Here is a 144179-nt window from a genome sequence, read left to right as displayed (position 1 = left end):
AAGATTATACCGACGACCGAAAGCTGCGCAATTGAGAGATAGCTGGAAACTTTTCCCCATGAGGGGTATGCTGTAATGGCAGAAAGGAAATGAGGGAAAAATACAGACAAAGGAAATTCTGGTTCAAGGAAAGATCGTTCTGTTGATCACGCTGAAAATCAAAAGATGAAAGTCATGGAAACGCATCCCTACGCTCACTGCAGTAGTTCAGATCCCACTCCGATCCCGGGTTCGGAGCCATGCACGCCAGATCCTAAAAAAAAAGTACAAGAGCCAACACTTTCTGAGGTACAGAATAACATCGTGCAAATACTGGCGGAGAAAATGAATCAAATTACTGTAACCCTACACCAAGAGATCAAACAAAACAGAATGCATAAACTCTAAAGGAGGCTACCGATTTTCTCTTCAAAGAGCTGCATGATGTTAAGAAAGCTGTTGTAACTCTTAAGGAAGTAAACAAAGAACACCAAAAGAGAATATCAGAGCTGGAAGAAAGAGTAAATGAGGCTGAAAGATACCAAAGAAGACTGAATCAAATGCTTAAAGGTCTGACAGAGCAAGAAAGAGAGAATGTGAAACAACAAGTGATTGACATATGCCGCGCTGTGGTACCGGAGGCTGCAGATAACTTTCCTCATCACATTGACATTGTACATCGAGTCGGGAGGAAAAGCACAGAGAAAGTTCGACCAGTCAGATTTACAGCAAGATCAACCAAGGAGCTTCTTATGGAAAATTTTAAGGGTTCAGAATATCTTCAGTCCAAAAAGTTAAGGTTTGCAGAGGACCTAACAACAAAAGACAAAGACACTCGCAACAGACTTTGGCCTCAAAATGATGCTGTGCGCAAACAAGGGAAAAAAAGCTATAGCTAAAGTGCTAAAGCTATAATCGATGGCAAAGAAATCCGTGGATAGCCTAATTGATGCTGAGGTCTCAAGTTTCTCGAAGGAAATATGCTTTATATCCTTTCTAGAAAATTTGAAATTAAAATGCAACATTACACATTTATTTCTGAGTTGATGTAACTTGGGCCTTATGTTGAATTGTGTATATATGCTGGATATTATTTTATGATATAGGGCTAGTATTTTGTGTGTTATTTAATATTTGTTTCTTTTACTTTCAGTTGAAGAATGTTATATTTTTGGTGTTACATGACACTCGATTATATAGGTTATTAACGTAAAGGTTGTTCTTGGGTGAATGGAAAGCACTTTGTCTTAGTAGCTTATTAAGATAGTATGTCCTTATTAGTGCTGTAGTACTCGAGTCCGGTCTCGGATTCGAGTCCGGACTCGAGACGTTTTTCTGTTGTCTCGGACTTGTCTCGGACTTGTTGGTATTTGCACTCGGACTTGTCTCGGACTTGGTCATTGGTCTCGCCAAAAGTTCTAGTTGGTCTCGACCGAGTCCAGCAGGTCAGTCTCACTTCTTTCCAATTCCGAGCCGATCCGTTGTTACCAGCGGCAACGCACAGGCAATAACGTCAGTCGCGCGTTCTTGCTATCTTTTCTCCGACGGTGAAGTGACACACACCCGCGCGGGTGCCTCCTCTCTCTCACTCGTCTCATTCGCTCCGGTTCCCACAGGTTTCGCGCTCACACCAAAAGCGCGCGCACCACTGATCTATATTAGTGGAGCGAACAAAATAAGTGACTTACTGCGCTTAAAAGGTCAAAAATGCCCGTCTTGGCGATTATTCAGATAAACACAGTCAGTTTTGGATCGTTAAATAGCTAAGAAAGAGAACGCATGATGTGTGGGTCTGTTCATAAACTCTTAAAGGGACAGCAGTCCAATATTCCTGCTGCTGTCTGTCATGTTATTTAAAGAACAAAAGACAAAGAAAATCAGTTACTGCTCTTGACTGAATACGTTTTATAACTTTAATGGTAAGAATAAATCTGTATTTAATATTTACAATAAAGAATACAGAAATTAAGGTAACCAATGTAAAATAACACTGGATGTGTTATTTTACATCTGATTACTTTAATTTCTGTAGTATTTCTTACCTGAGTAAAAACCTACTTAACCTGAAAAACTTAGTTTCATAGCTCTCTATTCTATTGCATTTATTTGTGCTGTTGTTTGCAATTTTTTTTATTTGTTTTTATTTTATTACTGAGTTTTACACTTTTTTTATGAAAATAAAACTTTGCATTGAAGAAAAGTAGATTTTTGTTTGTATATGCTGTCAATTATAGTTCTAAAAATAGCTATAGGCAGATAACACAATAAAAAAAATTGGAAATCTCTAGTTCCAACGAAAGCCACAGCAGAACTGAGACTGATATCGATGTTTTGTGAACGAATCTGTGGCTGTGAAAAAAAACATGAGTCAATGATTCAATTAGGCTACCCTTTCAAAAATATCACCACTTGCTTCGCTACTGAATGAATGAATGACTCGATGACTCACTCATTAAGACAATGACTTACACCACTGAAAATGTGAAGTTGCACTTCAGCTTTATGTGACTAGTGAAATTGCTATACCTAAAGTAAATAAAATTGCCTTATTTGATCCTACAGTGTTGCTACTCTGCACATGCTTTTTGATCATTACAAATAATAATGCAAAATGATTATCTTAGAATAGAAGATATGCTGTCTCTTGCATCACATAAATTATCAATAGTTATGTACGTGGCCTTGAAGAGGATTCTTTTTTTTCCTGTTTCTGTCTTGACAGTCTCATTTGGACTTGGACTTGACTTGGATTCGAACTTTTTGGACTTGGACTTGACTTGGACTTGAACCTCTTTGGACTCGGTCTTGACTTGGACTCGAACCTTTTGGACTTGGACTTGACTTGGACGCGACAAAGGTGGGCTTGACTACAGCCCTAGTCCTTATGTTTATATTCATTCAATGTTAAGGGCATTCGTGATTTGTTAAAGAGAAAGGCATTTTTTTCTTAAAAGATTTAAGGCTGACTTTTATTTTTTACAGGAAACTCATGATTTAATGTTTGACTTTGTTTTTTGGAAAAAATCAATGGGGTAGTGATATCTGGTTGGCATATGGGAGTAATAAATCAGCAGGGGTTGCAATTTTGAAAGGCAATTATTAAGGGAAAATTCTAAAGAGTAAAGCTCACTCTTGAGGAAGGTGGTTGATTTTTGGTTGTAGAAAATGAAAATAATGTCTTAATTTTGGGGAACATCTATGGTGACAATCATACCTTACAAAATCAGTTGTTATTGCAAAACTTTAGAGAAGAAATTATGGATTTCTTAAAAATATACTCTAGTGCACAGTTGATTCTAGGTGGTGATTGGAACACCATTACTGACCCTTTTTGGATTGTTTTCCTCCTCGCATTAGTAAACCATCCCAATACACTGATATATTTAATTTAAATTCCCAATTAAATTGATGTGATGAATGAAGGCACAGAAATCCTGATAAGATAGACTTCAATTGGAGTAATAAAGATAGATCTTTACAATCTAGGATTGACTTTTGGTTAACTTCTGAGGAACTTGGAAATCAAATTCAGGAGATTGACACTGTGCCTTCAGTCTTTAGTGACCATAAAATGATTCATATAATTATCAACCTTGTAGATACAAGAACTCGAGGATTTAATTTCAGCTACTGGAAATTAAATAGGCTAATTCACTGCTTGAAGATAGCCTTCACTGCTTAGAAATAGCCAAAGCCAAAAGAAAACAGAGAAAATGTTTTTATTCAAAATATAACAGAAATCTATGATAAATAAATAGAAAGTGAACAAGATAAAAGTATTTTAATAAAATTGCAATTGGAAGTAGAACAAATCTATGAATATAAAGCTAAGGGTGCATTCATAAGGTCAAGGAGAAAGTGGTTAGAAAAAGTTGAATCGAATTCTAAATATTTTTTTCAATCTTGAAAGGAAAACGTCTCAGGTTACATATGTAACCATGGTTCCCTGAGAACCAAGGAACGAGACTGGGGAACATCACACGTGACCCAGTGTCTGAAAGCCAACTATCCAACAACTCCAATCCCTATTGGCCGGAGACAGCCTATGACGTAATATGGCGCGACCCGGAAGTATATCTGTCATCTTGAGGGACTGTTCTGCAGGCAGGCAGCCCGAAGCATGGCAAGGAAACGCAGAGTCTCGTTCCCTGGTTCTCAAGGAACCATGGTTACATACGTAATCTGGGACACTCCCTTTCGAAAGGGAACTTGCTCTGCGTTTGAAACGCTATGGGGAACGATATACCCACGCCGCCATGCATAAGGAGAGTGCATGCCAAAAAATACAGCTGACAAATGTCGAGCAGTTTTGAAGGAAACGCTTAGAAACTCACCCTCGTGTCACACCAGGCTGTCCGTGACAGCATTCCCTATGGCCAACAGCCCAAGCTAAGCCTTAAAAAGGCCTTCCGTAGAAAGCCTACCAAGGCCGCTCAAGGCATCTGGGACCAACTTTTCCGAGGAAAAGTGGTCCCTTAAAGGGAATGTGGCCAGGGAACCAAAAGGAGCCCCGGGCAGTCACTAGAGGGGAACGAAGTCACCCCCAATGCCACCAGGGAGGCCAACCTGGTCTGATGTAGGACAAACTTAGTCTTGGCCAACCCTGTCTGAATACAGAATCTCCATAACACATTCTTCAGAGAAGAGAGCAGGTAAGAGCGACTGCAAGAAGGGCAGTAAGCAACTCAAACCCATGTGTAGAGACGGCATCCTGGAGAGCAGAACTCAGCTGAGTGCTATGAACCCTCGTTTTGAGGGGAATATAATCCGCTTATCCTAGGATCTACTCAGTGCCTGATTATTTGCACTGAGGAGGCTGTGCACTAGAAACTCTGATACAGGGGAGCACAAATCAGCCTGGGGGCTGATCCTCAATGGGAGGCCTCATGGAAGCCTTCACCAATGATCAGCTTAGGGGGCTAAGCACCATTACACAGACAACCCTAGCAGGGAAGTACAAAGCTCGACCTAACAGGTTGACCATATTGTGGGCACATAACCATGGAGGCCAGTAAGACTCACATAAGAGAGTACTTTGACACAACAGTAGGACATTCAGTGGTGGCCTACGAAGGCCACCTTGAACACCTATCTTGCTGGAAGCAAGAAACATGACTTCAGTATACAGAAAAATGAGACTATGAAGTGCCCACATAACAGTCCACCTAACACAATCCAAAAAGCAGTGTACTCGGTAAAAGAGCCTAGAACCCATGATCAGCTTAGGGAGCTAAGCACTATTACGCAGACAACCCTAGCAGGGAAGTATAAAGCTCAACCTAACAGGTAGACCATACTGTGGGCACATAATCATGGAGGCCAGAAAGGGGCCTACATCATGATAATAGCTTTATATGGAGCATGACTCACATACGAAAAGCATTTCATCATATTAGAAGGACATTCAATGGTGGCCTGTGAGGGCCACCTTGAACACCTGTCTTGCTAGGAGCAGGACATATGACTCAGTGACTGTAGTTAAACTGTAAAGTGCCCACATGACAATCCACCTAACACAATCCAACGAGCAGTGTACTCAGTAAAAGAACCTTTTTACTCTTTAAAGTAAGAGGAGTACAATGTATGCCAACACGCACTAAGGAAGGCCTTTGACAGGCCTATGACCTCAGCAGACACGTGGCATCAGCTCATGGCAGTGTTTAAAGCACCAGGACGGATAGATAACCAAACCATAAGGAGGTTAAAATATCACCTGGGGTCCTGGCCAACCAGAAGTGTATTCAGTAGGATACTGATAGCTCTCAGTAAGAGGATTACACTACAACATATGCTAGTATGTTCAAAAAAGGTGGCCCAGAGGGCCTAAAAACCTTCAAGACATACAAAGTTAGTCTAGTGGTCATTAGGGTTCTAGGAACAAAAAATAAAACCAACCTAGATACTAGGTAGCTATTTAGCTCAACTAGATTAGAAACCCAGACTCAAGGAGGCTGATGTAGCTAAAACCAAACCTCAGTAAGGTTTTACCACAAAAACTCACCCCTGAGAGGTCAGCCACTCAGAAGAGTACTCGGAAAAAGCACCTTATTACTCTCAAAGCAAGAGGAGTACATAACTGAACTCCAACATGCTACCTTAATAAACACGTGGCATCAGCAAGTGGCGACCATAACCATAACAACCATTAGGCCATGCATTCAATGATTTAGTTTCTAAAAGGAAATGCATATTACGCCACATACTCCACGAGAGGCCTGCTTAAGGCCTACTCAACAGAGGTGGGGCGTGGCCGATGATGGTATTGGATTCCCAGGCATCCTGCCAACAAGTCAGCTAAAAAGGAGGCCTTGTGGGGCCTACAATCTCAGCAACAAGTGGCGTTCAGCCTGTTTGCAGAATAAATCACAAACTGTGCCAACGTGAACTAGAAAGGAGGCCTGTTAGGGCCTACCATTCCAATGACACGTGGCTTCAGCTCGTGAAATAATGTAAACTATGATCAACTAACAGCACTTGTTATCAATACAATTGCTAACTAGAAGGAGGCTAAATAACCATAAGAGCATACAATCAAAGTTATATGCAATATAGCTGTTAACACGATCACAAAAGGGAGCTAATAGAAACCAGCTTTTCCTCAAAAAGTGGTTCTATACTACCCTGAGTATGCAATCCAACAGGTGATGCACTCACTGACACAAATAAACCTCAACTGGGAAATACAATAGTCACCAATCTCTCCAATAGAGGCTAACATCAAAGAGTCTGCTATTATGAGAACAGGTGCTAACCTGTGGCAGCATAAGTAAGCTCACATAGAAATGTAGGGCAAAAGTCTAGAACTCAAAGCAAACGTAATGCTTTGACATACATGTTTCCAATGAGGAAAAACATTTTCTCCACACAAATTCTCAAATCTGTACTAAGCCCTAGAGGACGAAGGCTTAAAGCTAGTACCGACAACTCAAACTTGATTAAGAAAATCAAGTGGCTCAGAGGAAAAAACATTTTCCATAGCATGAAAAGTTCTAGAAAGTGGGGCCTAGCATACACCTGCATAACTTATCTACGCAAAGCTAAGGGCTTACGACCTGAGAAAAACAGCATCAGGGAGTCTAAAAACAGTCTACAACCTAGCTGTTAACCTCACCAACTGCACCTATATAAACAAGTGGACAATGGGCATACGGCCTAACAACTCCCTCAGGAGGAGGCCAGAACTAGGAACTATACCACCTGACAAGGGATAGTATACATATGGTTAACATATAACACACCTAACCTAGCTCTAGCCTGGCTGGTAAGCTACGGGCCTTCTTACAGGGCCACAAGCCTAGTGAAGCCTGAGCTTCACTTCCAAATCTCATAGATAAGAGAAAGAAAGCGAAGCTCACAAGCAAACAATGTCAGGCGGCTGATTAAGGCCGACCTAAACATACACAAAATATAGACCCTCCTCCGGCTCAAAGATCAAAGACTCCTAATACTCCTTTTTTTTCACATGAAAGGATGGAATCTAGGGTTCTTTTAAGCCTAAAAGATCCTCTCATTATCAAACCGAAAAAGCGGGCCGACAGAAATAATCACTATGGGCCCAGCCATCAGTCTGACCATAAGAAGCATCTGAGCATGTTATGTTTACAAAATATACATACATGCATATATATATATATATATATATATATATATATATATATATATAAATAATTTTATATACAGACACACACACACACACATATACAGTGCGTACGGAAAGTATTCAGACCCCCTTAAATTTTTCACTCTTTGTTATATTGCAGCCATTTGCTAAAATCATTTAAGTTCATTTTTTTCCTCATTAATGTACACACAGCACCCCATATTGACAGAAAATCACAGAATTGTTGACATTTTTGTAGATTTATTGAAAAAGAAAAACTGAAATATCACATGGTCCTAAGTATTTGCTGTGACACTCATATATTTAACTCAGGTGCTGTCCATTTCTTCTGATCATCCTTGAGATGGTTGTACACCTTCATTTGAGTCCAGCTGTGTTTGATTATACTGATTGGACTTGATTAGGAAAGCCATACACCTGTCTATATAAGACCTTACAGCTCATAGTGCATGTCAGAGAAAATGAGTATCATGAGGTCAAAGGAACTGCCTTAAGAGCTCAGAGACAGAATTGTGGCAAGGCACAGATCTGGCCAATGTTACAAAAACATTTCTGCTGCACTTAAGGTTCCTAAGAGCACAGTGGCCTCCATAATCCTTAATTGGAAGACGTTTGGGACGAACAGAACCCTTCCTAGAGCTGGCCGTCCGGCCAAACTGAGCTATCGGGGGAGACGAGCCTTGATGAGAGAGGTAAAGAAGAACCCAAAGATCACTGTGGCTGAGCTCCAGAGATTCAGTCGGGAAATGGGAGAAAGTTGTAGAAAGTCAACCATCACTGCAGCCCTCCACCAGTCGGGGCTTTATGGCAGAGTGGCCCGACGGAAGCCTCTACTCAGTGCAAGACGCATGAAAGCCCGCATGGAGTTTGCTAAAAAAACACCTGAAGGACTCCAAGATGGTGAGAAATAAGATTCTCTGGTCTGATGAGACCAAGATAGAACTTTATGGCCTTAATTCTAAGCAGTATGTGTGGAGAAAACCAGGCACTGCTCATCACCTGTCCAATACAGTCCCAACAGTGAAGCATGGTGGTGGCAGCATCATGCTGTGGGGGTGTTTTTCAGCTGCAGGGACAGGACAACTGGTTGCAATTGAGGGAAAGATGAATGCGGCCAGAGTGCTCAGGACCTCAGACTGGGCTGAAGGTTTACCTTCCAACAAGACAATGACCCTAAGCACACAGCTAAAATAACGAAGGAGTGGCTTTACAACAACTCAGTGACTGTTCTTGAATGGCCCAGCCAGAGCCCTGACTCAAACCTAATTGTCCACCAACGTTTACCATCCAAACTGACAGAACTGGAGAGGATCTGCAAGGAGGAATGGCAGATGATCCCCAAATCCAGGTGTGAAAAACTTGCAACTTGCATCTTTCCCAAAAAGACTCATGGCTGTATTAGATCAAAATGGTGCTTCTACTAAATACTGAGCAAAGGGTCTGAATACTTAGGACCATGTGATATTTTAGTTTTTCTTTTTTAATAAATCTGCAAAAATGTCAACAATTCTGTGTTTTTCTGTCAATATGGGCTGCTGTGTGTACATTAATGAGGAAAAAAAATGAACTTAAATGATTTTAGCAAATGGCTGCAATATAACAAAGAGTGAAAAATTTAAGGGGGTCTGAATACTTTCCGTACCCACTGTATATCCTTGGGTTTCAAAGACGTCACTTCCGCTATGGCCGCCGCCATATTTGTGTCCGAGATGGCAACTAACACAGCAGCGCTTCATTGTATTGATGGTCATCTTTAGCTTCAGCGCGAGTGCTCAAACAACAACACAAAACATTATCTACTATTGTGGCTGTCATATTAATAACATTTTAATTGTCTACACTATTGAATTAAAATATTGTGAATTCTAGTTGCTGTGTTTCGGCGTGTTGTTACAGGAGGAACGCATCCACAACACAAGCTATTCTGACTATGTTACTAGTTCAAGTTCATGCGCGCATGATTTTGTGCAAATATAAGTTGTAATTTTATGTTTATCTTGTATAAATATATATGAATTACCATATATAGGATGTGTTCCGTTGAGTTAATTTAACCTAAGCGCTTCAGTTTACGGCTGTTCAATCAGTGCCGTTAGCTCAATCAGTAATGTTAATATCAAAATGATATGATTTGAGGAAAAAATCTGTTATTGTTCGTGATCATTATTATTAACCAAACCATGTGGTTATGAAAATAATACGAGAACAATATAAGTGCTAGTTATTAAAAATAATGCATTCATTTTTTGAAAACATGAAAGTTTTAATATTACAGTAGTAACTGTTTTGAGCTGCGCACGCTGAAGCTGAAGAGAATCAAAACCCATAAACTGAAGGTTAATTAACTCAACTGAACACATCCTATATAAGATAATTAAGATATTTATACAAAATAAAAATATTACAACTATTGCACAAAATCACGCACAGATGAACTTGAAGTAACGTAGTCAATAACTCCGAAACACAGCAAATAAGCCCAAAGAATTCACAACGTTATATTACAAGTGTATACGATTAAAATATAATGTATAAGAAGACAGTCATATTAATGTTTTGCCTTACTTTTTGAGCCCTATGATCATCAGCTCTGCGGGTTATTTACCTCAACGAAACACATCCTTTATGAGATTAATCAGATATTTATACTTAATAAATTTAAAAATTACGCTAATGCACAAGTGAAGTTTGAACAAGTTGTGTAATTAATGTTTAACTCCAGTAGACGCGCTCTTCCCACAACAACACGTTGGAACAACAACATAGAGAATTCACAACGTTTTATCACAATAGTGTTCTCGTTATAATGTTATGTAAATGACAGTCCCAGCAGTTATTAATGTTGTGTATTGCTGTTTGGCTGCCAGTGCTGTGGTCCCTTTTGATTGAAGCCAACAATTCCGCCGATCTAACTCCTTCGGGATCGAATAAAATTGTAGTTTGGGGTTTCTCTGACGACTGTTAAAACGGCTAATAACACAACATATACCAGATATATTGTGATGCAGAAACTTGAGAAAATGAGATCCAGGCAGTAGATAAAGTTGATGAAAAATTATTTATTCATTACAAATAAATTTAGCCTCACACGCAAACTTTAATCGATAATGAAAATACTTAATAAAACCAAAAGGTAAAATAACCATCATAAAGTATTAGTCAATAGTTAATAATAAAATTTAGAGTATTGTAAAATCCAGAGTATTGTATCTAATAGATGAAGATCAAAAAGAGCAATAATTAAGACATTTGCAGATAAGAGACAAGAAGTAGAAGTCAAGGAGAGCAAAGGAGGGAAAAAGCTGAATTATCAACAGCTCAGTCCATATTATACCATAAGCATACAGGGAAATTCCCAACCCACACAAACTGATGTTTTTGTTCTAAATTGATGTTTTTGTTCTAAAAGAAAAGGTTAATTTCACCCACTACGTCATCTACCGGTCCAGTGTCAAAAATAGTTGTTTTTATCCCCTATAGGGAATTTTGCAAATCTTACCCTTTTAAATGTCATCAGGAAAAATAACAGACATATTTTGATCAGAATTCAAATGGTTAATTCTGCAGGCGTCCAATGTCTAACCACAAACGTGTCAGCGTGACCTGTCACACTAGAACACTTGAAGAACAATTGAACATAGAAATCATACTCTTAAATATAAAATAACCATAAGGGTACAATCACCAGTGAATACTTGAAAATATGATAAGAATTAATCTATAAAGTATGAGTACATAAATATATGAAAGCAAATGTGAAACTGATAAATCATAAGCCATAAACGATTAACATAAACATTTATAAAAGTGCATGAATATGAATATTGACCATTTCGGATCCATCAGTCCCCTACTTGAGTCTTGAGAGACTCATTACAAAATTGTCAAAAGATATGAAATGGATACCGAATAAATTGAATATAAAAGCATCACATCTAAATGAAGCTGCGGGTACCTCTCTAACCCCAGCTAACTGCATAGAATATTGACTGGAAGCCTTCACCAGGCTGGTCCGAGAAGGGCTACTAGAAAAACCCGACCCCGAACGTCCCCTGGACTTTTGCTGGGTTGAGGACTTGCCGCAACTATTAGGCGGATAAAATTTAGTAAAGAATTAGTAAAGAATCTAATTAATTTGCCATAATAAATTGTGAATCCAATATCAACTAGACCCAAATAAAAACTAAGAAAAATTACATAACATCAGATGTATCACACAAATAGACAAATTAAACAACTATATATCATTTGATAACCCTAAACAACACAATCCTTCAAAGTCTCAATCTCTCCATTCTGTGCTGCAGCAGTAGGATGATGTAATCAGTTTCAGTTTCTCTGTGGATTTTCCCTTGCGTCGCTAAGCACTGAGGTGCGTGCTCGTCGATCCTTCGGTCCTTCCTTGGTTCTGGGACACTCAGTTGGAGCAAACATTGGGCTTTTAAGCCACCAGTTGAGTTTACTCATTCTCTTCGTTGACCCTCCTAATGGACACTTCCTTTCCAGTGGTCATAATCAGGCGTCACACAGGAAAAAGAACTGGTTCGATGAATATACCACACATAAAATCTCCTGATTACACCTACTCGAAATGAACCTAGACATGGAGAAGATATAACGGACACAAGGAAAAAAAAACAGGGCTGTTTAGACCATGATATTCCTTTATCTGGCAATATCATACATGATTTAATTTAATTGTTATATTATTTCCTTTGTTGATTAAATGAGTAAATCATTTCTTATTTTTACACAGTAATATAAATTCCTCTACCTGGATAACACTCATCCCACCTTCAACATGTTAACAATCACAAAACAATACATTATACATTTAGAACAGAATCAATTCATTCAGTGGAATCCATCATGACATGCTGGAAAGAAAAGGAAAGTTAGATGTGGGGTAAACAGGACAAGATTGCTTGTTCTGCTTTCCCAAAGTTATTAACCTGCGCAGGTGTGGCATTGTTTCATTCTGCCACAGTAACCCAGGTCAGGATTATTAGCCAAATTCATCCATGACCATTATTTCATTAGGCATAATTCATATAATGTGCCCATTTTAGAAAATTTGAATACAGCTGTTTATGGCATTTTTCTTCACCATAGTGCACCATCCATCACACACACACACACACACACACACACACACACACACACACACACATACTTTTATGTCTCTGGCCAGAGTATAATTTTTTTTGAATGGGGAATAGATATTGTTGAGGGTGGAATACCACCGAGTTGAATCGAATAAAACTCTTTCGATGATGTTGGAAATGATGAAACATAGGCACTGTGGCATTCCCCGTGAAACAGTGTCTAGGTTTTTTTTTGTAAATTGAAATGATTTAGTCAGACGACGTTTGTCGCAATAGAATTTATTTTAACACCGCAAAAACAAACACCAGTTTTAAAGAAATATTATTTTGAGCCTAGGCATGCCATGATTAAGAAAATTAATTTCTTAAATATATTTTAGTATTCATCTATGAAAAAAAAGTATCCTTTCTACAGTTGCTCATGAGCTGTTCTAATAAAAAAAAAACTGGAGATCTCATAATTTTGGATCCATGGTTAACCATAATCATAATCTCTGATGACAGCATTTGTGATATATATATATATTGATTTTACAGGTTTTTAATTAATTTGTTTTTTCCTTATAATAAAGAATACATATCTATTAGCCAAGATGGAGTGACTAATATCAAATCTCTACCATCCATATTCTATTTAAGAGACTTCTGTAACACACATGTCTGTCCTGAGAGTTGAGTCTAAACTCTTTTCGTTGCACAACATTCTCTAACTAAGTCCAAACCCAGTTTTAACTGAACGTGAGTCAAGCAATCACTTAAATTCCATTTCATAAAGGGTTGGACTGGTGCTTATTGACAGAAAAGTGTAGTAGATTAACAAAATAAAGAACTGCTATGAGACTATTATCAAGTTGTAAGTTGTGATGACAAATCTAATTTTGAAGCATTCTCTGCAGTGATCACAGTAAAGGCAGTACCTGCATCCACACACGAGGAAGAGAGGGAAGTCCCCCACTCGTAGGGTCAGTTAGTCAATTGAGCCTGCTTGGCAGTTTTAGTGTCTTTCTTCATCCAGTACGTTGGGTCTCTCAGTCTGTCATGAGGACCAGTTGGAACATGAGGTTGACTCTGAATGCAGCCGTCTTTCTCTCTCTGCATCATGGCAGGATGTGTTATTTCTGCATTAACTCAGTCTTTTCGTTGTCATCCCCGAGAAGTTTCAGCTTCCTCTTTCAGGGGTTAGCTGGAAATCAGGGGTGAGCTGAAAGCCCATCACCCATCAAACAGGTGCCTGCGTTTCTCTGCAGCCTGGGTCTTTGAGTCTCTTTTCCCCCACTGGCATGCACAGTCCATTCGCTCTTGTTTGTGTTGGGACATCTTCTTCTGGAAGTTGAACACTCAGAGAATGGCATAAATCAAATTGACCCCATACAAATTGTCATCACAACCGAAAATGAGCAATCTGCTCCGCTTTTACTTAATTTTAAGAGTCCCATCCAACTGACAACAGCAGTTCTAGATTTTATTTTAATAAAGCAAGTTCTTCTTTGCAGAAAATAGAGCAAGCAATTTCTTCTTTGCAAAAATGCAGAAAAGAGCAAACTAAACTATATTTCTAATTATTTGAACACATTATAAATAATCCTCACAAATACATCAAAACCAAACAAAACAAAATAAAAATTTTCTTTCTTTACCTAAATCAATTTAATTTTAACTTAGTCACTCAATCTTGTTCTCATTCAACAAAATGCAAAAGTTATTTCCATTAACACTTACTAAAAATCTCTACAATAGATAAAATTTCAAACTGTCCACCAGGGATTATGAATACATATTTCAGACATCTTCAGATCACTGATAACAGAATATATTAAACCTATATTTTTGCTTCATTCAGTTAATATTGTTAATATTGTACTGTTTATTAATTTCTCTTTTAAGTAGCTCCACATTTCATGTATATAGTATTTTTATTTAACTTTTAACCTATCTTAGACAATGCATAAAATAATAATAAAACACAAACTATTAAGCAGAATTGTCTAAGTACAATTGTACATATCATATCACTAAAATTTGGACCGCAATACGTTAAAGACATCAGCACACACACTCGATCTAACACAGCTGGGACAGAACAGAGCAGAACAGGAATTTGGTTCAAAACTAACTTCACCTCATCAAAGTGACTTCGAGGAAATAGTGAGTGCCAGATAGATAGCCATAAGTTGAATTTGTAAGCCTTTTTACAATCCAACCTCCTTTATAAGATGGACATCCACATACAAGAATAATTACTGATGTGCTGCTCTGCTTTGACACCCACTCCGACAAGATCGAGTTATGTAGGACATTTTAAAAGTTATTTAGCATTTTAGGTTTTTTAGTGCCTTGCAAGGACTTCAATACACAAAAGAATAAGTCATGACTGAATATAACTTCATCTATCAGATAAAACACTCAAAATACTTGTGGTTGAACACAACGTTAATTATTTTTCTTATTTTACAAATTGGCACAATTAAAATTTCTGCTTTCTGAATTTAGACAAATTTCAAATTTCTCTTGGATTTAAATTTAAAAATTGCTATATTATTTGCCAATGGATCTCAATTCAATAATTCAGCAAGGCCAGTCTACTGTCACCGAAATTGCAAAGCCCTATTGAGCCCTACTAATTGCAGAGCCCTACTTAAAGCATCCACCCTAAAACGCGAGTTGACTAAACAGACTTTCAATAAATCTACCCAAAACACAGTCCCACCCGAGGATTAACCTACACGGTGAAACACAGTAGAAAATTGATATCAAACGGCAGTCACCCTCGCCACGGAGCGCTCCCTCATTATACTCTCTGCTAGAGACTTACACATAATACTCAGAATAAAATTGGTAATTCAATATGAACACCAGTTATTCAATATTCGAAACTCGGCAGAGGCCGGACTCGTGGTTCTTTCTTTGTCTGCAGCCAAATGAAAGTCCACATCCACAGGCGGACAGCTTCCAGGCTCTCAGCAATTCGGAAAACAGTAGACCAGAAATAAACAGAGGATATTACTCACCTCAATAAAGCAAAGGAATTTTGCTCACCTCTATTTAAACCTTGCAGTGCATCTTCGAAAGAACCCGAACCGGGCCGAACAGATCCGGGTCACGGCACCAAACTGATGCAGAAACTTGAGAAAATGAGATCCAGGCAGTAGATAAAGTTGATGAAAAATTATTTATTCATTACAAATAAATTTAGCCTCACACGCAAACTTTAATCGATAATGAAAATACTTAATAAAACCAAAAGGTAAAATAACCATCATAAAGTATTAGTCAATAGTTAATAATAAAATTTAGAGTATTGTAAAATCCAGAGTATTGTATCTAATAGATGATCAAAAAGAGCAATAATTAAGACATTTGCAGATAAGAGACAAGAAGTAGAAGTCAAGGAGAGCAAAGGAGGGAAAAAGCTGAATTATCAACAACTCAGTCCATATTATACCATAAGCATACAGGGAAATTCCCAACCCACACAAACTGATGTTTTTGTTCTAAATTGATGTTTTTGTTCTAAAAGAAAAGGTTAATTTCACCCACTACGTCATCTACCGGTCCAGTGTCAAAAATAGTTGTTTTTATCCCCTATAGGGAATTTTGCAAATCTTACCCTTTTAAATGTCATCAGGAAAAATAACAGACATATTTTGATCAGAATTCAAATGGTTAATTCTGCAGGCGTCCAATGTCTAACCACAAACGTGTCAGCGTGACCTGTCACGCTAGAACACTTGAAGAACAATTGAACATAGAAATCATACTCTTAAATATAAAATAACCATAAGGGTACAATCACCAGTGAATACTTGAAAATATGATAAGAATTAATCTATAAAGTATGAGTACATAAATATATGAAAGCAAAAGTGAAACTGATAAATCATAAGCCATAAACGATTAACATAAATATTTATAAAAGTGCATGAATATGAATATTGACCATTTCGGATCCATCATATTGTAAACTTCTTGTAAACCTTCTGAGAGCGTTTTGTTGGCCTTCTTCTGCACTTGTAGCTGCTGTCACCATAGACTTAAACAGGGCGCGCAGCTGTGACCGGACACAAATATGGCGGCGATAACATACAGTGACGTCACATGAAACCCATGGATAGGAAGCACATTAATGTAAATACTAAATCAAAACTAGTTAGCACATATAATTTATAATTGAAAGGGTTTAATGACAATATCTGGTTATGGTTACACTTTAAATAGTTACAAAATAGAAAATAGATGTATGAGATGATAAAATCATATACCATTAATCGTACACAGCATGTATGAAAAAGTTACCTGAGAGATAGAGAGAGTGAAAGAGAGAGAGAGAGAGAGAGAGAGAGAGAGAGAGAGAGGGCCAGAGAGTGCCCAAGAAAAGTCAAGAATCAAGAGAGAGCAACAGTTACAATCCTTTTATCCCCTCCTTGACCATGTGACTGAAACCTAAAGTGAGACATTCAAACTGACCAATCAGAAGATTAAAACTGAGAGATAGAGAGAGTGAAACACCACTGTACTAAAGGTGTGACAAGTTGTAGACCCCCGATGTACATACAGTACATCTTGGCCTATAGGGCTTGATCACTATCAACACCTTTGAGCCTTCCAAATGGCCCTTGTAGAAAGAGAGAGGGGGTTGAAACAGTAAAGCAAATGTCTTTGTTCATTTTAAAATATCTTTTAGATATTTTCAATCTTACATCTCTATTATTGTTTTTGCAAAAGTGGGTAATTTCATCTTAATTGTAATTTTAATATTAACAAGCTTCCCATAAAACTTTAAAATGTTCATAAACAGACACTGTTATCGTGGATGCTTGTATACAAACAATTTCTCACCTCACAAATGCTTAATTTGGAATAATAATTACATTATACACAAAAATAAATCTTAGTTTTAGTTAATTGGCTTAAAGTGCATATTGCAGGTTAAACATTTTTTTTCGAGATGAATATATAACCTTGTACAAAAATAGCATTTAAAAAGGTACTGCATGGTTTAAAAATGTTTTGCAGGACATAAAGGCATGAATTTAGTAGATAAAGTGACGGTCTCTGTAAAAAACATTTTTTTTCAGCGTTGCGTCATTTTACGTCACTAAAGGGAGTCGTTCGCCGAGCTCTGTGTTGACTCAGTGCAGAGTAGGTTGGTATTCAGTAACAGCGGCCGTGAATCAGTGTGTTTTTGGTAGTTAAGTTGGCTTGAAAAAGCCAACTTACTGATCTGGTATATAAACTTATTATTAAGTTGGCTTGAAAAAGCCAACTTATGCTATTTAAACTTATTAAGTTGGCTTGAAAAAGCCAACTTACTGTAATGCTATTTAAACTTATTAATGGTGCTTGCCAAAGGCGAAGCATCATTATTGTTCTCCTAAATATTATTAATGGTGCTTGCCAAAGGCAAAGCATCCATTCTTATTCTCCTGCATACTTATTATTAATGTTAACTCATGCTAGGAACTGGACTTCCAACATGCTACACATACTAGCAGTGAATAGCTACATGCTAATACTGATTAGCTAAGTGCTAAAGTGGGCAGAGAACATGCTAAGAACTCTATAGAAACCCCATAGTAAATATCTGTGACAACTACCAACCACCTGGTAACACCATAGCAACCACCCGGGTTACCTTAGCAACCGCCTAGCAACCACCCAGAACACCCTAGCAACCGCCTAGCAACACCGTAGTGACCACCCCAGGTACCTTAGCAACTGCCTAGCAACATCCTAGCAACCACCCGGGTTACCATAGCAACCACCTAGCAACCACCCAGAACACCCTAGCAACTGCTCCAAGTACCTTAGCAACTGCCTAACAACACCCTAGCAACCACCCAGGTTACCATAGCAACCGGCTAGCAACACCGTAGTGACCACCCCAGGTACCTTAGCAACTGCCTAGCAACACTATCGCAACCACCTGGGTTACCATAGCAACCACCTAGCAACCCCCCAGAACACCCTAGCAACCACCTAGCAACAACTTAGCAACCACCCAAAGTACTTTGGCAACTGCCTAGCAACACCCTAGCAACCACCCAGAACACCTTAGTAACTGCCTAAAAACCCCTCAGAACACCTTAGCAAACGCCTAGCAACACCCTAGCAACCGAGTGCCGAGTTTTGCCACTGCAAGCACCATTCACATTTTCTTCAGGAAATGTACATTCTAGTTAATGGTGCTTGCCAAAGCTCCATTCTTATTCTCCTGCATACTTATTAATGGTGCTTGCCAAAGGCAAAGCTCCATTCTTATTCTCCTGCATACTAATTAATGGTGCTTGCCAAAGGCAAAGCTCCATTCTTATTCTCCTGCATACTTATTATTATTAATGGTGCTTGCCAAAGGCAAAGCTCCATTCTCATTCTCCCGCATACTTATTATTAATAGTGCTTGAAAAAGGCAAAGCTCCATTCTTATTCTGCTGCATACTTATTAAGTTGGCTTGAAAAAGCCAACTTACTGTAATCCTTCTTAAACTTATTAAGTTGGCTTGAAAAAGCCAACTTACTGTAATCCTATTTAAACTTATTATTATTAAGTTGTCTTGAAAAAAGCCAACTTACTGTAATGCTATTTAAACTTATTAAGTTGGCTTGAAAAAGCCAACTTATTGATCTACGTCTTAAGCTTATTATTATTAATGGTGCTTGCCAAAGGCAAAGCTCCATTCTTATTCTCCTGCATACTTATTATTATTATTATATTAATGGTGCTTGCCAAAGGCAAAGCTCCATTCTTATTCTCCCGCATACTTATTATTAATGGTGCTTGCCAAAGGCAAAGCTCCATTCTTATTCTCCTGCATACTTATTATTATTATAATTAATGGTGCTTGCCAAAGGCAAAGCTCCATTCTTATTCTCCCGCATACTTATTAATGGTGCTTGCCAAAGGCAAAGCTCCATTCTTATTCTCCTGCATACTTATTAATGGTGCTTGCCAAAGGCAAAGCTCCATTCTTATTCTCCTGCATACTTATTATTAATGGTGCTTGCCAAAGGCAAAGCTCCATTCTTATTCTGCTGCATATTATTAATGGTGCTTGCCAAAGGCAAAGCTCCATTCTTATTCTTCTGCATACTTATTATTATTAATGGTGCTTGCCAAAGGCAAAGCTCCATTCTTATTCTTCTGCATACTTATTATTATTAATGGTGCTTGCCAAAGGCAAAGCTCCATTCTTATTCTGCTGCATACTTATTATTATTAATGGTGCTTGCCAAAGGCAAAGCTCCATTCTTATTCTCCCGCATACTTATTATTATTATTCCGTCCCATAGACTTAACATGGGGGCCAAATCTGTGAGATCATATCTTTGGTTTAGAAGGTCATAGAGACTTGGGGCTGGGCTCTTTTGACTCGGCCTATCAAGCCGCCAATAAGTAGTGACTTCATGACCATGCCCTAGCAACCAATTACAGCACCCTAGCAACCGAGTGGCGAATTTTGCCACTGCAAGCACCATTCACATTTTCTTCAGGAAATGTACATTCCAGTTAATGGTGCTTGCCTCTGGCAAAGCTCCATTATTATTCTTCCGCATACTTATTAATGGTGCTTGCCAAAGGCAAAGCTCCATTCTTAATCTTCTGCATACTTATTAATGGTGCTTGCCAAAGGCAAAGCTCCATTCTTAATCTTCTGCATACTTATTATTATTATTAATGGTGCTTGCCAAAGGCAAAGCTCCATTCTTATTCTTCTGCATACTTATTATTATTAATGGTGCTTGCCAAAGGCAAAGCTCCATTCTTATTCTTCTGCATACTTATTATTATTAATGGTGCTTGCCAAAGGCAAAGCTCCATTCTTATTCTCCCGCATACTTATTATTATTATTCCGTCCCATAGACTTAACATGGGGGCCAAATCTGTGAGATCATATCTTTGGTTTAGAAGGTCATAGAGACTTGGGGCTGGGCTCTTTTGACTCGGCCTATCAAGCCGCCAATAAGTAGTGACTTCATGACCATGCCCTAGCAACCAATTACAGCACCCTAGCAACCGAGTGGCGAATTTTGCCACTGCAAGCACCATTCACATTTTCTTCAGGAAATGTACATTCCAGTTAATGGTGCTTGCCTCTGGCAAAGCTCCATTATTATTCTTCCGCATACTTATTAATGGTGCTTGCCAAAGGCAAAGCTCCATTCTTAATCTTCTGCATACTTATTAATGGTGCTTGCCAAAGGCAAAGCTCCATTCTTAATCTTCTGCATACTTATTATTATTATTAATGGTGCTTGCCAAAGGCAAAGCTCCATTCTTATTCTTCTGCATACTTCGTCTTCTTCTTCTTCTTCTTCTACTTTTTTTTCTGCGCGCTACTCCTCCCGCAGTTTTTGTCCTAGACCCATGAATGAGGTGTCAAATCGACCGGCTCATTGAGGAGAGGTGTGCTATGACTTTTATAAGTGATCGGGTGTACGATGTTCGTCCGGCGGGCGAAAAAGTAGCGAAAAAAATCCCATAGACTTTGCATTGGGACAAACTTTGACGAGTAATAGCTCCTAACGAGAATTTCATAGAAACATGTGGGTTACCACGTTTGAAGAGCCTGATAGGCTCTCTCAGACCATACCTCAAAATGGGGTGTAAGTTGTACCCCTGGGGCACAAGAGCTGCCCAAAGTTGCCCCATAGACATACTATGGTGAAGCTGTGCCCATGAACCAGGAAGTACTGTGTTTTTCCTACTATGGGAAATTACATAGGGATTTTGTATTGAACATAACTCTGGATCACAATGTCATAGAGACAAGGGGGTGGGCTCATTTTACTCAGGCAACCAATCAGTCTCTCAGGATCATTGTGAAGCTATCAAGCCACGCCCTAGCAACCATATAGAGCACCATAGCAACAAGTTCCATAGACTTCCATTGAAAAAGATCAAAGGAATATCTTTGGATAGGAGTGTCATAGAAACATGAGGGTGGGCTCATTTGACTCGGGGCAGCAAACGGCCAATCACGAATCACCTTAAACACTTCATTGCCACGCCCTAGCAACCATTTAGAGCACCCTAGCAACCCAAAGCAAAGAGGGATATCTTCAAATCTGAATATCATAGAGGCATTGGGGTTGGTTTATATCATTCATACTGGCAAGCAGCCTTTGGTTTATCATAACTGGCAGCTGCCAAGCCACTCCCTAGCAACCAAACAGAGTACCCTAGCAACCGTTTAGCAAGATCTATATCTCTGCATCAGAACATCGTAAAGACATGGGGGTTGGTTTATATTGTCAAGCAGCCTTTGGAGTATCATCATTGGCAGCTGCCAAGCCACTCCCTAGCAACCAAACAGAGTACCCTAGCAACCGTTTAGCAAGATCTATATCTCTGCATCAGAGCATCATAGAGACATGGGGGTTGGCTCTTTTGACTCATGCTAGCAAACTGGACTACCAACATGCTACACATGCTAGCGGTGAATAGCTACATGCTAATAGTGATTAGCTAAGTGCTAAAGTGGGCTAAGAACTCTATAGGAACTTCATAGTAACTATCTGTGACAACTACCAACCACCTAGTAACACCCTAGCAACCACCCATGTTACCATAGCAACCGCCTATCAACCACCCAGAACACCCTAGCAACCGTCTAGCAACACCATAGTGACCACCCCAGGTACCTTAGCAACTGCCTAGCAACACCCTAGCAACCACCCGGGTTACCATAGCAACCGCCTAGCAACCATCCAGAACACCCTAGCAACCGCCTAGCAACACCGTAGTGACCACCCCAGGTACCTTAGCAACTGCTTAGCAACTGCCTAGCAACACCCTAGCAACCACGCAGGTTACCATAGCAACCGCCTAGCAACCACCCAGAACACCCTAGCAACCGCCTAGCAACACCATAGTGACCACCCCAGGTACCTTAGCAACTGCCTAGCAACACCCTAGCAACCACCCGGGTTACCATAGCAACCGCCTAGCAACCATCCAGAACACCCTAGCAACCACCTAGCAACACCGTAGTGACAACCCCAGGTACCTTAGCAACTGCTTAACAACACCCTAACAACCACCTGGGTTACCATAGCAACCGCCTAGCAACCACCCAGAACACCCTAGCAACCGCCTATCAACACCATAGTGACCACCCCAGGTACCTTAGCAACTGCCTAGCAACACCCTAGCAACCACCCAGGTTACCATAGCAACCGCATCGCAACCACCCAGAACACCCTAGCAACCGCCTAGCAACACCTTAGCAACCACTCCAAGTACCTTAGCACCTGCCCAGCAACACCCTAGCAACCACTCAGGTTACCATAGCAACCACCTAGCAACCACCCAGAACACCCTAGCAACCGCCTTGCAACACCTTAGCAACCGCTCCAAGTACCTTAGCAACTGCCCAGCAACACCCTAGCAACCACTCAGGTTACCATAGCAACCGCCTAGTAACCATCCAGAACACCCTAGCAACCACCTAGCAACACCTTAGCAACCACTCCAAGTACCTTAGCAACTGCCTAGCAACACCCTAGCAACCACCCAGGTTACCATATCAACCACCTAGCAACCACCCAGAACACCCTAGCAACACCTTAGCAACTGCCCAAGTACCTTAGCAACCGCCTAGCAACCACACAGAACACCCTAGCAACCACCTAGCAACACATTAGCAACCACCCCAAGTACCTTAGCAACCGCCTAGCAACCGAGTGCCGAGTTTTGCCACTGCAAGCACCATTCACATTTTCTTCAGGAAATGTACATTCTAGTTAATGGTGCTTGCCAAAGGCAAAGCTCCATTCTTAATCTTCTGCATACTTATTATTATTATTCTTCTTCTTCTGGACACTTTCATCTGCGCGTAACTCGTCCCGCAGTTTTTGTCATAGACCCACGAATGAGGTGTCAAATCGACCAGCCTATTGAGGAGTGGTGTGCTATGACTTTTATAAGCGATCGGGTGTACGATGTTCGTCCGGCGGGCGAAAAATCGGGCGAAAAATCCCATAGACCTAACATTGCGACGAACTTTGACGAGTCATAGCTCCTAACGAGAATTTCGTAGAAACATGTGAGTTACCACGTTTGAAGAGGCTGACAGGCTCTCTCAGACCATACCTCAAAATGGGGTGTAAGTTGTACCCCTGGGGCGCAAGAGCTGCCCAAATTTGCCCCATAGACATACTATGGTGAAGCCGTGCCCATGAACCAGGAAGTACTGTGTTTTTCCTACTATGGGAAATTACATAGGGATTTTGTATTGAACATAACTCTGGATCACAATGACATAGAGACAAGGGGGTGGGCTCATTTCACTCAGGTGACCAATCAGTCTCCCAGGATCATTGTGAAGCTATCAAGCCACGCCCTAGCAACCATATAGAGCACCTTAGCAACAAGTTCCATAGACTTCCATTGAAAAAGATCAAAGGAATATCTTTGGATAGAAGTGTCATAGAAACATGAGGGTGGGCTCATTTGACTTGGGGCAGCAAACGGCCAATCACGAATCACCTTTAAGACCTCCTAGCCACGCCCTAGCAACCATTAAGAGCACCCTAGCAACACAAAGCAAAGAGGGATATCTTCAAATCTGAATATCATGCAAGCATGGGGGTTGGTTTAAATCATTCATACTGGCAAGCAGCCTTTGGTGTATCATCATTGGCAGCTGCCAAGCCACTCCCTAGCAACCAAACAGAGTACCCTAGCAACCGTTTTTCAAGATGTATATCTCTGCATCAGAACATCGTAGAGACATGGGGATTGGCTTATATTGTCAAGCAGCCTTTGGAGTATCATCATTGGTAGCTGCCAAGCCACTCCCTAGCAACCAAACAGAGTACCCTAGCAACCATTTAGCAAGTTCTATATCTCTGCATCAGACCCTAGCAACCGGGTGCGGAATTTTGCCACTGCAAGCACCATTCACATTTTCTTCAGGAAATGTACATTCTAGTTAATGGTGCTTGCCAAAGGCAAAGCTCCATTCTTATTCTTCTGCATACTTATTAATGGTGCTTGCCAAAGGCAAAGCTCCATTCTTATTCTCCTGCATACTTATTATTCTTCTTCTTCTTCTTCTTCTTCCACTTTTTTTTCTGCGCGCTACTCCTCCCGCAGCTTTTGTCCTAGACCCATGAATGAGGTGTCAAATCGACTGGCTCATTGAGGAGAGGTGTGCTATGACTTTTATAAGCGATCGGACCAACGATGTTCGCACAGCGGACGAAAAAGCGGCCAAAAAAGTCCCATTGACTTTCAATGGCGGAATGTTCAGAAATTCAAATCTCAACTGTCACTTTCTCACACACACTCACACACGCAGGCCCTTAGAAGCCTTTCTCTCTCAGACACAGACACTCATTTTCTTCCACTTTTATTTCTGCGCGCTACTCCTCCCGCAGCGTTTGTCCTAGACCCATGAATGAGGTGTCAAATCGACCGGCTCATTGAGGAGAGGTGTGCTATGACTTTTATAAGCGATCGGACCAACGATGTTCACACAGCGGACGAAAAAGCGGCCAAAAAAGTCCCATTGACTTTCAATGGCGGAATCTTCAGAAATTTGAATTTCAACTGTCACTTTCTCACACACACTCACACACGCAGGCTCTTAGAACCCTTTCTCTCACTCACTCACTATTGATCACAGTGTCATAGAGACAAGGAGGCGGGCTCATTTTACTCAGGCAACCAATCAGTGTCTCAGGATCAATGTGAAGCTATCAAGCCACGCCCTAGCAACCATATAGAGCACCATAGCAACAAGCTCCTTAGACTTCCATTGAAAAATATCAAAGGAATATCTTTGGATAGAAGTGTCATAGAAACATGAGGGTGGGCTCATTTGACTCGGTGCAGCAACCAGCCAATCACGAATCACCTTCAAACCTTCATAAACACGCCCTAGCAACCATTTAGAGCACCTTAGCAACCCAAAGCATAAAGGGATATCTTCAAATCTGAATATCGTAGAGGCATGGGGGTTGGTTTATATCATTCAAACTGGCAAGCAGCCTTTGGTTTATCATTACTGGCAACTGCCAAGACACTCCCTAGCAACCAAACAGAGTACCCTAGCAACCATTTAGCGATGCCTATATCTCTGCATCAGAACATCGTAGAGACATGGGGGTTGGCTTTTTTGACTCATGCTAGCAAACTGTACTTGCAACATGCTACACATGCTAGCAGTTAATAGCTACATGCTAATAGTGATTAGCTAAGTGCTAAAGTGGGCTGAGAACATGCTAAGAACTCTATAGAAACTCCATAGTAACTATCTGTGGCAACTACCAACCACCTGGTAACACCATAGCAACCACCCAGGTTACCATAGCAACCGCCCAGAACACCCTAGCAACCGCCTAGCAACACATTAGCAACCACCCCAAGTACCTTAGCAACCGCCTAGCAACCGGTGCCGAATTTTGCCACTGCAAGCACCATTCACATTTTCTTAAGGAAATGTACATTCTAGTATTGTAATTACTATTCACCTGAACAAAACTTTGGCGCGTAACTCGTCCGGCACCGTTTGTCGTAGACCCTCGAATGAGGTGTCAAATCGACCGGCTTATTGAGGAGAGGTGTGCTATGACTTTTCTAAGCGATCGGGTGTACGATGTTCGCACAGCGTACGAAAAAACGGCTCAAAAAAGTCCCATAGACTTAACATGGGGGCCAAATCTGTGAGATCATATCTTTGGATCAGAAGGTCGTAGAGACTTGGGGTTGGGCTCGTTTGACTCGCCCATCCAATGAGTAGTGACACAGCAGCTTCATAGCCATGCCCTAGCAACCAATTACAGCACCCTAGCAACCGGGTGCCGAATTTTGCCACTGCAAGCACCATTCACATTTTCTTCAGGAAATGTACATTCTAGTATTGTAATTACTATTCACCTGAACAAAACTTTGGCGCGTAACTCGTCCTGCACCGTTTGTTGTAGACCCACTAATGAGGTGTCAAATCGACCGGCTTATTGAGGAGAGGTGTGCTATGACTTTTCTAAGTGATCGGGTGTACGATGTTCGCACAGCGTACGAAAAAAAGGCTGAAAAAACTCCCATAGACTTAACATGGGGGCCAAATCTGTGAGTTCATATTTTTGGTTTAGAAGGTCATAGAGACTTGGGGCTGGGCTCTTTTGACTCGGCCTATCAAGCCGCCAATAAGTAGTGACTTCATAGCCTCACCCTAGCAACCAATTACAGCACCCTAGCAACCGGGTGCCGAATTTTGCCACTGCAAGCACCATTCACATTTTCTTCAGGAAATGTACATTCTAGTATTGTAATTACTATTCACCTGAACAAAACTTTGGCGCGTAACTCGTCCCACACCGTTTGTCGTAGACCCACGAATGAGGTGTCAAATCGACCGGCTTATTAAGGAGAGGTGTGCTAGGACTTTTCTAAGCGATCGGGTGTACGATGTTTGCACAGCGTACGAATAAACGGCTGAAAAAACTCCCATAGACTTAACATGGGGGCCAAATCTGTGAGATCATATCTTTGGTTTAGAAGGTCATAGAGACTTGGGGCTGGGCTCTTTTGACTCGGCCTATCAAGCCGCCAATAAGTAGTGACTTCATGCCCACGCCCTAGCAACCAATTACAGCACCCTAGCAACCGAGTGGCGAATTTTGCCACTGCAAGCACCATTCACATTTTCTTTAGGAAATGTACATTCTAGTATTGTAATTACTATTCACCTGAACAAAACTTTGGCGCGTAACTCGTCCCGCACTGTTTGTCGTAGACCCACAAATGAGGTGTCAAATCGACCGGCTTATTGAGGAGAGGTGTGCTATGACTTTTCTAAGCGATGGGGTGTACGATGTTTGCACAGCGTACGAAAAAAACGGCTGAAAAAACTCCCATAGACTTAACATTGGTTCAAAATCTGTGAGATCATATCTTTGGATCAGAAGGTCATAGAGACTTGGGGCTGGGCTCTTTTGATTCGGCCAGCCAATAAGTAGTGACACAGCAACTTCATAGCCACGCCCTAGCAACCAATTACAGCACCCTAGCAACCGGGGCCGAATTTTGCCACTGCAAGCACCATTCACATTTTCTTCAGGAAATGTACATTCTAGTTAATGGTGCTTGCCAAAGGCAAAGCTCCATTCTTATTCTTCCGCATACTTATTATTAATGGTGCTTGCCAAAGGCAAAGCTCCATTCTTATTCTTCCGCATACTTATTATTATTATTATTATTATTCCACACAAAAGTTTGGCGCGCTACTCCTCCCGCAGTTTTTGTCCTAGACCCATGAATGAGGTGTCAAATCGACCGGCTCATTGAGGAGAGGTGTGCTATGACTTTTATAAGCGATCGGACCAACGTTGTTCGCACAGCGGACGAAAAAGCGGCCAAAAAAGTCCCATTGACTTACATTGAAAAATTCAAATTCACGAACATTCCGTCTCTCTCAACTGTCACTTTCTCACACACACTCACACACGCAGGCCCTTAGAAGCCTTTCTCTCTCAGACACAGACACTCATTTTCTTCCACTTTTATTTCTGCGCGCTACTCCTCCCGCAGCGTTTGTCCTAGACCCATGAATGAGGTGTCAAATCGACCGGCTCATTGAGGAGATGTGTGTTATGACTTTTATAAGCGATCGGACCAACGATGTTCGCACAGGGGGCGAAAAAGCGGCCAAAAAAGTCCCATTGACTTTCAATGGCGGAATCTTCAGAAATTTGAATTTCAACTGTCACTTTCTCACACACACCCACACACGCAGGCCCTTAGAACCCTTTCTCTCACTCACTCACTATTGATCACAGTGTCATAGAGACAAGGGGGCGGGCTCATTTCACTCAGGCAACCAATCAGTGTCTCAGGATCATTGTGAAGCTATCAAGCCACGCCCTAGCAACCATATAGAGCACCATAGCAACAAGTTCCATAGACTTCCATTGAAAAAGATCAAAGGAATATCTTTGGATAGGAGTGTCATAGAAACATGAGGGTGGGCTCATTTGACTCGGGGCAGCAAACGGCCAATCACGAATCACCTTCAACACTTCATAGCCACGCCTTAGCAACCATTTAGAGCACTCTAGCAACCCAAAGCATAGAGGGATATCTTCAAATCTGAATATCATAGAGGCATGGGGGTTTGTTTATAGCATTCATACTGGCAAGCAGCCTTTGGTTTATCATTACTGGCAGCTGCCAAGCCACTCCCTAGCAACCAAACAGAGTACCCTAGCAACCGTTTTGCAAGATCTATATCTCTGCATCAGAACATCGTAAAGACATAGGGGGTTGGTTTATATTGTCAAGCAGCCTTTGGAGTATCATCATTGGTAGCTGCCAAGCCACTCCCTAGCAACCAAACAGAGTACCCTAGCAACCGTTTTGCAAAATCTATATCTCTGCATCAGAACATCGTACAGACATGGGGGTTGGTTTATATTGTCAAGCAGCCTTTGGAGTATCATCATTGGTAGCTGCAAAGCCACTCCCTAGCAACCAAACAGAGTACCCTAGCAACCGTTTTGCAAAATCTATATCTCTGCATCAGAACATCGTACAGACATGGGGGTTGGTTTATATTGTCAAGCAGCCTTTGGAGTATCATCATTGGTAGCTGCAAAGCCACTCCCTAGCAACCAAACAGAGTACCCTAGCAACCGTTTTGCAAAATCTATATCTCTGCATCAGAACATCGTACAGACATGGGGGTTGGTTTATATTGTCAAGCAGCCTTTGGAGTATCATCATTGGTAGCTGCAAAGCCACTCCCTAGCAACCAAACAGAGTACCCTAGCAACCGTTTTGCAAAATCTATATCTCTGCATCAGAACATCGTACAGACATGGGGGTTGGTTTATATTGTCAAGCAGCCTTTGGAGTATCATCATTGGTAGCTGCAAAGCCACTCCCTAGCAACCAAACAGAGTACCCTAGCAACCGTTTTGCAAAATCTATATCTCTGCATCAGAACATCGTACAGACATGGGGGTTGGTTTATATTGTCAAGCAGCCTTTGGAGTATCATCATTGGTAGCTGCAAAGCCACTCCCTAGCAACCAAACAGAGTACCCTAGCAACCGTTTTGCAAAATCTATATCTCTGCATCAGAACATCGTACAGACATGGGGGTTGGTTTATATTGTCAAGCAGCCTTTGGAGTATCATCATTGGTAGCTGCAAAGCCACTCCCTAGCAACCAAACAGAGTACCCTAGCAACCGTTTTGCAAAATCTATATCTCTGCATCAGAACATCGTACAGACATGGGGGTTGGTTTATATTGTCAAGCAGCCTTTGGAGTATCATCATTGGTAGCTGCAAAGCCACTCCCTAGCAACCAAACAGAGTACCCTAGCAACCGTTTTGCAAAATCTATATCTCTGCATCAGAACATCGTACAGACATGGGGGTTGGTTTATATTGTCAAGCAGCCTTTGGAGTATCATCATTGGTAGCTGCAAAGCCACTCCCTAGCAACCAAACAGAGTACCCTAGCAACCGTTTTGCAAAATCTATATCTCTGCATCAGAACATCGTACAGACATGGGGGTTGGTTTATATTGTCAAGCAGCCTTTGGAGTATCATCATTGGTAGCTGCCAAGCCACTCCCTAGCAACCAAACAGAGTACCCTAGCAACCGTTTTGCAAAATCTATATCTCTGCATCAGAACATCGTACAGACATGGGGGTTGGTTTATATTGTCAAGCAGCCTTTGGAGTATCATCATTGGTAGCTGCCAAGCCACTCCCTAGCAACCAAACAGAGTACCCTAGCAACCGTTTTGCAAAATCTATATCTCTGCATCAGAACATCGTACAGACATGGGGGTTGGTTTATATTGTCAAGCAGCCTTTGGAGTATCATCATTGGTAGCTGCCAAGCCACTCCCTAGCAACCAAACAGAGTACCCTAGCAACCGTTTTGCAAAATCTATATCTCTGCATCAGAACATCGTACAGACATGGGGGTTGGTTTATATTGTCAAGCAGCCTTTGGAGTATCATCATTGGTAGCTGCCAAGCCACTCCCTAGCAACCAAACAGAGTACCCTAGCAACCGTTTTGCAAAATCTATATCTCTGCATCAGAACATCGTACAGACATGGGGGTTGGTTTATATTGTCAAGCAGCCTTTGGAGTATCATCATTGGTAGCTGCCAAGCCACTCCCTAGCAACCAAACAGAGTACCCTAGCAACCGTTTTGCAAAATCTATATCTCTGCATCAGAACATCGTACAGACATGGGGGTTGGTTTATATTGTCAAGCAGCCTTTGGAGTATCATCATTGGTAGCTGCCAAGCCACTCCCTAGCAACCAAACAGAGTACCCTAGCAACCGTTTTGCAAAATCTATATCTCTGCATCAGAACATCGTACAGACATGGGGGTTGGTTTATATTGTCAAGCAGCCTTTGGAGTATCATCATTGGTAGCTGCCAAGCCACTCCCTAGCAACCAAACAGAGTACCCTAGCAACCGTATTGCAAAATCTATATCTCTGCATCAGAACATCGTACAGACATGGGGGTTGGTTTATATTGTCAAGCAGCCTTTGGAGTATCATCATTGGTAGCTGCCAAGCCACTCCCTAGCAACCAAACAGAGTACCCTAGCAACCGTTTTGCAAAATCTATATCTCTGCATCAGAACATCGTACAGACATGGGGGTTGGTTTATATTGTCAAGCAGCCTTTGGAGTATCATCATTGGTAGCTGCCAAGCCACTCCCTAACAACCAAACAGAGTACCCTAGCAACCGTTTTGCAAGATCTATATCTCTTCATCAGAACATCGTACAGATGTGGGGGTTGGTTTATATTGTCAAGCAGCCTTTGGAGTATCATCATTGGTAGCTGCCAAGCCACTCCCTAGCAACCAAACAGAGTACCTAGCAACCGTTTTGCAAAATCTATATCTCTGCATCAGAACATCGTAGAGACATGGCGGTTGGTTCTTTTGACTCATGCTAGCAATCTGGACTTCCAACATGCTAGCAGTGAATAGCTACATGCTAATGGTGATTAGCTAAGTGCTAAACTGGGCTAAGAACATGCTAATAACTCTATAAAATCTCCATAATATCCATCTGTGACAACTATCTATCTATCTATCTATCTATCTATCTATCTATCTATCTATCTATCTATCGATCAGTCTGTTTACTTATCTAGCTATCTATCTAGCTTTTAAAACTACAATTCTAAAACTTAAACTATTTCAAACTGAAAAGCTTCAAACTTTTAAAACTCCTTCAAACTTTCTGGACCGGCTTTTTCAAGCCAACTTAAAGTTTGTCTTCAAACTTTTTTATCTAGTTATTATTATTCTTCTTAGACTAAATTTTCAATTGTATCTCCTCCTAGACTGTTCAAGCTACAACCACCAAACTCGGACTAGACCTTCAGACTGTTCTGACTCGAGTTGCTATTGCAGCAAATTAGCTCAAAATAAATATGAATAATTAATCATAACTAGTTATAATTAATTATTAATATTTTAATCAGTTAATAAAATTAACTTAATGTAATAAAATTAATATTACAATCAATTAACCTGTTGTTCAATGAACACACAGTGTTAATTGTTTATTAATTCTAAGAAATGTTCATTTCCAGGTTATGGGAAATAACAATCTTATTCTTCTAAAAGCCTGTAGTCAGCATGTATGAGCGCAAAACACGGACAACCTTACGTGTGACATGAACAAGACTTTATTAACTAGACTAAACACTTAAACTATTCTAACATTCACACACATACATGCATACAGTTTACCAGAGAGAGAGAGAGAGAGAGAGAGAGAGAGAGAGAGCTAAAGCAGAGTACAGGAAGCAAGAGGTTACAGCATTGTTGGACATTTCAGCAGATCAACAGCCTTGAGCAAACCATCAGTGTAGTTTTAACAGGCCCATCTTTAAAAGGGGTAAGGATACTCAATGTATCCGATAATGAGACTAAGTTTGATACTTGCATGTCTCTCCAAGTTGAATTAAAACTGTCCTGATGCAATTTGTGGAGGTTTCCGTTGAATCTTTGCTGATATTGTCTTGATGAAAGAGAACCAGTTGGATTCAGAGGATCTTTGGTGAATGGAAGGTCTAGGCCGAGGCCTGGCACAAGCTTGGGGTTCCTTAGAAGCTTCTAGCTTCTTACAGCATCATCTTGACGTCAGCACTTGTCAGTAAAAGAAAAGAAGAGGAGGACGAGCAGGAAGAGAGGGGGTTCCTTGTGATCAGTGAATATAAGGGGTGAAGATGTCACACCCTCTTGAGGTGTCTGAGCCAATAAGGAGTTCCCCTTTCAGAGGGAAGTTTTACGAGTCTTTGTTCTGTAGCAAGATATTAGCATAAGACACTGGATTGGATGAATGAGAGAATAACCTTCTAGCTTCCTATAATTCTAACATGTCACAGAGTTAGTAACATGTAACATAAATTACCAAATAGGAAATTAAAGTTGGAGTCCGTAGATACCAAACATGCTGCCAATGTGATCTCAGTTAACTATACATTTGCAACTATGGAACATTAATACCAAAATAGTTCAAAAGAGAGAATTAATACATAGAATAAAGCCTATAAGAGGAAAGTCATGAGATGGGAAAATTGGATACATGTTTATACATTTCCCAAGTGGTTACATAGAGAATACATAGGATTAAGAGAGTTTATTTGTCCTTCTCAGGAAGAATGAGTCACTAGTCTCTCCAGAATTCTTCTGGATCATAAAAGTACCATATAACTGTAACAGGACACCTAGGTTGGCCTGTGTGCTAGCAACATTGGGATGCTGGTTACAGTTTTAGGGGGATGAGTTCAGAGAACTTTGATAGTGAGAGTGAGTTTATGGGTAATTCATTAAATACAATGAATAATTGTGTGGCTGATTGGTCCAGACGTTACACTATATCTTTTCAGACTGATCCGACTTACTGTTTTCCTAAAAATGCTGATTAAACCTGGAAAAAACTCCCATTGACTTTCATTGAACTGCCTTGGCTGATCTGAACATTCCGTCCAACTGTCAAAATTCAAATTCAAACACACAGACTCAATTAAACTGCCATTCCTATTTCTAAGCCATTTAAACTCATTCAAACTCATTCAATCTATCTATCTATCTATCTATCTATCTATCTATCTATCTATCTATCTATCTATCTATCTATCTATCTATCTATCTATCTATCTATCTATCTATCAAACTAAATCTATCTATCTATCTATCTATCTATCAAACTAAATCTATCTCTCTATCTATCAAACTAAATCTATCTATCTATCAAACTAAATCTATCTATCTATCAAACTATATCTATCTATCTATCTATCTATCTATCTATCTATCTATCTAGCTATCAAACTAAATCGATCCATCTATCTATCTGTCTGTCTATCTGTCTATCAAACTAAATCTATCTATCTATCTATCTATCTATCTATCTATCTATCTATCTATCTAACTCTATCAAACTAAATCTATCTATCTATCAAACTAAATCTCTCTCTATCTATCAAACTAAATCTATCTATCTATCTATCTATCTATCTATTTATCTATCAAACTAAATCTATCTATCTATCTATCTATCTATCTATCTATCTATCTATCTATCTATCTAACTAAATCGATCCATCTATCTATCTGTCTGTCTATCTACCTACCTACCTACCTATCTATCTATATATCTATCTATCTATCTATCTATCTATCTATCTATTTATCTATCAAACGAAATCTATCTATCTATCTATCTATCTATCTATCTATCTATCTATCTATCTATCTATCTATCTATCTATCTATCTATCTATCAAACTAAATCGATCCATCTATCTATCTGTCTGTCTATCTACCTATCTATCTATCTATCTATCTATTTATCTATCAAACTAAATCTATCTATCTATCTATCTATCTATCTATCTATCTATCTATCATAGCAACCACCAGATCACCCAAGCAACCACATTGAACACCATGGCAACAGCACAGCAACCACACAGAGCACCCTAGCAACCGCATAGCAACCACCCAGAACAGCATAGCAACCTCTTAGAATATCCTAGCAACCTCATAGCAATACCCTAGCAACCACCCAAAATACCTTAGCAACCGTATAACAACACCTTAGCAACCACCCGAGTACCCTAGCAACCGTATAGCAACACCTTAGCAACCACCCTGAGTACCTTAGCAACCGTATAGCAAGACCTTAGCAACCACCCGGAGCACCTTAGCAACCGCATAGCAACACCTTAGCAACCACCCCAAATACCCTAGCAACCGCATAGCAACACCTTAGCAACCACCCCTAGTACCATAGCAACCGCATAGCAACATCCTAGCAACCACCCCGAATACCCTAGCAACCGCATAGCAACACCTTAGCAACCACCCAGAGTACCCTAGCAACTGCATAGCAACACCATAGCAACCAAACAGAGTGCCCTAGCAACCGTTTTACAAGATCTATATCTCTGCATCAGAACATCGTAGAGACATGGGGGTTGGTTTATATTGTCAAGCAGCCTTTGGAGTATCATCACTGGTTGCTGCCAAGCCACTCCCTAGCAACCAAACAGAGTACCCTAGCAACCGTTTTGCAAAATCTATATCTCTGCATCAGAACATCGTAGAGACATGGCGGTTGGCTCTTTTGACTCATGCTAGCAATCTGGACTTCCAACATGCTATACATGCTAACAGTGAATAGCTACATGCTAATAGTAAGTGCTAAAGTGAGCTAAGAACATGCTAATAACTCTATGAAAACTCCATTGTAACCATCTGTGACAACTACCAACCACCTAGAAACATCATAGCAACCACCCAGGTTACCATAGCAACCACCTAACAACCACCCAGAACACCCTAGCAACACCTTAGCAACCACCCAGGTTACCATAGCAACTGCCTGCAAACACCCCGAGTACCGTAGCAACCGAATAGCGACACCCTAGCAACCACCCCGAGTACCCTAGCAACCACATAACGACACCTTAGCAACCACCCCGAGTACCCTAGCAACCGCATAGCAACACCTTGGCAACCACCCAGAGTACCCTAGCAACCACATAGCAACAGCTTAGCAACCACCCGAGTACCCTAGCAACCGCATAGCGACACCCTAGCAGCCACCCCGAGTACCCTAGCAACCACATAACACCTTAGCAACCACCCAGAGTACCCTAGCAACCACATAGCAACACCTTAGCAACCACCCAGATTACCCTAGCAACCGCATAGCAACAGCTTAGCAACCACTCTGAGTACCCTAGCAACCACATAGCAACACCCTAGCAACCACCCCGAGTTCCCTAGCAACACCTTAGCAACCACCCGAGTACCCTAGCAACCGCATAGCAACACCTTAGCAACCACCCAGATTACCCTAGCAACCGCATAGCAACAGCTTAGCAACCACTCTGAGTACCCTAGCAACCACATAGCAACACCCTAGCAACCACCCAGAATACCTTAGCAACCGCATAGCGACACCCTAGCAACCGCATAGCAACACCCTAGCAACCACTCAGATTACCCTAGCAACCGCATAGCAACACCTTAGCAACCACCCAGGATACCTTAGCAACCGCATAGCAACACCCTAGCAACCACCCCGAGTTCCCTAGCAACACCTTAGCAACCACCCGAGTACCCTAGCAACCGCATAGCGACACCTTAGTAACCACCCCGGGTACCCTAGCAACCACATAGCAACACCTTAGCAACCACCCTGAGTACCCTAGCAACCACATAGCAACCACTCCCAGTACCCTAGTAACCGCATAGCAACACCCTAGCAACCACCCAGAATACCTTAGCAACCGCATAGCAACACCCTAGCAACCACCCCGACTACCCTAGCAACCACATAGCAACATCTTAGCAACCACCCCAAGTACCCTAGCAACCACATAACACCCTAGCAACCGCCTTGAGTACCCTGACTCTATCTATCTATCTATCTATCTATCTATCTATCTATCTATCTATCTATCAAAACTACTAAACTAAAACTTAAACTTTTAAACTGAAAACTCTCAAACTTCACACTTTTAAAACTACTCCAAACTTTCTGGACCGGCTTTTTCAAGCCAACTTAAAGTTTGTCCTCAAACTTTTTTATCTAGTCTAGTTATTATTATTCTTCTGACCAAAAATTTGAACACTATCTCCTCCTAGAGCTTTAAAGTTACAACCACCAAACTCAGCCCAGACCTTCAGACTGTTCTGACTCGGGTTGCTATATCTTTCCAGACTGATCCGACTTACGGTTTTCCTAAAAATGCTGATCAAACGTGGACAAACTCCCATTGACTTACATTGAAAATCTGAACATTCCATGAAAATCTGAACATTCCATCAACCTCCAGCTGTCAAATTCAAATCTAAACAAACTGAAGCCCATTAAACTCAATGAAGCTTCCATTCTATGTACTATTACTGAGCCATTCAAACTCATTCAAACTCATAAACTAACTAACTTTCTAAGTTTCTAACTATCTAACTAACTTACTAACCATCTATCTGTCTAACTTACTAACCATCTAACTATCTAACTTTCTATCCATCTATGCATCTTACTATCTTACTAACTTATATATTGTAACTAACTATATAACTATCTAACTTACTATCTATCTAACTTATTATCTAACTATCTACCTAACTTATTATCTAACTTACTATCGATCTAACTTACTAACTAACTATATCACACTGACTCACACTTACTTATTCACACATTATTTAGCTTTCAAACTACTAAACTAAAACTTAAACTATTTCAAACTAAAAAGCTTCAAACTTCAAGCTTTTAAAACTACTCCAAACCTTCTGGCTAGGCTTTTTCAAGCCAACTTAAAGTTTGTCTATGAACTTTACTCATCTAGTTTATTTTGCGATTTTTACAACAAAGATTTTTTCAAAGCAGCTAAATTTATATAGATCTCTTTTAGTTAAGTTTCTCACTTAACACGTAATATCACAATAATATATTTCATATTTTTTAAGCTTTATCTGGTGTTGTTGGTGCTCACGCGACCCTGTGAAAGGCCGCCTAAAAATATAATTCACAAAATACTAAATATCTGGTGTAATTTTCTGAACATGTGTTCACCACTGGGGCCGAAATGAGCATTGCAAAGTTATATTTTTATTTATAATCGTTTATATTTGAATTGTGTTTCAGGGCAGAGAATCATGACAGATGTTGTGACAACCTGGACAGAAGTCAGTTCCATTTCCACCTGCCAGACTCTCTATTAACACTGACCCAACTAAATCCAAACTGTTTGTCGTTACTTAATTATCCTCTGTATTTTGAGTAGTTTCTTTTATATTCATGATTTTCTGACAAACACACACTGTCTGTGAGTTATTCGCAATTATAAATGTAAATTACATTGAAATAAACATTTAATTTAATGCATGCATAGTGCTAAAAAAACATCTAAAAAAGACGTCAAGTAAATTCACAAGTAAAGTCACTGTATGAAGTGCACTGTAATTCAATCTATTTTAACGGTTTATGTTTGCATGTTCTTTTGTTCCCACTCACCAGTTTATTCTTTGTGATTGTATTTCTTACCCAGCACCTTGTCTCTCATCTCTATGGATCACACAAATTTCTGTTGATCTTTTAACATCCTCTTCCTTTCTCTCTTCTTTTTCCTCTATCTCTCTGTGTCTGCCTGGCTGGGTGCAGAACAGGATCCGTCTTGGATCCACCTGTGCCCAGAGAAGACAGACACATCAATAAATCTGTCTGCAAGACTGAACCATAACAAATGAGCAATTATAAATTAGAAGACAGCTTTTCTGGATAAAATACACTTAATCAAGGTAAGATTTTAAAAGCATCAACCTCTAAATCAATCCAACCTGGAAATGATTTGACCTTAACTCACACCAACTGAAAACAGAATTGTTGAGAGAGAAAGAACACACACAACATGCAGTCCTAACACTAGCAGAAACTTGTTTATATTACATTGTTTTAGGAGGACAATGCTGTTTTAATACTCCTTAAGTAAAGAGTGCTGTGTAGCCCACCTTTCCCTGATCCTCAGATTCTTCTGAATGGACTCCCCTCTGACAGAATTCAAACTTCTCAGTCTCCACTACAGAAAAACACAAAATTAGAGTTTCCATTTAAGCATTTTTAGAATTTTAACAACATATGTGAAAGCACTGGATTTATAAAAAAAAAAAAAAAAAATATGGAAGGATTAACAGTGACTCATAAAATAATTCCTAATAAGCTCATGAAGATTACACAAGAAAATGCCATTTAAAACTTTTAGACTGATTACTGCATGACACTCTACAGAAAGCAATCGTAACATGTAATGTTATCTGCCCACATAACAGTTTCCACAGAATGTGCCATAAAACTTTCAGTAATGTCTGGCAAAGAAATGTAAGGTAACCCAGGGGAATTACTGGAAACAGGAGTGTTCAACTCTTCATTGATCTGAACCGACTCAGATGAGTAACCAATCTGCAAGACAGAGACAAAGTAGAATGATGAGAGATGGTGCCATTTTGCAAGTAGAATGCTGTTAAATGTGTGATCTTTTCGGTAACACTTTAGAATAACTCATGCTATGAAGCACTAGTTAAGCATTAGCAAATAGTTAATTAATCATTTATAAAACATTAAGTAAGCAGTTTATAAATGCAGCTATAAATGCTTAGTTCTTGATTTATAAGAATATCTATAATGTGTTTAATAATAGTATTTTCATACTTTATTAATGATGAATTTATCATTTCTAAATTATGAATTTACTTATTTACAAACCAGTTATTTAGCAGGTATCAGTGGTTCATAAGATCATTTATAAAGTGTAAGTAAATTATTAATAAACTATTTATATGTACATTTATACATCTTATTTTTTAGACATATAGTAATAGTTACTCAGTGTGTTAATAAATGCTTTACTAACACGTATTCTTACTGTAATTCATGATTAATTCGGGTAGTTATAAAACATTTAGTAGTGTTCAGTTAACTATTTTTGTGAGCTCATCTAAAGTGAGGACTATTCATGCCTCGTAAAGCTTTTATAAAGGAGATTTAAAGGATACAGAACATAGAAATGTTTATTTCAAGGGGGAAAAAATGAAACTTTACGACAGGTAACTTGATATAAAATTAAAAGTAAACCTCTGCAATTTTACAAAAAATAAAAATCCATGTACTCCTCCAGAGAACATAACTGTGCAGTAAAATGAAACTAAGCCTATACAATCTGATATAAAAATACATTTCAGTAAAGTGTAAACATTGCTGAATAAAAATTTACCAGTGCCAACACTGGATTACAGAAGTGCCAAAATACAACAACATATTGTTTATAAAACAATAACAATATAATAAAATATTTCACCGTGTCAAAACTACCTCAGTACTAACTGTAAAACATTAGAGAACAGCAGTGCAGAAGATACCTGAGCCTTTAAATCTCCTTTATAAAGCTTTACGAGGCATAAATAGTCCTCACTTTAGATGAGCTCACAAAAATAGTTAACTGACAACTTCTAAATGTTTTATAACTACCTGAATTAATCATGAATTACACTAGAAATGTGTTAATAAAGGATTGAATGGTAACACTTTATAATAACGTTCAGTTATAAGTCATTTATGAATTATTAGTTAATGATTAACAAATCATTTACAAAACATGAATATACATTTATAAATGATTGATAAGTGATCTACTAATATTTTATGAATGTTTTATAAATTCAGTTATAAGTCATTTATAAATTATTTGTTAATTATGAACAAATCATTTACAAAACATGGCTATATGTTCATAAATGATTAATAAGTGATATGTTAACATTTTATGAATGTTTTATTAGTTCAGTTGCAAGACACTTATAAGTTATTAGTTAATGATGAACGAGTCTTTTACAAAACATTACAATATACGTTCATAAATGATTAATACGTGTTATGCTAACAATTTACAAATGTGTTGTAAGTTATCTTAATCAAATAAATCAAACAGATCATTAGTAGATGGTTTATAAGCTATTAATTAAGACATTATCACTTATAATAACTGAAGTATTTATGACAAAATTGTTTTAGTATCATTATCTCAATTAACAATTGTTAATCATGAACAAATGTTGAACAAACCATTAGTAAATGATCAGTATATGATTTATTGATGAAGTTGTAAGCTGGTCTGTGTTCAAAAGCACAAACATGTAGGTATGCTAAAGCACTATTTTAAGAAGAGTAATTTATTTGTTTTGAAGTGGATAAACATTTATAAATGCCTTACAGTCAGGTGATTCCAGTGGATTATATTAAATCCTTTCACTCGTCAGCACAGACTTGTGTTCTGTGTGGAGTGTGTGGGGTCTAGTGATGAAGTCAACCTCTGAACCGGTTTTACCTTCCACTGAAGCTCACATCAGGTGCACAGAGTTAAACACTCCATGTGTGTCAAAGACAGCTGTCTATACCCTCACCAGTCAGCACTTACACTACAGTACACACTACAAAGTGTTCAACACCTGTTATAGATGATGTGTAAACGCATGAATAAATCATTTACAAAGCTTTCTGCATCCCCTATTCTAAAGTGTAAACTATTCTTCACTTGTAAATGTGTTATATATCATTTATAGACCTTTCTTACCTGTTACAAATTATTTGTATATGTATACAAGTCATTTATAACACTTTCTGCATACCCTATTCTAAAGTGTAAACTATTAATCACTTATAAATGTGTTACACATCATTTGCAGATGTTCCTGTTACATTATCATCTCACTCCATCACTTTACCCAAGCCTAAAATTTATATTATAAAAAAAAAAAAAAAAAAAAATCAACACTCTGCCACCGTTTAACCAGCACTTAATCATTTAATTTTTATTTTGTTTTATCATGGAACAGCTCCTCACCATAACATGAAAACGCACCATAAACTGATAATAAACGTAGTCCATTATTTCGTGCATTTTTTTCAAGTCTTCATAAGTCGTACGATGCCATCGTGTGAGGAAAAGATTCTTATAACGTAATATAACCATTATACATTAATAATCGTATCAATCCGCCATTTCATAACTTTCAAATTAAAATTGGCGCGTCTAACAATACGACACAGGTTTGCGGCAGTGACGTCAAACCTCGCTCCTTATTGGCTGTCACATGTGATTTGCGACTACCATAGAGTGTTTGCGACATGCCGAATTTGAGTCGCTGTGTTAGATTCAGCGTGATGCTTTGGAGGATGGAAATGCAGATCAGAGGAATGCTTGCAGCGATTAAACACTTTAATTTCATTCTGTTACTCACACACAATTATGATGTGCTGTCATTTCGCTGGTAATGTAGCACACGTGTCATTTTGTCTGTTCTGTATACTGCTTTTTGTAATGTTTTAAATAAATTATTGTGACTAACGTACATTTATCTGCCTGTTACACTACGTATATTGTCAAAATGGTTATGCTTAAGGTTATAGGGTGGAGTAGGGAGCTTAAAATTATACTTTTTATACAACAGTATATCAACTAAGATAACAGTCATTGTAATTATATCTATATTGCGTTTTTATTTTTGTGAAGTGGCTAAAAAGTGGTCATGTTTAGGTATAAGGGCTGAGTTAGGGGCTCAAAGTAAAATATAGTATATAGTAATAGTAAAATATATTTGCATAAAATATCATAATTTTTATATAAAAATATATAATTTAAATATCGGGATTCGTATAGATTTTTATATCCTGTAACTGAAATATATACTTTGCATATGGCAAATAAATGGTAAATTTACAAATTGCAGTTTGTACATAATTTATAAAGAAGGTCTGCAAATGATATGTAACACATTTATAAGTGATGAATAGTTTACACTTTAGAATAGGGTATGCAGAAAAAGTTATAAATGACTTGTATACATATACAAATAATTTGTAACAGGTAAGAAAGGTCTACAAATGATATGTAAGACATTTATAAGTGATGAATAGTTTACACTTTAGAATAGGGGATGCAGAAAATGTTATAAATGACTTGTATACATATACAAATAATTTGTAACAGGTAAGAAAGGTCTACAAATGATGTGTAACACATTTATAAGTGATGAATAGTTTACACTTTAGAATAGGGTATGCAGAAAGCTTTGTAAATGATTTATTCATGCGTTTACACATCATCTATAACAGGTGTTGAACACTTTGTAGTGTGTACTGCAGTGTAAGTGCTGACTGGTGAGGGTATAGACAGCTGTCTTCTCTGATGCACATGGAGTGTTTAACTCTGTGCACCTGATGTGAGCTTCAGTGGAAGGTAAAACCGGTTCAGAGGTTGACTTCATCACTAGACCCCACACACTCCACACAGAATACAAGTCTGTGCTGACGAGTGAAAGGATTTAATATAATCCACTGGAATCACCTGACTGTAAGGCATTTATAAATGTTTATCCACTTCAAAACAAATAAATTACTCTTTAGTCTTCTTAAAAATAGTGCTTTAGCATACCTCATGTTTGTGCTTTTGAACACAGACCAGCTTACAACTTCATCAATAAATCATATACTGATCATTTACTAATGATAATTTACTAATAATCATTAACTAATCACTGATCATTATCTAATAATTTATAAATGACCTATAACGGAATTAATAAAACATTCATAAAATATTAACATATCACTTATCAATCATTTATAAACATATAATCATGTTTTGTAAATGATTAGTTCATCATTAACTAATAATTTACAAGTGACTTATAACTGAACGTTATTATAAAGTGTTACCGATTTAATAACACACTGAGTAACTATTATTATGTCTAAATAATAAGATGTATAAATGTATGTTTAAATAGTTTATTAATCATTTACTTATATTTCTTAAATGATCTTATGAATCACTGACAACTCCTAAATAACTGGTTTGTAAATAATGCAATAATTTAGAAATTATAAATTGATCATTAATAAAATATGAAAATACAATTATTAAATACAATTATTAAACACTTTATATATATGCTTATAAATCAAGAACAAAGCATTTATAGGGGTATTTATAAACTGCTTATTAATATCTATTAATGCTTTATAAATGATGAATTGACTGTTTACTAATGCTTAACTAATGCTTCATAGTGTGCAGTTATTATAAAGTGTTACCACTAATACATTAAATTGTATTTGTTAACATTAGTTAATGCACCATGAACTAACATAAATAATGAACAACTGTATTTTTCTTAACTAACATTAACAAAGATTAATAAATACTGTAACAATTGTATTGCTCATTCTTAATTCATGTTAGGTAATGCATTAACTAATGTTAACAAATGAGACCTTATTGTAAAGTGTTACCACAAAACCTGATGATCTATGTTATCTCAACATGATCTGAGAAAGGAAACAAGGAAATCAGGCCACATTGTTACACATTTGCTTATAAGCACTTTTATATTTTAGATGTTTCATTTTTTGTATATTTACACTGCATGCTTGAATAAGTTTGAATGTGTTTTGGTACAATTATTAGCATTAGGTGAGTCGGTGGACAACAACAACTCATGTATGAAGCCACATTCGTGTTATAATATATTTTCATTTCTCTGCCGCAGAGAGTTACAGCATTGCACTCAAGGCAGTGTGTCTTAAAGCACTGCACTCAAGAGAGATCAGCTGGATAACAAAGAACTTATCTCTTTCTAAGCGATCGTTTCTCTTCAGAAAATTTTGACAAACTGCTCAGTTCATATGGATTAGTTGTACATGGGATTATTTTTATCTCTTTATAAACTTTTTTGAAGCGTTAAAGTGATAGCTGTGTAGACTATTAATGGAGGAACAGAAATCTCTCAGTTTTTATTAAAATATCTTAATTTGTGTTTTGAAGATGAACAAAAGTCTTATGGTTTTGGAACGACAAATGAATTTTTGGGTGAGCTAACACTTTAAACCCCTTTTCCTATATTGTGGTGAAGTCATAAATGGATTAAACAAACTGATCGACACCCATTTTTGCCCATTACCGATTTCACCTGGCATGTAAATACCGTATCATGCATTCTCTTATTGAAGTGTGCATGTCTGGCTATGTGACAGGAAAGTGTCCTTACTGAGGATTTAGTAAGTGCATCCAGCCATAGAGAGTGTTTCGTGGTAGGGAAATTATAAAAATCATAATAATGTGTTCTCATCTCAGCAAAAGTAGAAGCGGTCAGTAAAAACGCATGAAGTGACCAGGTGTAAACAGGTCCTATGAGAGAGAATGAGTCTGTACATGTTTCCTGTTCACATTTTGAAATACTCTGGAGTTATTAATGCTTTAACATCACAACTCGCATAACAAATGTAATGTTTAGATTCAGATACACAAATGATTACGATTTGACATCACTACTTTTTAGTCTTTTAAACACAGTTTACCTGCTTTGCCGGTTTTTACTGGTTTGCATGTAAACCAGGACAACAAGTTAATTCAATAAGCTTATTTTAAGATGAGTTATCAGCATATTAGTGTGCATGTAAACATGCTTAATTCACCTAGTACAAACACCTGCCAATCTTGAAATCTTCAATTTCAAGTGGGCAATCAACAATTATCAATCATTTATCTTTTGTTAATCACTGTCATTTACTATGATGAATACATTATGATGCAGTAGTTCTGCATGAATTCTAGAGCTGAATTAAAAAAAATGTAACCTTCTGACATGAGTTTTCTGGTTGTTGTATGGTCTGGTCTTCAGAAAACGTGGCCATGTCAGTGGACGGAGAGGGTATCTGGGTGGTGGTCTTGTAGGGAGGCTGGAGAGGAATGGTGGGCCAGAGAAATTCTCTCTGGAGGGTGGTCTGTGTGCTCACTGCGTCCTCTAAGGTTTCCAGTTGAGGAAGGACAGCAGCCAACACTACACATTAAAAAAGGTTGCACAGTGTTAGCTCAACATCTGTTTATGGAAAAAAGGCTGAAATAAAATCAAGAGAAATGAGGGTGTTAATGGTAGCAGATTTTTTTGCATTAAAAATTGGCGTTGACGTGTGAATAAAACCGTGTTGGTCGCCAGTTAGCCAGTAACAATTTTTTGAATTCTAACAATGCAATGTTTTGACAACATGAATGTGAACAAATGTGAACTACACTCTGTACAGTTGATGGGTCAGTGCCTCATCATCACGAAAGTTTCAGCCATTCCAATGTAAATATTCAATCGAAGTTGAACTCTCTTTCCTTCCTGCGCTTCAATGGACAAATTCACTCAAAATCATGTCAAAAAACGCCTGTTTTGGCGAGTATCCTGGTAAACATAGTCGGTTATGTCTTAAATGAACACAAAAACACAAAACACATGGTCCGTGTGTGCATTCAGTCTTAAAGTGACAGCATCCTAATCCTGCTACTGTCTGTGATTTTAATGTTTACCAAACAACAAAGGACAATCTAAAATTTTGGTGCCATAACTGCCTGCTTTTGTGTCATGGCTGGTAAAAAAATATTTTGGCCGGTAAATTTTCTTAAGTCACTGGCCACTGGCAAGTGTGGCAAAAAAAAAAAGGCCCTGTATGTGTGTGTGTATATATATTAAATACACTGCTAAAAAAAAAAAAATAAAGGAACATTTTAAAAACACATCAGATCTCAATCTCAGTGGGGAAAAATATCATGCTGGATATCTATACTAATATGGACTGGGTAACGCGTTTTGAGTTTTTCATTGTTTTGAGTTGTATGAACACTTCTTTTAATTTAGACGAACTTAAGTTAAAGGGTTAGTTCACCCAAAAATGAAAATTATGTCATTAATGACTCACCCTCATGTCATTCCAAACCCGTAAGACCTCCGTTCATCTTCGGAACACAGTTTAAGATATTTTAGATTTAGTCAGAGAGCTTTCAATCCCTCCATTGAAAATGTATGTGCAGTATACTGTCCATGTCCAGAAAGGTAATAAAAACATCATCAAAGTAGTCCATGTGACATCAGTGGGTTAGTTAGAAGTTTTTGAAGCATCTTATATAGATTTTGGTCCAAAAATAATAAAAAATGCGACTTTATTCAGCATTGTATTCTCTTCCGGAATCATTTCCATTGAATTGATTCCATTGAATTGATTCCATTGAATTGATTCCACTGAATTGATTCCATTGAATCCTTTCATCTGTCGGCGTTGGTAATGCACTTTTACGTCGTTGTTTTTGGCGATTAGGACATCCGCAACATGCACACTTACGCACCATTTTAAAAAATAGCTTGAATACAGCGTGCATCTCCCTCAGACTGTAAACGAAACTCTGGCGCACCAGATAACACGTCAGCAGCGTCTTACGTCAGCAGTGTGCTGAGGTTCACTAAACCCGAGTCGTGAACCCGGATGAACAACAGACCCGGAAGAGAATACAATGCTGAATAAAGTCGTAGTTTTTGTTATTTTTGGACCAAAATGTATTTTAGATGCTTCAAAAACTTCTAACTAACCCACTGATGTCACATGGACTACTTTGATGATGTTTGATGATGGACAGAAAGCTCTCGGACTAAATCTAAAATATCTTAAACTGTGTTCTGAAGATGAAAGGAGGTCTTACGGGTTTGGAACGACATGAGGGTGAGTCATTAATGACATCATTTTCATTTTTGGGTGAACCCTTTAAGTGAAACTGGGCTGGGATTTATATTTCCCATCATGCTTTGCCCATGGCACTTGAAAGGGAGAGTAAATGCTAAAATTAAGTGTTATATAATGTTTTTTGCACAAGATTAATGGTAAGGGAGACTTCGCAGTAATTAGTGTTTTGTTATGCTAATTTAGAAGAGTTTCTGTTAATGTGGGTTTTTGTAGATTTACCATCATGGTGACAAGCGGTGCTTGGTAAGTTCATGTTACTTAGAAATGCGTTTTATTGTGTCCAAAAAGCATCTTCACCTTACTTAAAACATTTGTGCTTTTTTCAGTTGTTCATAAACATATTAATGGAAAAAAGTGTCTTTACACTGTATTCAGCACAAACTAGGCTACCATAATATGTGAGGAACATGTATGTACATGTTTGTGTTTTTGAAGGAATAACGTTTATGCGTGGTTATTGAAAAAACAAAAAACTTAAGTCACTGAAATAAGGCCAAAAAAATAATATTATATATGTGCTCATAAGACTTGTAGACTGTAGAGAGATTGTAGACTAGAGCTTTCGCTTCAAAATTATGTAAAAATTATCCTTCGTACTCCTTCATATTGTCACAGACACGTCAGGTTCCAACATCAACCAATCCCAGCGCACACCATCCCCAGAGCACTGATCACCGCCACCTGCACCTCATCACCACACTCATCAGCAGCACCATAAAGAGCACACACACACACAGCACTCCATGTCCGGTCTCGTTCGTATATACTTCTGTTAATGCTTACCTCAAGGACTCCTCGTTCCATACCTACCTGTCTCCAGCGTGTCTCCTTCCCTCTGTGTGCCTCGTCTTCTGTGTGGGTGTGCTCCAGTCAGCTCCAGTCACCTCCAGCGATCTCCAAGCTCCAGCGTGTACATATCTGAAAGGAAAAGGACAGTAACTATCTCCATCATTATCATCTAATCATCCATTGACTCTACTCTGCTTACCTGTTTCATGCTCCATGCTCTACTGGTGTCAATAGACACAAGTTACCTGTTTACATCTGTGTCTGCCTCCTGTGTACTGTAACAGAAGACCGGACCAACACCGCAGACCCAGTATGAGCCAGCCGGATCCATTTCAGGCCCTGGTGGATGCGCTTCGGCGAACCCTCACCGCCAATCCACCGCCACCATCTCCAGTCACTTCTCCCTCACCTGCACCAGCGAACACCACAGCCAGCACACAGGATCTTCTTCACCGCCGCCGTACGCCAGTCCCATGGCCAAATCGGAACAGGATCAGGATCGGCGGAGGATTGCAGCGGATTTCTGCTGCAATGCGAACTGGTCCTGGAGATGTAGCCGCACCTGTACCCGAGCGAAACATCCAAAAATCGCCTTTATCATCTCTCAGTTAAGCGGCAAAGCATTGAAGAGGGTCGATTCAATCTGGTCACAACGTGGTGCAGTGACACAATCCTATCCAGCATTCATTTTCCACTTCCGGGAGGTGTTCGGAAAACCGATTACGGAGTCGTCTGCTGGTGAGAAACTTTACAATTTAAAACAAGGATCAATGTCTATTTACGACTATGCTTTGCAATTCAGAACGCTTGCTGCAGTTAGCGGATGGAACGAACAAGCTCTGATTACCACATATCGTCAAGGATTGGAACCTCGGGTACGGCTGCATCTTGCTGCATGCAAGGACTCCATCGGCCTCGAGAAGTTCATCCAGCTCTCCATCTGCTGTGCCACTCGCATGCAGGCGTGCCTCCAAGAGCACCAGGACCCGTCACTTCCCAACATGCTCCTCTGCCGATCCGAACCCGTCAGCTCCCCAGAACCAGCCAACGAACCAATGGATGTTGAGAACTCACGTTTATCACCTGCTGAGCGGCGCCGACTGTGGCGCTCCTGGGCATGCGATTGCGGCGTGCCCCACACGACCTCCTCGACCCATGGTGAGTGCCATCATTCCTTCTACTCAAAAGATGAAACCACTCACCACTGTCACAGTTTCTTCTTTGTGGCTAAAAAGGACAGAGGCTTGCGGCCATGCATTGACTATCGCTCTCTCAATAAAATCACCGTCAAATTCAGATATCCCCTTCCTCTCGTCCCAGTGGCCCTGGAACATCTCCGTGGTGCCACTGTGTTCACGAAGCTGGACCTCCGCAGCGCGTACAACCTCATCCGGATACGTGAGGGGGACGAGTGGAAGACCGCCTTCATCACTCCTACTGGTCACTATGGGTACCTTGTTATGCCGTATGGCCTGGTCAATGCCCCCTCCGTATTCCAGGACTTCATACACGAGGTGCTCCGGGAGTTTCTCAACCGCTTCGTCCTAGTCTACATCGACGATATACTCATCTACTCCCGGAGCCAGGCCGAACATCGCCGACACGCTGCGGAGGTCCTCACCCGTCTACGCCAGTACCATCTATTCCTCAAAGCAGAAAAGTGTTCATTCCATCAACCCACCGTCTCATTCCTCGGATACATCATCGACCACAGTGGCATCCGGATGGACGAGAGGAAGGTGGAATCCATCACCAACTGGCCAGAACCCACTACCATTAAAGAGTTGCAACGCTTCCTTGGATTCTCAAACTTCTACCGTCGATTTATCAAAGACTACAGCTCCATCACCCATCCACTCTCCAGCCTTCTCCGAAACAAGCCCAAGTCTCTGTCCTGGAACCCAGCAGACACCAACGCCTTTAACCGCCTCAAGGAAGCCTTCACCACCGCTCCCTTACTCGCTCACCCCGATCCAGAACAGCCCTTCATCGTGGAGGTGGACGCCTCTACCACCGGAGCGGTGTTGTCGCAGCAGCAGGGGACGCCAAGTAGACTCCACCAATGCGCCTTCTTCTCCCGCAAGCTCAGCCCGGCGGAAGTCAACTACTCCATCGGTGACAGGGAACTCCTAGCTGTAAAGCTTGCCTTGGAAGAGTGGCAGCATTGGCTGGAGGGAGCCAAACATGCGTTCCTGGTGCTAACAGACCACAAAAACCTAGAGTATCTTCGTTCTGCCAAAAGGTTAAACCCAAGACAAGCCCGTTGGGCCATGTTCTCCCGATTCAACTACACCATCTCCTACCGTCCAGGCTCGAAGAACACCAAAGCAGACACTCTCTCCCGTCTCCATGCTCCAGAAGAAAAGACAGAGGAACCCGAGCCTATCATCCCGAGCTCACTCATTGTAAGTCCCATCACTTGGTCAGAGGAGACCATTCCCTCCTCCAATGCCTCCACAAACCCTCCGCCGGGCTGTCCACCTGGCTTGCTCTACATCACCCGCACTCCAACCATCCACTCAGCTCACACGTCACTAGGCACTGGTCACCCGGGGGTCAATGAAACCCTCTTGTTGCTGAAAGAACGCTTCTGGTGGCCAGGGATGGCATCTGATGTCAGAAGGTACGTGCAGGGCTGTCGGGAGTGCACCATCTCCAAAAGTCCTCGTCATCTGCCAGCTGGGAAACTCCTTCCTCTGCCCGTTCCCAACCGACCATGGTCACACCTAGGAGTGGACTTCATAACTGATCTCCCTGTTTCTGATGGAAATACCTGCATCCTAGTCATCATAGACCGTTTCTCCAAATCTCGTCGTCTCATTCCACTACGAGGATTGCCCACTGCCATGGAAACCGCAGAAATGCTCTTCAACCACGTGTTCAGGTATTTCGGGATACCAGAGGACATTGTATCAGACAGAGGACCCCAGTTCATCTCCAGAATATGGAAGGCATTCCACTCCCTCCTAGGTGTGCCCGTCAGCCTAACTTCGGGATACCATCTGCAGTCGAACGGGCAGACGGAAAGGAAGGTCCAGGAGATCGGCCGCTTCCTCCGTACCTTCTGTCATGACCACCAGGACTCTTGGAACCAGTTCCTGGGTTGGGCCGAGTACGCCCAGAACTCTCTCCGGCAGTCGACTACAGGACTCACACCATTCCAGTGCGTACTCGGCTACCAACCCCCACTGTTCCCCTGGACCGAGAGAGCAAGAGGGTCTGGGACTCAGCGCACCATCAGCTGCAACGAGCCCTGTGCAGACGCAGAATGACAGCTGACCTTCGCCGTTCCAACACCCCTGTCTTCCAGCCCGGTCAGAAGGTTTGGCTGTCCACCCGGGACATCAGACTGCGTCTGCCCTGCAGAAAGCTGAGTCCCAGGTTCATTGGCCCATTTCCCATCATCAAGCAGGTCAACCCAGTCACTTACCAACTCCAGCTGCCACAAGGGTACCGCATTCACTCCACTTTCCACGTCTCACTCCTCAAACCTTACCACCATTCTGCTCTCTCCACAGGACCTGACGTGGCTCCCGCCGAACACCCCCTTCCACTCATCCTGGAGGACGGCGCGGCATACGAGGTTCATGAGATTTTGGACTCCCGGCGTCATGGTGGTCAACTGGAATACTTAGTCGACTGGGAAGGATACGGCCCCGAGGAACGCTCCTGGGTCCCAAGAAACAACATCCTTGATCCCAACTTACTTCAAACTTTCCACGACAGCCACCCTGATAGACTGGCACCGCGGGGAAGAGGACGACCACCACAGCGTCAGTGTCCTCGGCCCTCAGGAGCGGGCCGTGGAGGGGGGGTACTGTCACAGACACGTCAGGTTCCAACATCAACCAATCCCAGCGCACACCATCCCCAGAGTACTGATCACCACCACCTGCACCTCATCACCACACTCATCAGCAGCACCATAAAGAGCACACACAGCACTCCATGTCCGGTCTCGTTCGCATATACTTCTGTTAATGCTTACCTCAAGGACTCCTCGTTCCATACCTACCTGTCTCCAGCGTGTCCCCTTCCCTCTGCGTGCCTCCAGCGTGTACATATCTGAAAGGAAAAGGACAGTAACTATCTCCATCATTATCATCTAATCATCCATTGACTCTACTCTGCTTACCTGTTTCATGCTCCATGCTCTACTGGTGTCAATAAACACAAGTTACCTGTTTACATCTGTGTCTGCCTCCTGTGTACCGTAACACATATAAAACAATAGAGAGATTTAAATTTTCTAAAACATCTTTGGTCAAGAAACACAGTATGCGTGGAGGTGTGAATCATCATGAATAATGGGTGATTCTCACCTGTGAAGACAAATCTGTTTTTTAATCTGTTTTTTAGCAAACTCCATGCGGGCTTTCATGTGTCTTGCACTGAGGAGAGGCTTCCGTCGGGCCACTCTGCCATAAAGCCCCGACTGGTGGAGGGCTGCAGTGACAGTTGACTTTCTACAACTTTCTCCCATCTCCCGACTGCATCTCTGGAGCTCAGCCACAGTGATCTTTGGGTGCTTCTTTACCTCTCTCACCAAGGCTCTTCTGCCCCGATAGCTCAGTTTGGCCGGACGGCCAGCTCTAGGAAGGGTTCTGGTCATCCCAAATGTCTTCCATTTAAGGATTATGGAGGCCAGTGTGCTCTTAGGAACCTTAAGTGCAGCAGAAATTTTTTTGTAACCTTGGCCAGATCTGTGCCTTGCCACAATTCTGTCTCTGAGCTCTTCAGGCAGTTCCTTTGACCTCATGATTCTCATTTGCTCTGACATGCACTGTGACCTGTAAGGTCTTATATAGACAGGTGTGTGGCTTTCCTAATCATGTCCAATCAGTATAATCAAACACAGCTGGACTCAAATGAAGGTGTAGAACCATCTCAAGGATGATCAAAAGAAATGGACAGCACCTGAGTTAAATATATGAGTGTCACAGCAAAGGGGCTGAATACTTAGGACCATGAGATATTTCAGTTTTTCTTTTTTAATAAATCTGCAAAAATGTCAACAATTCTGTGTTTTTCTGTCAATATGGGGTGCTGTGTGTACATTAATGAGGGAAAAAAAAATGAACTTAAATGATTTTAGCAAACAAAGAGTGAAAAATTCAAGGGGGTCTGAATACTTTCCGTACCCACTGTATGTATATATATATATATATATATACAGTGGCATGAAAAAGTATGTGAACCCCTTGCAGAATCTGTGAAAATGAGAATTATTTTAATAAAATAAGAGGGATAATAAAAAATGCATGTTATTTTTTGTTTAGTACTGTCCTGAGTAAGATATTTTACATAAAAGATGTTTGCATTTAGTTCACAAGACAAAACAATAGCTGAATTTATTAAAATAACCCCATTCATAGGTATGTGAACCATTGATTCTCAATACTGTGTGTGGTTACCTGATGATCCACGACTGTTTTTATGTTTTGTGATGGTTGTTCATGAGTCTCTTGTTTGTTCTGAGCAGTTAAACTGAGCTCTGTTCTTCCGATAATTCCTCCAGGTCCTGCAGATTCATCAGTTTTCAAGTATTTTTTGCACATTTGAACCCTTTCTCCAGCAGTGGCTGTACGATTTTGAGATCCATCTTTTCACACTGATGACAATTGAGGGACTCAAACTCAACTATTAAAAAAGGTTCAAACATTCACTGATGCTCCAGAAGGAAACACGATGCATTAAGAGCCGAAGGGTGAAAACTTTTGAATTCAAATATCAAGGTAAATTGTACTTAATTTTTCTGCCGGGAAACATGCAAGTATCTTCTGTTGGTTCCGAAGGGCAGTACTAAATGAAAAACAATGATATTTAAACAAAATAAGAAACATTGTGACATCTTCATCCTGTTCAAACGTTTTCACACCCTGACTCTTATTGCATCGTGTTTCCTTTTGGAGCATCAGTGAATGTTTGAATGTTTGAACCTTTTTTAATAGTTGTGTTTGAGTCCCTCAGTTGTCCTCAGTATGAAAACACAGATCTCAAAATCCTATAGTCACTGCTGGAAAGGGTTCAAATATGCAAAAATGCTTGAAAACTGATGAATCTGCAGGAGCTGGAGGATTTTTCTGAAGAACAGAGCTCAGTTTAACTGTTCAGGACAAACAAGAGACTCATGAAGAACCATCACAAAACATAAAAACAGTCGTGGATCATCAGGTAACCACACACTGTATTGAGATTCAGTGGTTCACATACTTATGAATGGGGTTATTTTAATAAATTCAGCTATTGTTTTGTCTTGTGAACTAAATGCAAACATCTTTTATGTAAAATATCTTACTCAGGACAGTACTAAACAAAAAATAACATGCATTTTTTTATTATCCCTCTTATTTTTCACAGATTCTGCAAGGGGTTCACATACTTTTTCATGCCACTGTATATATATATAGAGAGAAATGTTTTTCTCTAATACACACTGCTCACAATTAATCATACCCTTTTATTCAATACTTTTTGCAACCTCCTTTTGGCAAGATAACAGCTCTGAGTCTTCTTCTATAATGACTGATGAGTTTGGAGAGCACCTGGCAAGAGATCAGAGACCATTCCTTCATACAGAATCTGACCAGATCCTTCAGATTCCCAGCTCCATGTTGGTGGTGCTTCTCTTCAGTTCACTCCACTCATTTTCTTTAGGGTTCAGGTCAGGGGACTGGGATGGCCAGGGCAGAAGCTTGGTTTTGTGTTCAGTGACCCATTTTTGTGTTGGTTTTGATGTTTGTTTTGGATCATTGTCCTGATGGAAGATCCAACCACAGCCCATTATATGACTTCTAACAGGGACTGTCAGGTTTAGATTTTTTATCTGTTGGTATTTGATAGAATTCAAGATGCCATGCATCTTAACAAGATGTCCAGGACCTCCAGCAGAAAAATAAGCCCACAACATTAAAGATACAGCAGTATATTTCATTGTACACATGGGGTACTTTTTAAACTTGTGTGCACAAAACCCATCTTAAGTATTTGCTGCTATAAAAGCTAATTTTTTTGTTTCATCTGACCATAGAACCCATCCTGTTTGAAGTTCAAGTAGTGTCAGTTACTTTTCAAATGTTCTATGGTCAGATGAAGCAAAATGTTTTGCTTTTTTTTAGCAGCAAACACTTAAGATGGGTTTGGTGCACACAGGGGTAAAAAGTACCCCATGTGTACAATGAAACATACTGCTGTATCTTTAATGTTGTGGGCTTATTTTTCTGCTGGAGGTCCTGGACATCTTGTTCAGATATATGGCATCATGGATTCTATCAAATACCAACAGATAAAAAATCAAAACCTGACAGTCCCTGTTAGAAGTCAAATAATGGGCAAACATCAAAACCAACACAAAAATGGGTCACTGAGCACAAAAACAAGCTTCTGCCATGGCCATCCCAGTCCCCTGAACTGAACCCTAAAGAAAATGAGTGGAGTGAACTGAAGAGAAGAAGCACCAACATGGAGCTGGGAATCTGAAGGATCTGGTCAGATTCTGCATGAAGGAATGGTCTCTGATCTCTTGCCAGGTGCTCTCCAAACTCATCAGGCATTATAGAAGAAGACTCAGAGCTGTTATCTTGGCAAAAGGAGGTTGCGAAAAGTATTGAATAAAACAGTATGATTAATTGTGAGCAATGTGTATTAGAGAAAAACATTTCTCTTATAATGAGATTTTCCCCCCATTTAAAATTATTATTCTCCAATGAAAGGTTGGATTTTTGTAATTTTGATTTTTTTAAATAAAAGATCAAAAGTGTCAACGATGCAGTTTTATTTTCACAGCCTTCTTTGGTCATATTTACCAAGGGTATGAATAATTTTGAGTACAACTGTATATATACACTTTCTCCCACACCCCACATCAGACTGGGAAGGGGAGGGGTCACTGGGACTGGTCTGCTTATGCCCAATGAATGGAAGTTCAATCCTTTACCATCTTTCTGCGGCAACAGCTCATTTGAATTGCATGCAATTGTGAATTGCATCACCCACCCTGCTAAAATCCATGTTGTAGCTGTTTATCATCCCCCAGGTCAGCTAGGTAACTTCTTGGAGGAGTTAGATGTGTTACTCTCATCCTTCCATGAGGATGGTACTCCTCTGGTAGTACTTGGAGATTTCAACGTCCATCTAGACAAACCTCAGGCTGCTGACTTCCACATTCTGCCTGCCTCATTTGACCTCAAGGGAGTGTCTACTACAGCTACCCACAAATCAGATAACCAATTGGACCTCATCAACACGCTGCTGCTCCACTGATAATACACTGGTTACCCCACTACACACCTCAGACCACTTCCTCATCACTTTTAATTTCAACCTGACTCCAAACACGCACTCCCCCATAGGTCACTTTTTGGCATAACCTCTCACTCTCCCGCCTATCCTCTTTGGTCTCATCCACACTTCCTCCCCCTAATCAGTTCTCATGGCTGGATACTAACAATGCTTCACAGAGAACATCGGTTTAGACTTAGGGCTGCAGAGAGGAGGTGGCGCAAATATAAAGACCCTACTGATCTTAGCTTGTATCAGTCACTCCAGTCACAACTTTACCACATTCTTCACAAATGAAACAACAACCATCAGCAGCCAATTGTCCACACCACAATCACATCTCAACGGAAAACACACGACGTCAATCAAATCAATCAGTCAATCAAAACACTGGATATGAAAGGTGCCAGTTTGCATCTCCCCCCTTCTCGGAACAGATTAAAAGGCTTTTCTCTGAGACAGAGAATTTTCCCAGTTTCTGGGTTGCTGCAGTTTCACATTCTGGTTCCAGGCTCCAGTCCCAAGATGTGCTAAGCTAAGTCCAACTCCACAGAGTTGTGCTCTCTCAAGACTCTGAAGCTCTAAAGAGAGAAACAAGGAAGTTCTGCAAGAAGTGAATTTGGGGAGTTTGAAAACTGTAACTGAGACAACGACAACAAGTTTAGCCCCCCATCTTCAAAATATCTTCTGCACCAACTTCAAAATCCTCTCATCAGAGATCCTCCAGATCTGCATGTTCCAGACTGCCCGAATCTGCACTGACTTCCGTCTGCATGTCACAGAGAATAAGGATTGTTTGCACAGACATCAAAACCTTCAAGGCTTCTTCTTCTGCATGTTCCAGGAAAAGGACCTTCTCTGTGCTCCAGGAGTTCAACGTTTACAAGTACTTTGTGTTCAAGGCTGTGAAACAGATTTCAACTCCTTTCTTCCCACTGTAATACTGCCCAGTTCAACAAGTGGAAGACGTCACCCTCGGATTCATCATGACCAGGCAGGCATAAATATCACTTACCAAACCTCTTTTCAGAGACCTTGGCATTAGTGTATATTGTCAATATATGATTATCTAATTTACATTAGATTTTGCATAGCTGATATCAGTTAATAACAAATAATCTTTGTTTATTTGTTGAATTCAGAATAAGGTCTACCTTATTTCTTCTAGAGAAACTACAGTTTATCTTTCCATAAGATTAACTTGTAACTGCCATAGTAATATCCTACTCATTCACTTGCATTTATCAATCTTTTTGCACTTTATCCATTCAGTAGTTGTTAGTTACTCTTGTCTATCCTTTTTTAATAAAATCCACTTATTACACTTGTGTCTTCCTTGTGTTGATAATACAGTCAGTGGCTCTACAAGTTATATCTCACAAATCCTTCAGATTGGTTAGATGACGAGCTTCCTCCAATTTATACAATTTATATAATTGTAATTCAACAATCTTCCATGATTGTTCTTTACTGTCAAGGTGAGACTCTTTGGCTGGTGCCCCAAAATATTGGAAGGAATCATCTGACTAAATATTTATATTAACCCTAAGGGGTCTGAGGATTTTTGGGGCCCTGGAGAAGTTTTGACATGCCCTGACATTTGTGCTTTTTTCAGTTGTTCATAAACATATTAATGGAAAAAGTGTCATTACACTGTATTCAGCACAAACTAGGCTACAATAATATGTGAGGAACATGTATGTACATATTTGTATTTTTGAAGGAATAACGTTTATGCGTGGTTATTGAAAAAACAAAAAACTTAAGTCACTGAAATAAAGCCAAAAAATATATATTAAATCTGTGTTCACAAGAGTTCTGGGTATTGGAGGTTGTAGACTAGAGTTTTTGCTTCAAAACGAGGTAAAAAATTATGCTGCCTGCTTGTTCATATAAAACAATAGAGAGATTTAAATTTTCTAAAACATCTTTGGTCAAGAAACAGTATGCGTGGAGGTGTGAATCATCATGAATAATGGGTGATTCTCACCTGAGAAGACAAAAGAATTGCATAAAGAGCTCTAATGACCTGCATAAATAATGAGGCCTTTCAGTCAGGTAGGCTGTGAAAAAACCCCTCTGTGATCATGTCTCAAGCTCATCATGGCGTAAATCAAACATGCAGAAAAAACAGCAATACTGTGAAATATAATTACAATTGAAAATAATGGTATTCTATTATATACTTTAAAATATAATGTATTTCTGTGATGCAAAGTGTCTGAACAATTACCTCTATGGCATTTCATATAGGCTTTTAGCTTAAAAGCATGCACATTTGGAGAAATATTGATGGATTCTCATATGTTTATGTCAATTTTCTATACAGAGGAGTAATATTTATTCAATATTTATTGTCATCACTGTGAGCGCTGTATACTGTGTTTTCAATTCATACTTGCAGCCGGAGGGCGCTCTGTGCATTTTTAGTCCACAAATTCAATAAGTCTCATTTTTGTGTGATTAGTATTCACTAAGTTACACTTCATTTTCTGAGAACTATCAGACTGGACTTCGTTCAGAGGGAGACGAGAGATTACGCATCATGTTAGTTTTCTTCATTTTGCAAAAAGCACAACATTTTGTTTGTACTCTGAGTGAACACAAATAAAAGAAGATATTCCACAGATTAAAATGGTGTATAACTCTTAATTGTATGTGCAACATTGACAGAGTATTTTGAGTCTCTTTCACACTGGTAAGAAAAAAACCGTGGTGGTATCGCCAGCATGACCGCCGACCCGAGGGAGTTAATACAAAATATTAATATTAATATTTAAGACCATAAATAACTAAATTTGTGGTGCCCTCGTGTGAGGCTAGTCCAAAATCACTACATTTGTTGGTGCTGTCGTGTGAGGCTAATCCAAAATCCAACTTAATCATAATCTCTCCATTCAACTTGGTTCATCAACCATAACTCCTTCCAGGACAGCCAGTAACCTTGGAGTGGTGATGGATGATCATTTAAGCTTCACAGATCATATTGCTCCAATGGCCCAGTCCTGCAGATTTGCCTTGTACAACATTAGGAAGATTAGAGCCTTCCTATCGGAGCATTCCACACAAATTCTTTTCCAAGCTCTTGTTCTATCCAGACTGGACTATTGTAATGCTCTTTTGGCAGACCTTCCAGCATGCACTGTCAAGCCTCTACAACTGATCTAGAATGCTGCAACAAGAGAGGTATTTAACAAGCCGAAAAGAGCGCACGTCACACCTCTCTTCATCAGTTCGCAAATGCTACTAATAGCCGCTCACAAAAAATTCAAGGCTCTAATGTTTGCCTAGAATAACCACTGGCTGCACCACTATACCTAAACTCACTACTTCAGACTTATGCGCCCTCCCGAAGCTTGCATTCTGCAAGTGAACGGTGCCTTGTGGTGCCATCCCAAAGGGACACAAAATCACTCTCACGGACCTTCTCCTTCCCTGCTGGTGGAATGACTTGCCTTGCTCTATCAGAGCAGAGCAGCACATATTTTCGTCAAGACTTGACCCACTAATATTAGCACTTACTTTTTTCTATTTCTATTTTCTTTCTCCATCTATTTAACCCTTTGACGTATGTCAGTCTTGGCTGGCCCCAGGAGCGTACGATCACACCGGTGTGATTAGAATGTTCAGCGCCTCACATGATCAACTGCCAAATTCAAATGTGCTTGCACGCTTTGGCTGGAGCTAAACCAGAGATGGACGCGTGCAGCGCTTTCATATATCACATACATGCAGTGTTTAATGTTTATTTTAGGTTTCAGACATTTAAATACACATGAATGTCATGAGCCATGTTTGATTATTTCTTTGTTTTCTGTTTTTTTTCCCTTCTCTGTTCATCTTTGATTCGTTCCAGCTGTTCCTCGTTGCTGCCCGCGTTTGCGCTTTCGTGTAAGCACCTGTTCTGTGTCTGTGTTGATTGCTCTGGTTACTTCTCCCTGCTCTCTGTTCTGTATTTTGTTTGGGACTCTAATTAAACATTGCTAACCTGCTCCTTTGCCTCTGGGTCTTCTGCAGCCGTTGCTTCCTGTCAAGCCTTCATTGATACGGGATCGGAGGGTAACTTCATGGATGAAGATTGGGCCCGGGAGAGAAACATTCCTGTTCGCAAGTTAGAGGATCCTACCCCTGTGTTCGCTCTAGATGGCAGTGAGCTTCCAGAAATTCGTTATGTCACCATACCGATGAGTCTCACCATCTCTGGCAATCATCAAGAGACTACTTCCTTTTCTATTTTTCATTCAACTGTTGCCCCTATTGCTTTGGGTCACCCCTGGCTCGTTCAACATAATCCTCAGATTAACTGGGCCGAGGGGACTATTCAGTCTTGGAATTTGTCATGTCACATTCAATGTCTTGTGTCTGCTGTCCCTGCTGTTTCTTCTGTTTCTGTTTTACAGGAGGAACCTGGTGATTTGTCTGGAGTGCCGGAGGAGTATCATGATTTGCAGGCAGTATTCAGTCATTCCCGGGCTGCATCCCTTCCTCCTCACCGCCCGTATGACTGCAGTATTGAGTTGCTTCCCGGTACTACCCCCCCTCGTGGTCGCTTGTACTCGTTGTCAGCCCCGGAGCGCAAAGCTCTTGAGAAGTATCTATCCGAAAGTCTCGCCACTGGGACTATTGTCCCATCCACCTCTCCCGCCAGTGCGGGATTTTTCTTGGTGAAAAAGAAGGACGGGTCCTTGCGTCCTTGTATAGAATATCATGACATAATGGTCAAGAACCGTTATCCCTTTCCTCTTATGTCATCAGCCTTTAAGATCCTGAAGGGGGCTCAGGTTTTCACAAAGCTAGATCTCCACAACGCTTACCATTTGAAAGAAGGACGACGAGTTGAAAACGGCTTTCAACACACGGTATGGGCACTTTGAATATCGGGTTCTTCCGTTCGGCCTTGTCAACGCACCAGCTGTTTTTCAGGCACTGGTGAATGACGTCTTATGGGACATTCTTAATATTTTGGTTTTTGTCTACCTTGATGACATTCTTATTTTTTCTCCAGGCACACATACAGCATGTTCGCCGTGTCTTACAGCACCTTTTGGAAAACAAGCTCTTCGTTAAACCCGAGAAATACATCTTCCACGGCCAGTCGGTATCATTTCTTGGCTCGGTGGTTTCTGCTGATGGCATCAGTATGGACCCAGCCAAGGTGCGTACGGTAATTGAATGGCCCGTTCCTGATTCCCGAACAGCACTCCAGCGTTTCTTGGGGTTTGCAAATTTTTATCACTGTTTTATTTCCAATTTCAGTTGCATTTCTGCGCCTCTAACCACTCTCACCTCTTCGAAGAAGCGATTCGCCTGGACCAAAGCCGCTCAGCTTGCATTTGATAAGCTTAAGGAGCTGTTCACCACAGCACCTATTCTCGTAACGCCCGACTCAGCAATTACCATGGGTCGAGTACGCCCATAATTCTCTCCCCTCTTCAGCCACCGGGTTGTCACCATTTCAGTCATCTCTAGGCTATCAGCCTCCTCTGTTTCCCTCCCAGGAGACTGAAGCCTCTGTTCCTTCCGTCCAAGCGTTTATTCATCGTTGCCAACGCACCTGGAGGACAGTGAGGTCCGCTTTGTGTCGCAACAGAGAGCGCACTCGTCGCCTTGCCAATCGCCGTCGCATCAAAGCTCCAAGATACATTTGTGGTCAAAAAGTGTGGTTATCCACTCGGGATTTGCCCCTGCAAAGTGAATCTCGCAAATTGGCACCACGCTTCATCGGTCCCTTTTCTATTGTCAAAGTCATTAGTCTTGCGGCCGTCAAACTCAAAATGCCTCCCAAAACTCAAAATGCGCGTCCACCTGGTCTTCCATGTATCTTGCTTAAAGCCCGTTGTTCGCACTCCCGCCTGACCTACCCATTGTCCGGTCCTGGTTGAGGATTCCCCTGTCTACAGAGCTAAGAAACTGCTGGACATGCACTGCCGGGGGCACGGCTACCAGTATCTGGTTGATTGGGAGGGTTACGAACCCGAGGAGAGGAGCTGAATTCCAGCCCGGGACATCCTGGACCGCTCGCTTATTGATGACTTCCTTCGCTCTCACCAGTCCTCTTCCTCGGGAGCGCCAGGGGGCGCTCCTTAGGGGAGGGGTACTGTCATGAGCCAGGTTTGATTATTTCTTTGTTTTCTGTTTTTTTCCTTCTCTGTTCATATTTGATTCGTTCCAGCTGTTCCTCATTGCTGCCCGCATTCGCACTTTCGCATCCGCACCTGTTCTGTGTCTGTGTTGATTACTCTGGTTACTTCTCCCTGCTCTCTGTTCATGTCTGTGTCGGGTAATTGTCTCAACTGTTAGTGTGGCGTGCTACCACAGAACCTCTCTGCTACCATTATAACGTTACTTGTGTGTGTGTTATCAGTCTGAGTCCCAGCCCCAGTGCCAGTTCCAGTACCTGAACTCGTGGTCCATCTGTCTGAGACATCTGTCGTCAGGCCTGGTCTCTTCCATCCATCAGCCAAGGTGTTCTCCATCTTCTATCTGAGACACTCCAGATCGACTACTGAGCCTTCTCAGTACTGGCTTCCTTCAGGGAATGAACTGTTGCTACCACTTCTGTTCTCCAGCTGCAGCATATTGTGTTTCGATGCCTGGCAGTCTGTTTGTGTTCTCTGTTTTGTTTGGGACTTTAATTAAACATTGCTAACCTGCTCCTTTGCCTCTGGGTCTTCTGCAGTCACATAACAATGAGTAGTAACAAAACAGTATATATTTAGAGTTTGTATAATACATGATGTCTGTAGAAGCAGAAATAACAACCCTTTCCAATATAATTAGACAACACGTTTTATTCATATCAGATACACATTGTGAAAGTAACTTTAAAGTTTACTCTATTCTTCCCCAGTTCACCGTATTTCGGGAGAAGTGGAAGAATTCACATGTTGTAAATCCAACAGATCCGATTCTCTGTGCGGCACAAACTAACATGGCGGTGCCCATCGCACATTTGGCTCAACTAATGCGATTGTTATAAATGTGTTTAAACAGCAAAATACATCCACTTGCTCATATTTGACAATCGGAATATCAGATATTTCATGCTATAACATGCTATAGCAAAAATTAAATAAAAGCAGATCATCAGTCATACAGCGCTGTGGCGTGTTATGTGACAAGCAATGACGCATCACCATGGAAACAATAATGTGATACGTTCTAAATAACGGTCACCTTAAAAAACTCACGCTGGGGGGGTCAGACGGAATATTTTAAATTTATGTGCGAAAGGGTTAATAAAAAGCAGTTTATTTAGTTAATCGCTATTTCAGTCATCATGTATTAACACTCTGAGGTCTGAGGGTATCGCCGGCGATACCACCGTGGTTTTTTTCTTATCAGTGTGAAAGAGACTCAAAATACTCCGTCAATGTTGCACATACAATTAAGAGTTATACACCATTTTAATCTGTGGAATATCTTCTTTCATTTGTGTACACTCAGAGTAAAAACAAAATGTTGTGCTTTTTGTAAAATAAAGAAAACTAACATGATGCGTGATCTCTCGTCTCCCTCTGAACGAAGTCCAATCTGATAGTTCTTAGAAAAAGAACTGTAACTTAGTGAATACTAATGACAAAAAAAATTACACTTATGTCTAAAAAAACGTTAAGATGTCAGGTTTTAAAACATATAAGTCAAATCGAAAACAAACCTTCTGTGTTTATGTAATCTGTATGAAAAGAGAGCCATGTCAGAAGTCTGTGATTCAGCTCATTATCCGCTAATGCGGCCACGCCCACGGAGCGAGCGCTATTCAAACACAAATTCAGTCAATACATGCATTCGTCATCTCAATCGTGTATTTATTGTCTTCAAAAGTGTTTTGAATAGCCATATTTAGCGATCTCTTGCCTCTGTTAGTTCCTTGATTGTCACATGATATGCCTCTTCTTTTACTGAGGCATTTGTGGACAAAAGGGGCAGAGCGCCCTCCGGCTGAAGTATGAATTAAAAACACAGCATCCAGCGCTCATAATGATGACAATAAATATAGAATAATAAATATTACTCCTCTGTATAGAAAATTTATATAAACATATGAGAATCCATCAATATTTCTCCAAATGTGTATGCTTTTAAGCATATTAAGAAATTATGGTCAATATAAGATTTTAAGAGTCAAAATGTGAAGCTTGAGTCTTAGATCTTTTTAATGATGTATAGTTTGTCAACTGCACATCAACATTTAGGCTCTATAATATAACAAATATAGTAGCCTATATGAAATGCCCTAGAGGTAGGAATGTCCAGACGCGTTGCATCACAGAAATACATTATATTTTAAAGTATATTAAAATAGAAAACCATTATTTGGTTAGAGACTTGAGACTTCTTTTAAAAACATTATAATGGCAATGTGTTCAATCTTTTGACTGGTAGTGTAATTTAACATAGGCCTATACAAAATTTTCTTCATATCATGTGCAATAATACGTGCATGCATGAGATCACAAAAATCATGTTTGTTTTTTTTTTTAATCCTGTTATCAGCATGATCACAGAGGGTTTTTTCACAGCCTACCTGACTGAAAGGCCTCATTAATATGCAAGTCATTTCAGGTCATTATTATTCAATTCTTTTGTCTTCTCAGGTGAGAATCACCCATTATACATGAGGATTCACGCCTCCATGCATACTGTGTTTCTTGACCAAAAGTGTCTTAGAAAATTTAAATCTCTCTATTGTTTTATATGAAGGAGAAGGAATGATCATTTTTACTTCATTCTGAAGCAAAAACTCTAGTCTACAACCTCCAATACCCAGAATCCTTGTGAACACAGTTTTAATATATATTTTTTGGCCTTATTTCAGTGACTTAAGTTTTTTGTTTTTTCAATAACCACGCATAAACGTTATTCCTTCAAAAACACAAACATGTACATACATGTTCCTCACATATTATTGTAGCCTAGTTTGTGCTGAATACAGTGTAATTACACTTTTGTCATTAATATGTTTATGAACAACTGAAAAAAGCACAAATGTCAGGGCATGTCAAAACTTCTCCAGGGCCCCAAAAATCCTCAGACCCCTGAGGGTTAATCAACATAACCCTGAACACATAACCCCCCCATTTTGGGTATAAGCACACGAAACTGTCCCTCAGAGAACACACGAGTACCAAATTGAGTTCTCTTTCACATCCTCTTGCACTTGAATGTTTTAAAATTGGTTAAATGTTTAAATTGGCAAGTCTTAAAAACGTCTGCAAACAATACATTTTCATGATGCCAAGTACTGACCTGGTCAGACAAGTGAAAATAAAGCCCTGACTTTAGCTTGTTCCAGTGTGTTAGGGTAAGAGTTCAACTCTGGCCCTGCAGGATTTGAGCTGAAGAACAATCCCCTATATTGTAATTTGCATACTGACTTCCACTGAGAGAAAAACATGACAGCATCATGTATAATGTGTAATGAATGAAAACTTGGTTACTGGAATGCAATGATTAATGCTGACAGGCACCTTCTTGTCTGGCCATGAACATGCTGCCAGAATCCCTCAGTGGGACAATCTCTGTGGTTGACTTGAATTTATCCCCATTCCAGGAACAGAGGGAATGTTCATTGGACTGGAGTGCAGATCTGGAGACAGAAAGAGAAACAGGAATGAAAAAACAAAACAAAAAACAATCAGGCTTAGCTCTTGGTTTACTGATGGTATAGATTTTCCATTTCAAAAGATTTTTTAGTTTAGTTTAGTTTGATTCTATAATTATGTATTAGTTTCACATATGTCTAGTTTACTTTCCTTTGCTTTACCCCTCTTTATATAGCTTTGTGTTTCAGTTGTTCTTGGTCAGTTCTCATTATGCAATGTAATTAAATTTAATAATTAAATTTCAAACGCTTATAACTTTGGGTGTGGTTGACTTATTTTCACGTCCTTAGACTCCTGAATCCTTGCCAAGGCCAATGATACCAAACATGCTAGGTTTGTGCAACGTTGTGATTTAGCGCTATCTTCAAAACCGTTTGTCTAACCGAGACAAAACCACCATAGGAAATATGGAACCATAGCTCGTTAACTAAATGTGATAACCCAAATGTCAAAATTTTGATAGGAAGTGACAAAAAAATCCAATCAAAGACACTCATGGGTCATTTTTTACGCTGTCTATAACTTCAAATTGAAATGAGATATTTTCACCAAATTTGACACACATATGTATAGACACACTCTGAGAACACTGCAAAAAAGTGGTGGAGATCGGGCAAAGGTATTGTTATAACTGTCAAAAAAAACTTTAATAACCATATTTTTCCTTAGTAAATTGCCTTTATTGGCTGAAAATAGTTTTTCTATTTATGATCATATAAATGTTCATGTCATTTGTTAGATCTGCTCATTCTGAACAACTTTGCCTCAAGAACCACTGCTGTCAATCAAATCGTTCATTAAATATTCAAGAATATTTAAAAAACCTACTTTTGCAAACTAGTCCTAGGTTTTTTGCTCAATCTGAATAAAACCAATGCAATACAATTCTCTGGTCTCTCTAGATTAATAATTATCAAAAAAGTTGAACTTTTGCATTAGAATGGATATACAAGGGTCCTTTCAAAAAGTGGCCTTGACCAAGTGTCCCAGAAAGCCTATATCTCTTTTAGGAATGTTCAGATCTTTCTGAAAATAAGCAAGCACGTGTGACATATGTCTCTAAACAACCAATTTTATGGAGATCGGGACAATAGGTGCCTCTATAATAGTTAAAAAGTTGTTGAATGACAATGTTCTTATAATAGCAATTCCCTGAAACTGTCATTTGGTGCCACCAGATGGCAGCAAAAGGCCACAGAATGAATAGTCTTGTTTTAGTTGTTATATATCATTTCTACGACTTTCTAAAAGATTGGAAATATATAGAAAGATTGCTTACGTTGGTCAGAAGAGAGAAATATGCCAAATTTGTTGTCACTCTCTCAGCCGTTGTATCAGGGTCCGTGTATCTTTTGGTCATTCGTTTTTTGATTTAATAATGAAATCGGAAAATGAAAAACGGCACCTTTTTCGTTTTTCATTTTTTTCCAAACAAAACGAAAAACAAGAATTCAGCTTGATTTTTCGTTTTCCGTTAAGGGGTAGAAAATGAATAACTCGAATATTTGATCTCAACATGTGGGCGGGAAAGAAACACCCCTTTCCGCTGATTGGTCAACCAAACATTAAACTGTGCCGTCATCAGTTCTTCCGCAGTTCAGAGCAGCAGAATAATAGTCCTTCGCTGCGATGGACTTAACGCGTTTATTGCAACTATATAATCACTTTTAAATTTACATTTAATCTTAATCTCTATCTCTTGATCTCTATCTCTCAAACAGCCAAACTAACGAATGACTTGAGACACAAATCGAGGCAGAGCCTGTAGAGGCTTTCTTCTGTGTGTCCATAAAAATGCGTGTTTAGCTCAGAGTAGTTTGTAATGCTGTAGTAGTTTGTAATGCTGTCTCCCACTAATCTGTATCACCAAAAATGTCGGAGTAGGCCTATTTTAAGTTGTTTCAGCTGTCATGAGGAAAAATCCATCAGAACTCATCAGCAAGTTCGTCGGCCAGACGGTCAAAGAAAACGTAGCCTATTTTTTATATATATATTTACATTTAAATATTAGACTATAGCTTAATATTAGATTTTAAATTTCAAAAGAAAATTGACATAAACATATGAGAATCCATCAATATTTCTCCAAATGTGCATGCTTTTGAGCTAAAAGCCAATATGAAATGCCACAGAGTTAACATAATTGTTCAGACACTTTGCATCACAGAAATACATTATATTTTAAAGTATATAATAGAATACCATTATTTTAAATTGTAATAATATTTCACAGTATTGCTGTTTTTTCTGTATGTTTGATATACACCATGATGAGCTTGAGACATGATTACAGAGGGTTTTTTCACAGCCTACCTGACTGAAAGAGCTCATTGATATGCAGGTCATTATGCGATTTTTTGTCTTCTCAAGTGTGAATCACCCATTAATCATGATGATTCACGCCTCCACGCATACTGTGTTTCTTGACAAAAAGTGTCTTACAAAAACTAAATCAATATATTGTTTTATATGAACGAGTAGGCAGGATCATTTTTACATCATTTTGAAGCAAAGACTCTAGTCTACAACCTTCAATACCCAGAAGTCTTGTGAACACAGATTTCATATATTTTTTTGGCCTTATTTCAGTGACTTAAGTTTTTTTGTTTTTTCAATAACCACACAAACGTTATTCCTTCAAAAATACAAACATGTTCATACATGTTCCTCACATATTATGGTAGCCTAGTTTGTGCTGAATACAGTGTAATGACACTTGTGTCATTAATATGTTTATGAACAACTGAAAAATGCACAAATGTCAAGGCATGTCAAAACTTCTCCAGGCCCCGATAGAATTTGGGGGAAAGAGGAAAGAAGGTCCAGTTTTCTTGACAGACAGAATGAAAGAGTCAATCGATTGGTCAAAAGGAGAGAAGAAGCTGGTGTACCTGCTGAAAATCTCTTTGCAAGAACTGGTGCGATGACAAACATACGTGGATATGACTGTCTCCGTAAATATGTGGAAGAAAACAAAGCAGAACAACCTGAACTGCTACGATCAACTAAATTAAGAAAACAGGTTGCCACACTCTGGCAACTCTTGGACCTTAGTGAACAAGAGCTGGAACAAGTTGCAAGGTTCATGGGTCATGACATCAGAGTACACAGTGACTTTTACAGACAGACTGACAAAACATTTCAAATTGCCAAGATAACTAAGCTACTGTTCGCAATGGAGCAAGGCACTGAGAGCTTACAAGGGAAGAACCTTAACATGCTTCATCCATCAGTATGTTATGTATGCACTCTGTTTTTTTGCCAAAGCAATTGTATTGTGTATATTTTAAGTATTGGCTTTAGACACTGGACTCATTTTAGGAGAACACCATCGACTTTTTGGGCAGTACAATTACATTTATAGCTCTTTTAATCAAAAGAATGTACTTATGACTTTTAGACAATCAAGCACTAATATTTGATTTTTTTTTTTTTTTCTCTGATAACAGGAGAATTTCAGAAATGGCAGATGACATTGAAACACACCTAATTGATAGACTTAAAAATGGAATTTCGTATGCACTGCAAATTGATGAGTCTGTAGATGGCAAGTCAAGCCCAACTGCTGGTTTTTATTCGCTATGTTTGGGAAAACAAAATCATTGAAGACATTTTGGGGTGCTTCATCTTGCCAGAAAGAACAACAGGAGCTGAGATTTTTGATGTCATCAATGGATTCATGACATCAAAAGGACTTCGTTGGGAGAACTGCATCGGCATATGCACCGACGGAGCAAAAGCAATGACGGGCTCGAGGAAGGGATTCATTGCAAGAGTTAAGCAGGTGTCAGCCAATATTGTGGCAACACATTGTGTTTTACAACGCAGTTCAAATTTCCACTCTGGAAAGTGTCCTGACTGTAATCCAGAGATATCTTAACCATGCACCACAGCTCAAATTTCCCCATGGTTTGTCCCCTTATCAAACTTTACCTAATTTTAACCTAATCACAAATGCTTTCTTCCTAATTCTCCCAGCTCTTTCAACCAGACAGCAATATTTAAAGCTGCAGTCCGCAACTTTTTTTGTGTTAAAAATTTACAAAAATTATATAATGAGAATATACAACATGAATCCATTTTCCAAACCGTGTTTTTGTCTTATCCTGAATCATTATGGTACACTTATACTAAGTGTTTATATTCTGACTATTTCAGACCAGACTGGTAGGACTCGCCGCAGAGTATCACAGTAACTGCGTGACTGGCCATAGACATACACAGAGAAAAGTAGCTCCGGCTACAATGTTCCTGCGCAAGATGTGTGCAGTTCTGTTTATTAACCGCTAGAGGGCCAAAAATCGCAGACAGCAGCTTTAAAATGCATTAAAAGTCAGAAACAACAAGATGATACATAAAATATATAAAATACATTAAAAATGAAATAAAAACAGGAAAAGGAATTAAAAGAATGAAAAGATAATACATATAAAATAAAATGCAAACAGTTCAGACATAGCACAGTGCTCAATCAGCAAATGCATAGATAAAAAGATATGTTTTGATTTGAATGTGGCTACTGTTGGAGCACATCTGTTCTCTTTAGGAAGCTGGTTCCAGCTGCGGCTGGTGTAACAGCTAAAAGCAGACTGTCCTTGCTCTGAGTGAACCCTTGGTATTTCTAAGTGACTTGATCCTGATGATCTGAGTGATCTGTTAGATTTATATTCTATGAGCAAATCTGCAATGTATTGAGGTCCTAGGCCATTGAGTGATTTATAAACAAGTAACAGTACTTTAAAATTAAAGTTTAAATGCATTTAAAATTCTAAATGCAACTGGAAGCCAGTGCAAGGACCTGAGGACTGGTGTGATGTGTTCATGTTTTCTGGTTCTGCTCAGAATCCTGGCAGCAGTGTTTTGTACGAGCTGCAGCTGTCTTATGGTCATTTTAGGAAGACCAGTGAGGAGTCCATTACAATAATCCACCCTGCTGGTGATGAACGCATGAACAAGTTTCTCTAAGTCTTGACTGGAGACAAAGCATCTAATTCTTGCAATATTTTAGAGATGATAATATGCTGATTTAGTTATTGTCTTTACATGGCTACTGAAACTCAGGTCTGACTCCAAAATCACACAAAGATTCCTGACTTGATTTTTAATTGTTTGCCCCTAGAGTGAAGGTATGCGTTCACTTTGAGAACTTCATCTTTGTTTCCAAACGCAATGACTTCAGTTTTGTCTTTGTTTAACTGAAGGAATTTTAGGCACATCCAATTTTTAATTTCATCAATGCATTGGCACAGGGAGTCAATGGGGCTGTAGTTGTTAGGTGATAGAGCTAGGTAAATCTGGGTGTCATCTGCATAGCTGTGATATGCAATTTGGTTCTTTCTCATTATTTGGCTCAGTTGCAGCATATATATGTTGAACAGGAGGGGTGCAAGTATTGAACCTTGAGGGACTCCGCATGTCATGGATGTCCACTCTGACTTATGGTCACCGATACTCACATAATAACTTCTCTCTTCTAAGTATGATCGACAGTGTCAAATGCACCACTGAGGTTGAGTAGAACCAGCACTGATAATTTACCTGTATCTGTGTTTAGGCAAATATCATTTATTATCTTTATGAGTGCTGTCTCTGTGCTGTGATGCGGTCGGAAACCAGATTGAAAGTTGTCAAATTATCCATTTAAGCTTAAGAATTTGTTCAACTGATTGAAAACAACTTTTTCAATGATCTTGCCTATGAAAGGAAGATTTGAGATTGGTCTGTAGTTGCTCAATATGGTGTTATTCAGATTGCTCTTTTTCAGGAGGGGCTTAACAACTGCAGTTTTCAGGGATTTTGGAAAAGTCCCAGAGAGAAGTGAGGCGTTTACCACTTCTACGAGATCTGCTTCTAAACAGTTAAACACGCTTTTGAAAAAAGATGTGGGAAGTGTGTCAAGGGTGCAGGTTGATGTTTTAAGGTGCTGTACTGTTTCTTCCAAAATTTTACCATCAATTGCTTTGAAAACAGACAAAATAGCTACTTTCTGAGGTTGTGATCTGATCTGTTTTACCCCTGTTTTACCCTTTTTCAAGTTTTGTCTTTCGCCACATGCGCTCAGCTTTTCTGCATTGTCTTTTCATATTTTGCACTGCTTTTGAGTTTCTCCAAGGCGCTTTTATCTGCCACTCTTCTTCCTGACTTTCACAGGAGCAATGTTATGTTAACCCACATTTATTAACACTTCAAATCTGTTCTCCAGATGTATTGGCGGTGGTAGGGAGCTAGTGTTTGGGGTAGAGGATGCTACTGCAATATGTGATACTCGTGACAATCTGATGTCTCGAGTGCCTTTGGGTCTTGCTCCCTGTTTGTGCCATCGATTAGTATGTTGATCAGTTTCAGCACTCAGTATGGTCTGTTTAGGAGTATTAGATTAATGGAACTCACCGACTGTGTGCTGAGGATGTTCATGATGAAGCTCTGTTGTGTGTCCTGGTTTGGTAGTCCCGCAAGTAACTTTGTTTCAAGAACTGCAATCCTTTGTAGAAGTCTGTGGCAGTTTGTGCAGCAGGTAGATTCTTCAACCAGAGGAGGCATATTGTTTCTAATCCTTTTGAATCCTTTCCCTTCTCCGGAATGTAAGCTGATGGCTGCCATCAGTGGGAGGCTGGTTGGATAAAAATTCCCCTTTTTTGTAGCAATTCTTCCAGTTAAAAAAGTTTGTTGGTGCCAAGATTTGTCGTTTGAGCACTGTGCTGATTTGCTATAGTTCAAATTAGGAGATAAAGTATAAAAACAATAGAGCAAATCGCGGAGGCTGTAAGCAAGAGCATCCGAACAGTAGCGGAGCAGGAAGTTAAGGCCTTTGCAATGCAGAACAACCCTCTAGACGAGGGGAGTACTGGGCTCAACCTAACAGGTAGACCATACTGTAGGCACAAAATCATGGAGGCTCCCACAGAGCCTGCAATATGAACTAATTCTACACAATGTAGAATACATCACCACAGCCTTGCAAAGACCAGGCATGTGAAAACTACATGCTTAATCTGCTAAAAGACACCCAGATGTGGGGGATTCGCTTACAGGGTGGCCTATGAAGGCCACACACCTAAAAATCAACTCAATTGCTGATAATGCAAGAGCCCACAAAACATGGGAACTCGTTCTGATTGAAAGAGTTTAACTAGCAAATAAGACTGTAGAGTGCCCACATAACAGTCTACCTCAACACATTCCAACAAGCAGTGTACTCAGCAAAAACACTTTTTACTCTTTAAGCAAGAGGAGTACAAACTTACACCATCATGCTCTAAAGGAGGCAGAAACAGTGCCTGCGACTCCAGAAAGACACTTGATGTCAGCTAGTGGCAGTGTCTAAGCTCTAAGGGAGCCATATATGAGAACCAAACTATCCAGTGAAGTTAAAGGATTAGTTCACTTTCAAATAAAATTTTCCTGATAATTTATTAATTATTAATTTAAAACTTTCATTATATCAGTAATATGTCAAGCTTGGAACTATTACCCTGATGTGGTCGACTTTTTTTTTTTTTTTTTATTTAAAGTTGTTAGTGTTATTTTCACCAAATTAAATGCTTGCTAGTGTAATTAGCTTATTATTCCAAACACACTTTGTCAAACACTACTAATAATACTACTATTTTACTATATTTTAAAAAAAGCATCCACTCTCAAAGGCACATTTTTAACCATGATACACATAATATATAATATAATATAATATAATATAATATAATATAATATAATATAATATAATATAATATAATATAATATAATATAATATAATATAATATGAATGTGTGTGTACATATTTTTTTAGACCCCTAACTATTAAGTGATTATCATAAACATTAATCAGGTCATGACATGGATTTTTTTTTATCTTTATTTAAAGCTATGAAACAGCAGAATGTTTAAATGTTTCTTACAGGATGAAATGAATTTTTGACAATCATGCAGCCCTACATTTAAGTACTTTCTGTGACTGTGGGCAAGCAAAAGCAGTTTGGTCTCTGTTTTAAGTTAACACAATCTACATCATCTTTGTTATTTGTAGAGACAGCCAGGATAATCCTGAAGAGACCATGGAGTGAAGAAGAGAGAAGGGCAATTAACAAACATCTAGGAAAGTTCATGGCAGAGCGCAGGGTTCCTGGAAAACTGGACTACATGAAATGCCTAGAAGAGGAAAAGTCCCTGAAGGAAAGATCTTGGAAAGACGTTAAGAACTTTGTTTACAATACAATTGTTACTCTAAAAAGGAAGTCTGCTTCACGAAAAATTATGTTTTAAAAGCTTAACATCTTGCCATCCAGTTGTTCTGTTTACCTTTATGTTAAGACAGTATTTTTGGGATTACCATCTGTTTACAAATTAAATAAATGTAGAGCTGGTCACTGGAGATGGCATCTCTTACAGTTTTGTTTGTAGCTTTTGGTTAGGTATGTATATTGCTAAAATTCGATTCATCTAATTAAATCAATAAATTGAACAGATGAACAAATGTTTGGGTAGACTGTTTATGAACCTCCATCTGAAACTTGTATTAATTGTCAAGTTACCTTTTTTTTCTCTAGCGCCTTTTTCAAAGCAGTTTTACAGTGATAACAGAAAAATAATGATCACTGATGTAAATAAAATTTGATGCTGCAGTAAAGAAGCTCTAAGTCATTATTCACCTGTTGCTGCCAACAGGTGGTCCTTTGACCGTAACTGAATATTGCATTGTAAACTAACCCCCCCACTTTTGTCAAAAGGTGGTGCTGTAGAGCCCCTGCTCCATGCCTGTTTCTAAGGCTTTGCCCATATCTACTGGATGACAATACTGATGTGTGTGTTGAGTTTCATGCAGATTGAAGCATATTAAGAGCCTCAAAAATGCCCAAGAAAATTTTTAAAGTTTGAAGTGTTGCCATGGCAACAATATTTAATATATCACAGACACATTACCAGGTCTACATCTGCCATGTTTTGACGTTATTGTGATGAAGTGAAAGTAAAAGGGTGATCTCAGAGCATTTTGAAAGTGACACACTTCCTGCTGCCAGTTGGTGGCGCTATAACTTTGACTCACAATAGTCACATCCATGTGATCGGACTACTACAACCAACACACTCGCGAAGTTTCATAAAGATCAATCAATGTATGCAGACATTATAACACACTTCCTCTTTCCCTTTTCTCACCCTAAATGCGTTCCCTCGCCACGGCCAAACCATTCAAGATATCAAAATTCCGTTGGCAATTTTTCAACAATGTCTTGACTTCATACTGACCCAGTTTGGTGGTGATCAGATTAATTGCCTAGGAGGAGTATATCAAATTCCAGAGCATGCGTTTCCTGTTGAGGTGACGTATAACTTAGAGCGCAAAAGTTGTTCGGCCCGATGTGCGAAATGAGTTGGAAGTCGCAACGTTCTATTTTAAGATATGGGCCGATAATGTGGAAAAACAATGAAAAAAATCGACTTTTTTTAAAAGCTAATTTCAAAGAATAGACTTTCAAAAATAATCTCCCAAAGTTTCGTAGTCCAGATAATTGAGTAAAGGTATTTAAATGGCTATTCAATTTGACATGGTTTTACTAAATTCGCTGGAAATGAACTTCTCAACTCCTCTCATCACTTATGAGCATTTCCCGGTATCCCCTGAAATGTCACTATCTCTGCTCTACAAATATGGTGTTACACGTTGTATAGAACCAATCAAAAAGCTTAGAAATGTAAACACACAGACATAAACGCTGATTTTTATCAATGGGAAGCCCCGTTTCGACTAACAGGCACGCGATTGGTCCAGCCATCCTCCTGTCAGACTAGCGCGCGCTGTGTGTAAACAAGCTAGTAGATCTCCTCCTTACAATGTGTTTGATTTATTTTAACCCAATATTTAACTGTTGGTATCACCGTTATGAATTTGTTACACTGTTATTGTCAACTAGCCTACACAAAGATATGATTGCATAGGCTAGCATTATATGTTCTCTCTTTGCTTGTCTCTCTGCCTCTCTCACTTTCTCTCTCTCTCACTCACACACACACACCACACGCACACACACACACCCTCTCTCTCAAGCAAAAATGTAGCACCTCTGTTCAATCTTTCTGATTTTAGTAAATCTTTGTAAAAGTGCCTTATAAAATATTAACCCCTTAAGACCAGATGGAGCGTCGGTGCTCCCATTTGCGTGTCTCTCTTTAAAAGCCAATAAAAATTGAATCCATATAGGTAGCACAAAAATTCTTTTTGCATACAAAACCAGAGACTTTAAACTTTCATATCAAGCCTCCAACCTGCTTCTGTTGCGTTGTTTTCACCCTCTAATGAGTCTGAGTAATATGCATTTACAACAAAAATAGCACATCCGCTAACTGAATACAAGTATGTATATGCAGTGTGTATCCAATGTTCCCGGACCAATCCATGTTCGTTTTCCAACATGGAATAACACAAAATAAATATCATTTTAAAGCTTAGAATCTCATCTTTTTAATGCATCTAACCATTTTGAAAAACTCCTAACAAGTGCTGAGAAGCACCTCTAAACCGGAGTTTACCGCCTGTTGGCACCACCTGGCTGAGGAAAAAATGAACAACAATTTTTTAAACTATTCTTTATGCTATCACCACAAAATTTGAACCAGATGCAGATCACAAAACCAAAAAGAGAGCAAAATCAAAAAAAGATTTTTTTTAGCGATCTTATTGTGTTCCTGAGTTATTCCATGTCAAATAAAAAAAAAGAAAAATTATTTTTTTAAAAATTATATATATTTTTTATCTTTTATCAGCTGTTTCTCAGCAAGAAAAAGTCCAAATGTAATGTAATTTATATTTTCTTAAAATTTAAAATGTATCAAATGATGCCTACCTTTTGACTCTCCTTGCTAGAGTTTTGGAATTATGAGTCTTTACTTTTGTGTGTGTGTCGCTCAGAAAAAAAAAAAAAAAAAAAAACTCTAAAAAAGCCTTCAGGTCTTAAAGAGTTAATTCAAATAAATACTTTAAAATAATTTGAGCTTCAGCCTGGTTGTAATGAGGCGGGACTCAGGCAGAGATCCATTTGCAAGCTTTATTAAATAATAGTGTGGTCGTACAGGCTGGGTCAAAGCAGAGGCAAACAGGAGCAGCAAGGGCTAGGCAGAATCGTGGTCAGGACACAGGCAGTAGATCAGGGCAGGCAGATATCGTTCACAGTCCAGATAACAATAAACAGTCCAAAGGCAGAAGGCAGAGAATCATAAACAGGAAACAGACAGGATCAATAACAGACAGGCAGACAGGATACAAACGCTCAGAATTGCTACACCGGGTAAACAAGTGTCGGGAAGCCACGGCAGGTCAGGTGGCTCAGGCGGCCACGGCAGGTCAGGTGGCTCGGGCGGCCACGGCAGGTCAGGTGGCTTGGGCGGCCACGGCAGGTCAGGTGGCTTGGGCGGCCACGGCAGGTCAGGTGGCTCGGGCGGCCACAGCAGGTCAGGAGTGTCGGGAAGCCACGGCGGGTCAGGTAGCTCGGGCGGCCACGGCAGGTCAGAAGTGTCAGGAAGCCACGGTGGGTCAAGAGTGTCGGGAAGCCACAGCAGGTCAGGTGGCTCAGGCAGCCACGGCGGGTCAGATGCAGAGAACGGCCCTAGGAATTCAGGGACCATTGGTGACCGTGGCAGTTCAGAGTCCATAGACGGCCCTATCGGGCTTGTAAACCCACCCACAGGTTCCCCACCCACAGGGTGGTCCCCCCCCCCAAAATTTTCTTGGGGGATTCAATGGTGGAAGTGACAGGCTTGTGGGCTAGGAGCTTGGCTGGTGCCGGCAGGGCAAGGAGCTTGATTGGCACCGGCAGGGCAAGAAGCTTGGTTGGCGCCGGCAGGGCAAGGAGCTTGAGCGGCGCCGGCAGGGCAAGGAACTCAGGCGGCGCCGGCAAGGGAAGGAGCTTGGGCGGCGCTGGCAGGGCATGGTGTTTGGGTGACGCCGGCAGGGCAAGGAGCTTGGGCGGCGCCGACAGGGCAAGACGCTTGGGCGGCACAAGAACGGCCTCCGGGCCCTGAAGGATGAAGGAATTCTTCTTCCTCCTCCTCCTCCTCTTACGCGGATGAGGCGGTGGCTCTGTGTTCACCTCCTCTGTGGACCCTGCAGCGGGCGCGCGGGCTCTGGAGCAGACTCACTGGTTAGAGCGGGCTCTGGAGCGGACTCACGGGCTGGAACGGGCTCTGGAGCGGACTCACTGGCTGGAGCGGATTCTGGAGCGGACTCACTGGCTGGAGCAGGCTCTGGAGCGGACTCAATGGCTGGAATGACCCCTATGTTTACAGACACCGAAGGGGCGGCCATCTTGCCCGTGGGCACTGGCGAAGCGGCCATCTTGTCCATCGCATCCAGGGAGTCTGAGTGCGTAGCAACCGGCGAGCTTGAGTGCGTTGCAACCGGCGAGCTTGCGTGCGAAGCGTCCGGCTGGCTTGCGTGCGAAGCGACCTGCTGGCTTGAGTGCGAAGCGGCCGGCTGGCCTGAGTGCGAAGTGGCCGGCTGGCTTGAGTGCGAAGAGGCCGGCTGGGTTGAGTGCAAAGCAGCCGGCTGGCTTGAATGCGAAGCGGCCGGCTGGCTGGCTTGAGAGCGAAGCGGCAGACGGAGGCTTAGGAATGCCAGCCGCTCGTGCTGAAATCAGCGGTGGATCAGCCACACTGGAACGCAACCCTCTCCGCTCCCGGACAGATCCAGAGACGTGACGTGATTCTAGACAAATAGCAGAGACGTGAGGTGAGTCTGGGCGATCAGCGGTGACTTGACTTTGCTCATGAAGATCTGCTGTGACTTGACTTGGCTCATGAAGATCATCGGTGACTTGACTTTGTTCATGGAGATCAGCGGTGACTTGACTTGGTTCAGGATAGTCAGTGCTAACTTGACTTGGTGTTGTTATTATGGTAGCCGCCATTTTGTGAGTGTCCTCTGGCGTGGCAGCCATTACATGACTAGACGAGGTGTCGCATTTCTCCGCGACACCCACAGTAAATGGAGAGCCAACAGTCAATAAAGCATAATCCAGAAACTGACTTAGAGATGAACGGGGTCCCTCACGAATGAGTTGTGATTTGAGTGGCTGATTAATGCCCTCACAGAAAAAGTTTATCAGCGCAGAGTCCGGCAAGTCTGAATAATAAGCAATGTCCAAATATTACACAACATAGTCCTCCAGCGATCGTGAGCCCTGCTTGAGCCCTAATAACAATAATGCAAAGTTCCTACCAGACCAGTGTTCATCAGAAAAGCTGCTGGATCGTTGTGTTGGCGAGGTCTTCTGTAACAAGGCGGGACTCAGGCAGAGATCCACTTGCAAGCTTTATTAAATAATAGCGTGGTCGTACAGGCTGGGTCAAAACAGAGGCAAACAGGAGCAGCAAGGGCTAGGCAGAATCGTGGTCAGGATACAGGCAGTAGATCAGGACAGGCAGATATTGTTCACAGTCCAGATAACAATAAACAGTCCAAAGGCAGAAGGCAGAGAATCATAAACAGGAAACAGGCAGGATCAATAACAGGCAGGCAGACAGGATACAAACGCTCAGAATTGCTACACTGGGTAAACAAGACCTCGCAATGAGGTGGTGTGTGAGTGAGTCTTAAATAGTCCAGGTAAAGAGCTTCAGGAGTATGTGGCAATAGGTGATTGGTGAAGTGAGTGCATGTGATAGGCAAGGGAGGATTATGAGAAATGGAGTCCGGAGTGAACAGGAACATGACACTGGTTTAATAGCATTTATATATATAAAAATGTCTTTGGTCAAATTAAGCTGTAAAATAAATAGTTTATCCCTTTAAATGCAATGGATTTTGAAAGATATCAACAAAAAACGGGCAAAAAACTTTAAAAGTGATTTTCTCAGGTTTTCAATTGGAAAAAGAGGGCAGACGACCATAATTCAAATAGGTATATCTTTAAAACCATTCAAGGTATGACTTTGACTAGGGTATCATTTTAAAGCTTATTGTCATCTTTCCATTGATACCAAAATCTCAATTTTGAAATTTGGGTCACTGTGACTCATTTTGCTGGATCAGGTCAAATGTGTACCGAGATTTATACTTGTATGTGCAAGCGGGTTTGATATATAGAGCATGTTTTCGGACCCCGTTCAAGGGGGCGCTGTCGAGCCCCCCTGCCACGCCCGGATACCAGCTTCTGTCCGGCCCTGATGACCGCGGATTCTGACCAGTGTGCAAAATTTTTTGAGCACGTTAAGGGCCCCAAAAACATAGAAAAAAATAATAATTAAAGCTGCAAGCAGCGATGAAAGGGCCCTCGCACCCGGGCTCACCGCCACCCGTTGGCCTCAGGAAACCAGTGAACAGTGAGCGACATGCATGTAAGCAAGTAAATATGGCAAAGTCATATCAAAGTGCCAAACTTCCTGCTGCCAAAAGGTGGCATTTTGACCGTAACTGAATATTGCCATGTGGATGTCTTCAGGCCAGGACTATTATCGAACATGTGAAGTTTGGAGCAGATCAGACATTGTATGCCTGAGTTACAACAACTTCCTGTTTCGTGGCGTTAATCGCATACATTAACACTCAGCCAAGTGTTGCATGATTTAACCTGTTTCTAGCATGTTTGGTACTTCTTGGCATATTAAAATGTGTTTCAGGAGGTGAATTACAATGTAAAGCATGCCATTTCCTGTTTGCCAGCAGGTGGCGCTATGACTAACTGAATACTGGGAAATAGATGTGTTTAGGCCAGGACTCTTATCACACATGTGAAGTTTGGGGCTGATCAGACACTGTATGCTTGAGTTACAAAAACTTCCCGTTTCATGATGATAATAGCATGCTTTAACAGTCAGCTAGGTGTTGCTAGCATGATTTAGAATGTTTCTAGCATGTTTAGTACAAAATTGCATATTTTAGTGTGTTGCTAATAGTGCATCATATTGTTAAAAACATCACTTCCTGTTGCCGGTAGGTGGCGCTATTACTATAACCGAATATTGTCATGTAGATGTGTTCAGGGAAGGACTCTGAACTTCTCAAATGTGAGAAGTTTGGGGTAGACTGGACATTGCATTCCTGAGTTACAGCAACTTCCTCTTTCACTGTATTAATAGCATGCTTTAACACATAGCTAAGTGTTTTGCTAACATTGTTCTAGGATGTTGCTAGCCTGTTTAACACTTGCTGGCACATTTTAATATGCTGTCAGGAGTCCATAATAGTGTTAAACATGTCACTTCCTGTTGTCAGCAGATGGCGCTATGACTATAACTGAATACAGACATGGACGTGTTCAGGACAGGACTTTTATCAAGTGTGTGAAGTTTGGGGCAGATCGGACATTGTTTGCCTTAGTCACAGTAACTTCCTGTTTCATGGCGAAACATCAAAATTTGTCAGGCCACCAGGGACACGCCCTTTTACGAAAACTCAAGATCTTCGCAATTTAGCGTTGCACAAGCATTATGATTACACAAACCAAATTTGAAGATGATCGAATTAAAACTGTAGGAGGAGTTCGTTAAAGTACGAGGCCTGAAAATGGCAAAAACTGCACAAAAATAGCTGACTTACTGTTGCATTTAGGACATAGGTCCAAAGAGTCATTTTTGTAGGTAATGGGACAGTACATGTATGTACCGAATTTCGTACATGTACGTCGAACGTAGCCCGAGGCGCACACCGCTGAAGTTTTATAGGTGGCGCTACTGACCCATTTTGCACCACCCATTTCTGAATCCTATATCAGATGTACATTTTTGCCAGTCCTGACACGTGTGCAAAGTTTTGTGAGTTTTGGAGCACGTTTAGGCCCTCAAAAATGCTATAATGTTTGAAAAAGAATAATAAATATAGCTGCGAGCAGCGATGACGGGCCAAAGCCCGGTGGCACTGCCACCCCGGTGGCTTCAGGTCAACTGTGCACGGCAGGCAATGGGCATTTAAAACGGTTAAACATAAAAGGACTATGTCAATTTCACACCACATTTACTGCAGCAGCTTTTACTTCAAACTTCAGCCATGTTTTTAGTGTTTTTGGTCCAAACTGCATATTATTAACTTCTAACCATTTCAACTGCCAGAAGACTGTTATTACACTACAATTGTCCACTATAGATCAAGTTTTAGAATAAAAAATATTTTCTTACATACAGTGCCCTCCACAATTATTGGCACCCTTAGTAAATATGAGCAAAGGTGGATGTGAAAATAAATCTGCATTTTTTATCCTTTTGATCTTTCATTCAAAAATAATCACAAAATTCTAACCTTTAATTGAAGGAAAACAGTTGAAAGTGGGGGGAAACTCACATTATGAAATAAATGTTTTTCTCCAATACATGTTGGCCGCAATTATTGGCACCCCTATAAATTCTTATGAGTAAAATATCTCTGAAGTATATTCCCATTCATATTTACATTTTTTAGCACATCAGGGTGACTAGGAGCATGAAATTGTCCAGCCATGACTTCCTGTTCCACAGGAATATAAACATGAGGAAACACAAATGCCAAATTCCCGTAATCATTCATCACAATGAGTAAAACCAAAGAATATATTTCTGAGGTCTAAATCGTCCTAATGTGATGTAACGATGTAGCAGTTCGTACAGTTATTAATCAATTTATGGATGAAATATGAATATAATAATTCATAAGGTTATGAATAAATTATGATTCATATATCGACCCAACGGGGAATTAAACATATATTGTGAATCAATTACAACGAATTATAATCAATTACATATATGATTAGTTCTGGTTTAATAATTATTTAGAGAAACTGTTCGTTTGTCCAGCAAACTAAGTCCCTCACAGAATATTATAAGCGGAGTTATTCTCTGGCCATGAAAATAACTTGCTATTAGCATAAAGCGATCGAAAAACGTTAAAGTGACTTGGTCTTCAGTTGAAAGAACGAACAGAACAATCGAGCATGAATTAAGTGTTTAATATATGCAGCTATGACTGAGATTATACGTCTAAAATATATACAGAAGGTATACACATATATATACACAAGAGTGAAAATGAAGAAAAGACAGGGAAAGAAAGATGATCAAAGAATGGCAAATTACCCAGTTAAACCCTTTTGAGAGAGCCAGCACAGAAATCAGTTTAGACAAATTTCAGATAAATGATAATACTTGCTTATTGGTTCAAGTCCGTGAGTAGTAGTTTCAATGCGCTTGGCTTGGTTGGTCCTTTCCGAGAGGGTTTCTCCGGCGGGGTTTTTCAAACGAGGTTTAAACTGAAGAGTAACTTAGCCGAAGAGAGAGAGAGAGTCTAAGGAAGTGGTCCTCCCGAGCTGCGCGCGTTGTTGGGAAGCGCGGTCACCTGAGGCGTCCGGAGAGACGTGCACGAGACGATAGGGAGAACACCGGGAGAACCAAGGAGAAGGTGTGTGTCGTTGTTTTTATGGAAACCCAAGCTAACACACCTCCTGAATTGTAGCGGCCAATAGAGGCACAGCACTATTTGGCGGGCAAAGTTCCTTGGTTTGGTCTCCTAGATGAATTTGCATACTTAATGGCTATCAGCCCGGATTTCGAGATCGAGTGCTTTCTTCACAGTATCATTAAACACATAGAAAAATGCATATGTCAGCCATGTGACCCACCTCAGTGAATAGCTCGAGTCTGGAGCTTTACGGAGAGATCAAACTCGACAGATCAGAAAGGCATAGACAAGAAGTTATGGTTTACAGACAGGATTCCCCTATTAAAATGCACACTAGCACAAATACACTAATTTAAACACTAGGAAACATGCATAGGCTCTAAAATATATCATGTATATATTCCAGCATAGTGGTAGTTCACATATACAGTTAAAAATGTATGATTGTGTGTTTCTGTATGTGTCTGTGTGTGTGTTTTTGTGTGTCCCTGTGTGTGTGGGGTGTTGGAATGTGGAACGTTTCTTTAGACATAAGTATCATTTTTTTTGTCATTAGTATTCATAAGTTACAGTTCATTTTCTGAGAACTATCAGATTGGACTTCGTTCAGAGGGAGACGAGAGATCACGCATCATGTTAGTTTTCTTTATTTTACAAAAAGCACAAAACATTGTGTTTTTACTCTGAGTGTACACAAATAAAAGAAGACATTCTATAGTTTCAATTGATATATTACTTATGTCTCTATGAAAAGAAATGACAGAGTATTTTAAGTCTGTTTTGCTGCAATGTGAAAAAAATCCTGCAAAACGCGCTGGCGCGTTTTCGGACCTTAGGGAGTTAAGGCCCCCAAAAAGCCCCGGAAGACAGAAAAAAAAAATTAATAAATATAGCTGCGAGCAGCGATGACGGGCCAAAGCCCGGTGGCACCGCCACCCCTGTGCCCTGTGTCCAACTGTGCATGGCGGGCAATGGGCATTTAAAACAGTTAAGCATAAAAGGACTGTCAAATTCACTCCACATTTACTGCACTACAAGGTAGCGCTATAGAGCCCCTCCTCCCTGCCTGTTTCTAAAGCTTTGCCCATGTCTACTGGCTAACAATTCTGATGTGTGTGTGGAGTTTCAAACAATTTGAAGCATGCTAAGAGTCTCAAAAGCATTCAAAACCAATATAAAAGTTTGATGCGTTGCCAAGGCAACTGTGTTTGAGATATCACAATTCTTTTCAAAGGTCTACATCTGACATGTTTTGACATTATTTAAATGAAGTTTGAAGCAAATAGGGTAAACATAAGATGGTGATCTCAAAGCATGCTGAAAGTAACACATTTCCTGCTGCCAGTTGGTGGCGCTATAACTTTGACTCACAATAGTCACATCTATGTGATCAGCCTTGTAGAACGAATACACAGCCGAAGATTCATCAAAATCAATTAATGTATGCAGAAGTTATAACACTTTGTTTCCCTTTTCTTGCTATTAATTCGTTGCCTCGCCACGGCCAAATCATTTGAGATATCCAAAATCCGTTTGCAATTAAACAACTTCAATGTATTAGCACCAAGTAAAAAAAGTTTGGTGTAAATTGTATAAACCCTGTTGGAGTAGTAGTATTAAATTCAAAGCCTGTTTTTTCAAAAAATTAACATTCAAACCAAAATAGCTGACGTAGTCAAAAGCCAACCCTGTTGTCTTCCCTCCTACAACACGAACATTGTTACACTGGTGCCGAAACCCGGGAGGGAAGATGGATGCCGCCGCCACACCTGTGTCCTCCGCTGCACCATTTGCAGAGCTGATTACATCCCTCGCGGTCATGCAACACGACCAACATCAGGCCCTGCTGGACCTATAACATGACCAGGAGAGGCGGTTCCAAGCCGTCCTCCAAGCCCAGCAGGAAGACCGCGAGAGGTTCCGGAGCTGGATAGACCGGGAGGTTCGGCCGGAAGCCACGGTCCAGCAAGCTGTGCCCGCCCATCTCCCGCTCAACAAGATGGGGCCTGAGGGCGACCCGGAGGCGTTCCTTGACCTTTTTGAAAAAGCGGCCGAGGTCCATGGATGGCCGCGGGACCAGTGGCCGATGCGCCTGGTCCCATTGCTCTCCGGGGAGTCCCAGGTAGCGGCACAGCAGCTTCCGGTGCGGAATCTCCTGGTCTTCGAGGATCTGAAGAGAGCCATCCTTCAGCGGGTCGGCCGGAGTCCTGAACAGCACCGCCAACGCTTCCGCTCCCTGGAGCTTGGCGAGTCCGGCCGACCCTTCGTGATGGCCCAACAGCTCCGGGACTCCTACCGCAAATGGTTGCTGGCCGACGGAAGTGACGTGGAGGAGATCATCGATCGAGTGGTACTGGAGCAGTTCGTCACTCGGCTCCCTAGAAGAACGGCCGAGTGGGTCCAGTGCCACCACCCCACGTCGGTGGAGTCGGCTATCCATCTCGCGGAGGACCATATGGTGGCGTGCCCCGGGGTCGGCGAACCTTTGCCATCCGCTTCTCTCTCTCCCTCTTTTTCTTCTCCTTCTCTCTCTCGGCCTGTCCCTTTACCCAGGTCCCGTCTGCCCGGCCCTCCTAGAGTCCCGCCCCGCCCCCGGGCCGGAACCACTATGCAGCTCCCCGAGTCCAATGCCGCGGTTGACGAATTGCTTGACCGGCTTGGTTCGGCTCGTTTTTTTTCGACATTGGACTTAACGAAGGGTTATTGGCAGATCCCCTTGTCTCCATTATCCAGCTTTCATGACGCTGTTTGGATTACACTAATTTGTTACACTTCCTTTCGGGCTGTTCGGGGCACCGGCTACCTTTCAGCGGCTGATGGATAAGGTGTTGCGGCCCCATGGTGCATATGCGGCTGCCTACTTAGATGATATCATTATATTTAATTATGATTGGCAGCGGCATATGCAGCATGTGAGGGCGGTATTGAGGTCACTGAGAGGAGCTGGGCTCATGGCCAACCCGAAGAAGTGTGCGATTGGGCGCGTGTAGGTAAAGTATCTGGGTTTTCACTTGGGACATGGACAGGTGCATCCACAAATTGATAAGACTGCAGCAGTTGCGACCTGTCCGCGTCCCAAGACCAAAAAGGAGGCGAGACAGTTCTTGGGGCTGGCGGGATATTATAGAAGGTTTGTGCCTAATTATTCGGACCTCACCAGCCCCTTGACTGATCTTACTAAAAAGGAAGCACCAGATATGGTCCAGTGGACGGAGCCGTGCCAGCAGGCGTTTACCCAAGTAAAGGCTGCTCTGTGTGGCGGGCCGTTGCTTCATTCTCCTGATTTCTCTCTCCCTTTTTTGTTGCAGACGGACGCATCGGACAGGGGGCTGGGTGCTGTCCTGTCCCAGGAGATAGAGGGGGAGGAACGGCCAGTGCTGTACATTAGTTGTAAGCTCTCTAAGAGAGAGACTAAGTACAGCACCGTGGAGAAAGAGTGTTTGGCCATCAGGTAGGCTGTCCTCACCCTCCGCTATTATCTCCTGGGACGGGAATTCGCCCTCTGTTCGGACCACGCTCCCCTGCAGTGGCTCCACCGCATGAAGGATACCAACGCGCGGATCACTCGTTGGTATCTAGCTTTACAGCCTTTTAAGTTCAAGGTGGTCCACAGGCCGGGTGTTCAGATGGCTGTGGCCGATTTCCTCTCCAGAAATGGGGGGGGGGGCTGCTGCAGTCCGGATGGCTCCCCGGCCTGAGTCGGGCGGTGGGGGTATGTGGCAAGGGGGGGCGCGGTTTAGCGAACCCTGCAGCGGGGGAGAGCATCAAGAGAGGCGCGGTGAGTGAGTGGGTTAAGAGCAAATAACAAACACCTGTCTCTTGTTGCAGTAATTGGCTTGGAGAGAGTATAAAACACCAGGAGAAACAGGAGCGAGTGAGAGAGAGAAGGACTGCTGGCTGCCAAACTCCAGGATTGTTGTGTTTATTTTTGTTGGAGTGTTTATTGTTGATTTTTGACCGTTTTGTGCCTGTCTGCACACCCTTTGTTTTATGTCTGAAATAAAGAGCAGTCAGTAGTCAAAAGCCGACCCTGTTGTCTTCCCTCCTACAACACGAACATTGTTACAATGATGTTGGCCTCACAGCTCGAGATCGGAGACTACTGGCCCTGCCCCAAGCCTATAGGTAACCCTGGCTCACACTGGTCCACAAAGAAAGTGAACCCCCACAATTATCTATGTGGTGTACACTTACTGAATGCTGAAGGCCCAACACTGTGTATTGTCTTTGTCCTGATTCCGAGGTTGAAGAGTTGCAGTGGCAGCACTGTTTTTTCCATTAAGCCCTGCATGTGTGCATGAAGAGAATTTATAAGAATTGTTTAGCTGCAAAATTATGCATTATTAGCATCTTACAAATTAGGAACACCTGGTAATCTCAGTTCTTTGGTTCAGATGATGATCACTGACAAATAGAAGGCTGTTAAGTGAGATATAAATCACCTTTATACTGGGGCTCCTCATCACTCTGCTGTTCTATGAGGTAGTCCAGCAGACCATCAAAAATCTCCAACAGATTTCTGATGGATTCTTTTTCTCCTCTGACTATATTCTCACCTACAGAGAGAAAGCATGTGTTACACAGCTACACACTACATTAAAAACAGAAACTATGTGCTATGACTGCTTTTAACAGGCATATTTACAATTCTTACAGTGTTTGGGTAGATACATTTTAGATAACATGGCATCATTCCTCCTCCAATGACAAGTGATTAGAGACCATGAGAAGAGAGATGTAGACAGTAAAACATGACTAACCTGTGATGTGAGATAAACTAATCTGGAGATAGTCTAAGGCCAGCGAGTCAATTACAGATTGCACATTATGGATGTCATCTTCCTGGCGCTCAGCAGCTACAAAATCTGTGGAAGAAAAGCCCCACCCCCCCAAAAAAGTTTCACAATCATAATAAGTGGTATTAACATTAAGTTGCATAGAATCCGACGCACCTTTGGCGTTTGGCCCCTAATGATAGGAATGCCAACGATTACAATAGATGCCTACGCACCTTCGGTGCTTGGCCCCTAATGACAAAGATAACTAATTATCCACCCCTATTTTCAGGTGTTTTTGTTTACCTGGATGTTTATGATGTTAAGATTTAGGTTGATATAACTATATTATTGAGCAAAGAGTTATTGGTATTTAAATTTTAGCATTATATTCTTTTCCCAGAAAGAATGTGAAATATATATATTGGTTATATAATTTTCAGTTTTTAAATATTTTTTTAATATAATTTAAATAGATTTTACACACTTAAAACAGTATCCTTTTGCATATTGCAGGGCTCGTCAACTGATGGCCCGTGGGCCAAATCCAGCCCACCAATCATCTTCATCTGGCCCGAGGGCACCCCAACCTCCCTCCTCCTCTTTTCCTGGCAGTGTGGCTAAATTTTGTTAGATACGTGGCCGCAGTGGCGCCTGCAGCTGTATGGCTGTATACACACTGTTTGTAACATGCACGCTCCTCCAACTGACCTGAGAAACATTTTCAGTGCAAATATTTCAGCAGTTATTATGTATGTCACGTATTTCTGTCGACTTTTAAAATCCCAAAAAACTGCGTTGTTTAACAAGGTATTGCATATCACTTTTTTTTTTTTCAATAACTCACAGCCCTGTTCTCACTTTTCAGACACACTTTGGGAGCCAATGCTTGAAACGAACAGTAGAGGTGGTTTCCAGGCTTTCAAAATAGTAATAATCCAAATGAACAACCAAGCAAAGATGACACACGAGTATATTCAAGCTAACGACAGCATATAGTTCTGTGAAACACAGCGAAACCAACTCACAAGTCACAACACATACTGGGAAGAAATAAAGAAACCTTAGCATCTGTTTTCAGGCCTTCACGCTTCTTACGGTCTCTCCAGCACTGAAAAGCTTCTCTGATATTAATGCAGGTCCTACCTCTTGTCTGATCATAATCCTTCTTTTTAGGGGGCTTGCACACTGGCAGTTTAGTTCGAAATGGGGCACGGAACGCATGAAAATTCACTAATGTGAAAGCTGGCATGCAAACCCAGGTGCCCACCGGGGTACCAAACCACAGCCTACCTGAAGGAGGTGGTCTGCATTCCGTTGCACTCTAACTGTGGCGCAGTTCGCATGAATATGGAAGCAACACAGACTCGGGTGCACACTTGTTCAGGAAGCCGATTAGCCAATGAACGGAGGTCTTACGGGTTTGGAACGACATGAGGGTGAGAGTCATTAATGACATAATTTTCATTTTTGGGTGAACTAACCCTTTAAATAAAACATTTAAGAGATGATAGTGTTGATAAATTTACCTTAGATTCAAGTGAGAGTTAGCCTGTAGTGCATTTGCGCATTGCGAGTGCATTTATAGCGGCAAATGAATGGCAATCAGCTGTCTCCTCAAAATAGTCTGTTTGCAAGCAGCAGAAAGCCGTCTACGTGCAATGCACATACTGTACTTTTTCCAGTGTAGTTTAGTGTAGTTTAATTTTTGAGCCACTAGGTGGTGCTATTCTATAGTTTTTGATAGTAACCTCTGACCTTAATAGCAGCCATATTGTTTTACTCAGTTGATGCTGATAGTCACATGGTTAAAGCAGCTATTTTCAATCCTTTCATCATCTTTGCAATCATTTAAAGAAGTTTTGTCTGTAAGTATTACAAGTGTTTACAAGAACGTTATCATCATCTTATATTTGTTATTGGTGATATTATTCAGGATAAATTTCATATTTAGAGACATTATTTTCAGTACAGTGTTACATGCATCTGCTTTATTATTGTGTATAGTATATGCAGTTATCCCTTAAGTGAACTGTTCAATTTCTTTAATGCACATTCTTTAGAAACTCATTTTATAATTTTTTCTGTATTTCAGTTTTACTCTGTTCCACTTATATTTGAAGTGTTGGTCAAAATAAATCCATGCTTCAATTCAACGTCCCTGTGGAAGGAGTTGTCTATCTGCCTATTTAAAGCTGCAGTAGGTAACTTTTGTAAAAATGTATTTTTTACATATTTGTTAAACCTGTCATTATGTCCTGACAGTAGAATATGAGACAGACGGTGCGTTCCAAACGGGATATATCGCCCTCCGAAGGGCACTTCGGAGTGAAAATAATCATGGCCGCCATATTGAAGGGTCGTTCCAAACCAAAGTGCTCAAAACTGGCCACTTCAAAGGGCCCTTCAGAATGAAGGATTTCGAAGGGAACAACTGATGGACACTTCGGGCCCCCATGATCCTTTGCACAGGGAAGTTGTTTGACTTCACAGAATGGGTACAGGAGGTTAGGAGTTCGATTTTAACTATAAAGGTATGTATAATATTTTTCTGTACTACTGTAATATTTAAACGAGTTAGATTTGGTACATTATTATGGTCAAAATGACATTGTACTTAAAAAAAAATACTTTACAGCTCATTTATCAGTCCATTCAAATGTTTCAAATACATAGATACAATATAGCCTACATGCGGTAAACCTAAAATAAATAAATAAATAAATAATAACGTTAAACAAAAGGCGCAGCTTGCACAATTTATCCTCCTTGATTGTCTCGTTAAGATGACGCTGAAGTGCGTTCCAAAAGAACAGTTTTTTTTACCCCTACACCCTTCATCCCTTCGAAGCTCTCACTCCGGAGGGTAAACCCTCTGAAGGGATTAGGGCATAGGGATGAGCCCTTCCGAATGGAACGCAGGGAGATAATCTGTGAAAAAAATCAAGTTCCTCTGGCTCCTCCCAGTGGTCCTATTGCCATTTGCAGAAATACACCGCTCCCGGTAAGAAACAACCAATCAGAGCCAGGAGGAGTGTCTTAGCAGTGTCAATCAAGCTTGCGTGCGCGCTGATCTCACCCCTCTCATGCACAGCGCCAGCGCATACAGGCGTTCAAATTCAAGATTACCGGTGTGCTGCAGCTTTGCTTATGGCGGAAAAACAATCCAAACTGCCAATTCCTCGAGTGGCACCTGCTCACAAAATAAAGACGGGTAAACGGAAAAACAACAGATGATGATGATAAAAAAAGCCAAAAAGAAAGAATAAAACGAGGGTAAATATCGGAGCGGCTTTTCCGAGGTGGAGGGAGCTACGTGTCCTGAAAGGATTAAAAACCGATGCAGAGTTAGCCACATTTCTGCTTGACAAGTAAGTATCCCTGCTTGATTTGTTTCATTTTTTAAGAACTACACAACTAAGATCATTTCAAAACAGGCCTGCCCGTCCCCTGCCTGATGCTTCCTCTTCTCCCCGCCCGTTGACTCCTCGAAGGCGCTGTGGGTGTGAATTCCTGTCGGAGCCCATTGACTCTGTGTCAAAACTCTAGCCGCATAACATACAGATAAAATGTCACGCGCTGTGCAAAGCAACTATTGAAACCTACTAATTCACTGGCTTGTCATGTTGCTGAAATAATGTACTAGCAAACCTTATTTAGCATTACATATCGATAGAATAATTACTTGCATACTGTAACGTTAGTTACCGTTATATTATCATACTATTTATTACTTATAGAAATAGTGCAACGTCATCTAGTTACATTACATGTATTGCAAAATACGTAATGTTTTGAGGACCAAGTTTGTAGTCAAAGTATGGGCAGGCCATAGTCAATGTAAATCATATTGATGATGTTTCGTCTGTACCAGTGAATGTGCCATAACAGTTTATACGCCTTACTAGCCTGCGCGTTCACGGCAGGCTCCGTTGTGATGGGGGAGGAGCTGTGGAGGGAGGGCTGTAGCGCAGCAGAGAGCAAGGGGGAGTGACCTGTGAGTTGTGCTTGTTCAAAATTTCAGGCTAAGTCAAGGTTTTCTAAAAACTCCCTACAGCAGCTTTAAGAAGGGGAATTCTTTTACGAGGGCAGAATAGTAAAAAGACAATTAACATTGATTGCTGCATCGGTGAATAGGATTTCAAGTTCTGCTTTCACCTCAGAAGTCTGAAAACCAGATCAGTGTGTTCGCGATCATCAAGATGGTCAAGCAAGTCTGCAGCAAGTGTAGCCGCATTGGAGGCTTGTGCAAAGGCAGAAGTAGCACTGAAGTAGCACATATGCGCAAAAGGAGATAGAAGTAAGAGTGAAACAATCTCAAGTACAAGCACAGCTTAAAGTGGAGGAGACTCGTTTGGAGGCTACACTGAATGCACTCCACCAAGAAAGAAAAGCAGAAGCTGCTGCAGATGAGGCGTCAGTGTTTGAGGCAGCTGCAGAGATAGGGGACATAGAACAGCTATCTGAAGGCAAAGAGTGTAATTCTTCACATGATTCATTGCAGAGGACTGAGAAATATGTAGAAGATCAGCATAAGTATAAAGAGATTCAGATACCAATGCTTGCAGAAACCACTGAACACAAGCCATTAGCTCCATACTGTGTTGATCTGTCATAGCCTGAACCTTTTGTGCAGAGTAGTCCTTTTCAGGACTTGCCAGAGAGCCTCCAACTCGTGACCGTGCACATACCGCAACAGCCCTCAGCTCCCACACCATGCAGACTCATGCTGAATCCTTCAAACATGCAGGTGGGAACACATCACAGTTTAATTCTGCATTACACGATGCATCGTCTCCTAGACACAACATTAAATTGACAAGCTGCTCAGCCTCTCATCACAACGAGTCCCATACTGCTCGCTCAGATGTGTTTGAGCTTGCAAAGTTCCTGCCTCGCCATGATCTTCTGACAGATGGACTTTCAAGATTCAATGATAAGCCTAAGAACTATTGGGCCTGGAAGTCCAGCTTTTGCAATACTATTGAGGGATTTGATCTTAAGCCTAGTGAAGAACTAGACCTACTTATACAATGGCTTGGCCCAGATTCTACTGAACAAGCAAGACACATCAGATCAGTCCACATCAATCATCCAGACATTGCCCTCAGCATGGTCTGGACAAGGCTAGAGGAATGCTATGGCTCTGCCAAAACCATAGAGGCAGCTCTCTTTAACAAACTTGAATGTTTCCCAAAGCTGTCTAACAAAGACCCTCTACATCTCAGAGAGCTAGGAGACCTACTTCTTGAGTTGAAGGCAGCCAAAACTGAAGGCTATCTACCTGGCTTGACCTTCCTGGATACTGCATAAGGCATCAGCTCCATTCTAGAGAAACTCCCATACAAGGCTCTCATCAAAGGCAATCAGAACTCCCGTCACCATTCACAAAACAGAAATAGACAATGCCACACAAAGGGACGAATCTAAAAAAAAAAAAAAAAAAAAAAAAAATCCTGCTCAAAGATCTGCCTGGTAAATGTGTATCCAAAAGGTGAGCCTCAGAACAAACAAAAGGTTTATGCAATCATAGATGATCAGAGTAATAGATCTCTGGTGAGATTCGCCTTCTTCGAGATGTTTAACACTCAGAGGTCGGCTGGTCGCGCCGGCGATACCACCTTGCTTTTTTATTATCAGTATGAAAGAGACTCAAAATACTCTGTCAATTTTGCACATACAATTAAGAATTATACACCATTTTAATTTGTGATATGTCTTCTTTTATTTGTGTATACTCAGAGTAAAAACAAAATGTTGTGCTTTTTGCAAAATAAAGAAAACTAACATGATGCGTGATCAGTCGTCTCCCTCTGAACGAAGTCCAATCTGATAGTTCTCAGAAAACGAAGTGTAACTTAGTGAATACTAATCACAAAAAATAGACTTATGTCTAAAGAAACGTTGAAATGTCAGGTTTTAAATCGTGTAAGTCAAATCGAAAACAAAAATTTTCTGTTTATGTAATCTGAATGAAAAGAGACATGTCAGGCGTCTGTGAGTCAGCTCATTATCCGCCAATGCGGCCACGCCCACGGAGCGAGCGCTATTCAGATGCAAATTCTGAGGCAATACATGTATACATAGTCGCCATCATGTATTTATTATCTTCAAAAATGTCTATCTGCATGTTATAGCCATGGTTAGCGATCTCTGGAAGCCTCTGTTAGTTCCTGGAATGTCACATGATATGCCTGTTCTTCACTGAGTCATTTGTGGACTAAATGTGCACAGAGCACCCTCCAGCTGCAAGTATGAATTGAAAACACAGTATCCAGCACTCATAGTGATAACAATAAATATTGAATAAATATTACTCCTCTGTATAGAAAATTGACATAAACATATGAGAATCCATCAATATTTCTCCAAATGTGCATGCTTTTAAGCTTAAAGCCCTGAAGGATGTTGCTTTGCCAAAGGTGACAACTCTGTTTTTCATATTCATAACTCCTGACACATAGGCTATTAACAAATTACAGTCACTATAAGTGTAAAACAGAGGTCAAAATGTGAAGCTTGAGTCTTAGATCTTTTTAATGATGTATAGTTTGTCAACTGCACATTAACAAAGTATATTAAAATAGAAAACCATTATTTGGTTAAAGACTTGAGACTTCTTTTAAAAACATTATAATAGTAATGCGTCCAATCTTTTGACTGGTACTGTAATTTAAACTATAATAGGCCTATACAAAATTTTATTCACATGTGCAATAATAAGTGCATGCATGAGATCACAAAAATCATGTTTTTTTTTGTCAAGAGTGGACATTATATTAACAGGATCATTTCAGCTGTATTAACGTTATCAGAGGGTTTTTTCACATAGTCTACCTGACTGAAAGGACTCATTATATGGGTCATTATGCAGGTCTTTGTCTTCTCAGGTGTGAATCACAACATTATTCATGAAGATTTACGCCTCCACACATACTGTTTCTTGACAAAAAGTGTCTTAAAAATGTAAATCAATATATTGTTTTATATGAACGAGTAGGCAGGATAATTTTGCATCATTTTGAAGCAAAAACTCTAGTCTACAACCTCCAATACCAAGAAGTCTTGTGAACACATATATAATATTAATTGTGTGGCCTTATTTCAGTGACTTAAGTTTTTTGTTTGTTCAATAACCACGCATAAACGTTATTCCTTCAAAAATACAAACATGTACATACATGTTCCTCACATATTATGGTAGCCAACTTTGTTCTAAATACAATGTAATGACACTTTTTCCATTAATATGTTTATGAAAAACTGAAAAAAGCACAAATGTCAGGGCATGTAAAAACTTCTCCAGGCCCCAAAAATCCTCAGACCCCAGAGGGTTAATGTTGCAGACAATACAGCACCTTACACACTTAGGACGTATACAGGCATCACAGAAGCTGAAGGGCACAGAGCTGAAGGTTTTCTGGTGGAGTCCTTTGATGAAAAGACACGTCTTGCTCTTCTATCACTTATCAAATGCAACCTCATCCCAAACAACAGAGCAGAGATTCATACTTCAGAGGCTGCAAAATACCACAACCACTTAAGATCAGTAGCCTCTAAGATTCCATGTCTAGACCCCAAGGCCAAAATTCTGTTTCTTCTCGGAAGAGACCTCATTCAGGCACACAAGATCCTGGAGCAATGCACCGGACCACAATATGCCCCCTTTGCACAGAGGTTGGCCCTTGAGTGGGTGATAGTTAGAGATGTATGCCTTAACGGAGCTCACAAGCCTTCATCGGTTTAGTATATACTTTAGGAAATGGGCGCCCCAGCTACATGAGTCCATGTCCAAACAGTATGCATGTGAAGGACTTTTTCAGTCTTCACAATGAACCACAGAAATCCTCCACCCTGAACCCTAAACAGAGAAGTTTGCTGATGCATAATGAATGTCCGATAGGAGAGTCAGGTTTCTGCTGCACAAATGATGATAAACCAGCTCCCTCTATGGATGATCTTGCCTTCCTGAAGATTATTGAAAGAGAATTCCATCAGGATGAGTCAAATAGCTGGGTTGCCCCACTTCCCACGGCAACGCCTTATGAATAACAAGGTTCAAGCCAACATCCGGCTCACGTTACTGACTCGCAAACCAAAAACACCCCCCGAAGTAAAGGAACACTTTGTGGATTTTATGCGCAAGATATTTGAGAATGAGCATGCAGAATTGGCACCACAATTGCAGAATAATGAAGAGTGCTGGTATCTGCCAATGTTCCGGGTGTACCATCCAAAGAAGCCTGGCCAGAGTAGTATTCGACTCTAGTGCTCGACATCAAGGTGTATCATTAAATGATGTCCTCCTTACTGGCCTTAACATAAACAATAGCCTCTTGGGGGTTCTGCTGCGATTCAGGAAGAAACGTGTGGCAGTGATGGCTGATATCCAGCAAATGTTCCATTCCTTTGTGGTCGCAAAAGAGCATCAGAACTTTATATGCTTCCTTTGGTATGACAACAATGACTTAGACAACAAGGTGCTGGAGTACCAGATGCGAGTGCATGTATTTGGTAATGGTCCGTCACTTCTTGTGCTACACATACTTCAAATAAGGAGTTGGACACCAAACGCTTTGAAAGATTCTCAAGCTGGCGATCGCTAACTCGTGCAATAGCAAGACTTGTGCACATAACCCACTACTTCAAGCAGTATAGCGACAAGAGCACTTGCAGGGGCTGGCATATATGTGTCAAGCCCTGCTCAGTCCAAGATCTAGAAAAGGCCAAGTCAATTCTTATCCACAGTGTACAAGCAGAAGCCTTCTCAGAGGAGCTGAAATGCCTTCAAGTAGGCACTGTGATTTCCAAACAAAGCCCCCTCTTTAAAGGAACACTCCACTTTTTAAAAAAAAATAAGCTCATTTTCCAACTTCCCTAGAGTTAGGCAGTTGAGTTTTACCGTTTTCGAATCCATTCAGCCGATCTCCGGGTCTGGCGGTACAACTTTTAGCATAGCTTAGCATAGTTCATTGAATCGGATTAGACCGTTAGCATCTCGCTCAAAAATGACCAAAGAGTTTCAATATTTTTCCTATTTAAAACTTGACTCTTCTGTAGTTACATCATGTACTAAGACCGACGGAAAATGAAAAGTTGAGATTTTCTAGGCCGATATGGCTAGGAACTATACTCTCATTCCGGCGTAATAATCAAGGAACTTTGCTGCCGTACCATGGGTGCAGCAGTGTCTTCACTGAGGGTTGTGATAGAAATATTTTATGTCAACATGAAATGTACAGAAAATGCTCTAAGGATGCTCAGGTCAAAGACCAGTCATATGATTAGCTTAGATCATTACAAACCAAGCACCAGAACAAATCACAGTGATGAAGACATTGATTTTTACTCAACTGTAAGACTTAAATGTGCATGTATCTTTCTATTCATTGAGACTCACTCTGTTGTTGTGACGAGTGACCTCCCGGCCGTAAATAAAACTTAATTTCTGCAAAGAGCAACTTGGAAGTCGTGTCAGGTATATGCTGCGCAGCTAAGGAATAGAAGTACTAAAGATTCTACACTCAAAAGACTACAGCAGAGACAGTGATAGTGTTGAAAGACTAGAGTCACCCTCGGGGTGAGGCTGTAATACTCAAGAGTTAGTATTAATGATCCTGTGTCGGACCAGCGTACACCTGAGAAGGACGGTGAGAGTGTATAGATGCTAAAGACCTGTGTGCTCATGTGTGATTGAGGTAGTGATAGTAGCTTCTTGACGAAAAATTTTGACTCATATGATGTCTGACCTACCTCCTGAACGGCTCAGTATGGACCCTCCATTCTCCTTTGTAGGATTAGATGTTTTTGGGCCTTGGATGGTCACCTCACGTGAACCAGAGGAGGACAAGCAAACTCAAAACGCTGGGCAGTGCTGTTCACATGTATGAGCACTAGGGCCATACATATTGAATTCATATAGTCGATGGATAGCTCCAGCTTTATAACTGCTCTCTTCAGATTCTTCACTGTTCGCGGTCCAGCAAAGCAGTTGCGGTCGGACTGTGGCACCAACTTTATTGGAGCATGCAAGGAGTTGAAGATGGAGTCAGTCACAGATAACAGAAAGGTACAAGAGTATCTGAGTGACAATGGATGCTCTTGGGTGTTCAACCCTCCTCACTCTTACATGGGTGGAAGTTGGGAACATATGATCGGAGTTTCAAGTCGGATCCTTGAATCTATGCTACAAAAAACGTAGACCTTCAAAGTGATCCCGTGAGGTTTTGACCACCTTCATGGCTGAAGTCACAGCCATAGTCAATGCTCGTCCCCTGGTACCTGTATCCAGATGCTCCTTTCATTCTGACTCCAGCAACTTTACTCACTCAAAAGACTTCTGTAGTTCCTCCTCCACCAGGAGAATTTGGTGAAAGGGACCTCTTCATTCGTCAGTGGAGGGAAGTCCAAAGCTTGGCCAATACATTCTGGAATCGCTGGAGAAAGGAATATCTCGCAACCTTGCAAAACCATAGAAAATGGCAGAATGAGATCTCCAATCTCCAAGTAGGAGATGTTGTGCTACTGAAAAACATTCAAGCAAAAAGGAACATCTGGCCAATGGGAATTGTGTTAAGACATTTCCTGGGAGAGATGGGAAAGTAAGGAAAGTTGAGGTCAAAGTGGTCAAAGACGGATTGTCTAAGGTGTTCCTGCGGCCTATATCGGATGTCGTTTTACTGCTGTTTCCTGGGACTGAATAGACAAATGTTATTATGCTTAATGATGGCATCTTACCAGATACCAGGCAGGGAGTGTACTGTTTCCAGTGTAGTTTAGTGTAGTTTAATTTTTGAGCCACTAGATGGTGCTATTCTATATGTTTTTGATAGTAACCTCTGACCTTAATAGCAGTCATATTGTTTTACTCAGTTGATGCTGATAGTCACATGGTTAAAGCAGCTATTTTCAATCCTTTCATCACCTGTGCAATCATTTAAAGAAGGTTTTTCTGTAAGTATTACAAGTGTTCACAAAAACGTTATCATCTTATATTTGTTATTGGTGATGTTATTCAGGATAAATTTCATATTTAGAGAAATTATTTTCAGTACAGTGTTACATGCATCTGCTTTAATATTGTGTATAGTATATGTAGTTATCCCTTAAGTGAACTGTTAAATTTCTTTACTGCACATTCTTTAGAAACTTATATATTAATATTTCTGTATTTCAGTTTTACTCTGTACCACTTATATTTAAAGTGGTGGTCATAATAAATCCATGCTTCAATTCAACGTCCCTGTGGAAGGAGTTATCTATCTACCTAGTTAAGAAGGGGAACTCTTTTACAAGGGCAGAATACATACAGTAAACCGAAGTGTTGTTTACTCTGCTGCAAATAATAGCACCAAATTAATAAAAAACAGAATTTATTGACCTGCATTTTGTTTTCTAACCTGCTCCATGCACATTTGTAATGATGCAAGTTATATCACCATTTCCAGAAAAGTTGGGAAATTTTGTAAAACGCAATAAAAACCACATTTGTTAATTCTCTTAAACTTTTTTTTAATTGACAAAAGTACAAAGAAAAGATTTCCAATGTTTTCACTGACCAACATAATTGCATTTTGTGAATATAAACAAATTTTAATTTTGATGGCTGAAACACTCCAAAAAAGTTGGGACAGAGGCAAAATAAAAGTGAAAAGATATAATATCCAAGTTGCACTGTTTTAAAACAATCCACAATTAGCAGGTGAATTGGTAATAGGTGAGGGTATCGTGTTTGGGTGTAAAAGAGCTTCTCAGTCTTTGCAAGAAAAGATGGGTCGTGGCTCACCACTTGGGTGCCAAATATCATGAGAGAATTGTCAAACAATTTAAAAATCACATTTCTCAATGCAAGATTGCAAAGAATCGTCTCGGTTACATATGTAAGCTTAGTTCCCTGAATAGGGAATGAGACGCTGCGTCGAACACTTTGGGAACGCCTCTGCATGATTGTGTCGTGAAGCACGTATGAAATCAGTCCAATAGAGTGAAGGAACATCATAGGTGGATGACATCACTGACCAGGAAACTATAAAGCCTACCCGAAAACCCATTCATTCAGCTTCTGAAACCTGAAGCAAGTCGCTTACGGTCATGCTAGGAGTATAGCAGGGCAATGCAGAGTCTCGTTCCCTATTTAGGGAAAATTTAGTGCAGCGTTAGTTCAATCAGGCCTCGTAGGCATAGTGCTGCGACCAGCTGATGCGGTCAACTGTCAAATCTCTCCAATCACTACCATTCTCCTATTAGACACGGGACATATATACGTGGCATTACTGCTCGGTAAGTATGCTCAAACTGCTTGCAACCCTCCCTCCCTCCCCATTATAAGCGTGAGCATATTACTGTGCACCTTCTGGTTGTCGTCTTCTTTTGTTTCAGATCACTAAGGCTTTCAGGTCCCAGCTGGCATGGACCTCACTGCTGAGAGACACTCATCCTAAAAACCAAGCTACAGTATAGACATCCCACTGCCATATCTACACGATTACCATGTTCGCTTTTAAAGACATTACTAAATGTCTTAATTGTCTATGTATTTCCAAACTGATGGTTCGCAGGGGTTAATGTTAAAGCATTTGTATGTTCAATTAATTTTGGAGCAAGAACCCCCATAAGGAACCATACCGCCAAAGATAAATTGTGTTCAATAAACTCAAGTAACTTGCCAAAGTGATCCTGTCTGAACTAGGGTTACATTAGTAACCGAGACGTTCCCTTTTAAGGGAACTCATGCTGCGTCAAACACTTTGGGAATGAAAATGCCCACGTCGCCCTATGAGCAAACGACCATAAGATGGCCTCAACCACCCACTTGCTCATTCTCTGCTTAGATGCGGGGTGACCCTTTCTAGGTGACCCAAAACAAACAAACAATTGTTCAGATTTCCTCCACAGGGCAGCTCTGTGGACATAACCATCTAATGCCCTGACAGCGCACAGCAGTTTCAGCTTCTCCTGGTCTGACATCCGGAAAGGATGAGGATAGAAGTTCTGCAGAACGATAGGCCTCACAGTATTAGTGAGGACCTTGGGAATATAGCCCGGTCAAGGGTGCAAGAAGGCTTTAACCATGCCAGGCACAAATTCCAAGCATGAGGGAGATACCTAAAAAGGCTTGAAATCTTCTTGAGAGACGAGATAGCAAGCAGAAAAAAATAGTTTTAAGTGTGAGAAACTTCTCAGGGAATTCTTTGGTAGGCTCGAAGGGGGCCATAGAAAGGCCTTGTAATACAATGGCCAGATCCCAAGCCGGTACCCTCGTGCAAACTGCAGATCTAAGTCTCAAAGTGCCATGAAGGAAACGAGTAATAAGCGGGTGTCTCACCAAAGATACACCACTCAAAGGAGCGTGGTAAGCAGCTAAGGCAGCCACGTACACCTTTATTGTGGAGGGGAATAGCCCTGTGGAAAATCTTTCCTGCAGGAACTCCAGCACCACACCAACAGGGCAGTTAACTGGGTACCACTGGTGATTTTCACACCAAGATGTGAATAATCTCCACTTCAAGGCATAGGGTTTCCTTGTGGAAGGAGCTCTGGAGTGGAGGATGGTCTCAACAACCTCAGTTGAGAGACCTGAACTCATGAGCTGGGCCCTCTCAGAGGCCAAGCCCATAGTTTCCACAACTCCGGGAGGGGGTGAAGGATCGACCTGCTCGCCTGAGAGAGAAGGTCCTTCCTGATCAGAATCTCCATTGGAGAGATGTCTAGCAAGCATATCAGGTCTGAGAACAATACTCGGGCCGGTCAAAACGGGGCTACTAGCAACAGACGGACCCCGTCATGGCGAACTCTCTACAGAACTCCCGGGAGCAGCGCTATCGGGGGAAATGCGTACAGACATAGCCTCAGCCATGACTGTACCATAGCGTCCAGCCACAGAGGTGCTGGGTTTATCATGGAGAACCATAATGGGCATTGAGTCGTCTCTCGAGATGCAAACAGATCCACCTCGGCTCAGCAGAAGTTCTCCCATAGGAGCTTCACCACCTCGGGGTGAAGTCTCCATTCCCCGGGCCTCGGTCCCTGCCTCGACAGGATGTCTGCTCCCAAATTGAGGTACCCTGGGATGTAAACTGCCTTGATTGAGAGCAGCTTTCCCTGGGTGCACAGGAGGATTTGATGAGCCAGTCTGTATAACGGGCGCGACCTCAGACCCCCCTGATGATTTATGTACCAATGTGTTGTCTGAGTGAATAAGTACATGATTGCCCCTGAGGTCTGGAAGGAAGTGTTTCAGGGCCTGAAACACCACCAACATCTCCAGGCGATTTATGCGCCAGGAGAGATGATGGTCCTACCATAGACCCCGAGCAGAGCTACCACTCATGATTGCCCCCCAGCCCGTGAGGGATGCATCTGTCGTTAGCATGACGTGATGACCGAGAGCTCCCAACACAGGTCCCTGGGACAGAAACCAAGTTTGTTTCAATATGACTAGGGCACAAAAGCATCGCCGCGTGACCCTGATCACATGAAAAGGATTCCCACTTGGCGAGAACCCCTTGGTTTTGAGCCACCACTGCAACGGTCTCATGTTCAGCAGGCCAAAAGGTATCACGTTGGACACTGCTGCAATGAGACCTAACAGCCTCTGAAACTGTTTGACAGTGAGTGACTGGCCTAGCTTTATGTCTGTTACAGCTGAGAGAATCGATGCTATGCGACAGACGAGCACGCATGACAATCAAATCCCACACCATGCCTAGAAAAGTGGTTCTCTGAGCAGGAGAAAGCACACTTTTCTTCGTGTTTAGCCTCAACCCAAGCTTCTTCATGTGAGCGAGAACAACATCTCAATGTTGGACGGCCATCTGCTCTGATTGAGCCAGAATCAATCGATGTAGTTTAAAATGCGGATGCCCTGCATGCGCAAGGGCGTCAGAGCCGCGTCTACACATTTGGTGAAGGTGCGGGGTGACAGTGCTAAGACGAAAGGAAGAACCCGATATTGGTATACTGAAAGCCCCTGAAAGCAAACCTCAGGAACTTCCTGTCTTGTGGGAGGATTGATACATGTAAGTATGCATTTTTTAGATCTATCGTGACAAACCAGTCCTCGGACCTGATTTGTGACACAATGTGTTTGACTGTGAGCATCTTGAACTTGAGCTTTGCTACAGTGCGATTTAACCCTCAGGGGTCTGAGGATTTTTGGGGCCCTGGAGAAGTTTTGACATGCCCTGACATTTGTGCTTTTTTCAGTTGTTCATAAACATATTAATGGAAAAAGTGTCATTACACTGTATTCAGCACAAACTAGGCTACAATAATATGTGAGGAACATGTATGTACATGTTTGTGTTTTTGAAGGAATAACGTTTATGCGTGGTTATTGAAAAAACAAAAAACTTAAGTCACTGAAATAAGGCCAAAAAAAGTATATTAAATCTGTGTTCATAAGACTTCTAGGTATTGGAGGTTGTAGACTAGAGTTTTTGCTTCAGAATGAAGTAAAAATTATCCTTCCTACTGCTTCATATAAAACAATAGAGAGATTTAAATTTTCTAAGACACTTTTGGTCAAGAAACACAGTATGCGAGGAGGCGGGAATCCTCATGTATAATGGGTGATTCTCACCTGAGAAGACAAAAGAATTGAATAATAATGACCTGAAATGACTTGCATATTAATGAGGCCTTTCAGTCAGGTAGGCTGTGAAAAAACCCTCTGTGATCATGCTAATAACAGGATTAAAGTCCACTCAGGACAAAAAAAAACATGATTTTTCTGATCTCATGCATGCACGTATTATTGCACATGATATGAAGAAAATTTTGTATAGGCCTATGTTAAATTACACTACCAGTCAAAAGATTGAACACATTATAATGCCATTATAATGTTTTTAAAATAAGTCTCAAGTCTCTAACCAAATAATGGTTTTCTATTTTAATATACTTTCAAATATAATGTATTTCTGTGATGCAAAGCGTCTGAACATTCCTACGTCTAGGGCATTTCATATAGGCTACTATATTTGTTATATTATAGAGCCTAAATGTTGATGTGCAGTTGACAAACTATACATCATTAAAAAGATCTAAGACTCAAGCTTCACATTTTGACTCTTAAAATCTTATATTGACCATAATTTCTTAATATGCTTAAAAGCATACACATTTGGAGAAATATTGATGGATTCTCATGTGTTTATATCAATTTTCTATACAGAGATAATATTTATTATTCTATATTTATTGTCATTACTATGAGTGCTGGATACTGTGTTTTCATCATTCATACTTGCAGCCGGAGGGCGCTCTGCCCCTTTTGTCCACAAATGCCTCAGTAAAAGAAGAGGAATATCATGTGACAATCAAGGAACTAACAGAGGCAAGAGATCGCTAAATATGGCTATTCAAAACACTTTTGAAGACAATAAATACACGATTGAGATGATGAATGCATGTATTGCCTCTGAATTTGCGTCTGAATAGACCAATTTGGTGTTTGCAAACAGCGATGACGTTTTTTTATGGGCGGAGCCTACCTGGTTGCAGAAAATGACAGTTGAGCAGTAGCAGTCTATGGAACCCACGAAATAAAAGAATTAAAAAAAGTTAATTTTGAGTTTATATCTCACAATTCTGACTTTTATTTCTCGCAAACCTGAGTTTATATCTCACATTTCTTACAAAGAAAAACAGAATTGTGAGATATGCTCGTTATCCTGTAACTCGTTATACTCGTTTTCTGAATTGCAATTTATCCCGCAACTCTGACTTTTTTCCCCTCAGAATTGTGAAATAAACTCACAATTGCGATTTATAATGGCCGAACTGGGAGTCATAAACAAGCAAATGCAAGAAAAAAAGTCAGAATTGTGAAATGTTATAGACTATGTTTAAAAGTTATCTATGTAAAATGTTATAGGTTTAAATATTATTTCATGCTGTAACTGCTATGTATGTATGTCCTCTGAACTGTATATGTGAATATTATGTAGACTTACTGTTTACATCAAATTCCTGCTTTAATAGTAGACTAATCCTTGCAGGTGTCATCAGTCCAGTCTGTGAAACGTCTCCGTTTAGCTTCAAAGGACGTTTTCAACGATGGTTTTCTTTAAAAATGAAGACTATATTTTTTTGCATTCCGATTCCAACATCCAGAGGCACAACAAAACGTTTTTCTCTTATTCTGTGGATTTTGCACATTTTCCTCCAATTGCTACCACTATTTTTCTGCAACCACTATGCGCGCGCAGCTGCAAGTGACGTAATTGTGACGTCTGCTCCAAAGAGGTCTATAGCGCTCGCTCCGTGGGCGTGGCCGCATTAGCGGATAATGAGCTGAATCACAGACTTCTGACATGGCTCTCTTTTCATACAGATTACATAAACACAGAAGGTTTGTTTTCGATTTGACTTACATGTTTTAAAACCTGACATCTTAACGTTTTTTTAGACATAAGTGCAATTTTTTTGTCATTAGTATTCACTAAGTTACAGTTCATTTTCTAAGAACTATCAGATTGGACTTTGTTCAGAGGGAGAGGAGAGATCACGCATCATGTTAGTTTTCTTTATTTTACAAAGAGCACAACATTTTGTTTTTACTCTGAGTGTACACAAATGAAAGAAGATATTCCACAGATTAAAATGGTGTATAACTCTTAATTGTATGTGCAACATTGACGGAGTATTTTGAGTCTCTTTCACACTGATAAGAAAAAACCACGGTGGTATCGCCGGCGATACCTTCAGACCTCAGAGTGTTAACTGACGTAGATCTAAAATCCAGACCTGCCAACCTTGGATAACGTGCGGTCTCTGAATTATAAACAAGACAAACATTCGCTGATTAAAGGTTAGCCAATACAAACATATTTAGAAAACAGTTGACAATGAATAGAAAGGACAAATAAGAGCAAAACGCACAGAGTATTCAAGAATATCAAGAAGTTAGTCATATAACGAGGGGTTGTGTTAACTAAAGCGTCCGTCATTTACCGAATCTTAAAAACACGGGTGGATAATTCAAAATGTTTTCTGACAAAAAAATAACACAAGCAAGAACAAATTTTAAACCAAGCACAGCAATTTTCATTTTACAATGATCTCCTCTCTGTGTGCATGCCCGATTGTGTATGAGAGAGAGAGAGAGAGAGCGCTCGCGCAGCACTGAGACAACGGTAATTTTAAATGCATAAGTAGCCTAACTAATGTGCTAGTTTTCATACAAAATAAGTGGGCTATGTAACATAATTAGGTACTTTAGTTACTATTAATACAATAACGCAACACATGTAGGCTACGTTTCTTAACAATGAGAATAAATGCATAAATGCCTGTTTCACCAGACTTGCGCTTTTCAGTCAGTCACACATCACAACATTTTCATAATCACTAAGCCATATAGCGATTTCAATTTTATTTAGATTTGTTGTTCAACATTACTTGAGCATTTTATACCCGTTTACCTTAAGGAGTCAGAAGTACCGTGACTACTGTACTGTCCTCGCTTGAGAATTCAGTCACTGAGATGGCGGGAGTGGAAGGAGGGATCGACCGGGATTTTGTGTTGCTGTTGATTTGCAGTCTCTTTTTATTGATAGGCCATACGCATTTGTCAATCATCCCCGCTTGCTATTTGTGGAAATGAACCCAGCGCTATGACTGTATAGAGTGACAAATCATACCAGCGTACTTGGAGGTCAAAATGCGTACCCTCTACGCAAAATGCGTACATGTTGGCAGGTCTGAAAATCAGATGCAACCCCCCGTCTTTTTTGGAACAATGAAGTACCGGCTGTAAAATCCTGACTCACTGCTGGGAGGAGGGACCCATTCTATAGCCTCCTTTCGCAGCAGAGTCTCTACTTCCTGTGCCAAAACCAGAGCCTTGGCTCTGGCCCACCACTGTGAGCAGAACCCCGCTGAATTGGGGTGGCCGTGTTCTGAATTGAATAGCATTGAATATCGTTTGCAGGATCCACTGAGATACGTTTAACAGACATTTCCATTCTGTCCGAAAATCTACTAAGGGAACCAGCCTTATATTTTGGGCAGTATTTTGGGCAGCCAGCACAATGCCCTGAAGCGGTGCACCGGCAGGGGATAACTGGCTTGGCTGTATCAGAGACCATCGGGTGACTCGCAGGGAACTACTGCGCCCCGGCATTGCAGCAGGGCACCGAAGGAAGATGGGCAATGTATGCTGCGGTGAACACTGTCTGGCTTCGGAAGGGACTATCTTTATCTTTTATCTCAGTGAGATTCAGCCAGAGATGTCTCTCCGTGGCAACCAGGGCTGCCATAGATTGGCCAATGGATTTGGCCATCTCCTTAGTGGCACAGAGAGCTAAGTCAGCTGACTGACGCAACTCCTGGAGGACATCCACCCCCACCTCTTCACTTTCACCCAGGTCTCTGAGCAGGTCAGATTGGTATGCTTGCAAGATGGACATAGTATGCAAGCATGCCGCAGTCTGACCTGCAGCCGAGTACGTCGGGGCTTTAAGGGACGATGCCGACTGAGGGGAGAGATAGCTCGCAAGCGTCTCTTCCGCCTTTGGCATTGCCCCATAACAATGTTTCCTCATACCCAACACATTACTCTAGGTGGACGTTTGTGGGGTATAAACACGGTAAGAAACCGGTCTCTTCCAAGACCTCGACACCTCAGTAAAAAACGGTAAGCCCTGACGTGGAGGTTGAGCTGATCTAGATGGCAGGTAGCGTTCATCTAGCTTGCTTTTAACTTGCAGCTCTTGTTTCTCGGCCGGCCAATCGATGTTTAATTTCGCCAAAGCACGAGTCAACACCTCCAGAAGCTCCTCACTAGCGTAAGACTGAAGTGGCGAGTCATCAGTATCTCCCGTTTTTACACTAACAACATCCAATTTCTCAGAACTGGATGCCATTAATGTAACTGCATCAACCGGAGCGGACGAAACCGCAGCACATGCTTCCTCCGAATTGGCACATTGGATCTGATAGGTGAAGGCTGAGATAGGGCAGCACCTGTCTCTAACCCCTCTGTCAAATTCACTTGTGAACTCCACGACCTGAGACGTCACTCTGCCTCGGCAGAAACGGGAGCTGAGCCACGAGGAACGCAAGCCGAGCCATCCTCCTTGAAGAGGGCTCGGCGATAGCCCCCTCGAGAGCTGCCTGGGCATGCTGCACTCCCAAACAAACAACACACATTTGGTGTGTATCCCCACCCATAATGAAACAAGGGCAGGGATGAACAAACTTCCTGAACTGTTGTTCGCTCGCCATGATATATCTTTATATATATATATATATGAGGACAAACAATTTCACATGTAGCGCTTGCTGAAGACACAGAAGCTGAATGAATGGGTTTTCGGGTAGGCTTTATAGTTTTCTGGTCAGTGACGGCACCCGCCTATGACGTTCTGTCACTCTACTGGACTAATTTCATACATGCTTCATGACGCAATCACGCAGAGGCATTCCCAAAGCGTTTGATGAAGTGCGAGTTCCCTTGAAAGGGAATTATGTCTTTCTCCATCTACCATACATAATATTGTAAAAAGATTCAGGGAATCCAGAGAAATCTCAGTCGGTATAGGGCAAGGTAGGACACCTCAGTTGAATCTGCATGACCTTTGAGCCCTCAAATGGCATTTCATTAGAAATCGCCAAGCTATTGTGTCAAATATAGCCACATGAACTCGGGAGTACTTTGGAAAACAGTTGTCACTTAACAGTCTGATGCTGCATCAAGAAACTCGAATCTCTGTTACACAATTAGAAAGTTCTATGGAGAGGAGTTCTATGCAGAGATGCTGCCAAGTTCTCTGGGCCTGAGCTCATCTCAGATGGTCTAAAAGACAGTGGAAATGTGTGCTGTGGTAAGATGAGTCTATGTTTCAGCTTGTTTTTGGAAAAAACGGGCATCAAGTTCTCAGTCCCAAAGACAAAAGGGACAATCCAGACTTTCATTAGCGACAGGTCCAGAAACAAACATCTGTCATGGTATGAGGGTGCATCAGTGCAAACAGTAGGGCTGGACGATTATGGCCTAAAATCAAAACCTCGATTAATTTAACATTTTACCTCGATTACGATTAATGAACGATTATTTTGTTTCAGATTTTTTTATTTTTTTTTGCCCTCATAGTTCACTGACAAGGTTTGTACTGTAAATAGCCTATGATTGACTATTAAGGTGGGATATTTTTTTCCTATTGAAAGAGTGATCTGACATCATAGCTCACTATCAGCAGTTATTTTATCTATGGTTTGTAACATTTCTTACAGGTTTCTGCTCGTTGTAAATCAGATAAAGATAAATTAGCACAGTACCAGTAGTGATTGCGTGTGTGAATTAGTCATACCGTCTCTCTATTAATTGTGAAGCTGTGGGTTGTAAATAGTTCCTTCAAAAGTAGAAAAAAAAAAATAGATGCTATAACTTTTGAGTTTCTAAGCTATTTTAGTGATAAATCACAGGACAGCGCTGACAACAAGTTTCTGCGTTCCTCTGTGTGCGCACGATCTTCACGTTTTGCGCAGCTGTTTGTATGAGTGTTCGCGCCACATGCAGCTGCGCGAGCGCGGTAGCTCGATATAATAATACACATCCGATCGTCTAATCGCTTGAATGTCCAAACCATAAAACAAATACAACTGACAAAGTTTAGTGAAGACGCAAGGCTCAACGCTCACGCGGCATCACTGTGTGTTGAACCGGCGTTCACCTCCGTGTTTTGCTTTTATGCCACTGACTGGACGGGGCGGAGTCATGTGGCTACACACGCAGTTATGTTTTTAAGGGGGAAGTATTAACAGGATTAAAAAAACGAAATAACCGACATGGGAAAATTACGTCGGTTAGAGGTTCTGAATTTCAGTTTCGATTACATTTCAATTAATCGTCCAGCCCTAGCAAACAGCATGGGTGACTTGCATTTGTGTTGACATGACATGATGGAGGCATATATTTGAACTGTACAGAGACATAAACTGCCATCTTTCCAGGGTAGCAAGACAATGCCAGGCCTCATTCTGCACATGCTACATCAGAGTGGTTTCTAGACACTCTACACCACAGAGTGGATGTGTCTGACTGCCTGCCTACAGTCCAGATCTGACTCTTATTGAAAATGTATGGCCCATCATGAAAAGGAGAATAAGACAACAATGACCACAGATTGTTGAGCAGGGGCCGTATTCACAAAACATTTTATCTTACCACTAAGAGTTCTCCTAAATAGCAGTAAACGTTTTCTCTTAAAACCTATTCACAAAGCTGCTGAGACAAACTTTTACTAAGGAATAGACCGAAGTCTTAAGCTAAAAGTAAGGGCGGGGTTGACCTCGTTGCTATGGAGTATAAACACAGTGATTGGCTGATGGGGGAGGAGTCAGCGAGAAATATTGTAGAATGAGGTGTCATGTTTCCATATTAAAATAAAGGTTTTAAAATACAAATGTTGCCCTATTCAAATAAATATTTTTTAATAAAAATGTTGCCATATTCAAATAAAGGTTTTAAAATGTAGGCTAAGTGTCACTAATTAAACTAGTATATACAGATAATTGTGGACCGCCTCTTGGATGTCTGCATCTCAAGAGAATGCAAAATGCAGGCGACAAATTATGTTTTATAAATAAAGTTTGGGAGGAACACATTAAAACGGTCTATCTAATCAGTTCGAGAAGAAGAATAAATACACAGATGAAAGCCGACTTGCCTATAGTTACTTTGACAGTTTTCTGCTTTCCTCCGCCACCCCGTTCCTTACTCATGGCTGGGGATATGGGGAGAACTTTGGGTTTGGGCTGAATTCCAAACTCTGAGCCCTCAATTCCCTTGAACAGCACAGCAAATACGCTTATTTTTTTTACTCCATTCAATCATTTGTAAATGTGAACTCATGAAAACCACTGCCAAAGGTAATTGGACAATATTTATTTGTTAAAGATTTATTTTTGGCATCTCATCATAAATTCAAATCTATAATTAAAAATGTATTGCATTTATGAAGAAAGATTAGCACCTAAGGCTCTATCGCTATTGCCTCATGGTGTACAGTGTCTTTAGGTGGATTAGTACTGTTTGTGATTTGGTCTTGGTGACTACTCCTCTTGACTACTCCTAACGTTTCACAGACTTAGGAGCTAGTTTTAGCACTAAAATGCTTTTTGAAATACTCTTAAAGCAAAAAATTTAGGACTCCTAAAATTAGGACTGACACGGCAATTATTTTTAAGAGTTTCTCCTAAATTGGCAATTTAGGAGCTACTTTTAGCCTTAAGATGTTTTGTGAATACAGCCCCAGATGTCTTGTATCAGGCGAGATTGGGTAAAAATTCCACTTGTAAAATTGCAACAATTAATATCCTCAATTCCCAAATTATTAAAAATTGTAATTAAAAGGAAAGGTGATATGACACAGTGGTAAACATGCCTCTGTCCCAACTTTTTTGGAGTGTGTTGCAGCCATCAAAATCAAAATTTGTTTATACTTACAAAATACAATAAAGTTGTTCAGTGAAAACATTGGAAATCTTTTCTTTGTACTTTTGTCAGTTAAATAGAGGTTTGAGAAAATTAACATATCACAGATTCTTGATTTTACTGCATTTTACATTATGCCCCAACTTTTCTGGAAATGGGCTTTGTATATATAATTTAAAGTTTATTACAGTTTAAATAACAGATTATTTTCATCCTACTAAGAGAAACAATGTGAATATGACCATTTGGTCAGTGGTATGATTTACTGACAAACAATTTTGAGACAAAAACATCTGACTGTAGGCCTACATGAATCATTACATATCAGAAATCACTCGTCACTGGTGATTTTTGTTAGACATGTACACATAATCTGTACATACCAAACGATAACTGTAACAAAAGGAATTGTGACACAGTACAAACTTCTTTATTCACATAAGTGTGTTGCACCATTCCTGTCGGATCAAATAGAGAAGGCACAACATTTTTTATTTTGTTTTTCCACAACCTGGCACTGCACAAGATTTTGCACTCTTCAAAGGCATGTTTATCGCTCGATCCAGTGTTAGCATCACGTCATGTGTAACACGTCATACTTGTCATGCGCAAATCAGTGGGCGTGGCTACAGTGGTAACAATGTAGAAGTAGCCATTGATTTCTTCTGCAGAGGTGGTCTGTCAGATCTCTATGACATAATAGAGACATTCCACAAATGAGTAGTAATCTGGGCTTGGTTTCAATAAAAGCTGTTTTTGGACTATCAAGGAACTTTTCAATTCTGAAACTTACAGGATATTCTTCTAATATAATGACCTGTTACATGTCAAAAGCTCACACAATTATATGGTCACAGCATCATATAATTAACAACACAAAATATATGAATCAAACTCACAAGACTGCTGACAGTTTCTTTTCCACACATTGTTTTATTATACCAATGTATGTACACCCAAATCATATAAAACAGTGAAATCGCTCTGAAACCATTCCTGTCTGTCTTGCCTGCACTCGAGACGGTGACGTGAGCTCCAGAGAGCTTTCGCTTCCATTGATCGTTGCTCACGAAATTCGCTTCTGATCTGCATAACGTTGAAATATCGTGTCTCCCGTCGCTTGACGCGCCTACATTCTGTCGCCAACGGTGATGAAATTGGATCCTGTCGCTTTGTCACTGCGTGTCTGGCGGTGTGAATGGGGCTTTAATACTTGATATGCAGATAAAGGACTGTTGACTATCTTGCTGGAGTACGTTGCTGTTTCTGAACGATATAATCATACTGGCTACAGGTTGTCTGTTAGATCACACAACACAAGGACTATGAATTGGCGTCACATGCACAATAACTGTAATTTAAAAGTGAGAAGAAACATATGATTAATAAACTGTTAGATGCAGATATACGCAGGGATTTTCTTTGTGCCGTGAACTTTTCAATGCGCAGTGCACTTTTTTTAGTTTAGGCTGCCCTGACCTGTGGCACAAACCTTACATTGGGTATTAGATGTCTAATAACTAATAAGATTGTGTCAAAGCAACTTTACAGTGATAACTGGTATATCATTTTGGACAAATTTAAAAAAAATTCTCCTCACCCTATGTGTTACCTGCTCGTTCTGTGCGCAAGAACTGTTTACTTCCGCTGGCATTCCCACGTGCGCTGTGGATATTTCACAAAGAGTGCTGCAAATTGCAAAGTCACAAGGTGGCGCTGCTGTGTGTTCTACAGTGTCGCGCAACAGCGCTTCAGGCTGCTTCAAAGTGATTCTCAATCAATGAATAGCGCACATTTATGCCATTATGATTGCTAATGAAGACAAGTCGATGAATTATGATAATGTATACTTTATGGCTTTGATATATTACGTTTTAGATGGTTGTAAGAATGCATATTTTATCTCTCTCATCTGAAGGATCTGCCCGCAATAGTATAGACATTTCAAAATAAGAGTCCAGGTGTATTTTGGGCTTTTTTATAATTAAAAGTCACATGCTAAGTTTTCTTTTCTTCTGGGCATTATTGGTATTTTGGTATTTATTTTATTGACAAAAAAAACAATTTTGCACATCCTGTCCAATGTACTTCAAGCAAATGTGCTATCTGAAGGCTTTGAAAACATACAGTAATTTATTACACTACCTGTCATAATAAAGAGAGAACACAAATATTTTAGGAATCTATCAAAAACTTGTTTGAAACTAAAAATGGTATTGCCATTTATTAGGAAAATAACAAACTGAAACAACTAAATAGTTTCTAAATAATATTCACATATAATATCCAAAAAAACGTATAATATCTGAAAAATAATATCTGAAAAAAACAGCTAAAAACAGCTATGAAGTGTTTTACTGTTTTCCTAAAATATTTGTGTTCTCTCTAAATTAATAAAATTAATTTCTTGTAAAACAGTAAAATCAAAAAATTCATGGATAACAACAATATATTGTAGTATTAAAAATACTGCTGTAACTAAAGAGCTTACACATACTGGTGGATTAACCATTACAGAAACAAGAAAAATTATTTTAGCACCAATACTGATAGTTTAGGCTGCCCTGACCTGTGGCACAAACCTTACATTGGGTATTAGATGTCTAATAACTAATAAGATTGTGTCAAAGCAACTTTACAGTGATAACTGGTATATCATTTTGGACAAATAAAAAAAAAAAAAATGATGTCATTGTCCAGCTTAAGTAAATTCAGAATTGATTCATTCCGTTGAAAGAATCAATAGTTACTAATTTAGAGAGAACACAAATATTTTGGGAATCTATCAAAAACTTGTTTGAAACTAAAAATGGTATTGCCATTTATTAGGAAAATAAACTGAAACAACTAAATAAATTCTAAATAATATTCACACATAATATATCCAAAAAAAACCTTGAGAATCTGAAAAAAAAAAAAAAAAACAGCTATAAAGTGTTTTACTGTTTTCCTGCCTTTCTTGTAAAACTGTAAAATCAAAAATTCATGGATAACAACAATATATTGTAGCATTAAAAATACTGCTGTAACTAAAGAGCTTACACATACTGGTGGATTAACCATTACAGAAACAAGAAAAATTATTTTAGCACCAATACTGATAGTTTAGGCTGCCCTGACCTGTGGCACAAACCTTACATTGGGTATTAGATGTCTAATAACTTTAGCACTGTATATAGTGAATATAGTTTAAATCTCTACTCTACATTAAAAATGAAGATAGTAATAAAGATAATAAAGAAAAACACAAACTCAGTGTTAACCAACAGGCAAGATAAATGTACTGCAGGAACACACACAGTCACTCTGGACACAATCAACCCCTTACTGTCATTTCTTTATCCTGTGAATAGGCTATAAGAAATGTCTTACATTTATTTTCAGTTAGTTCTCCCTTTACAGTTACTACTATCATAAAATACTTGAATGACATGTTGACTTTCAAATCTAAATTTAACTTTAAACAACAGATATTTCAGCAAAATGAATATTTTTGCTCTGAATATTAATTGTCTCCCTCTCTCCCGCATTCCGTCTGTCTGACACGGATGCGTGCGCCGGCGCTCATTCAGCAAAGAAGCTTAAAATAAATACTTCTCATGTTTTGATCAGCTTTGATCTCATACCTTTCCCGCCTATTTTTAGATTAATTTTTGTCCATAGAAATGCATTATTCAGTGCTGTAATTTGATGCGACCGGCGGAAGTCTTCTGTGCACGGTGGGCGGAGCCAACTAATCGTTAATTAGAATCGTTGTCGATGATTTTCATTATCGATTATTATCGATTTTATCGAATAGTTGTTGCAGCCCTACTGCAGTCACACCGACTATTTTAACTATGTCTTTAGTACCTTTCTGGACCTTGAAAGTGGTGGTTAAATTGCTGTCTATGGACGAGTCAGATACCTCCCGAATTTCATCAAAAATATCTTACTTTGTGTTCCGAAGTTGAACGAAGGTCTTACGAGCGTGAAACGACATGAAGGTGATTAATTAAAGGTGCCATCGAACGTTTTTTTACAAGATGTAATATAAGTCTAAGGTGTCCCCTGAATGTGTCTGAAGTTTCAGCTCAAAATACCCCATAGATTTTTTTTTTATTACTTTTTTTAACTGCCTATTTTGGGGCATTATTAAATATGAGCCGATTTATGCTGTTCGACCCCTTTAAATGCTGACGCTCCCCGCCCACGGAGCTCGCGCTTGCCTTAAACAGTGCCTAAACAAAGTTTACACAGCTAATATAACCCTCAAATGGATCTTTACAAAGTGTTCGTCATGCATGCGGCATGAATGCGTCAGATTATGTGAGTATTGTATACTGTTATATTGTTTACATTGATTCTGAATGAATTTGAGGCTGTGCTCCGTGGCTAACAGCTAATGCTACACTGTTGGAGAGATTTATAAAGAATGAAGTTGTGTTTATGAATTATACAGACTGCAAGTGTGATATCATGGATCATGACAGTTATTATTGCTCCATCTGCCATTTTTCGCTATTGTTCTTGCTTGCTTACCTAGTTTGATGATTCGGCTGTGCTGTTCCAGACGTTACTGGCTGCCCTTGTGTAATGTCTTTCATAATGTTGGGAACATGGGCTGGCATGCAAATATTGGGGGCGTACACCCCGACTGTTACGTAACAGTCGGTGTTATGTTGAGACTCGCCTGTTCTTCTGAGGTCTTTTAAACAAATGAGATTTATTTAAGAAGGAGGAAACAATGGAGTTTGAGACTCACTGTATGTCATTTCCATGTACTGAACTCTTGTTATTTAACTATGCCAAGATAAATTGAATTTTTCATTCGAGGGCACCTTTAATTACAGAATTTTCATTTTTGGGTGAACCAACCCTTTAATTTGTCAATTTGTTCCCAATATTTCTTGCAGAAGAGCTTCATATTATGGGGACCTCACCCAGTGGGGACATTTTGACAAGTCCATGTACTTTGGAAAGTGACTGTGGTGCCCTATTGATGATGGCCTTGACAATAATTTACTGCAAGTCAAGTCAAGTCACCTTCATTTATATAGCGCTTTTTACAATGCAGATTGTGTCAAAGCAACTTTACAGTGATAACTAGGGCTGGACGATTAATCGAAAAGTAATCGAAACCGAAATTCAGAACCTCTAACCGACATAATTTTCCCATGTCGGTTATTTCGGTTTTTTTATCCTGTTAATACTTCCCCCTTAAAAACATAGTACCGCGTGACTCTGCCCCGTCTAGTCAGTGGCATAAAAGCAAAACACGGAGCCTCCGTGACGGAGGTGAATGCTGATTCAACACATAGTGACGGCGTGCGAGCGGTGAGCCTTGCGTCTTCACTAAACTTTGTCAGTTGTATTTGTTTTATGGTTTGGAGTTTCAAGCAATTTAGACGATCGGATGTGTATTATTATATCGAGCTACCACGCTCACGCAGCTGCATTGTGACATGAATACTCATACAAACAGTAGCTGCGCAAAACGTGAAGATCGCGCGCACAGAGAAGAATGCTGAAACTAGTTGTCAGCGCTGAACTGTGATTTATCATTAAAGTAGCTTAGAAACTCAAAACTTATTATAGCATATATTTTTCTACATTTTAAGGAACTATTTACAACCCACAGCTTCACAAATAATAGACAGACGGTATGACTAACTTACACACGCAATCACTCATACTGGTACTGTACTAATTTATTTGTATCTGATTTACAACGAGCAGAAATCTGTAAGAAATGTTACGAAGCATAGATTAAATAACTGCTGAAAGTGAGCTATGATGTCAGATCACTCTTTCAATAGGAAAAAATATCCCACCTTTAATAGTCAATCATATTTATAGTACAAACCTTGTCAGTGAACTATGAGGGCAAAAAAAAAGAAAAAAAAAAAAAATCGTCCATTAATCGTAATTGAGGTAAAATGTTCAATTAATTGAGGTTTTGATTTTAGGCCATAATCGTCCAGCCCTAGTTATAACTGGTATATAATTTTGGCTGCACAGCAGCTCTTAAAGAAAATGGTGTCATTTTCCAGCTTAAGTAAATTCAGTATTGATTCATTCCATTGAAAGAATCAATAGTTATTAATTTAGTTCATTAATCTATGTCAGCACTGCAGTAAACAGTGATGTCATCATCCAGCTCAGTTCAGTTCACATACAAGGGTGTCAATGCAGGCAGATCAAAACATTGTTGAATATCAAATGTCAAGTGTCCCCAACTAAGCAAGCCAAAGGCGATGGCAGCAAGGAACCCAAACTTCAACAGGTGACATCAGGTTCTAAAATGGAGAAAAAAAACCTTGGGAGAAACCAGGCTCAGTTGGGGGGCCAGTTCTCCTCTGGCCAACAGCGAACGGTGCTGCGCTCCATTTTCTGGTTGCTCTCTTAAGGGCCCAAGTGTGCTCGTTGTACCAAGACGTTGGACTAATTTCCTTTTTTTTTTTTAAATTAGTGCATCTAATGAGCTGGAAAAGAGAGAGTCAATAGTTTCTGTTGCAACTGAGTTCATCTAAGCTGTCTGGTATGCTAAGGCAAAGAAACTGATCCATAAGATTATTTATAAAGCAATTAGGGCTGTGACGGTAGTCATGACAACCGCGCCACCGCGGTGGTGAAGTTGCCACCGCGGTCGTGGAGTGTCACCGGCGGTAATGTGATGTCATATATAATATATATTATTTATACATCTCAGAGATCGCGTTAACTGAAAATTTTCCGTCTTTGATGGCATTTTTTTTAGCAGTGACGGAAAAAATCTGCAGCCCGTCCATCATTTTGACAGATTATGTAGTTTGTATGTAAGCTTGTTGTAATTCCCACCCCTGTCCAGTAGATGGTGAGTGCGCTCCAGTGTGGCAGCAAAGCACGAGTTCAGTCTCCAGAATAAAATGAAAACGACGCGCTTGATTACACACAGACAAGCACCCAGTTTAAGTCAATTGTATAATGATAAAGTTACTTATGCATGCTTTCTTAAGTTTTGTTATTTCTCTTGCTGACTATAAGTTTATGGTCAATGAATGGCTTTTCTGAGGTAAATTGTTAGGTGACATTGTTTGCAACACTGATTGAACTGACGTGATACAGATTTCGGTAAGCTACTGTATCTTTCAACATTTTTTTTTATTTTCATTTATGTTTATTTCGTTCTGTACAGTAGTAAAGAGGAAAGGATGATCGCATTCACTCACAATCCGTGACAAATGTTCAAGATTAAAACTGAAAGTGATGCAGCTAGTCTTTGATCAATTTTCTTTTCATTGTATAAATAAATGCAAGCCTATGCCTATTTGCTTATCCTGTAAGTTCGTGAATAAAATGTCTTATTAAAATATAAAAAAATAAAATGACTGGTAATTATTGATTATGATGGATTTTTTGTACGATCCTGTCCATCAAAATGACGGTGAAATGCAAAAAAAAAAAAAAAAAAAAAAAAAAAAAAAAAAAAAAGCACTTCACTAAACTTGCTCCACACCCACACATACAGCAGACAATGTCAGAGACAGAAGTTGCTATCTCTATTTTCTGTGCCCCGTTGAAAAATAAGTTACAATTTGCAGTATGGGAATACTTTAGATATAGAAAAACAAACGCGGGGCTGTCCTCGAGTGTAGATATCCAAAAACAATGCAGGCGCAAAGTAGGCCTAACGTTACCTGCAAAAGGAGGAAACACATCAAACATGTTGACCTATATTTGAGAACACCATCCGTGTAGATGCAGGTATGTTCCGTTTATAACTTAGGTCGTATGATATGCGTGATGGAGAGGGAATCCCGGAATCCAGTCATGAAAATGGAATGTACAGTATAACGCAGCGATGTCAGGTAAAAACGCGCGATTTGTTGGACTGATGAATAAAACGAAAGCAGAGCTGTACAATAAATCAAATCGCGACATGGTCTAGGCGGGGTCTTTGAATATTAAACGCAAACAGACTGCTGTATAAATATATCTGTCTGTTTAAGGTGTCTGCCTGTGTGAATGAGCTGCGCCGTTTCGTGTACTACATACTTAAAGGTGCTAAAGAGGATGTTTTGTTTTATACATTTTTGCAATATTACTTGAAACTGTCTTTACTAACTGATAAAAGACTATTTATTAGGTGCACTGAACGTAATAATATTAATATACATCATCTGTGCACGAGGTAGGGCCTTAAAAACATCAGCCAATCGTTTACGCGATTGGCCCTCTGACTTGTCAATCACTGCCGTGACGTTCCTTGTGAGAGACGTGCGCGGATTGGCCCTCTGGCTTGTCAATCACTGCCATGACGTTCCTTGTGAGAGACGAGCGCGGCTGCGCTCTCCAGTAACTTTACACACTCCACAGGCGCTGCATGCAATGTTTTTGTCAGGAGACAGGAATAACAACTGCAGATTATGAGTTACATGTGGTGAGTCCGACATAATGAATCCAAAAAACACGACACAGCGAATGCCGGTGGTAAACACTCGTGTTCCAATACTCGTGCACGGGTTTTGGGAGGCGTTCCTTTGCAATGAGCGGTGAAGGAGGGGGGCTGTTCTTACGCATGCTCTCATTTCAAAAACTCAGTAACAGTCTTTGGATTCTCAGTCGACGAAAAAATCATCTCTATCACCTTTAAGTATGCGCGGCGCTCTTATTGTTTTTTAAGTGTTTGCCATCTCGTTATCAGAGGACATGAACACAAACATATCCACGGTTGCTCTGAGATAGCGCTTAATGAGCATTTCATCATTTTATTTGAGAAAAATCATTGTCAAATACACTGAAACTCAAAGCTCTTCACTACATCCCATCAAAATAAAAGACCGGTTTTTAACTTGAAGAAATTGACAAATTTATTATGATTGTTAAATAGAATGTACTTCTCAAAATAATTATAAAAAAAGTTAATTTCATTTCCATCATTTTTGATAATATTTGTATAAAAAAAATAAAAGCCAGAAGAATTAAGTCAAAGCAGAATTTCTGAATTTTAATTATTAATAAAAGTTGTTCAATTTCTAATCCATAATAATTTATTAAATGTATTTGATTGTTTTTGATTATTGAAATCTGAATAGAGAAAACAAACATTTTAATTAATTTACTGGTCATTTTAATTCATGATATAAATAAAAATTGATTGTTAAATACCGTATACCGTGAAACCGTGATATTTACTCAGACGGTTATCATACCGTGGAAATCTCATACCGTTACAACTCTAGTAGTAGCCTATACACAAGACTAGATAATGATCTGAGATGTCATCGCTCTGCTGCAGAACGGCATCAATATCGATTCAATGTGACAATATTAGATCTAAAGTATGATTACAACGAGTGGGTCCTGACACGTGTTGTCTAACTCACCAGCTGTGCGCAAGTTACAACGTAGCCTAGTTTTGACGTAAATGGGCACTAAGTTACAACTTATGCACTACTAAATATTTTTGTGTTGCACCATTAAACTTAAAGGTAAAGCGTAACTCTACAGATACACTAAATATTTACAGAAGCCTCCTATCAGGAGTAACAGTTGGAATAAAATAGCAGACTGACTGAACTGCATCAATAAGCTCTTGTTTTACTTGACAGACTTCATTCTGTAGACATATGTGATGCTGCTGACATTACATTTACATTTTAAGAGAGATTATGTGAAAAGATTATTTTGTAAGCCACTCTTCAACACGTACCCGTCCTAAACAGTGTGCCGCTGTGTGCATCTGTCCCATTACTCAGTGTTGTACATGTTGAATAAAATCAATCAATCAATAGTAGTAGTTACTAAGCCACTAGTGTGGACTTTAAGTTCCAAATTAAAAAAGAACTTACGAACGGGGGTGCAACCCTGCCCTGGGCATTATTGTTATTTTGGTTACATAAATTGTATTCAATTTAATGTCCATTTAATTCATAGTAAACTATTGTAGTCTCTGGCTGGAATGCTCCCCCACAGGAAGAAAAGACTTAGAACATTTGACACATTTTGCATATTATATATACACAGGTGCTGGTCATATCATTAGAATATCATCAAAAAGTTGATTTATTTCACTAATTCCATTCAAAAAGTGAAACTTGTATATTATATTAATTCATTACACACAAACTGATATATTTCAAATGTTTATTTATTTTAATTTTGATGATTATAACTGACAACTAAGGAAAATCCCAAATTCAGTATCTCAGAAAATTAGGATATTGTGAAAGGGTTCAATATTGAAGACACCTGGTGCCACGCTCTAATTAGCTAATTAACTCAAAATACCTGCAAAGGCCTTTAAATGGTCTCTCAGTCTAGTTCTGTAGGCTACACGATCATGGGCAAGACACAAAAGGTCATTGCAAAAGAGGCTGGCTGTTCACAGAGCTCTGTGTCCAAGCACATTAATAGAGAGGCGAAGGGAAGGAAAAGATGTGGTAGAAAAAAAGTGTACAAGCAATAGGGATAACCACACCCTGGAGAGGATTGTGAAACAAAACCCATTCAAAAATGTGGGGGAATACCCCCAAATACCCCCTTTCCACCAGCCTGAACCAGGTGCTAGTTCAGAGCTAGTGCTAGTGCCAGTTCGGAGTTGGTTCAACTGACGAGTCGTATGCTCTACAAACGCTCCCGCGGATCCGCGGCACCCGCCGAATTGGTCTGCGCTGCTCCGATGCATCTCGAACAAGCCTTCTATCAACAATCGCGGATGTTTCACTACTGTTGATGCTCATAGCTTTGCGAACCTACATTGGCATCCAAACACGACTCGCCATAATTTGTATATAGAACGAGATTACAATCTAGCTGCTATTAGCTCGATTAGCTGCTATTTCAAAAATGGCGGTCACAGGTGTCTTGTTGGTCACGGTAACCCCGCCCCCAGCCCCTGACGCAAGCGGTTCTTACTTCTAGCCCAGCAACGTTTTGGTGCTACTTACGAACCACTTTTCCTGGTTCGGAGCTGGTGCTTTGTGTGTCGAAAGACAAAGAACTGATTTGAAACTAGGCTCTGGCTCCGAACCAGCACTCAAACTGCCTTGGTGGAAAAGGGGTAAAAGAGTGGACTGCAGCTGGAGTCAGTGCTTCAAGAACCACTACACACAGACTAGGGGTGTCCTCGACTACGGATTTACATAGTCGAATCCGATTCGAATCAGATTGCCTATATTCGACTGATAGTCGAATCATATATGTTGGGGTTGGGGGGGGGGGGTGATTTGAGCTTGAAAAACAGCAGTCCGCTAGAGAGTGCGCACAGACTTTGAAAGATGGAGCGGGACACGGAAAATGAAGTAGGCCTAAAGGCCTATAGCCTACCCGCGGGCGCGGCTTAAGGCAACTTTTATTTTCTTTCACACACAGCACAGAGAAACGTCTTTCTAATAAACCGACCAAACTGCCTGTCAAGTGATAGACGAAACTGACAATGATTTTATCTTTTTTAAACAAATGAAAGGCAATCTGGATAAACATTCACAGCCACGATGTACAGAACACTCTCAAAGCTATAGAAGAAAACGAATAAAAACATTTTGGATCAATAAACCTTAAAATATATATAAAAATAACTGCAGAAAAGCCACACTGCAGATATACATTTCATATGTCAGCAAATCAAATTACATCGGCTAAACTGTCTGTGCAAGCAAGCTTTAACTCTACAGCGCAACACTGATGCACCAAAAAATTTAATTCATTTAATAAAAAAAATTATAATTTTTTTTATTTATCAAACATTAATTTACAGAATTTAATTACAACAGAAATATGATACGAGTCAAACTGCAAAATGCCTGAAGTGCAGGGGAACATATATTCAAAACACAAGCCACAAATAATTAAATTAGATAACCCAGAGTGATCAATAAATAAATTAAAATTAAAGAAATTATTAAAATAACGAAAGTATATCCAGAATTGTCAACTTTGTCTTTTTAACTGCAGAGACAATAGACAGAGGCAGAGACAGAGGCAGTCTTTTTAGCTAAACATTCAAAAATCAAATTACATCCGTCTAAAATAGTTTGAAATCATTTGTAGCTACCCTACCTGATTGAGAGAAAAAAAAATCCAGTCTTTCACGCGATCTGCCTGTGTCCTTTTGAGTCGGGTGTGTCTCATACGTCCTGAAAAGTGAAGCCGCGGGCTCTTTGATCGCCCCCTGGTGGCTGGATGCAGTACAAGTCATAAACCCGCCCTCTCAATCCAAACTAATGGCACTTGTCAAAATAACAAAAAATTAATTACACATACAATAAAATTTTCCGAAAGATGGTTTTGGTCATTTAAGGTAGTTGTTATCATGCTGATATATATTCAATAGTTCATTTTTGTGATCAGTTTGATTTTTGCAAGCAATTTGGTGCTATAGAAACGGGGCGTGTCGTCACGATTTACAGTTGATTGACAGCTTCTCTGAGGACTGTCAGAGCTTTGAGGGGAGATTTAAGATGAATAAATAACTATTATTTTTCGATTTCTGTGTTATTTCTCACTGACAAAAGTTGTTGTTCAGCAGTAAACTATCCTAACCGACCTACAGATCTGACGGATCACTGAGTTTTTTGCGGTCACGTTAAATGTGGGCTTTATAAGCTAAATGTTATTAGCCAAGATAACATGGCTAATGTTAGCCATGACGGAAAAAGCAGGTGATCATAATCTGGCAGTTACTAATTATCTTTATGGGTATAAAATAATAATTATCAGGACAAAACTAATCCTACTCTAGTTAATTAAAGAGCACTGTCTAACGTTACAGCAATCGATCTGCTGTAGAGTTAGTTCAACTTTACCGAGGTTTCAAAAATATTATTGCTCTAGAAACAGAATATTTTTTTACAAGTATAATTTTCATTTGTGTATAATTTATTTATTTAAAATACATAAATTACGATATGTTGTTTTGACCTAGTTATGAGTAATTTAGTTTAAAACTGAACAATGTGCATTAATAAACATTCAAATAAATGTAAATTCCTTATTGCCAGATGTAATTAAGCCATCGTTTAAGCCAAATGAAAAAGGGAGGAGGAAAAGAAAAATATAATAAACAATAGATAATAAAACAAATAGGTGATCTGATTTTGATGACGCAGACGTCTGGGCGGAAGTTTGATACCGCGACTCCGCCTCCGCCTCCTGGTTTCACTGACGAGTCTTTCTGCGCATGCCCAGGTTCCAACATGTCAACGCCCATCATCGTCCGTTTTACCTTCAGTTCATTACAATGGAAGGAAGCGGCGTCGCGTCGTCCATCTGGTTTGAGTCTTTTCAAATAGCGCGCTATAGTCAGCTCGTTGGCCGGCAGAAACGCGCTGCAGTGTTTGTCGTTGAGTTGTATAGGACATGAGCTGTTGGCACAACTTGCATCATACGTTTTTTTGATCATCTTTTACCATTTCAAAGTGCATCCAATTGTACACTTTATCCCAGACGTTGTTGAAGATTTAATCCCTGCCGTAAAGATGCTCATCTGCCGGTCACGGATCATGGAAGTGAAACTTAAATTGGTCACAGGGGTGGTTGGATTTATTCACGCACATTAAAAATATTTATTAAAAGCTTCTTTCTTTTCACATTTTTATTTATGGTATTAACATAATAGGCTGTATATTAACCTATTGGGAAAGAACCAGTATGTCTATGTAAAATCAGATATTGAGCGCCCCCATATCTCTCTCATAACACCTCTGCGACGATTCGACTGTGAGATTGGTAGTCGAATCAGGCTCCTCCTATCGAAGATTCGAATCGTCGACTATTCAGGGTCACTTTTTGAATGGAATTAGTGAAATAAATAATTTTTTTGATGATATTCTAATTATATGACCAGCACCTGTGTATATGTGTGTGTGTGTATATGTATGTATGTATATATATATATATATATATATATATATATATATATATATATATATATATATATATATATATATATATAAAAAATTTTATTTATTTATTTATTTATTTTTTACTAGTATCAGTAAAATGTTTGTCCCATTCACTGAGAGACACTATACGACAAAGCAAGAACTCTACCGTTTGAATTCTGTAATTTTGCATAATTTACAATTCATAATAATGCATAATATTAGTATGTTATTAAATGTAATAGTAGCCTATGCAAGTAAAATGAATTTCAATAAATAAAAATCACACGTTGTTTGTCACATGTAGTAGACCATTTTTGTGCTGTGGGTAATAGGAGGATTTTTCACCTGGCTAGTGGCTACCATCGCAAGTATATTTCAAACGTGGGAAGCACTGGTATAACATTTCATAATACAACACTAGCCTCTGATATCGGTTCAGACTTACTGCTGCAGGGTAAAAACGCAAAACCTGCCAAACAAATTTTTGCATAGGACTGAAGGAACGTGAATACCTGGTACTTTCTCTCCCAAGATCGCCTCATACAAAACCACAAACACATTTGCATCACACTCCGAGATCCGTTCCAGCCTCAGGTTAATGTGACATTTCAACAAAATGTTGTTTGCCACGTCCAACCAATCTATACAAAAAAGTACATGAAACATTTCAAACATAGTTTTATCAACACTTTTAACAAGCATACAGCATAATATAATTTGCTTAAGGTTCTAGGTTTAAAAAATAAAAATCTTGGAATTTTTGGCCAGAGGCAGAAATTTACTGCATCAATACAGAGACATATCATGACTACAAAGAGAGATATTATAAACACACACACACAAGGGATTGTTTTTGGCGCTCAACAGCGCGCCGTCCAGCCTTGTCAGTAAAATCAAGAGGAAATTAAATGAAGCTTGTTTTCAATGTCTGATTATACTTCACGACAAGATCTGATTTACAAGTATAAAGAAATATCCCATATTTTAACTATGTCCTGTAGTTTGACAGGCTGATATCAGTTATCATCACTAACATAAGGGTTTAATACTAAGTTTACAAACTGCCTTTTGAAAAGGTTTTTTATTTGAAATTTGATGGTTTTGATCATTATATTACACAGCCATAACATGTAAATAATAATGTAGCACTTCAAACCACCTAGCATGCAGCTAACGTTAACGCAAATAAAGGGTTGATATCAACAGCACAAACTCACCCCTCTCCTCAGGTCCCATCGAGCAGATTTTACGCTTAAAGGCAAGAATATGTTAATTCACAGTCCACTGAGTAAACCACTTCAGTTGATCAGAAAAATGTAAAAGCTGATGTTTGAAAAAATGGAACAGCAACAGCGGTTTAAAACCTTACCATGCTCTAATTGGCTGAGACTCTAGTGACGTATGCGGATGCAAAACAAACGCAAGGATGTTGAAAATTCTTCAAACTTCATCGTGTGTGTATATATATATATATATATATATATATATATATATATATATATATGGGTGATTCTTCAATTGGGGGCTATTTTGCCATCTTACATTTTGATGAATGAAATTTGGTTGAATACGTATAAAAAACAAAATGTTTCTATTCAGCGAATTACATATATTTTCTTGTTCTTACCATCAAAATGTGTTTTTCTGTGTTCATCAAAGCACACTTTTGTTTAATTTCTGGAAAATTAATTTTAGATGTTTTTTCTTTGAATAGGTGGATGAGTATTTCATTAGGCTTTTAATGTAGCACCTGAAGATTGAACATAAAACAGTTTTAAAGGTATGTTTTCTGTAAATTAAGCAACGTGGCGAAAATGACATACTGTTCTGGTAATGACATAGTGTTTTGGTAATGACATAAATGAAAAGTGCACTGATACATAAAGCAAATTTAAAGGATTAAATAATGACTTCTGGTGAGTGTTGTTGAAAGAAATGGATAGATGTGAGGAGATATATATAAATATGACACAACCATCAACTTGAACATGTTTATTTCAATCATGAAGAAACCATACAATATTTTCTAGAGAATCAATTGTCACAATGGGATAAAACAGCATAAAAATATCCTTCAGAAACATTTCATAACTATGACTATTACCATTAAGTGAAATAAAGTTTTTAACATAAAAGTTTAACATAAAAGTTTTTAACAGAAAACATAAAAGTTTTCAAACTCATAAAAGTTGCATTGGGTTAAAACTAACAATGCATATAATGAAATGTGTTTGCTTTCAAACATGTATTTGAACATTCAAAATGTGAATTAGAGATGATAAAGGGAGATGGATACATAGTGTTGTACTTCCTGTCAAATTTTGTCATTGGCTCTTTTATTGTTTTGGTTAACTCTCCATTGTTTGTGTTTCTGTCTTTGCTCCCGTTTTGAAAGTTGTGAGATTACTTTAAGCTTTCCTGTTTCTTTTCTTCTCTAGACCTTTCAGCTGATTTCTTGGGAGCCATTCTGGTTAAAAAATAAGAAAAAAATAGTTTTAGGAAGTAAGGCATCTCATTTAAGTTTCATTGTAAAATAACACTATTATGCTTCTTTAACTTAATTTATAAACACATAATATGATATAGATAGTGACACAGAACATGTCATTACCACCATCACTTGTCATTACCATCACAACAAGTTGTGTGTTGGTAATGACGTGTTGCGGTAATTACTTTTTTTTTTTTCAGGAAAAAAAGATGCTAGGTCATGGATTTGCTAACATCACTCAACAGCTAGTACAAAAAGAACTTTAAATACACATAAATCATGTGAATATATACATATATTTATCAAAATATTGCTGCTACAGCATTTATGGTAATGACGCTGAATAAGTCTACTCCATGATCAGAAGGAATTCATGATTACTTACTTACTTTTTCAGACATCAAATGTCACTGTTCTTCCATGGCTGACATGTGCTCCCCTGCTGGTGTTCATTTCCATGGTTACAGCATACACAAGTCTTACCCTCAAAAAAATCCTTGTTGTAATCATAGACTGTCGCGGTAATGACAGTATTGTTGTGGACAATACTAAATTGTTAAAAATATTCACAAATTGCACAGATATGAACCCAAATTATGCATCAAGTGCCTTTTTAAGTTACTGTTTAAACATATATTGTGATTTTTTAATGAACTGATAACATTTTATCACATTTTCAGAGCAGACAAGTTTTAAAGTCTGGGTTGGGGACAAGGCTTGAGTAGCCAAATATTAGTGATGAAAACATTTTTAAAAATGGAAATCATACTGATTTTAGTGTATAACATTTTTTAGTGGTGCAATAAATATTATTTGAAATAACTAAACTATTTATTTTATAATATAGTATTTTTAACATGAATGTATAATCTGGGGACATAAAAGTTCCCCTAATTGAAGAATCACCGATATATATATATATATATATATAGCATTGTTTTAGAGTTTAAATATACATGTCTTTTTTTTCACAAAGTTGGTTACTGTAAGACAACCAACCTCTCTTAAATTATTATTTATCCTTACACCCATGTGCTGCATCAGTGAAAATTGTTCCTCAAGCTGCAAGTATCTTGTGTATTTTTAGAGAATATACAATATTCATATCTTGTTTCTATTAATTTAGTATGTTATTCTTGCCCACATGAAAACATACTACAGTAATTTATAATAAGTAAATACTATAGTATTTACAGTAAGTAAATACTATAGTGTTTTTGAACCATACCATAGTAAAGTACTTCAATTAATGTGTTGTGTTAATTCTATAGTTGAGTCATTCTACGAAACGGTTTCCATTTGGGTCCGCAATGTTTGATTAGATGCACAAGACACAAAAAATGTCCCAAAGTCTGTTCCCAACGCTTAAAGTTATTAATTCAAGTGTTCTTTTTAACATGATATATGATAAAATGCTTTGTTTGAAGATTAGCATACTATTTTAATCATTTTTCATTATTACATAGCCAATTTCACATGTCCGTGTTAACCAACATGACACTTGCATCTAAAATATCACCAAATAAGTTATATATTTTTTCAAACATATACTATTTTCAGGATTATGTGTGTCCCTGTTTACACAAAATATATTTATTCACAATAAACCTTATTTATTTGTAAATATTTTATGATTTGTGCGCGTCCCACAGTTTGACTTACCACCCCGTCACACTAACTTGTTTTATCTATAAATAATGCACCATTCCTTTAAATGACATCACAAAGTCAAAGTGACATCATTTGAGCATTATTAGCCACCAAGAACAAAAGTAGGTAACTATGTAATTTTTTTTACATTGATTATTTGTTGCTTTTTCATGTTAGGCAGGGTGAGAAACTTGACCACATGGGAGATTTGCAGACATTTTGGGATGACATTTTCCACCCCGTCATGTTTTTGTGATGGGGTGGCATGTGGTAAATTTCATCCCAAAATACCCCCCGATAAAAATTACGTTCTGGGGGGTAAAACTTTTTTTTTTGGCAGGGTTCCCTTGTTAAATTGTATTCCAAGGGCTAAATATCATGTTATTTGGGCTTGCTTCAACCCGTTGACATGAAAAACAACCTGCGACAACAGTGTAAAAGTACCCCTCAGACTTGGCAACACTGTTTGGTTCATTCATTCACTCATTCACTGTCACTCACTCACTCACTCACTCACTCACTCACTTTTTACTCAATGTTAATATCTCTCCAGTTTTTAAAGTTTAAAACCAGCAGATCATATAGAGAAACACTTTGTCCATACCACCCTGTCACAGTGAACCACCCCGTTACATCAGTTACCACCCCGTCACAGGGACATTTTGTTAAAAGTTTATGGAAAGAAAATGAAATATTACATAAATTAATGTTGAATGATGTTCTTGTTGTGTGGACTAATCAGATAAATGGAACTTTATTTGTATTTTTTAAGTGAATTATTTTTTTCAGTACAAACAATGAGGCCATTGAAACGTCAAATTCATATTTCAAGATTAAAAATCTAAGAATAAAAAAAAATATATATATATATATTAAATTACAGACTTTCTATTGATGGTTTCCAAAAAAGGGACATTTTACTATTAGGAAAACATTAGATTTTAAAAATCTATTTTTTGTTTTACTACTCCAATGGCATACATATTGTCCATGAAGGGTGGTACAAGAATGGCTTCCTTGCCTGAATAAAAAGGATATTATTATTATTACTAAAGATTTTGTGCCTGAGGTGGGACTTTTTTTTTTTTTTTTTGAGGATTAACATATCTTTCAAATTGTAGGTTTGTTTAAAAAATTGTTCTTAATGAAAAGTTTTTAAAATGCAAAGTGGAAATGGCACCGGTTTAGTAGAATGACTAAGTTGCTGTGGTAATATAACAATACAAACAAATTACTTTACCCACTCCTGTACTGTACAGTTTTCTACAACTATAGGGTATATTATAGCCTACTACAGTTTACTGTATTGCAAACTAAAGTATACTACAGTATTTATTACAGTTTATTAGTTCACTGTAGTTAATACAGTATGTAGCATTCATTAAAGTGTTGTAAATACTACAACATTATATACAGCAGTGGCGTGCGGTCCATATAAACTGTGAATGCTCTGCATACCCAATAAGCCAATCGTGTACACTGTAACTAATATTAACATTATAAATTACTATTAAATCCCTTGTTTGAGATGTACAATAAAGCCTACATGATTGGAAATGCATAACTGTACGTAATTTATTTATTTGCCAAACGACGGTAATTTTCTTTAAAGGGGCTCTATGTAAGATTTTTACTTTAATAAAGCATAAAAATACCCCGATATGTTTGCAGATATTAAGGAAACATGCTGAGTTCACCTACTTGTTCCTCAGTAAAACAATGCTACAGCCAGATATTCTACTTTGAAAATGTGCGTTCCGTGTCGGAATGTCTGTCTTTGTTTTGGTCTGTGTGAAACGTGTTCTGCCAGTTTATCCAATAGTATTTCGACATCACAGGTTGCCAGTTGGCAGAAAACACAGCGTATTGCAACCATGGAAACAACAAACAAAATGGGTCAGAGAATTGCAGATTCTACCTGAGGCTAAAAAGCCTCTACATCCATCTAAAAATCTCTACGAACGACAGCATATTAAAACAGATAAATCAACTCATCAGCTTACAGTGTGTAAATCTCCTCAGCTTTCATTGTGAATTGCGCTCCCTACTGTTGCTGGCAACCCCGTCTTTGAACGAGGGGGCGGGCCAAGCAATATTTTGAATTTGGACTGCAGTACCTATTTTGAACACTGGGTGTCATTATTACATAGAGGCCCTTTAAATCTGCCAGTTACGGAGACTTCCGGGTACACTCTAAACCCGGATTTTGTCTTAATGAAACATTTTAAGTGGTCATTACTGATTCTTTGTTGTTTTTGAAAAAGTATTGTCATAACTAAATCAAATTAGTTGTTTGCACTAATCAAACGAAATATTGAGTGCACTGATCATGTTAAGCTGTGATAACTCGGAATGTTATGCTTTTGCGAGGGAGGGAGGGGCTTATTGAAACAGGTCAAGTCAAGTCAAGTCACCCTTATTTATATAGCGCTTTTTACAATGCAGATTGTGTCAAAGCAGCTTTACATTGATAATTGGTATATAATTTTTCCTTTTAAAGAATAGTGTCAATGCAGGCAGATCAAAAGCACTGTTGAATAAATGTCAAGGATATTGTTGAATATCAAATGTCAAGTCAAATTAAATTAAATTAGGGCTGCACGATTAATCGTATTTTATCACGATAACGATATCTGCTTCTCTCGATTGATTTTAAATAATCGTCACGATATTGGCCCGCTCTATGAAAATGAACATAATTTGGAAATATTGGAAGTAATATTAGGAATTTCGCTGTTTTATCTTTTGAAGTTCCTAAAGGTTTTACCAGTTTTCATAATGTTGATCAGCTAGAAATGATTTTTCTTTGCTTTACGAATTTGCCGGGCAATTTGAATCTGGTTTGTCTTATTGCAAACAAATTGTGTTGCTTTAAAATCTAATGTGAATACATATTACAAAGCGCTCACCAAAACCATGTTTTGTATTGATTTACCATCTAACGAAGTTATCATAGTTGGTCAAATTTAAGTCTTTGTGCCACCTACAGGCCTTTTGGGTGCAGTGTAGGTTGGTAAAGAACTTGCAAAATAGCCATAGTTTCATTACTCTTTTGATAGAATAAACATGATTAATAATCGTGATTATAATTTTGAGGAAACTGTGGCACTGGCTGTCGTGTTGATGATGTCTTCACAATGGATGATCTAGTCGACTCGATCTCTGCTGATACAGGGCTGCGTTGTGGTCGTGTCAAGGCACCGGTCCTCGGTCTCATCTGGAAATGGCCCTGAATCCGGTTGACTACGGTAAACCTCGGGATAAACAGAAAGACTAATATTAGCGTAGATGCCATTCTTTTTCTGATGTAACAAGTACATCTGGTGTTATAGGAAGTGTTCCCGGTTCCGGCTGAACTAATTTATGCAGCCTAATAATCCTTTAACGAATTTGAAAATATAAATATATAATGTGTTATGTGTATGCCAGGTTAAAGAGATGCGTTTTTAGTCTAGATTTAAACTGACAGAGTGTGTCTGCATCCCGAACAATGCTAGGAAGGTTGTTCCACAGTTTAGGTGCCAAATAAGAGAAGGATCTACCACCTGCGGTTGATTTCGATATTCTAGGTATTATCAGCTGGCCTGAATTCTGAGATCGCAATAAACGTGAAGGACTATAATGCATTAAGAGCTCGCTTAGGTACTGGGGGGCTAAACCATTTAGTGCTTTGTAAGTAATTAACAAGATTTTAAAATCTATACGATGTTTAACAGGAAGCCAATGCAGTGACGACAGAACTGGGCTAATATGGTCATACTTCCTAGTTCTAGTAAGAACTCTAGCTGCTGCATTTTGTACGAGCTGTAGTTTATTTATCAAGCGAGCAGAACAACCACCCAGTAGAGCGTTACAGTAATCTAACCTTGAGGTCATGAACGCATGAACTAACTGTTTTGCATTCTTCATTGAGAGCATATGTCGTAGTTTAGATATATTTTTAAGATGGAAGAAAGCGTTTTACAGATGCTAGTAACATGGCCTTCAAATGAAAGATTGGGATCAAAGAGCACACCCAGGTTCCTAGCTGATGACGAAGACTTAACAGAGCAGCCATCAAGTGTTAGACAATATTCTAGGTTATTACGTGAAGAAGTTTTTGGTCCAAAAATTAGAATCTCAGTTTTTTCTGAATTTAGTAGTAGGAAATTACTGGTCATCCAGTTTTTTATATCAGCTATGCATTCTGTTAATTTTGTGAATTGGTAAGTTTCGTCAGGGCGTGAAGAAATATAGAGCTGAGTATCATCAGCGTAACAATGAAAACTAACGCCATGCTTCCTAATGATATCTCCCAAGGGTAGCATGTACAGAGTGAAAAGCAATGGTCCTAGTACTGAGCCTTTCGGTACTCCATATTTAACTTGTGACTGATATGACATCTCATCGTTTACTACTACAAACTGATAACGGTCAGATAAGTATGATTTGAACCATGCCAATGCAATTCCACTAATGCCAACATAATTTTCAAGTCTATTTAAGAGAATATTGTGATCGATAGTGTCAAATGCAGCACTAAGATCCAGTAACACTAATAGAGAGATACAACCACGATCTGATGATAAGAGCAAATCATTAGTAACTCTAATGAGAGCAGTCTCAGTACTATGGTACGGTCTAAATCCTGACTGGAAATCCTCACAGATATTATTTCTTTCTAAAAAGGAACATAGTTGTAATGAAACTGCCTTTTCTAGTATTTTTGACAGAAAAGTAAGATTTGAGATCGGCCTGTAATTGACTAATTCTTTAGGATCTAGTTGTGGTTTTTTAATAAGAGGTTTAATAATAGCCAGCTTAAAAGTTTTTGGTACGTATCCTAATGACAAAGATGAATTAACAATATTAAGAAGGGGATCTATGACTTCTGGAAGCATCTCTTTCAATAGCTTAGTTGGTATAGGGTCTAATATACATGTTGTTGATTTTGATGATTTAACAAGTTTAGACAATTCTTCCTCTCCTAAAGCAGTAAATGAAATGAATTTTTCCTCAGGGACACTACAATGCAATGTCTGACACGGTACTGTAGTAGACGGTTGCATGGTTATAATTTTCTCTCTAATAATATCAATCTTGCAAGTAAAGAAGTTCATAAAGTCGTTACTGCTGTGCTCTTTGGAAACATCAGAAGTTGAAGCTTTATTTCTTGTTAATTTAGCCACTGTATCAAATAAATACCTAGGGTTGTGTTTATTTTCTTCTAAGAGTTTTGAAAAATAGGCAGATCTAGCCGTTTTTAAGGCCTTTCTGTACTCAATCATTTTCTCTCTCCACGAAATGCGAAATACTTCTAGTTTTGTTTTCTTCCAGCTACGCTCCATTTTTCTGGCTGCAGTTTTTAGGGCCCGAGTCTGCTAACTGTACCATGGCATTGGATTAAATTCCTTAATCTTTTTTAAACGCAAAGGAGCGACTGAATCTAATGTGCTGGAAAAGACAGAGGCAATAGTTTCTGTTGCAACATCGAGGTTTTCTAAGCTGTCTGGTATGCTAAGGCGATGAAACTGATCAGGAAGGTTATTTATAAAGCGATCTTTAGTGGTAGAAGTGATGGTTCTACCATATTTTTGGCAGGGAGGCAGTTTAGCCTCTTTAACTAAATGTAGTATACACGAGACTAGATAATGATCTGAGATGTTGTCACTCTGCTGCAGAATTTCAACGGCATCAATATCGATTACATGTGACAATATTAGATCTAAAGTATGATTACGACAATGAGTGGGTCCTGACACGTGTTGTCTAACACCAATAGAGTTTAGAATGTCCGTAAATGCCAATCCCAATGAGTCTTTTTTATTATCTACATGGATATTAAAATCACCAACAACAAGGACTTTATCTGCAGCTAGTACTAACTCTGATAGAAAATCAGCAAATTCTTTAATAAAGTCTGTATGGTGTCCTGGTGGCCTGTATACAGTAGCCAACACAAATGTCAACTTACATAATGTTACGTAAAGCACCATCACTTCGAAGGAATTATATTTGGAAGACTTTTGACTAATACTGTAAATATTACTATAAATTACAGCAACACCTCCCCCTTTGCCTTTCTGTCGAGGATTGTGTCGGTAATCATAACCTTGAGGGCTGGACTCATTTAAAGTAATGTAATCATCCGGTTTTAGCCTAGTTTCTGTCAAACACAGCACATCTAGATTATTGTCTGTGATAATATCATTTACAATAAGTGCTTTTGAAGAAAGTGATCTAATATTTAACAATCCAAGCTTTATCATTTGTTTATCATTATTATCTCGATTTTTTATTTGTTGAACATCAATTAAATTTTTTCCATTAAATGGGTTTGGAAGTTTTTTGTTTTTATTAATTCGGGGTACAGACACAGTCTCTATGTGATAATATCTAGGTGTAAGAGTTTCTATGTGTTGGGATTTATCTGACTTCTGTAACGTGAGGCAGCTAGCAGACGGTCGGTTTAGCCAGTCTGTCTGCTTCCTGACCTGGGCCGTAGTTTGTCATGTTTCAGCTCTAAGACTATGTGCCATATTACTAGAGAGAAGAGCAGCACCATCCCGGGAGGGATGAATACCATCTCTTTTCAACAGGTCAGGTCTGCCCCAAAAACTTTTCCAATTGTCTATGAAACCTATATTATTCTGCGGACACCACTTAGACAGCCAGCCATTGAGTGATGATAATCTGCTAACTATCTCATCACTCCGACAAACAGGAAGGGGACCAGAGCAAATTACTTCTCCTGACATTGTACTTGCGAGTTCACACACCTCTTTAATGTTAATTTTAGTGATCTCCGACTGGCGAAGTCGAACATCATTTGTGCCAACGTGAATAATAATTTTAGAGTATTTACGATTAGCATTAGCCACCCAGCTAACACAGTTACGTTGTGACGACGTAACTGGACCGGACCATATTCGTTGTAGCGACGTACCAAATAACGTTCTAGGGACGTAACTTTGTGATTCCCATATTCGTCGTGGCGACGTTATAGTGGTATGTCTCTGTAACGTGAGGAGTACGTCTCAACGACCAAACTGGCACGTTGTAAAAACGTAACTGGATCGGCTCATATTAGTCGCAGCGACGTTCCAAATAACGTTCTAGGGACGTAACTTTGTGATTCCCATATTCGTCGTGGCGACGTTATGGCGGTACGTCGCTGGAACGTGACAGTAACGTCTTAACGACCAAACTGGCACGTTGTGAAAACGTAACCGGATCGGCTCATATTAGTTGCAACGACGTCCCGAATAACGTTCCAGCGACGTAACTTTGTGATTCCCATATTCGTTGTGGCGACGTTTTAGTGGTACGTTGCTGGAACGTGACAGGTACGTCCTAAAGACCAAAATACCACCTCGACCTTTACTCCGGGGAATGGAAATGTGCACCGTCCATAACCTTGAAATCAATGCAGAACTGATAAACACTTCATTCTCTGCTATAAAACCTTATAATAAATTCTAATTGTTATAGGGAATTGTATTGCTTTGGTTAATACATTTGCAGATCAAAATATGTAGTGGAAACCAATAGAAACCCTCATTAAATTCTGACAGAAAATGGCTAGAAACAAACTGTATCCATGAAATCATCAGCATTGTTACTTTGTACAATTACTAAGCCAATACATTTGAATATTACCATGTAACCATGTTTTAACCATGTAAAGTATAAACACATGAATTCATAAATTGAACACATTCATAGATCAAACAATACAATCAATAAATAAATGTAACCAGTGATTAATATGTTTTATTCTTTTAATTGACAAAGTGTTTTATCATTAGATGGGTATAGTTAAATAATGATTTTATCAATTATATTTATAGATACTCTTATGATTACTACTATCCATAATTTGGCACAAAAATGACAAAGATATGAAAAAGATTCAGCAGATATTTTATTACTTTATTTGCAAAAAATATATATTAAACCATTTCCTAAGTGTCCTGTATGAGGCAGCTGCTACAAATATACTGAGGTAATGTGCTTTAATACTGCTTTACTGCCAGACAATATCACAATTACCAAAGATATACAGTCCTTGAGCTTCTCAAAAGCTAAAAAAAAATCCAGAAGATGACATTCATAAAGAGTAAAAGATATGTACAAAGAACAATATAGAGATTTTTAGCATTTCTTCAAATAATAGTTTGGCCCACCCAAAAATACATGTACAGTTTTTGTTCAAGAAAATGAACATGCGGACTTTGAGGAAGAATTTGAGATCTCTCATTACCGTGTCCTCAGCTGTGTATAACACTCTTGCCAACAGTGTTGTAGAGGTAGATGATGGAGAGCTGTGAGAGAAGAGGAAGAGGGTCTTTCTCAGGTTCTTCTGAGGCAAGGATAGGAGGATGGTCTCTATATATTCACTTTGGATTTTTGCAAACTGGAAGCTAAAAAAAAATATATTATAGTAGTTATTGTAGTCAGGTTTATTGTTTGTTAGAAAGGTATGAGAAAAGCATGTTTAACTTACATGTTCCTCCTCTTCTTCATCCTGAGCTGCACAGTCACCTCGGTCACCACTGCCATCATCATCCTCCTCTGGCAGCTGAAAGGTTGAATTAAATTGTTAGAAGTTGCATTTTTACTTTTAAAAGCAGTCTCTTCTACTTACCAAGGCAGCATTTGATGAAAAAATACAGTAAAATAATAATATTGTGAAGTAGTTTTACTTTAATATTCTAAAATAGTTTTACTATTAACTGTTTTCTATTTTAATCTATTTTTAAAAGTAAGTTATTCCTGTGATCAAAGTTGAATTTTCAGCATCATTACTCCAGTCTTCAGTGTCACATGATCCTTCAGAAATCATTCTAATATGATGATTTGATGCTCAAGAACACAAAAATATGAAGCAGCACATTTCAAAAGAAATGTCGAGCATCAATTCAGCATATTAGAATGATCAAAGATCAAGTGGCACTGAAGACTAGAAAAATTATGCCGAAAATTTTTCATCAAAGGAATAAATTAAATTTTGCTACATCTTCCAAATCTCAATATCTTTGATTGGCAGTGTACATTATTACATTTAGATAATAAACAGTGCACAAATTCTCAAAGAACTTACATTAACGATTACTTCAAGCTGGGGACACACTGAACTGAACGACTAGAAGAAACATTCTAAGACTGAAATCAACACACTTAAAAACTGTTTCCTTCGACTGAAGTGGATTTAAATACTTACAGATTATAAAAGACTGAATGCAACTGGCTCTGACTCAACGTGTTTGGGCAAGATCAGTTAATTAGTTTATTTATAATCGGCCTTACAGTCGTTAAGTGTGTCCCTGGCTTTAGTCGTTGTTGCAGCCTCCTCAAAAATACATCTTTCTGTACACGAAAGCAAGAAAAAAATATTTTAAGAAAAAATACAGTAAGGGCATATTTCATGTAGCCTAAATGAATTGCGATTATGAAGTTTTTTTTTAATTTTTGATAGTATTTTGAAATCATTAAAATATGTATATATTGTGAGTTACAACATTATTTGTTTTTATCATGACATGAATTCATGTCGTTCCAAACCTGTTAAGACTTTCGTTCATCTTCAAAACACAAATAAAGATAATTTAATGAAATCTGAGAGCTTTCTGTCCCTCCACTGACAGTCTACACAACTGCCACTTTGATGTTTAAAACAAAAGTTCATACAGATCGTAAATCTAATCTAATGAATATTGAGAGGTTTAGTTCAAATTTTCTGAATAAACTCGATCACTTTATATAATGAACAAATTTAATACACTAGTGAATATACAAAAAGTACAGTTGAGCTTCCATTTATGTTCGCTAATTAATGTTTATATGTAAATAAAAGTCTAAACTCAAACTGTATATTGCATTAAGCGAACAAGTCTCTTTGAAGTTCATGTTCAAATTTGGACTAAACTGCTCCATTCATATGGATAACTTTTACAATCTCTTTATGAACTTTTTGAAGTATCAAAGTGTTAGTTGCATGGTCTGTAAATTGAGGGAGATAACTCTCAGATTTCATTAAAATATCTTCACTTATGTTTCGAAGATGAACAACACATTCTTGCATGTTCGGAATGACATAAGGGTGAGTCTTTTTTTTTTTTTTCATTTTTGTGTGAACTAACACTTTAGGCAGGCGTACACTTTGTAAGTTCGAAAACTCAGTAGTTTGTGAGCCCTTGCATACAAGTTAGTTAACCCGATAATCATGTCAAAGCAGTTGGTACATTGCACGACTGCACTACACAGCTTTTCTTTGTTTTAAAAACAGACTTAACATTTATCTATTATGGGTCCTAATTAGGAGACGATGAGCACATTAAGCTTTGTGCCATGCTGTTTATATTTATCAAGGAGTAAAAATGCCCCTTTCAACGCCCAAAACAAGAAGCTTGCGGATGAGATGATGAGAGGAAGGAGATTTTGGATTGTATTTGATAGTCAAATTGATTCGAACAGTTTTAATCGAACAGATTTTAAAAAAGCTTTAATCATGCCCTTTCAATCCGAATTAAATGTCAATTGGACCCGGCCAATTCATTTCAACTAATGTGGTTACATGTGACTTTTTATTCCATCTGTGCTACTAGTCTGATTAAAGTCTGATTATTAGAGCCCATGTAAACACAGCTAATGTTGCTGCTATAGCTTCAGATTTAAAAAAGTTATAGGGTTGCCAAGCAGCCTATGTGATGTGATTGTGTATCATTTGAGACTATACAATAGCTGCATTTACATGGACCCTAATAATTAATTTGTAATCGGTGAGTAAATGATGACAGAATTTTCATTTTTGGGTGAACTATCCCTTTAAGTCACATGCAACCATGTCATTCAGAATAAATTTGCCAAATCAGATTTTAAAATTTCATTCTGATTGTAAGGGGTGGTTTAAACCTTTTCTAATCTGTTCGATAGGACATGTAAACACTTGATCAGATTAAAAACTGAAATTTGAAAGTGTAAAGCATGTGTAACCATTGTTGTTGAATGAATGCAGTGTAATAAATGACGGTTGTCATAACATTTCAAAATGCTTCTGTTTAGTTTTGAGCATTTTTACTGCTTGATAAATATAAACAGCATGGCACATGCTTCATGTTCTCTGCGTCTCCTAATCAGGACCTGGAATGATAAATATAAAGTCTGCTTTTTGAAACAGAAAAGAAACAATGACAGGATGATGGTTAATATGCACCAACAGCGGGAAAGTCTGTAATTTTGGACAGACAGTGCATTTTAAAATATCAAATCCGATTTCTAAATAAATGTACACATCACCTATATTCAGATTCATCAATCACAATGATTTCTGAATTAAATAAAAAGTGTAAATGTATCAAATAGTAAAATTGCTGACCCCTCAAATTCAGAATTATTAACATCTCCTTGTCTCTGTGAGTAATTGAATTGTGAAATTCAACCCTGTGAATTACCTGTTTGTCCTCCTGAGCCTTTTAAAGGGTTAGTTCACCCAAAAATGAAAATTCTGTCATTTATTACTCACCCTCATGCCGTTTCAGACCCGTAAGACATTAATCTTCAAAACACAAATTAAGATATTTTAGTTGAAATCCGATGGCTCAGTGAGGCCTCCATAGGGAGCAATGGACACTTCCTCCCTCAAGATCCATAAAGGTACTAAAAACATATTTAAATCAGTTCATGTGAGTACAGTGGTTCAATATTAATATTATAAAGCGACAAGAATATTTTTGGAGCGCCAAAAAAACAAAACAAAATAACGACTTATTTAGTGATGGCCAATTTCAAAACACTGCTTCATGAAGCATCGGAGCACAAATGAATCAGTGTGTCGAATCATGATTCAGATCGCGTGTCAAACTGCCAACGGCTGAAATCACGTGACTTTGAAGCATTGTTTTGAAATCGGCCATTGTCAAGTTATCTAGGGATTCTTCTCTGCCATTCTTCTCTGCCACAATGTTTACCCTAACTTGACAAAGGCTTCAACCAACTCTTGAGTGCGCATGGAATAACTCAAAACATCCTTTATCATCGAAGCAATTTATTTTCAGTAACAACTTGATCCTCATTTGCTTTTCTTCACAGGTTAATTCAGATGTTTAACTCAGATGCTTAGTCAGATGTTTAGCTTAATAACCAGTAGCGTCTCAAAGTTGATGAACACATTGTGGCTTTTCCCAACTGTCTTTGACCAAACTCAGCATGTGGTTTCTTCCAAACTCAGTGGCTATATCCATGCATGCTTTAACAACACTTATCCTTTGGTTTTATAACCAGCACAGGCTGTCTCTCCTCCAGCTGCTGAAAATAAAAAGTATGTTAGATTTCTTAGAATGAATAGACTCACACATAACGTTCACATTAAACCAGTAAGTGGCGACAAACGAGAATATTTTGTTATAAACAACTCTAAATCATTGATTTGGCTGCTTCACTGGCTGTCATTACAAAGAATTTAAGTAAACAAATCGTGAAGTAATTAACCGTGTCTGATTTTATTGAATTTTCAATATGGTTCATATGAGCTTCAAGGAGGCCAGGCAGGGTCTAAAATTAAAAAACACTTTACTACAGTTGCCGTTTAACGAATATAAGTGATTATTTTGCCGTTTAGAGCATTAAACAGTGAACGTTACACTTAAAATAACTAAAATAAGAATATAAAACTGCGTCTCAGATAATTTTAACATTAACGCTAAGTTACCTCAGACCGCCTCACAGGGACAGCGCTCGTGCGCACATTAACCAAACGTAATTTATTTATGAAATACATTTAGAAAACCAAAAACACTGCACTAACATTACTCATCACAAGTGATATTTAGTGTCACATGGGCAAAAACGATGAATAAAAGCAGTACCTTAAGGGCTTACTTATTTAGTGATGGCCAATTTCAAAACACTGCTTCATGAAGCATCGGAGCACAAATGAATCAGTGTGTCGAATCATGATTCAGATCGCGTGTCATACTGCCAACGGCTGAAATCACGTGACTTTGGCGCTCCGTACAGCAGATTCGACACACTGATTCATCTGTGCTCCGATGCTTCCTGAAGCATTGTTTTGAAATCGGCCATTGTCAAGTTATCTAGGGATTCTTCTCTGCCACAATGTTTACCCTAACTTGACAAAGGCTTCAACCAACTCTTGAGTGCGCATGGAATAACTCAAAACATCCTTTATCATCGAAGCAATTTATTTTCAGTAACAACTTGATCCTCATTTGCTTTTCTTCACAGGTTAATTCAGATGTTTAACTCAGATGCTTAGTCAGATGTTTAGCTTAATAACCAGTAGCGTCTCAAAGTTGATGAACACATTGTGGCTTTTCCCAACTGTCTTTGACCAAACTCAGCATGTGGTTTCTTCCAAACTCAGTGGCTATATCCATGCATGCTTTAACAACACTTATCCTTTGGTTTTATAACCAGTATTAGCACCAACTTGGGTAAAAGAAGCGCATTCACTGCCAGCAGAGATCCTCTGCACACTGATAATCAAACAGGCACACCTGGTTCTATGTGACATGTGGAGATCCAATGGCCAATCAGCTTCCTTGTTCCTTCCAGGTTGCACTACGTGTCCACAACCAATAGTATTCATTCATTTTGATCTCACATCAAACCTCATCTCATCCGATAGATTTCCAGTCTTTATTTAACAATAATGAATACAATTTTTTCCCTTAGAATTTCAAGTTTAACTTAACAGCCATCACTAAATAATTCGTTATTTAGTTTTTTTGGTGCTCCAAAAATATTCTTGTCACTTTATAATATTAATATTGAACCACTGTACTCACATGAACCGATTTAAATATGTTTTTAGTACATTAATGGATCTTGAGAGAGGAAATGTCCATTGCTCCCTATGGAGGCCTCACTGAGCCATCGGATTTCAACTAAAATATCTTAAATTGTGTTCTGAAGATTAACAAAGGTCTTACGGGTGTGGAACGACATGAGGGTAAGTAATAAATGACAGAATTTTCATTTTTGGGAGAACTAACCCTTTAACGAGAAGGCTGCTTTTATGGCTGGATGCTGATTGACACATCTTTTGACCATGTTCTCACATCCAGGACAACAAAATGATCAAGCAGACCTGAAACAAATTACCATGATTGAAATCACTTTAAATCCATTTAGTCTTACCTAAGTGATATTGGAAAAGTGAGGCATAGTTGTTCACCCAGTATACGCTGCTTCTCCTGGAACATGGTCTGCATGATGAATGATCTCTTGATCCTGGACCCGTGCAGTCCACCTGGAGATTATCTGAATGATATGTGGTTGTATATAAAGGGCAATTAATGACTGAACGTTACATACATACCGATAGCAGCACCATTAGTCCAGGACCTTATAAATATCTACTGGTACTGAACAAGTCAGAAACTAATTTAATACCCACCCCTGCTTATAATCATTGTTGTCTTGTTGTTGCTGCACAGGCTGTCTCTCCTCCAGCTGCTGAAAATAAAAAGTATGTTAGATTTCTTAGAATGAATAGACTCACACATAACGTTCACATTAAACCAGTAAGTGGCGACAAACGAGAATATTTTGTTATAAACAACTCTAAATCATTGATTTGGCTGCTTCACTGGCTGTCATTACA

General features: G+C 39.5%; 1 protein-coding gene across 2 annotated transcripts; it reads right to left on the bottom strand.

Moving 5' to 3' along the window:
- Positions 1 to 36707: 36707 nt before the first annotated feature.
- LOC125269680 (centrosomal protein of 95 kDa-like) lies at positions 36708 to 126817 on the bottom strand. Of its 2 annotated transcripts, XM_048192622.1 has the most exons (10): positions 126651 to 126816; positions 125946 to 126074; positions 88132 to 88236; positions 87814 to 87927; positions 87566 to 87656; positions 65881 to 65999; positions 45422 to 45624; positions 39133 to 39190; positions 38743 to 38810; positions 36708 to 38418 (listed from the first exon to the last, which is right to left on the bottom strand). In XM_048192622.1, the coding sequence occupies exons 1-10, from the start codon at positions 126667 to 126669 to the stop codon at positions 38275 to 38277; spliced, it is 1050 nt and encodes a 349-aa protein (XP_048048579.1). In that variant the 5' UTR covers positions 126670 to 126816; the 3' UTR covers positions 36708 to 38274. The 2 variants fall into 2 exon arrangements, with proteins under 2 accessions (XP_048048579.1, XP_048048580.1); XM_048192623.1 differs by lacking the exon at positions 125946 to 126074 and having other exon boundaries at positions 126651 to 126817.
- Positions 126818 to 144179: the final 17362 nt, after the last annotated feature.

This window comes from Megalobrama amblycephala, linkage group LG6 (assembly GCF_018812025.1).
Source record: "Megalobrama amblycephala isolate DHTTF-2021 linkage group LG6, ASM1881202v1, whole genome shotgun sequence".
Lineage (NCBI taxonomy): Eukaryota > Metazoa > Chordata > Actinopteri > Cypriniformes > Xenocyprididae > Megalobrama > Megalobrama amblycephala.
This window is presented reverse-complemented; position numbering and strand designations above follow the sequence as displayed.

What these genes read in the sequence shown, in the direction of transcription:
- LOC125269680 (XM_048192622.1), bottom strand. An exon ending in TGAGGAGCCCCAGTATAAAG is followed by an intron (nt 87,657 to 87,813) that starts GTGATTTATATC and finishes GCACACATGCAG; the next exon opens with GGCTTAATGGAAAAAACAGT. An exon ending in TGTTGGGCCTTCAGCATTCA is followed by an intron (nt 66,000 to 87,565) that starts GTAAGTGTACAC and finishes TTCTGTCTCCAG; the next exon opens with ATCTGCACTCCAGTCCAATG.